Source organism: Melitaea cinxia, chromosome 18, assembly GCF_905220565.1.
Source record: "Melitaea cinxia chromosome 18, ilMelCinx1.1, whole genome shotgun sequence".
NCBI lineage: Eukaryota > Metazoa > Arthropoda > Insecta > Lepidoptera > Nymphalidae > Melitaea > Melitaea cinxia.
In genome coordinates this window covers 5,083,316-5,209,611 of record NC_059411.1, presented here as the reverse complement: position 1 = coordinate 5,209,611, position 126,296 = coordinate 5,083,316, and the positions used below count along the sequence as shown (strand labels likewise).

The 126,296-nt window shown below is 33.9% G+C and overlaps 10 protein-coding genes across 10 annotated transcripts; 4 read left to right on the top strand and 6 right to left on the bottom strand.

Moving 5' to 3' along the window:
* The first annotated feature begins 4,652 nt into the window (after window positions 1-4,652).
* On the top strand, window positions 4,653-7,040 carry LOC123662553 (RAB6A-GEF complex partner protein 2). Its single transcript, XM_045597395.1, has 6 exons — window positions 4,653-5,007; window positions 5,175-5,380; window positions 5,460-5,740; window positions 6,012-6,164; window positions 6,364-6,550; window positions 6,784-7,040. Exons 1-6 carry the CDS (start codon window positions 4,886-4,888, stop codon window positions 6,990-6,992), a joined length of 1,158 nt encoding a protein of 385 aa, XP_045453351.1. The 5' UTR covers window positions 4,653-4,885; the 3' UTR covers window positions 6,993-7,040.
* On the bottom strand, window positions 7,029-8,868 carry LOC123662552 (RRP15-like protein). Its single transcript, XM_045597394.1, has 4 exons — window positions 8,640-8,868; window positions 8,216-8,562; window positions 7,818-8,131; window positions 7,029-7,103 (listed from the first exon to the last, which is right to left on the bottom strand). Exons 1-4 carry the CDS (start codon window positions 8,683-8,685, stop codon window positions 7,046-7,048), a joined length of 765 nt encoding a protein of 254 aa, XP_045453350.1. The 5' UTR covers window positions 8,686-8,868; the 3' UTR covers window positions 7,029-7,045.
* Window positions 8,869-11,697: 2,829 nt separating this feature from the next.
* Window positions 11,698-24,743, top strand: LOC123662080 (DDB1- and CUL4-associated factor 5). Its single transcript, XM_045596970.1, has 13 exons — window positions 11,698-11,913; window positions 14,720-14,877; window positions 15,762-15,921; window positions 16,867-16,996; window positions 17,517-17,803; window positions 18,154-18,272; window positions 19,020-19,145; window positions 19,492-19,705; window positions 20,716-20,821; window positions 22,288-22,456; window positions 23,559-23,658; window positions 23,738-23,830; window positions 24,020-24,743. The coding sequence occupies exons 1-13, from the start codon at window positions 11,724-11,726 to the stop codon at window positions 24,661-24,663; spliced, it is 2,496 nt and encodes an 831-aa protein (XP_045452926.1). The 5' UTR covers window positions 11,698-11,723; the 3' UTR covers window positions 24,664-24,743.
* Window positions 24,744-33,032: 8,289 nt separating this feature from the next.
* On the top strand, window positions 33,033-35,075 carry LOC123662044 (tubulin--tyrosine ligase-like protein 12). Its single transcript, XM_045596932.1, has one exon. It carries the CDS (start codon window positions 33,157-33,159, stop codon window positions 35,002-35,004), a length of 1,848 nt encoding a protein of 615 aa, XP_045452888.1. The 5' UTR covers window positions 33,033-33,156; the 3' UTR covers window positions 35,005-35,075.
* Window positions 35,076-35,145: 70 nt separating this feature from the next.
* LOC123662045 (zinc finger protein-like 1 homolog) lies at window positions 35,146-36,982 on the bottom strand. The gene is made up of 6 exons (XM_045596933.1): window positions 36,720-36,982; window positions 36,540-36,651; window positions 36,266-36,459; window positions 35,759-35,993; window positions 35,489-35,609; window positions 35,146-35,380 (listed from the first exon to the last, which is right to left on the bottom strand). The coding sequence occupies exons 1-6, from the start codon at window positions 36,819-36,821 to the stop codon at window positions 35,197-35,199; spliced, it is 948 nt and encodes a 315-aa protein (XP_045452889.1). The 5' UTR covers window positions 36,822-36,982; the 3' UTR covers window positions 35,146-35,196.
* Window positions 36,983-38,003: 1,021 nt separating this feature from the next.
* Window positions 38,004-40,365, top strand: LOC123661995 (28S ribosomal protein S5, mitochondrial). The gene is made up of 7 exons (XM_045596894.1): window positions 38,004-38,241; window positions 38,315-38,534; window positions 38,854-38,987; window positions 39,074-39,168; window positions 39,268-39,403; window positions 39,632-39,831; window positions 39,933-40,365. Exons 1-7 carry the CDS (start codon window positions 38,094-38,096, stop codon window positions 40,287-40,289), a joined length of 1,290 nt encoding a protein of 429 aa, XP_045452850.1. The 5' UTR covers window positions 38,004-38,093; the 3' UTR covers window positions 40,290-40,365.
* Window positions 40,366-44,719: 4,354 nt separating this feature from the next.
* LOC123662015 (autophagy-related protein 2 homolog A) lies at window positions 44,720-93,099 on the bottom strand. The gene is made up of 38 exons (XM_045596910.1): window positions 92,808-93,099; window positions 92,048-92,216; window positions 88,413-88,553; window positions 88,053-88,155; window positions 87,450-87,968; window positions 87,013-87,158; window positions 86,013-86,168; window positions 84,438-84,523; window positions 84,073-84,254; window positions 81,162-81,340; window positions 80,087-80,204; window positions 79,614-79,775; window positions 77,365-77,539; window positions 75,390-75,502; window positions 74,675-74,880; window positions 74,062-74,179; window positions 73,439-73,581; window positions 72,288-72,460; window positions 71,438-71,588; window positions 70,972-71,156; window positions 69,810-69,994; window positions 68,703-68,967; window positions 66,095-66,284; window positions 64,352-64,459; window positions 63,186-63,433; window positions 62,397-62,599; window positions 54,781-54,918; window positions 54,206-54,389; window positions 53,202-53,369; window positions 52,441-52,600; window positions 50,502-50,669; window positions 48,804-48,972; window positions 48,204-48,350; window positions 47,933-48,060; window positions 47,520-47,674; window positions 46,855-47,001; window positions 45,456-45,660; window positions 44,720-44,817 (listed from the first exon to the last, which is right to left on the bottom strand). The coding sequence occupies exons 1-38, from the start codon at window positions 92,973-92,975 to the stop codon at window positions 44,804-44,806; spliced, it is 6,375 nt and encodes a 2,124-aa protein (XP_045452866.1). The 5' UTR covers window positions 92,976-93,099; the 3' UTR covers window positions 44,720-44,803.
* Window positions 93,100-93,770: 671 nt separating this feature from the next.
* Window positions 93,771-95,094, bottom strand: LOC123662462. Its single transcript, XM_045597303.1, has 3 exons — window positions 94,950-95,094; window positions 94,335-94,418; window positions 93,771-94,129 (listed from the first exon to the last, which is right to left on the bottom strand). The coding sequence occupies exons 1-3, from the start codon at window positions 95,092-95,094 to the stop codon at window positions 93,879-93,881; spliced, it is 480 nt and encodes a 159-aa protein (XP_045453259.1). The 3' UTR covers window positions 93,771-93,878.
* Window positions 95,095-97,142: 2,048 nt separating this feature from the next.
* Window positions 97,143-99,200, bottom strand: LOC123662373 (carboxypeptidase B-like). Its single transcript, XM_045597219.1, has 6 exons — window positions 99,133-99,200; window positions 98,824-99,033; window positions 98,646-98,742; window positions 98,226-98,534; window positions 97,741-98,011; window positions 97,143-97,510 (listed from the first exon to the last, which is right to left on the bottom strand). The coding sequence occupies exons 1-6, from the start codon at window positions 99,198-99,200 to the stop codon at window positions 97,200-97,202; spliced, it is 1,266 nt and encodes a 421-aa protein (XP_045453175.1). The 3' UTR covers window positions 97,143-97,199.
* Window positions 99,201-104,536: 5,336 nt separating this feature from the next.
* On the bottom strand, window positions 104,537-109,890 carry LOC123662460 (5-hydroxytryptamine receptor 1A-alpha-like). Its single transcript, XM_045597302.1, has 4 exons — window positions 109,743-109,890; window positions 106,158-106,292; window positions 105,750-105,899; window positions 104,537-105,565 (listed from the first exon to the last, which is right to left on the bottom strand). Exons 1-4 carry the CDS (start codon window positions 109,888-109,890, stop codon window positions 104,634-104,636), a joined length of 1,365 nt encoding a protein of 454 aa, XP_045453258.1. The 3' UTR covers window positions 104,537-104,633.
* Window positions 109,891-126,296: the final 16,406 nt, after the last annotated feature.

The window sequence follows — 126,296 nt, the reverse complement described above, 5'->3', positions numbered from 1 at the left end:
TACCGCGACAAAAAATGAAGCAACTAATGGATGCGTTCTGAAAATCGACATCTTTTCGTTTTGAATGTGTTGAAGTTTTAATGATTACTTTGAATTTGTATATGGTCTTTAGTTGTGCCCACTTTGATTGATTTTAAGTACATAAAAAAATTATAATTTTTTAGTACTTAAATACAAAATTTTGTTAAAAATGTTAGGTTATTTCTGAGTTCGTGGCCTATTGGGCCGGGGCCCTCTTGGGTCGGGGGCCCGTGGCTTTTCGCCACCCCTGCCACCCTATAGTTACGCCACTGACTATAATATCGTTTTTTATATGATTGGTTGTAAACAGATGAATTGAACAATTGAAAAATAAATTCTATAGAATAAAATATTGCAATTAATTGGTTTTAGAATCAGGTTTTTGTAAAACGAAAAAGCATTACGTTTTGAAGTTGTCACTTTGATGTTGATTAGACACTTTAGACAGTTCCAATTCCAAAGGACAGCTCATTATAATTATATGTGCAAAGTTTTTATAAGTATTACCGAAGAATATAGTACTCTCTACCGAGTGCACGACTATACTCTGTGGTGCAAAGCTACACTCTGTGGTGCAAAGAGTTTAACCATGGAGCATAGAGAAGATGCTCCATGGAGTTTAACATTGTATAACAATAGAAGTGGTTGCTTATGTACCTACCCCACCCCAGCCTGCAAAATAATGATATTTGTAATAAAAAAAATACTAATTGATAGATTTTGAATTGCTCAATTCAACTACGTTGTCCTTTTAAATTGCTCACCTCAAATTATATAATTAAAAATCAAAATTTAAAAAAAAATTCAAATATTTTCAAACTCCTATATCTTTTGATGTATACAATATTTTAAATTGCTCAAAGTGTTAAAAAACTGCTCAAGTTGCATTTATAATTGCTCAAGTATAGTTTAGAACAGATCCACTTCCCTAAATTTTTAAATAAATATAAATAGTTTGAACAAATAAAATATTGATACTTGTAAAAAAAAAAAAATACTAATCGATACATTTTCAATAGCTCAATTCGACTACGTTGTCCTTTTAAATCGCTCACCTCAAATTATTTAATTATAAATTAAAAAAGGCGTTGAAAAATATTCTTTTATCAATATTTTCAAACTCCTATATCTTTTGATGTATACAATATTTTAAATTGCTCAACGTGTTAAAACCCTGCTCAAGTTGCATTTATAATTGCTCAAGTACAGATTTGAACAGCTCCACTTTCCTTAATTTTTAAATAAATATATAAAGTTGGAACAAATTTAACGTTTATATCGATAAAGTGAGCGCTGCAGATGCGCATAGACAATGATGCGAAGCCAAAAAAATTGCGGATATTCGTAATAAAAAGATGCTAATCGTTCGATTTTCAATAGCTCAATTCAACTACGTTGTCCTTTTAAATTGCTCACTTCAAATTATTTAATAAAAATCAAAAAAGTCGTTGAAAAATATTCTTTTATCAATATTTTCAAACTCCTATATCTTTTGATGTATACAATATTTTAAATTGCTCAATGTGTTAAAGAACTGCTCAAGTTGCATTTATAATTGCTCAAGTACCGTTTGGAACAGCTCCACTTTCCTTAATTTTTAAATATATATAAATTGTTTGAACAAATAAAATAATGATATTTGTAAAAAAAAAAAAATACTAATCGATACATTTTCAATAGCTCAATTCAACTACGTTATCCTTTTAAATTGCTCACCTCAAATTATTTAATTATAAATCAAAAAAGTCGTTGAAAAATATTCTTTTATCAATATTTTCAAACTCCTATATCTTTTGATGTATACAATATTTTAAATTGCTCAATGTGTTAAAGAACTGCTCAAGTTGCATTTATAATTGCTCAAGTACCGTTTGGAACAGCTCCACTTTCCTTAATTTTTAAATATATATAAATTGTTTGAACAAATAAAATAATGATATTTGTAAAAAAAAAAATACTAATCGATACATTTTCAATAGCTCAATTCAACTACGTTATCCTTTTAAATTGCTCACCTCAAATTATTTAATTATAAATCAAAAAAGTCGTTGAAAAATATTCTTTTATCAATATTTTCACACTCCTATATCTTTTGATGTATACAATATTTTAAATTGCTCAAAGTGTTAAAGAACTGCTCAAATTGCATTTATAATTGCTCAAGTACAGTTTTGAACAGCTCCACTTTCCTTAATTTTTAAATAAATATAAATAGTTTGAACAAATTTAACGTTTATATCATAAAGCAGGTGTACGCTGCGCGTGCGCATAGACAATGATGCGAAGCCAAAAAATTGCGGATATTCGTAATAAAAAAGATACTAATCGATAGATTTTCAATAGCTCAATTCAACTACGTTGTCCTTTTAAATTGCTCACCTCAAATTATTTAATTAAAAATCAAAAAAGTCGTTGAAAAATATTCTTTTATCAATATTTTCAAACTCCTATATCTTTTGATGTATACAATACTTTAAATTGCTCAACGTGTTAAAGAACTGCTCAAGTTGCATTTATAATTGCTCATGTACAGTTTTGAACGGCTCCACTTTCCTTAATCTTATTATATATATATATATATATATATATATATATATATATATAAATCAATTGCTGTTCTTTAGTCTCGCTAAAACTCGAGAACGGCTGAACGGATTTATCTTATCTTGGTCTTGAAATGTTCGTGGAGGTCTAGGGAAGGTTTAAAAGGTGAGAAAAATTCGAATAATTTCCGGGAATACCCTAAAAACAGCCCTTTTCTTTTTCCCATACAAACGTTTTCTAAGTAAAATGTAGAGTCAATTTGAACTTTATTGCTAGTCAATAAAGTTCATGTTAAATAATATATTAGGGCGCATTTTACGTAAGTTATTAATGATTAAATTGATCTTAATCGTAGACCGCATTTTACATACTGTAAAAATTGTATTAACTAGCTATTTCACATTACTAATTATATTCTTGCGGGGGCGTTAACAATGGAAAATTCCCATTTTTAAATTATATCTCCTATCGACTCCAAATTTGGTATGAATCTCCTATATATGTGATCATAGAAATGATCAATGAGCGGATTTTAGGATAACTCATCCCCAATAAGGATTTCAGTGGTGGTCGTTAACTAAACGTACGTAACTCCGAAACCACTGAACCAATTTTTATCATATTTTTGCACGCATCTATAATTTGGTCCAAGTTGGGAGATCGGGTTATTTTTTATCTCAGTCGGACCCGGTAGGTGGCGCTACTATCGGTAAATAAGCTATCAAATTTGGTAGCTGTTTTCCGGGCAGGATTATATTTATTTAAAAATTAAGGGAAGTGGATCTGTTCCAAACTATACTTGAGCAATTATAAATGCAACGCGAACAGTTTTTTTACACTTTGAGCAATTTAAAATATTGTATACATCAAAAGATATAGGAGTTTGAAAATATTGATAAAAGAATATTTTTCAACGACTTTTTTGATTTGTAATCAAATAATTTGAGGTGAGCAATTTAAAAGGATAACGATATAACGAGGTTGAATTGAGCTATTGAAAATCTATCGATTAGTATCTTTTTTATTACAGATATCCGCAATTTTTTGGCTTCGCATCATTGTCTATGCGCACGCACAGCGTACACATGTCTTATGATATAAACATTAAATTTGTTCAAACTATTTATATTTATTTAAAAATTAAGGAAAGTGGAGCTGTTCCAAACGGTACTTGAGCAATTATAAATGCAACTTGAGCAGTTCTTTAACACATTGAGCAATTTAAAATATTGTATACATCAAAAGATATAGGAGTTTGAAAATATTGATAAAAGAATATTTTTCAACGACTTTTTTGATTTTTAATTAAATAATTTGAAGTGAGCAATTTAAAAGGACAACGTAGTTGAATTGAGCTATTGAAAATCGAACGATTAGCATCTTTTTATTACGAATATCCGCAATTTTTTTGGCTTCGCATCATTGTCTATGCGCATCTGCAGCGCTCACTTTATCGATATAAACGTTAAATTTGTTCCAACTTTATATATTTATTTAAAAATTAAGGAAAGTGGAGCTGTTCAAATCTGTACTTGAGCAATTATAAATGCAACTTGAGCAGGGTTTTAACACGTTGAGCAATTTAAAATATTGTATACATCAAAAGATATAGGAGTTTGAAAATATTGATAAAAGAATATTTTTCAACGACTTTTTTAATTTATAATTAAATAATTTGAGGTGAGCGATTTAAAAGGACAACGTAGTCGAATTGAGCTATTGAAAATGTATCGATTAGTATTTTCTTTTTTTTACAAGTATCAATATTTTATTTGTTCAAACTATTTATATTTATTTAAAAATTTAGGGAAGTGGATCTGTTCTAAACTATACTTGAGCAATTATAAATGCAACTTGAGCAGTTTTTTAACACTTTGAGCAATTTAAAATATTGTATACATCAAAAGATATAGGAGTTTGAAAATATTTGAATTTTTTTTTTAAATTTTGATTTTTAATTATATAATTTGAGGTGAGCAATTTAAAAGGACAACGTAGTTGAATTGAGCAATTCAAAATCTATCAATTAGTTTTTTTTTCATTACAAATATCATTATTTTGCAGGCTGGGGTTGGGTAGGTTGCTTATGTGGTTGGGTAAATAAGTATTACTATACTCTGTGAAATATGCTTAGTTTTGACCGTTTACCTACTCCTTGGTTTTGACTAAAACAAAGTGTTGGGTTAGTGTTGAGCATAATTTATTTTATTATATACCTAGCATGATTGACGACTTCTAAAATTAATATTTTTACCTACCAATGTTCAATTATCACAAGTTTAATATTAGTGGTTCACAATAAATTTTCTATACAAACAAAATGATAGAACTATCTGCAAAACTTACAACTGGCACAGTTTATTTAGCTGGCGAAGCTTTAGAATGTGCTATAACGTTTTCCCACTCAGCTCAGCCTGAGCATAGGAATTCACAATGTCACAGGTAAAATTAAGTCTTTTATTTTATTTTATTTGGATAGCTTACAGCTTATTATAACTATAAATAATACAGAATATGAATAAAAAAAAGCTAATAACAAACTACCACCACCTGGCTCTAAAACTACTCCAAATCCAAGAAAAAAGTTACTTATTGACTTATTCTTTTAGTGACATCTTAGAAAATCTAGCATGGGCTTCGGCACAGATACACTGTTTTTTTTCAACATCAAAAAACTCAGGAGATAAAACCCCTATAATTGGAAAGACCACTGCTTTGGAAGTTACTTCTAGTGACATTGGTGATGTTATCTTTCATACAAAACCAAAGATCTTATTCTGTGATTTGACAATACCTTTGGGTGAAACTAAAACATGTAAGTCAGATTACCAAACACAATTGTGTAATAATTGTAAATTTTGGAATGTAAAATTAAAATATTTTTATAATTTTAGTTTGGTATAGGGAATCCTTACCGATAGAAGCTCCCCCTTCATACAGAGGGACGGCTGTAAAATATTCTTATAAGATAACAATAGCAACACAAAAAGTTGGTTCTCACATAAAAATGGTTAGAATTCCATTCAGAGTATTACCCATTAGCCCTATAATGAACATGCAGGATTTAGCAGCTCTATGTGGCAATGAGACAACAGAGGAACTACAACCAACTAATCCATTTTCAGAGGAGACAAAAGTAGAAACTCCTCTTACAATGGCTCTACAAGTTTTGCAGGTATATTAACTTACTGTTAGACTAACTGCTCCTCACGGTTTTACCCGCTTAATTTACAATCCTGTGAGAATGAGATAAAAAGTCACCTATGTGTTATTCTGGCTCTCCAGTTATCAATGTTACATACATCCATTAAGTAATTTTTTGCATGAAAGTAACAAAAATACATTCATATATCCTCACAAATTTTCACATTTATAATATTAGTAGGATATAATTAATATAAATTTATGTAGTATACATAAAAAAATTGTATTTTTACAATTTTTAGAATCTCACAGCTAGAAGAAGTCCCAATTCATATATGATTACAAATGCAAGAGGCAAAGTTGGAAGATTCTGCTTGTTTAAGTCAGCCTATAAATTAGGAGAAGACATAATTGGTACTTTTGACTTTTCAGTTGGTACCGTCACTTGTATGCAGGTAGAACGATTAACTTTATTAATATCAACATGGTAACATAATACCAACATGTAACACACATACTTAAAATATGTAACTGCCTTATTTAGAGACAAAAATATTTTAATTTGACAACTGTATAAAAATAATAAAGCCTTAAATATCCAAATGTATATATGTAAGTCAGTTAATATTTTACTAAAAATATTTTTAACCTTAGGTGTCAGTGTCCTTGCAACCGGAAGAAGTTATAAAGAATAAAACTCCAACAAAAAATGTCAATAAAGAAAATTCTAGCAGGTCAATGACTGTAGCCAGATGTCACGAAGTCACAGTTGGTCTTACACATTCCCAGCTTATATTACCAATACCTTTGCATATTACACCTGCTTTCGAAGGAAATGAAGGTAATGTAAAAGGTTTTAATAATAAATTTAAAATTTAATTTTGCGGGCAACTTAATGTCCATGTTTTAGATATATAATATAGTAAGAGTATGTATACACTCAGACTGAGTGTGGGAATCAAATACACAACCTAAATGCAGAGCGCACTTAGCTAAACTGTAACAACGGGCGAATCTATTTAAATGTAACTAACGCCTAATAAATTGCAATATCTGAAAATATATAACTTTCAGTGTCATTAAGTTGGCGCCTTCACTTTGAATTTGTAACAAGTAATGAAAAGTTATTCCCGAGTTCTGAAGACAGAGATTGGACTGCACCTCTCAATGTTCCAATAGAAACAATGGTTTGGAACCTACCTGTTAAGATTTACTCTACACTTCCTAAGCAGATATCTCAGCAGGCTGCAGGAAGTGATGCTTATACATTGTACATAAAATAAATATATTAAGAGTATTATTTAAATAAAAATCATAGGTTATTAATTAAATTTGTTTATTCTTCTACTTCTTTATCCCAATCTTTCATTTTTGCGCCCATCATGAAGTCATCCCTGTAAAATAACAATAAAATAATGTTTAGTAATAATAGCCATTTGATCAAAAGCAAACTTGTTTTATTTAATCATGAACATACAGTAAATTTTAGAAATTACAAATTAATTTGCTTATTATGTATGAAAACAATTTTAGAAAATAAAACAAAAATCTAGGCCAGGAAGGATCCAGGAAGGTTTCACAGGACTAATATTTATAAAAATCTACTTGTAAGTTACTACTTGCAAGTTTAATTCTGAAAAGGGGATCTTGTACAAATTTGACTAGCCCGTTGGCGCAGTTTGTAGTGACCCTGCTTTCTGCTCCGAGGGTTGTGGGTTCGATTCCCACCCCGAGTCTGGGTGTAATATAAATATTTATTTATATATTTATATATGTATTATTTATAAGTATGTTTATCGAAAAAAAAATATATGTAGCTATATACCAGTCCAGGCTGTTACCTATAACACAAGCATTAAGTTGCTTACTTTAGGAACAGACGACCGTGTGTGTATTGTATAGATATTTATTTATTTATTTATTTATTTAAAAAAAAAAAAAAAAAAAAAAAAAAAAAAAAAAAAAAAAAAAAATTTCTACTACTTTTTTTTTAAATAAATTTTATTTGTGTGACGAGATTGGAGTCATGGTAACAGGAGTATTGGTGTTCTTTGAGTATGAAAATAATATAGAAAAAAAAAAGAAATTAAATAAATACAAATAGTAACCTTAATGCATTCCACCTTGGTTTTTCTTCACCTTTTACTTCATCTTTCATATTTTTTGTTTGCTCATCCACAATTATAGATTTTGTTTGACCCATAAGTGTGTCTAAAAAGGCTCTTTTATCAAACTTCTTTAAAATCTTTTCTTTCTTTCTTTCTGGTAAATCCTTACTTAATTCAGTTTCAAATGTTTTCTGTTGATTTCTAACCGCATTGAATAATTGGACTACACCTTTGGTTGCTATTTTTGTTAATAACCTCTCTCTATCCTTTTCTAGTATGTTTGGTTTTAGCCTTGCAGTTGATTTTTCAGTTTTCTGTAATTACATTATTTTTAAGAATTGTACATAATATAATATACTTAAACTAAAATATACAATAAAAATATTTATATTTATTACCTTTTTCTTTACAAGAGGCTCGTCACTGTCTTTGACTTTTTCTTCTACTTTAGGTTTTTTCTCATCAGGTTCCTCTCCAACTATTTCAAAGGCAGGCTTTTCTTCTTTTTCTTTTTTGACCACATCTGCGAGTTTCTTTGCTCTTGACAAAACTAGCGTCTTTTTATTTTTTGGCTTATGCGTTCCTAGGATCTTTGTGATGGAATCCGCCCAACCCTCGTTCTTTAGTATGAGGTCGTCGTCACTTTCATTGTCCCTATCTGGGTTTCCTTCATTTTCAGCATCTGAAACTTCCGCTTCATATTCGGAATCTTCAGCGTCATCACTAGATGATTCGGAATTGGACACTAGAATTGAATTAATATATTATTAAAGAATGTTTATTTGATAAATAAACAAAAATGTAAGCAAAGTGTTAATTTACATGACACTTTAAGTTTTGCTTTACTCATTTCTTCTGCTACTACCATTACTTTATATGTAACCAAAACGTCGTAGTAAAGTTATAACTTGTACAATTATTAATGTTGTTTGAAAAGTATTCAAATTTTGCACGTGTTTATAATTCCCTAGATCTTCATTCACATTTCTCTATTCCTCACGACTTTGACATACTTCAAACTTCGGCACAGATTACTCTAACAAAAACATGTTATAGGGTATGTTCTGATGTGCACTGCGAGTACTGCACAGTGCTATCACTGTAGAAACATTCGTTCCGTTATGGACTGCCAGTATATTGTCGCAGTACCCTAGGGAAATATAGACGTCATAAATCGCCACCATATTTTACTGAGAGCACTGGCGTTTTCGAGGTAAGGTACTCGCAGTACTTTGATCACTTGGTCAATCAAAACCACTCGAGTGCCAACTACCAACCATCTTTTAAACAATACCTCCAGTTTAATCACAAAAATATAAAATTCTTTAATTAGTTTAGATTGATAAAACATTGGAAGAATTGCAAAAATTAACTAAATTAGACTGTGTTAAAAATGTTCAATACGAGCTGAAAGTTACGCAGGAAATTTTTGATCGTGCAAAAAACACGTAAATTTGCCATTGTATATATGCCATATTGCCATCTGTACATTAAATTATATATAAAGTTATTATATGTTGAGCAATAAAAAACATATTTTTTAAAGAAAAACTACTTAATTTTATTATATTAAAAATTTAATTTACAATTACTATTAATTAAAATATTTTATATTTGATAGCACTAAAACAACATTTTTCTTTTTAATGAACTATAAAACTTTTTAATACACTCATTTTAAATTTGAATGCTGCGTCAAAAAATGCGGCTGACAGTCATCTATGCTGACAGTATACGGGATTGCGTTCCGTTTTAAATAGTAACCAGTATAGCACCTACCCCACCCCAGCCTGCAAAATAATGATATTTGTAATAAAAAAAATACTAATTGATAGATTTTGAATTGCTCAATTCAACTACGTTGTCCTTTTAAATTGCTCACCTCAAATTATATAATTAAAAATCAAAATTAAAAAAAAAAAAACAAATATTTTCAAACTCCTATATCTTTCGATGTATACAATATTTTAAATTGCTCAAAGTGTTGAAAAACTGCTCAAGTTGCATTTATAATTGCTCAAGTATAGTTTGGAACAGATCCACTTCCCTTAATTTTTAAATAAATATAAATAGTTTGAACAAATAAAATATTGATATTTGTAAAAAAAAAAAAATACTAATCGATACATTTTCAATAGCTCAATTCGACTACGTTGTCCTTTTAAATTGCTCACCTCAAATTATTTAATTACAAATCAAAAAAGTCGTTGAAAAATATTCTTTTATCAATATTTTCAAACTCCTGTATCTTTTGATGTATACAATATTTTAAATTGCTCAACGTATTAAAACCCTGCTGAAGTTGCATTTATAATTGCTCAAGTACAGATTTGAACAGCTCCACTTTCCTTAATTTTTAAATAAATATATAAAGTTAGAACAAATTTAACGTTTATATCGACAAAGTGAGCGCTGCAGATGCGCATAGACAATGATGGGAAGCCAAAAAAATTGCGGATATTGGTAATAAAAAGATCATTATTTTATTTGTTCAAACAATTTATATATATTTAAAAATTAAGGAAAGTGGAGCTGTTCAAATCTGTACTTGAGCAATTATAAATGCAACTTGAGCAGTTCTTTAACACGTTGAGCAATTTAAAATATTGTATACATCAAAAGATATAGGAGTTTGAAAATATTGATAAATGAATTTTTTCAACGACTTTTTTGATTTTTAATGAAATAATTTGAGTTGAGCAATTTAAAAGGCCAACGTAGTTGAATTGAGCTATTGAAAATCGAACGATTAGCATCTTTTTATTACGAATATCCGCAATTTTTTTGGCTTCCCATCATTGTCTATGCGCATCTGCAGCGCTCACTTTATCGATATAAACGTTAAATTTGTTCCAACTTTATATATTTATTTAAAAATTAAGGAAAGCGGAGCTGTTCAAAACTGCATTTGAGCAATTATAAATGCAACTTCAGCAGGGTTTTAACACGTTGAGCAATTTAAAATATTGTATACATCAAAAGATATAGGAGTTTGAAAATATTGATAAAAGAATATTTTTCAACGACTTTTTTGATTTGTAATTAAATAATTTGAGGTGAGCAATTTAAAAGGACAACGTAGTCGAATTGAGCTATTGAAAATGTATCGATTAGTATCTTTTTTATTATGAATATCCGCAATTTTTTGGCTTATTAGTATTTTTTTTTTTTTACAAATATCATTATTTTATTTGTTCAAACAATTTATATATATTTAAAAATTAAGGAAAGTGGAGCTGTTCAAATCTGTATTTGAGCAATTATAAATGCAATTTCAGCAGGGTTTTAACACGTTGAGCAATTTAAAATATTGTATACATCAAAAGATATAGGAGTTTGAAAATATTGATAAATGAATTTTTTTCAACGACTTTTTTGATTTTTAATTAAATAATTTGAAGTGAGCAATTTAAAAGGACAACGTAGTTGAATTGAGCAATTCAAAATCTATCAATTAGTATTTTTTTTATTACAAATATCATTATTTTGCAGGCTGGGGTGGGGTAGGTCAGTATAGCTGGCTATATAGGAACGGCTTTACAGTAAATTAAATTGACGTCACACTGTAAAGTGGTCGCAGTCTCGCAGTGCAACACAGACATAAAATAACATGTCAAAATTCAGTAATTGCACAAAACTCAAAAAATTTCTATGGGTATTTTTATCATACAATATAATTTTTAAAACTTAAGTGACTAATACTAAACAATATTTTGTCCTTTATACGGAGAAACTTGTGACGGCTTGAAACTTGCTTATAAAAGTGTAAAAACTGATATGATTTGTTTTTACCTTGAAATGGAGCGTAAGATTGTTTTTAAAAATAAAATACAGCTGATTGTGTGAAGTAAGAGTGAAGTTTGAAGTTTGTTGCATTCTTTGGGAAATGGTGGTTTTGCTCTAAACATGGCGAATATATCAAATCCTTTACCTTATATTACTAAAAGAGAATATGGACTTTTACATAATCTTAAATCGCAGTTATTTAATAAACGGCTTAATGCAGCCAAAAACTTATATCGCCGGGATTTAGTTTGCCATTATGGATGTGTCAATGCCATTGAATTTTCGAGCAATGGCGAATTATTCGTATCAGGTAATATAAACTATATATTTGCAAGCTTGAATACGTAAACTTTGTCTGTAATATTGAGATTGTGTTTCCGGCAATGTTTTGTGTAATAGTGTCTAATAAATATTATTATTTTTCTTATCATTGCTGATAACACCTAGTGGGTGTGTGAGCATAACAGTTGACAATGTTTGAATTTGAATGTTTATTTCAATACACATAATATTTATGACATTTCAGTAGGTACTGTCGTATAATATTAGTAATATTTTTAAAATTCAATATCTTTAATGCACTGAAAAATGCATGACATCTTATTATTTAAAATTAGTGTGATATTTTTTTTTGCAATGCATATATAATTATTGAGTAAGAAAGATCATGAGATAAGTGAAATATGAAATGAAGCAAAGATTCCTTTGATTTTTATGAATAAATTCTGTAACTACAAAACAAATTTTATTACAACTTAGTAGAATTTTATTACAACTTATTCTAGCAGCACAATAGCTATTACTAATACATTAAAAGAACTGGTGCTTGTTATGTGGTCTTATTTAAATTTGAACAAAATCTGAAAAGTAATTTTCAAGCTATCTCTGATACCGAATATTTACTTGACTATTATTTGGTTACCTGCGTTGTATACTGGTTGATGTATTTAAGTCAGTTTTTTTTTTGTTTCTGAACAAATAACTATTTTCTACACAAAACTTTTAAAAATTTGTTACAAATTAAAAAATCCTTAAAAGCTGCAAGTGAAATAACAGACTATATAATAAATTGATAATTTTTCATTATTCATCGTTGTGTCCATTTATTATAAATATTCTTGACGATTAGCAGGAAAGTGGACATAGGGTGCCAATCAAACCACCAATTGCAAATTCATGCGACGTTTCGATCCTTTATTGGACCATCATCAGGCATCTATAAAATATAAAATCATTGAAGAAAGCTGTATACATAAACCAATCCACAACAACAACCAAACAAAAAGAAACCAAATCCTCAGTACCTTTACATACGGTAGTCAAAAGACATCTCCCCGTCAAAGTTCTTTAAGTAAGATTCTAAATTCCAATACATTATATATTATTTTTTTATATTTAAGTTATATTCGAAACTGTAATCTCTAAATTTTGAAAATTTAAACTACAACATTTGAATTTAATAGGTAACAATATGCACACTTTTAAGTTATTAAGTTTTTGATTTTACAATTTCAAGGCATCAAATTCTCCGAACTTGACTATTGAACTGCATCTAAAACACCAATCATATATGTACACACAAAACCATCAAAGACTGACAATATCTGCACAACGATCAACAACCAACATTTTATATTACCTTTACATATGTTAATTAACTTTATAATTTTTTTCCTCCTATTTTGGTTCCTTTAATTTATATTATTTCTACTCACATGTATTTTTCTTCAATTTTATATATTAATTTTTATTATTCATTATTTAAATTGTTAAGATTTAAAAAATATTAGTCATTTCTTATCAAATTGTCATTAAAATTATGTCATTTAAACGTTTTGTTTATATGTTTTTTGTAACTAGCCAATTTTAAATGACATAATTTTAATGACAATTTGATAAGAAATGACTAATATTTTTTAAATCTTAACAATTTAAATAATGAATAATAAAAATTAATATATAAAATTGAAGAAAAATACATGTGAGTAGAAATAATATAAATTAAAGGAACCAAAATAGGAGGAAAAAAATTATAAAGTTAATTAACATATGTAAAGGTAATATAAAATGTTGGTTGTTGATCGTTGTGCAGATATTGTCAGTCTTTGATGGTTTTGTGTGTACATATATGATTGGTGTTTTAGATGCAGTTCAATAGTCAAGTTCGGAGAATTTGATGCCTTGAAATTGTAAAATCAAAAACTTAATAACTTAAAAGTGTGCATATTGTTACCTATTAAATTCAAATGTTGTAGTTTAAATTTTCAAAATTTAGAGATTACAGTTTCGAATATAACTTAAATATAAAAAAATAATATATAATGTATTGGAATTTAGAATCTTACTTAAAGAACTTTGACGGGGAGATGTCTTTTGACTACCGTATGTAAAGGTACTGAGGATTTGGTTTCTTTTTATTTGGTTGTTGTTGTGGATTGGTTTATGTATACAGCTTTCTTCAATGATTTTATATTTTATAGATGCCTGATGATGGTCCAATAAAGGATCGAAACGTCGCATGAATTTGCAATTGGTGGTTTGATTGGCACCCTATGTCCACTTTCCTGCTAATCGTCAAGAATAAATTGATAATATTTTAAGGACTGTTTTTAAAAACATCAACATTTAATACATATAATTACAACTAAATAAACACTGTTGTTAGTACATGCTACAAAATATATAAAGATGAGAATTATTAAAAAATAATATGAACAAGTGTTCATATTATTTTTTCCATTAATATTTTGCATTGAATATCATTTGTCTTAATATAAATAATCGAAACAAAAATTGGTAAATATAATCATCACTATCACTACATAGTATAAAACAAAATTGCTTCCCGCTGTTTGTATGCTTAGACCTTTAAAACTACGCAACGGATTTTGATGCGGTTTTCTTTAGTAAATAGAGTGATTCCAAAGGAAGTTTTATATATAAAATACATGCATAATATAGTAGAGGAACACTGATAGTTTTTAATGTGATGTCATAAATTAACACATTTTTTTGTGCATATATTTATTTTATATCTTATATTTAGTATCAACATTGCACCTGTGCAAAGCCGGGGCGGGTCGCTAGTTAACACTAATTAACTTATGTGTACTTAGGTGGAGATGACAGGAGGGTGATGTTGTGGCAGTTTGGTCAGGCTATATTAGGATATGGAAAACCTGAACCCATGAAAGCTTTACATCAATCGAACATATTCTGCTTGGGTATCACTTCAGACAATCAGAAAATATATTCAGGAGGAAATGATGATGTTGTAAGTTATATTTATGTGTACTGTTTCTGTACAACAGTATGATAACAGTACAATACAATATACTTTATTATACAACCAAAAAGTCATATAACATAGCCATAATTATGTGAAGAAGGCAATATAATCTAATATGTAAAATTCTTGTGTCGCGGTGTTTGTAGTTAAACTCCTCCGAAACAGCTTTAATGATTCTCATGAAATTTTGTGTGCTTGGGTAGGTTTGAGAATCGAAGAACATCTATTTTTCATCCCCCTAAGTTACAAGGGGGAGATTAAGGGGGTTAATAATATATGCCAAAAAACGTTTGCTGGGTCAGCTAGTATAATTATAATATTCAATAAGTAACAAAAACAACATCCGGCCAAGTGCTAGTAAGACTCGCGCACTAAGGGTTCCGTGCAATTGACTATTTTACGCAAAAATTTTTGTCTAATTGTTTTTTTTTTATTTTTATTTTATTATTTATTATTAAAGTAAATATACAATTAAGTATTTTGTGAATGTTTTAAGTGCCTACCTGTTAAAATTTATTAATATTGAGCAAAAATAGGCAAAAAATGATGGTTTTTGTATGGAAGCCCTCCTTAAACATTTATTTTATTTTGTTTTTAGTATTTGTTGTTATGGCGGCAACAGGAATACATAATTTGTAAAAATTTCAACTGTCTAGCTATCACAGTTCTTGAGGTACAGCCTGGTGACAGACAGACAGGACGGGGAAGTCTCAGTAATAGGGTCCCGTTTTTACTCTTTGGGTACAGAACCTTAAAAACTACCAATTAAAATTCCCACAAATACATACATACATACACAATTTAAATAAACAGATTTACAGTCTTTTTTTGTAGCTTTCAATTATGAAATCGATAATATTGTTTCACAGGCTATAGTGCATGATTTAGAGAGTAAACGTCCACTAGAAGTTCTACAGCATCAAAGGGCAGTTTGTAGTCTTAGCATAGACCCATTTAATGAGCGTGTTGTGACTACCGCTGGCAATGATGGAAGATTACTACTGTTTGATACTAGGCAATCTGTACATGGTAAATTTCTAATCTATGTATTTGTAATCTGTGAATTTTATTTGCTGTTGATTTTAAGTTGTCTTAAAAGAGAAACTATATAATTATTTAACAAAGCGCTGTTAAGTTAAACTAAATATATTTATGGCTTACATTATTTTTATAATGTATGTAACTTATAAAGTATGAAGTATTGTTAGTACCTTCTTATTAATTTTTTAATTCATATAATATTTATTTAGATTCCTATAACTTTAAAACAATTTTCGGTGAATACCATATATAGTTCGCGTCATGTAAAAAGAACGCTGGCCTTGAAGCTGCGCAGAAGCGATTTATCGGTCTATTTGGTGGTACGGGTAGGGGGACGGGAGTGTTTATCACTGTCGCATGCTTGCCGGTGTGCTATTGGTTGACAGCGGTTGACAGTTCGACGTCGACTCAAATTATTATCGCGCACAAAAGTTTTAAATTACAAAATTCTCCATTTACTATTTATTTCACTAAAAAACAATTATCAATTTATCATTTTAAACACATAAAAACTATTAAGATACGAATATCGAGAGTACAGATAATAATTATTTTTGAATACGACATTTCAATAACTAAAAAAATTTGTTATTGCTTTTGTTTAAAAAAAAATTGTGATTTTGTAAAGTGATAATTATTATACTTATTTGGTCCGAATAATTCGCACTGGTATTTCTAGTATTTTTTAATGTACCTACCAATAACCATTATACGAAGCCGCGAGTGGAAGCCTAATTAAAAAATAAAACAGTAGTACTTGTGCGCGAGTATACCCATGCGCAAACGCACCCCCTCCAGTTTCTTTCAGCGTTCTTTTTACATGACGCGAACTATACCTTATATTAGTAAATGTAAATGTGTAAATAATTATTATTAAGTATCAAAAGCAAAAAAAATTGTAACAATAACAATTCATCAAATTTATATTTTCAGAGTCATTAGTTATAGCAAGAAGTCGGAAAGTATTTCATGGAGTAATGTTCCACCCACAGCAAGTTGGTATGCTAGTCTCTGCTAATGCGAGAGATGGTGTCGCTCTGTGGGACTTAAGGTCACCTAAACAGTAAGTATTATATTTATTTTGTTGAGGTAATACTAGATTTCTATCTTTCTTTGTGCTCTTTATTGTATATGTATTAGTGCGTACTATATTAGAGCAACATTATAAATAAATAAATTGAATGTAAAGAAAATACATAAGTACCTATACAATAAGCAGTGCAACAAATAATTTAGACATCCTTGCCGTTTTCGGTTACTGTGACTTCTGCTTCTAGTCGATGAGTAGAGTTCCGTGCTTGGCTTTTATGTCACTTACGTAGCCAATTTTAATTTTGAAAATAGCCATTTCAAGAATAATAATAATAATAATTTTGAAAATTCGCCATTCAAACATTAAAAATTGACTCCATTAAAAAACTGACTTAAAGAAAAATATTTTTTTAGTATAAAGTGTACATGGGTGTAATAAATATAAAATAGTTTTATAAGTTGCTAGGAGTTAATATTATAATATATAATGAATAATTATATTTCAATAACAAAAAAATTATTTTAAAAAATCGTTCTATTATTCTATTTAGTCCAGTAATCCGCTATGTGGGCAACAATGGCTCCTGTCAGAACAGTATGAGCGTTAGTTTCAATCAAACTGGAACGCACATCCTTGCCCTGCGGCGCCGCCTAGCACCTGTGTTATACGCAGTACAGTCCCCGGAGCCCGTCGCAGAGTTTCACCACCAGGACTATTACAATTCGTGCACTATGAAGAGCTGTTGCTTTGCTGGCAAGAGTGACCAATTTGTGCTGTCAGGATCGGATGACTTTAATCTCTATATGTGGAAAGTACCAGATACGGGAGGTGGTTATGGTTAGTTTTTATGTCATATGATAGTAATATAATAATTTATTATATTTTTAAGTTACTGCATATAATATGTTGTATCTTTAATTGTACAATTTTTACTCCATTTTTATAATAAAAATGAGTGGGAAACTTTTGATATTTCTACTGTATACAAACACCATTTTAATAAAAACCCATATTTAATCATAATTTAATATGGTAGGTATTTTTCTGAAATACTGGGTTTTCTATATTAAAGATATAATGCTTACAATACTAATAGAATTAATATGATGACTGTTTATACTAATTTTTTATATAACATACTAAATTAATAGTAAAGTAATTAAATAATGAATGATGATGTTTTTCAGATATGGCGATAGAGTCGCCGCATATAGTTCTGTACGGTCATCGATCAATTGTGAATCAAGTGCGTTACAACCCTCATTATTGTCTCATCGCATCATCGGGTGTGGAAAAAATTATAAAGGTACATTAACAAAATAGTTAACATAATGTTTATATCATATATTTTTATTGCATGTATTGTTTAACATAATAACTACGAAACTAGATATATAAAAACTTTGTTAGTATGTACTTTAATATTATATCTTTTCAAGCTTATGAGTTCCTCTTAAAAACAGGTTTTAAAATTTAAACTTGGTGTATGTGTATAAATTATAAAGGCCAAAGTTTGTATTTATGGATGTTTGTTCCTCTTCACGCAAAAACTACCAAATGGATTTTAATGAAAGTTTACAATAATATAACTTATACATTAGAATAACACATAGGCTATAATTTTTAAAGATGGTGTGTGATTTGTCCAAAACATATCAATAATTGTCAAGTATGTTGGAATAAAATCTGCCATCTGCGAGCTATTCTGGCGTACGCTGCAAAAACTGTAGAGTTTACACGTATATAATGTAAAAGAGAAATGTTTATCTTAATTAGTCCTACAAAAAAGTCAGCGACAGCATATATCTATCTTTTATGAGTAAGCCATTATCGCAAAAACAGTGAACCATAAATACAATAAAAATTGATAATATATTTCTAATGTACATTTGGTAGTAACAAATGGATTTTTATGTCGCAGAACCAATTTTGATGAATTTTGGTATAAAGATAGATATTGTGAAGCTAATAAGCTACTCGAAGTACTTACTTAAGCCTACGCAGACAAAGTCATGTAAGTATGATATGTTGACCGTGGTTAAACCCGTTCCAGATCTGGTCGGGGCTGGAGTACCCGGGCATGCGCGGGGCGCTGCTGGAGGAGGCGCAGGGCTCCGACAACCCGCGCGAGATGTACAGCCACGAGGACTACGTGTCCCTCGTTCACCACAGCGGGCAGGTCGGACGATGTTTTTAGACATGATGCCGAATTGGCTTTTATTCATTCTTTGACGCTGGGAAATGATAGATGCATATGCAAGAAAAACTTATTAAAATTAATGTTTTTTAAAATAAGGACAAAGTCAAAATTATTTGTACATTATATTGGACTTACTTCGAAAGGAATTAAACCGGTTTTATTCTTGAATAGTAGAAACTTCTGGTAAAATTCGTTCGAAAAGTTTAAATTTGGAGATGACAACTTTAAAAAATACCCTCTAATATAGATTGCATTATGGCCTATGTATGACTCCTAGTATGTCTGTTGATATATGTCTTTTTAATTAATTTTTTTCTTACAATAGTATCTGTCACATAACTACGCTGAACAATCAACGAGTGAAGATCCACGCATGATGGCGTTTTTCGATTCGTTGGTTCAACGTGAGCTCGAGTGTCTCGCTGAAGAAACGGACTCATTGGACGGGTCCAGCTCGGGCTCGGTACACGGAAATGTTTCTGACTCCAGTGACAGCGATCACATTGTTGTTGATTTCCTACCATTACCACCCAAGAGAGGTAAATTAGGAAACTAAAATAAGCTATATGAATATAAGAAGCGTCTGGTAGTGAGTGACCTATGACGTAATAGTGCTAGTAAAAGGGAGGAGCGAGTCGTGTAAAAATTGAAATATTTTTGTCACACTCACACGCACTAGCGTAATTTGTAAATATTTAATAATAAACTTAGATGAGATGGCGTGTGGTGGTGATTGATGTGGTGTTAATGCTAGTAGAAAGAAAGGCTTCAATTAACTAGAAAGTTCAAAGTATTGCATACAAAACTAAGCATTACTTCTGTGCCTCCTGTGATTAGTGATACAAAAAATTATCACTTTGCAGATTTCAAAATATTCTTATTCGTGAACTGAGTCGGCTAGTTTCAACTGGAATATCTTTTGTTGACTAAAACATTCTCTTTCAAGATGTGTTTTAGTTATTTATAGCAAATATTTCTTTTAAATATAGTTTAAAAAATACTTGATTTGTGCCCTTTTTTCACAATTATTAAATGTTTAAATTATATGATAAAAGACACCCATTGTCACTCACTCGTCTTTTCACATAATTTACCTGAATTAAACTAGTACAGTTTACGACAGTTGAAATTTGAAAAATTGAATTATATATACGAAAAATGTACATTAAATTAAATGTGAAATTCAATACAATTGCATTTAAGTCACAATACACAAAAATATTGATGAATATTTAGAGTTATTGAGTGATTGACTATAAACAAAGGGACACACAAGGTTGACAAACAGGGTTTGACAAACAGGACACAGGGTTGACAAATATCGATAATCACGAATTTTTTAAGAGTTATATCACTTTAAAAAAAATACATAACTATAACTCGAACTTATCACTTTTCACAGGAGGCACAAATTTCTAGTTATTGAAAATTGTAAATCATAACATTTGTTTTAGTAATAATATGATTTTTTTTGTTAATGTGAATTATGCTGTAAACATAGCTTGTAGTAGTTTTTTTTTTAATTTTTTTAAGTAACAACATTTTTCAGTAACTCCAAACGGAAGTCGAAGTCAGCGGTGTCAAAATCGATTGGCGCGTCTTGTCGCATCTAGGTATCCAAAGAGCGTCCGGTCTCAGAAACATGGTCCTCTTAGGTGATTTAAACTTTATTTATACATTTTTTTATAATAGTTTTACTAACTGTGCCCTGCGGTTTCACTCGTCGGCATTAATCAAAACTGGAGAAAGCTACATATCTGTGCAAAATTTTGTTAAAATAAGTCCAGTAGTTTCCATATAGAGTATCATAGAGGAGAACCTTAGCAGAAATTGTACGTGAACAAAATTAAGCACTAGTTAGTACAGCTCATTACTATGTAACTATAAAAAAGACAAAGAAAGAGAAAAAAGAAGAAAGAAGGTAAAAAAGGTAAAGGTCATTGACACGACACTAACCTACACAAGACGGTAATTTTTTAAATAATAACTAGCTGTGCCTGCGACTTCATCCGCGTGGAATTTAACAAAAAGTTTATTTATTTTTTAATTTTTATGCAGTGTTATAAAATAAATAAATTTCTAAAATAAAAGTAGCCTAAGTTACTCCTTATTACATCAGATATCTGCCAGTGTAAGTCCCGTCAAAATCGGTCCATCCGTTTCAGAGATTAGCCGGAACAATCAGATAGACAGTCAGACAGACAAAAATTGTAAAAAATGTAATTTTGGTATAAAGCTGAGAGCATTTAGTGAAAAGCTGTTATTTTAATATTACAAACAGGCACTCCCAATTTTATTTATTTGTATAGATTATCAACTATTTAATTTTATTAAAGCTTTAGGGTATAGGTATAGGGGTAGGGATTAGATTGCATATTTAGGTTATAATATCGATTCTGTATCGCAATTAAATGGAATAACGTTGTAAACAGATAACAATAAAATTTCAAAGTATCTTCAGATGCAAGGCATCGCTCTAATTAAGATAAATATTTAATGGAATAACGCCATGGGCGTTAAAGGGTGGAAAAAGCTTGGTTAAAGATGGTCGACATTACAGAAACAGAATTAAAGACGTAAATTTACTAGCCGACGGTATCGTACCTATATATTAATATCTGGAACAGCCCGACTTGTTAAGCAACACAACCTTACAAGTTATCACACCTATGTAATACTCTATCTCTACTAATATATAGTTCTCAAGTGGTTTTGTGTTAAAAAAAGGGAACTAACAAACACCTCACAACCTTAATGTTTGTCATAAACTCGTTCATATTTAATTTTCCAAAATTTAATCAGATTATATCTGTTTTCGAACATAATTTACTGAAAATTTCAATATACATTTTACAAAAAAAAAAAAAAATAGACGTTATTTTTGTGTTAAGATGTGGTATAAAATCTCACCACATATCAGTGAGGTAGGGGTTTAGTAACGCCTACCTTGAAATAGAAAAAAAAAATAAAAAATAAAAATTGCATGTATTTAGAATAAAAAAGGACATGGGTTTATAAGCCCGTGGATGTATATGACTTGTAAAAAAAAAAAAAAGTGAGGTAGGGGTTAAGGTTTCAAAAGACATCGCGTGATCGCTGGACGAGCCCCGTGGCCCTGCAGGAGGAGCAAGCAGCCGCGCGCGTGCGTGCGCCGGGCGAGCGCGAAGGGCTCGCGCGCGCGCGGCCCGCGCCGCCCCGCGCCCCGCCGCGCGCCGCGCCGCGCACCGCCCTCCAGCGGGCACACCGACTCCGACGAGCCGGCGCGGTGTGGCCACAGGCGCTCCGGCAGGGTGAGTGGCCTCTACTTACCCCTTCTTGTTATTCATTTCTTCTATATTATGTCTGTGTTGTGTTACTGCGTGGCTACGGTACTAAAGAATATAGCACCCCCTCTCTTCCCGTGGGTGTCGTAAGTGGCGATTAAGGGATAACACAGTTCCGCTACCGCCTTGGAATTTAAAAAGCCGACCGGTGGCGGGATAACCATCTAACTGCTGGCTTTGAAATACACATGCCGAAGACGGGCAGCAGCGTCTTCGGTGCGACAAAGCCAATACTGCGGTCACCAACGCGCCTGCCCAGCGTGGTGACTATGGGCAAAACACATGAGTTCAGGTTATTTTTGGCGTAAACTTGTGAAGGCCTATGTCCAGCAATAGACTGCATAGGCTGTAATGATGAATGATGTTGTGTCTAAACGTGTCGAAATGACGTTCAATAATAGAGAGGTAGTTTCTACTTTCATTCGTGAGCCTTTAATAGTACACTGCTGAGCGATGATCTCCCTTTATGTTCGCCACTTCTTAACCCTGCCTCTTCTTAATCCAGCAGCTTCCCGCTGTCTTCTTTAAGTCGGCAGTCCCCCCGATTGGAAGGCGGCCTGTTCTCTTTTTGCCGAAACGTGGTCGCCATTCGAGAACCTTCCCCATCGGTTATCGGTTCTCCTTGCAATATGGCCTGTCCCGTTGCCACTTTAACTGGCAAATTTTGAGAGCTATAGCGGTGACTTTCCTTCGTTTACGAATTTCATCTTCCCGGATTCTGTTACGCAAAAAATACCAAGCATAGCTCTCTCCATCGGTCGCTGAGTGACCTTAAGCCTATGGAAAAAGATAATGGTAAAAGACAACTCTCAGCGCCGTAGATCATCACTGACAACACACTGTGCTTGACACCTTTGACGAGAAGATACTTTGTTATTTCCCCGAACGTTCCCGGAACGAATTTATCGATTCGTCCGTAGTTTCACTTTTATACATTCTATCAGTATCTTTTTTTTATTGTTCTTTGTTTCTTCTGTCTTTTCTAGGAATACATGAATTTATCATTTCATTTATCTAATTGCAAAATTAAAAAAAAATGACATAATAAGAGAATAAATTAAAATTTTAGATCATCCGGCCAGTTAGGAGAAGAATGAACATCACGAGAAGTACGAAAAGGAAAAACAAAGTCACTAGTTATAGGAAAGTTATGAATTTAAGAAGTAACGGTAAGAATATAAATGTTTTAAAATTAGATTAAATACTATATATAATACAAAATTTAAACTGTTATAACCATTTTTCTAGGTAATGTAATGGCTCAAGACAGTAGTGATAACAATAATTTTTCAAATTTCGACAATTACGAAGATAATTTAGCTTTACCTAGCACAAGTACAGGTACGATTACTTATTTTAGTATTGCGAAATATTTATGATTTATATTATAAACCAAAAAATAAAAAAATAAAAATTAACTCGTAACGACTTAAAATTGAACATATTCTAATGTTACTATTGTGCAAGAACTTTTATTTGTAGTTTTATATGACTTAATATCTTTATTACGAAAATATTTTGAATTTTTAGGATATAGGGGCCAAAACAATTCAGCGCTTTTTCGAATAGCCGAGGTGGATTCTGATGACGATCAGTCAGTGAGCAGTCGACCAATTTCGCCCAGGAACCAAAACGGTAACCAGGGCATTCCTACTAATCTAGTTAGCATCGTACCAACCCCTATAAACGGTTCGCGAGATTCTCTAAGCGATTCATTAAGAGTGGAACCACCAGGATCCGAGAGCAATAATTCGTCTCCACCCCCCGAAAGTCGGCTGAGAATTAATTTAAGGCGCGTCAGAAGAAATGGACGACTCAACCTCCATTCCGACTCGAGTGAGTCACCGCCACCCAAAGAATCCACTGAAGCGACATCATCAGTAACAACAAGGCTATCACCAAAGGTTGGCTACAACTGGACGGTAGCGAGGCTCATGAATGAGACCAATGAAAGTGAATTGGAAAGCAGTTGTAGCACGGAAAGTAGTTTATGGCTCGCCCCAAATACTCGGACTCCAGATAGTGGAGTTGGTACTGTGGCTGGTAGTAGTTCAAGGTATCAGCAACCTGATGATGTGTCAGACGATCCTGAGTATCAAGCACATAAGTTCAGGCAGCGAGTGAAAAAAGCTCGCCGTAATTACAGGACTCATATGGATTCTGATTCCAACTGAAGGAAAATATATTAAACTCCATTTCCTTACAGTTTGAACAAAATATAAACATTTAAAAGCTTGAAGTATGAAACAGAAATTTTAGATCAAATTTCGTTATTTGACTTTAAAAAAAATGCGTAGTTGATTTTTATTTGTTTACATTTTGTGCAACTTAAATAAATGGGTCATAGATTTTTATTAAATTGTGTTCCGTGATATTTTAGTTTATATACTTTAAAGTTTATGTTATTTTATCGTTAGTTATCTACTTCAAAGTCAAGTTGAAGTTCTTCTTTAAGTGGTAAGTACCAACGACTGTAAGCTTAAATGTTGTGATTATTAAGGGAATCTAACTTTCAAGGTTTTTTTTAATAAACTTATGTACATATTGAAACCTATTTACCTATGTGTAAGGCCTTCACAATTAGAAACAATATGTCCTGTTCTAAAATCCCTATTTTTAATCTTAGCTAAATGCTTTTTAAAATTTGCTTTGTAATCAACAATTCCTAAATTTATAAAAAATGTATGAATACATTCAATACGCATATTTTGTTACTTACATTTGCGTTAATTAATAATAGCTTGTTTCGCTGGTTTCTAATAATGCTATCTGAAGTTTGACAGTATCCAATAAAAATTTATGACATATTCTTCTTTTTCAACATCAACCCTAACTTTATCTGTTAGATAATTATAGGGAGTCTTCCATTAATCATATGAGGCTCTAAAGAGGGGGAACTTTAGTAGTTTTTCTTTTAAACAAGTATTAAAAATAATTTGTGCGCGACATTTTGTGGTAAAAATAGAACAGTACAGTGTATCTTTTATAAAAAAATGTGAAAAGACTCAAAATGTGCCTCGAACTGAAACTGTATTAACTACTGACTCAAAGATGTAGTACGAAAACTAAATCTTTTACGCATGTTTTTAAACAGCCATGAATTGTGCTGGTTGCGCTGGCGGTTGTGGGTTCGATCTTCGCACATGACATACATTTGTATTGGCCATACAGGTGTTTGCCGTGGTCTAGATGTTTGAGCAGTCCTTGTGGGTCATCCCACCGTGCCTCGGAGAGCACGTTAAGCCGTCGGTTCCGGTTGTTATCATGTACACCTAATAGCGATCGTTACTCGTAGTAGGGAATATATCCGCCAAGTCGCGACAGACCAGCTATATATAGCTATGGTATACGAGGTCTGTTCAAAAAGTATCGCGAATTTTGTATTTTTTCAAAAAGTATTTATTTATTCATGAATATATATTTTGTCTCCTTCAAAGTAATCCCCCTTGGATATAATGCAATTGTGCCAACGCTTTTTTCCGATCCTCGAAGCACTTAAAAAAATCATTTTTCGTGATCTTGTTCAGCTCCTCCTTCGATGCCGTCTTTTTCTCCTCACGTGCCGTAGCGTCATCCTTTCGTGGGAGTTTCAGTTTCAGGAACAGGAAAAAGTTATATGGAGCCAGGACTGGAGAATACGGTGGCTGTGGGACCATTACTGTTTTGTACAAATATTCGTGTACAAGCAACGATGTTACGCAGGGGCGTTATCACGGTGCGAAAGCCAGTTTTTGTTCTTTCACAAATCGGGTGTTTCTGGCGGATCGCTTCGCGCATATTGCGCATAATTTGCAGGTAATGTTCCTTATTGACCGTACTACCCTGTAGCAAGAACTTATGATGCACCACGCCTCTGCAGTCGAAGAAAACGGTGAGCAAAACCTTCACGTTCGACCGAACTTGGCGCGCTTTTTTCAGTCTTGGCTCATGCGGCAGTTTCCATTGGGATGATTGAACTTTGGTTTCCACGTCATAATCATAAACCCATGATTCGTTACCAGTCAACCTTTGGAGCACATTTGAGTCGTCACGGACAGAGTCCAACATCTCCTGAGCAATGTTAACGCGATGCTGTTTTTGGACGAAATTGAGCAATTTTGCACGAATTTCGCGGCGACCTGACTCATGCATCATTAGTTACAATCGAATGACTCGTGCCAATAGGTCTTCACCACTCCTCTAACGGTGATTCAACGATTGGGCAATAATATTTTCTTCACTTTATCAATGGTTTCGTCTGTTGTTGACATGCTCGGGCGTCCTCACGATGTTCGTCGTTCACATCTTCTCGACCCTCTGAGAACATTTTGTATCACCGATAAACGTTGCTTTGGTCCAAGGTAGCTTCACCATATGCCACAGTCAGTATTCGGAATGCGTCCGCTCACTTTATTTTGTTTTTCACACAATATTTAATACAGATTCTTTTATCTATTTTTGGGAATAGGCAAAAGTCGAAGACGAGCCAAAACACACCCAAGCAAAACAGCTGTCAAAATTTAACTTAACATTCAAAATGGCCGACCTTGTTAGCATAAGTATGGGACTTGAGTACCAACGTAACGCTACAAAAAAAATCAAAAATCAAATATACGTAGCCCGTAGAAAATCGATATTCGCGATTCTTTTTGAACAGACTATGTATATCCACCAACCCGCATTGGAGCAGCGTGGTGGATTAAGCTCTGATCCTTCTCCTACACGGGGAAATAGGCCTATGCAAAGTAGTGGGATATTATAGGCTGAAGCGTGTTTTTAAATTTGAACAATATTTCAAAACCCTTTGGTTGTGTGGGTGTGAAGAAAGCAATAAATGATTTGTTTGCCGTGTCTGGTGTTTGGAGCTGGCGCCTGCAGTAGTAGTGAATCTGCATGGATGGAATAGATTTTCTATACAAGTAAATCAATGGTAAGGTCTAGTTTTTCGTATATTTTTTGTGAACCCTCCATCAGAAAATGATATGAGCCGTCTCTGTATAAAACCAAAGGGGGGGGGGGGTGATAAGGGGGTTAAAGTTTTGGTAAAAAATCTGAGTAAAACCTGAGAATCAAAAGTTTGTAGTAAATTACTTGAAGTGTCCTTATAAATATTTATTATGCCCTGTTGATAAAGCCTATTCTGGACTTACGTGTGAGATAAACTTAACCTTGACACAGACTTTCAAGGAACTTATCTCCGGTCACTCAAATAACAGATAGACTTTAACCCCGCAGGTGGCAAAATAGGCAATTAATCAAAATAGCGAATAAAATAAATAGCGGAATTTAAGCGGATTGTAAGAAAATTCTTTCATAATATAATCATAAATCGAATAGTGTTAATTGTAACCAGCGAAACAAGACCTAAGACTCATTAATTTTAAAAACGCCCACGAGCTTAGTGTGTAAGTGTTAACTGATTATGTAATGATGTTATTAAAACCTATATGTTTTGAGTACCGTAGGAGGCCTTTGTTTACTTTATTTATATCAAAAATATATGTGATCTATTATTTAATTAAATGATAATTAGAATTAAGATATATTAATGTTTCCTTATATGGTTGGCATGTATCTGTGCTAATAAAATATATTCACATCAATTTTCAGTTTGTTGTTTGTTTCATACTATGTAGTATTTATTCACTCACATCTCTTAGTTTTATGTGATAAAAAAAAAAAACACTTAAAGACTTATAATAAAACAAAACCCAGACTTCAATTGATACCGAGTATTAATATAACGTAGATAGTCGAAAAAATAATCAATGAAATACGCATTATTAATAAGAATAAAACAACAACAACAAGAAAAAACACTCCTTTTTTAAGTTGGTTAAAAACAAAATCCTGTATGGTACCCCAATGGGAAAAACATAATGGGTTTATATAGTTTTTGTTTACATAATATTTCCTTTAATTAATTTTATTAGTTGAAAATTTGTATTTTTTTAATACAAACTAAAACCCGGTAATGTCGATTTGCCTCATACACATTGCAATCCACTCATTTAGGGCCTGTTTTACCAGTTCTGGATAAAGTTATTTAACGGATGACAGTAACCGACGTAAAAAGTTTTTTCATTATTCTTTTTACCATCGAATTCTATTATATTTATGACTATGAGAACTTCTATTCGCATACATATTACATAATCTTTAAGTTGCAGTTTATTATTTGAGTAGAAACAGGTCCTACTGGTAGTACTGGTAGTCTACCTCTTGCTGCTGACAGCGAGAGGTAGACTACCAGTTCTTTGTAACGTCATCAAATAGCGTTATCCATAACTGGTTAAAGGCAAAGGTGGAAAAAACGTATTAATATTTGTCTGTTCAATAAATAGTGAACGAGAATTCGTATAAAGCACAAATAGAACAGTTTGCAAATATATGTACAATAAACACTATGTCACATAACACAACACTGAAACCAAACGAAAATTGAGTTGGCAGTATATTCAAAAATTTTACATTTAAATAGGGTTGTACAAAAGTAATTATATTTGCTCGCAAACGATAAAAAAACTGACTTCGAGTACATGGACATTCAACGAAACAATGGTCAAGTAAATGAGCATTGTTAGAAATAGCTCGTAAAAAATACATCAAATCTCAATAAAATTTAAACGGGACTATATGACAAGTACCAGCTTTCGATTAAAAAAAGAATCAACAAAATCGGTTCACCCAGTATGAAAATGATGTGATCGTTTTTAAAGAGACATGGCTTAACAGCAGCGTATTTGATAATGAGTTGTTCGACGACCGGTACAGTATCTACAGGCAGGATCGGGAAAGTAGCGGGTTCCACAACAAAAAAAAAAAAAAAAAAATGGGTGGTGGTGTTCTATTCGATGTGGCCAAGCGATTCAAATCCTATTGCTTATATGAGAGTAAGTCCGATTGTGTCCGATGGGATCGCTGGGTTAGGGTGGAACTCAGGACTAGTAATGATTTATATCCCACCTCCCGTTAAAAACATAATTGGAACATTTTATAGCGAACTGTTATAACCCTGATCAGTTAATTTTATTCCCTATTCAGCCTATTCTACCTATTTAGTACTTTTATCCTTTAGCAGGTGTTGTTACTTATCCGCCACAGTTAGTCTCATTCTCATCTTCCATCCGCGCTAGACGTGTTCTTTAAAATAAAATCTTGTTTCCTTTTTTTAAGAGACTCGCCTTGAGGCTTCTAATATTGGTGGCAGCCGAAAAAGGATCTGACAGGTCCCAGGAAAAACGTCTCTCCATTTTAAAGTTTAAATAAAATTCAATATTGAATTCATATCTTAAAAGTGCGCGAGTTGAACGAGTTCCAAGGACGCTAAAATTGTGTGACAACCCTGATTTTATGAAGTTTAACCCCTATTATAAATATAAATCATCAGTGTACACCTTATGCAACAATCGAACCTGTGGCCTATCGACGCAATAACCGATAACCGGTCGACGCAACGCTCGAAGGAAACACGATACGCAAGACGACGTGTGGGACGAACGGAAATGAATCGCATCGCTATCGCTCTAGCTGCATTACTGTAAGTCGAATTCATTTTTGTAATTTGGTCATTGCGAATCATTTTATTATCAACTGCTTATAATAATTATTGTTAATTATAATATAAGGACACTTCTGTACATATTATATAAATAAAAATGGCAACCAGCAGAGCTCCGAGTCCAAAATTAGAAAACTCAGATATATATTTAACAACTGAACAGGAAGGTGCTACTTGTACTCCTCTTATAGAATCACTTCCATCTGGACCTGTTACTAGGTCCAAGAAAAAAATTGGTACCAGCGCATCAACTAAGATAGAATTAGATCTTTCAACTTTATTAAAATTCCGCCTTTATTAAAAGTCCGCCTTTTGCGCAACGTGTTATCTTGATGTGTTGTTTTGTTGTTTTTTTTTTTTGGAGTTGTGTAATAAAGTTTAAATAAATAAATAAATAAAATTCATAAAACCATACGATGGTTCCAGAAAAACCCTAAACTCGTTTCTGGTAAACTGTAGTAACGCCTATGACCTAGCCACAGAACCCAAAAAGATATATTATTTAAATATATACTTTGCCGATTACAAGGTAAAAGCCCAAGTAGCTTGTTCAATTTAAGAATTTTTAAATTGGCCATAACTCAAAGAATTTTTGAAAACACAATTCAGCGAGCGGAAGCATTACGCTCATCTATTGACAGACCTTCTATATAAGAGTACAAACAGCACTCAAATGAACCTGTTAGTCAATATGCGTTAAGGGTCGAAATCTGTTTATCGCAACTCCTCACCGAAATATCGATTAGTCACGGTCACAAGAGTAGAGAAATGATAGGGAGAACAGAACGCAAATAACAACTTAGAAAATTTCACCGGAGAAACTCTCATACTAGGTGATTTCAATCTGAGTAGTTTAAATTGGATTAAGTCCAATAGTCTCACAATTAAACCTGAAACTTCAATCTGCCAGCTCAATAGCTCGCTTGTAGATTTTATGGCACTCAATAATCTGAACCAATACAATCCATGCTTTATCAATAAATACAGGCTACTAGATGTTATAATGAGTTCCTTGAATGTCTCCAGTATTAACGTTTGTGCCGACCCATTATCAGCAATTGACCCTCTGCATCCTCCTATTGAATTTTGCATCACACTTGATCGACATTCAAATCTCCAATCCAACGGAGAGCCTAAATTTTTCACATGGCTGATTACACAAAAATAGTTGCAGATCTTGGCAACATATCGTGGGAAGACGAATTTTCGCGAAGTGGAAGCGTAGACGAGATGGTGGTGGTGGATGGTGGCTAAGGTCTGTAATCATAAAACATGTACCTAAGTCTAATCCCTGCAATAGAAAAAAATATTATGTCTGGTTTTCAACTGCATTAATTAAGACGACCAAAGAAAGTTTAAGTATAGAACTAAACACCGCAAATATTGCAACTCCCGCGATTTGTTATGCTTTGAGTTACTTCGGAACAGATGTGCAGAATTACACAACCTAAATTATAAAACTTATCTGAGGCGGTTGGAATCTTCTCTAATATCGAATACCACATTGATTTGGAGTTTTGTAAAGCATAAACGAGGCGGCAGTAGTGCCTGTGCCGCGAGAGTGCCTTCTGATACTGAATTAGCCAATATCGGTTCTGACATCTGCGATCTTTTTGCTTCCCAATTCTCCTCGATTTACAACACTGAAAAAATATCTATCCCTGATGAGATATTTGTTCCCCCCGTCTACAGCTATATATTAAGCATCTCAGTCACTAAAGATCATCGATATTTAGGGTTTTAAAAAGACTCAACCCGACAAAGGGCGCTGGCTTGGATGGAATACCATCCGTATTCGCAACTAGACTTGCTCGAGTACTGGCATTAGTTTTAAGCCTTATAATAATAAGTCCCTTTGTTCTAGAGTATTTCCAACGGCTCAGAAGGAAGCTTTGATTATACCTCTGTACAAAACCGGCGATAAACGTTCTGTAAAAAACTATAGACCAGCATCAATTATTTCGGTATTTGCCAAAGTTTTTGAGAAACTATTGTGTCCTTTATTATCTTGGCACCTAAACCAAATTATTGTACCGGAACAGCATGGTTTCATTGAGGCTCGTTCCACCGCGACTAATCTGGTGTCCTGTCGTCGGAGACCTTGCTGAGGGAGGCGATCATGGGCAGTCTTTCGGTGTGATATACACTGAATTCAGCAAGGCCTTCGACAGGGTCAATCACGAACGGCTGTTGCACAAACTAGCATCTTTGGGAATAGCCGGCATCTTCTTAAATTGGTGCAGGTCACCTTACGAGTCGACAAATTATGGTTGTGGCTGGTGGTTACAGATCAAAGCCCTTTACTGCATTTTCTGGGTACCTTGCTTTTCATATTGTCAATGATATTGGCAAGTGTTTTGCAAACTCAAAATTCTACATGTACGCTGATGATTTAAAATAATTTAGGAAGGTTGATTCGGTTGAGGAGGCGCTTTTGTTGCATAGGGATCTGGATAGGCTCGTTTCATGGTGCAGGTTGAATGGTATCAGCTTAAACTCTGATAAATGCCATGTAATACGATTTATCAGAAAAATGAACACACTTACGAGATCGTACTGCATTTATAATGAACCGCTTAAGGAGGTTGATCACATAAGAGACTTGGGTGTCGCTCAAGTGCGTGCAGTTTGCGGCTGTAATTGAGGATACACTTGGCCAAATAACCGAGCTTGCCTCTTAACATTGTATTAGTGTATTTCTTGTTGGCGCAACAAATAAATAAATAAAAAAATAAAAATTTGTCACATGCACGTTACTAATTTTAACTCAAAAAGTTTGTTAGAATGTCAAATCCATACTTATATACTCTGGTCAAATCTCAATTAAAATTAAATTTAAATGGCACCACATGATATGTCGATACCACCTTCCGGTTAAAAATAAATAATCGAAATCCGTCTATGTAAAAGATTGTGAAATACTTAACTAGTAAAATTGTCTATTTGTAAATTTATTAAAGACAAAAGTTATTATTATATTTTTTAATACAATTTATTATAGATATGTATATTTTCTTCCAAACGTCAGCTTTTCCTTTAGCTTAGCAGCCCTGCTTTGACATTTTATAAATATTCTCGTGCTGAACTTTAAAATTGTAAAGTTATTTTTTCTTTTACATTCAGTAAAATGGATGGAATATCTAGTTACAGTGCATTTTTAGCAGCTCATAAGCCGCAACTTGTATTATCCGGAGTTCCAGAACACTTTTGGGGGATTTTGTGTAAGAAAATAAAAGATCAAATATTCGATTCCGGTTCAGCTTTTCAGTTGGTAAAAATTGATTATGATGAAGAAGAAAGAGCCCCGTATGATCCTTTATGGAGTGTCATGGCTATCCGGGATATAGATCGAATGAATTCTAGTCATATTTACCTTATCGACCATGCTTGGACATTTAAGGCAAATAGTATTAAAAATAACCTAAGAAATGTGCCGGTCCTTTTAGAAAGAATGTGCAATCTTATTCAGGCTACATCTGAAACAACGGAAGAAAAAATTGAAGAAGTTTGTCAGCGCATATGGAAATATGCAAATACCTATTCTGTTGAAAGTGAAGATCTTTCAGTTGAAGATAGAGTGCCTGTATGGTATGTGATGGATGAATTGGGTTCCGGAATCACTCACTCAGATAATCCAAATTTTCGTATTGTTCCATTCATGTACATACCAGAACAATTAACATACACATTACTGTTTCCTATTGAAAATGTTGAAGAAGGTGATATCATAACGAGGAACTTTGTTGAAGGACATTACTCTGATGCGCGTCAAAGAGAAGCTATGCTTATTCCTTGGAGTTACTATGAACATTTTGATAGTGATTTCAGTCAGGAAGAACCAGATGCAAATTATTTTTTGGAAGGTCATATTGTTGAATCGCTTCCAGATTTAGAAATATTACGTGTAAGAGAAATTACCCCTACTAAATTAAAAGTATTTTCTGAATATGTATTCATTAACCAATATTTGACTGCAACTGAATTTGAAATAGTTGATAATGAGAGTGCTGCTGATATTTTGTGGTACACTAGCCACTTTAAAACTTTTAGAGAATTAAGTGTGGGTTCACCGCATAAATTTGTAAACCAATTTCCTTTTGAATATGTGATAACGATTAAAGATCTTTTAGCTATAATTGCACGAAGAGGTCAGAAACAAAGTAGTGATGAAGATAAACTGGAAACATTGCCCGCGTGGCTTCCAACAACTTTTAATATGAAAACAGAATTACCTAAATTGGTATCATATTACATGCAGAGGAAAAAGCAGGGTTTAGATAATCACTGGATATGTAAACCATATAACCTTGCTAGAGGTTTGGATACTTATATTACCAACAATTTGGACTTTCTGTGCCGCCTTCCATTGTCTGGTCCTAAAGTAGCTCAGAAATACATTGAAAACCCTGTGTTGTTTGATAGACTAGATGTAGGGCTAGTTAAGTTTGATGTGCGCTATGTGGTTTTATTAAAGTCAGTTAATCCTAATGAAGCTTATGTATATAATAACTTCTTCCTTAGACTTTCAAATAAAGCATTTACACTTGATAACTTTGATGATTATGAAAAACATTTTACTGTTATGAATTACAGCCAACAGCAAGGTGTCTCACTATTTAAATTATTGTGTAATGATTTTAAAGAAGCTTGGTCAAAACAATATCCTGATTACAGCTGGAATGAAGTAGAGAAGTCAATTTTTCAGATGTTTGCTGATTTATTTAAGTCGGCAACAGCAAAAGATGCCCCATGTGGTATAGCAAAAAGCCCACAATCTAGAGCATTGTACGCAGCAGATATTATGCTTTCTTGGGATGAAAAGAATGGGGAAAAATTGATACAGCCCAAATTATTAGAAGTTAACTGGATGCCAGACTGTCGTAGAGCTTGTGAATATTATCCAGATTTTTACAATGATATCTTTTCTGTTATGTTTTTGGACAAAGAAGTAAATACCTGCACTAGGGTTTTGTAAACTTGAGAAGAGAATGTTGTTACAAATATTTTCTACCTAAATTATTTACCCATTAAATGGTAAAAGACACATGTTGATGTTTGAAATTTTATTAGTTATTTTACAGAACAACAATTATTTAATTATAATAAAATCACTAAATATTGCTTGATTTCATAAATATTATAAGTGTTAATTAAATAAATACAATGATTAATTTTTCTGTAATATCCTTCTGTCATCATCTTGAATGGAACCAAAAGGACTGTCAACGTCAACGTCTCTATGGCTCAGAAGCAGCAAAATTATAACTAATGCTATTATTGCAAATAACATAATCCAGTATCTTTTATAAATGCCTCCAGCTCTCCTTACACGAGATGATGGTAGAGAATTTCTGAAATACAAGCAAATGAAATATAATAATATAATATATTAGCTTTTTATATTATTATACTATCAGATAAATACATGTAAAATATATACAAAAAATTGTTTCACTTACTTCCACCATCTGCTGATCCATGCAAAAGTAGATTTTTGTTTATATTTATTTTCATCATGATCAAAATTAAGCAATGGTTTTGATTGATCTAACGACTTAAAACCTTTCCTTGATGCTTGACCTGCAAAAAAATTTGTACTATTTTACAGATTTTTGTTTCATTTAACTGCCTTAGCATAATATGGTTAAAACTTAGTAGTATCAATTATAATTTCTATTTAATCAAGATTATTTTGTAAATATTAAAAGCTTACAGGTGTTAATGCATACCTTGTAAGGCATCATTTCTTTTAACCGAAGTATTATCATACATGTTAACTGGTTCATCGGGCATTTGAACAATGGAATGTGGTGTGCTGGCAGCTGATCTATTTGTTGACTCATCATCACTGGCTCCAACTGGCGATGCTCTTTGGATATCGAGTGTATTTTGGAAAAATTGATTTTGATTAGGAGATTGGCTGCGTCTACCTGCTGCACCTCTTAAATCTTGGTCTTCTGAAAGCTGATGATGGAAATAATTTCAAGAATAAATTTAGGATGTTATAAAATACAAATTAAGGTATGTATTACTTTATGACAAACTTACACCACAAACTTTAAGAATTAAGACCAAACCATAAAAAGTCCAATAACAAGTTTTTTTTTCTTATTTACAGAAGATAGAGATAAGTGAGAATTATTAATCAAGAAAAATTAAAGTTAAAAAAAAAACAAGGTTTATTGGTAAATCTCCTAGTTATATATTCATATAGTTTTAAAATGAAAATAACTCACTAGAGGTAATCCCAGACCAGCCCTAGCCCAGTTTACACCAGCCAACTTTTCTCTAAGCACATCCGCTACTGGAGATACTAGGTTTGGAGGCGGAAATACAGGTGTTGCACAGGAAGGACACTGATACCCAGCCGGCGCTGTGGTATGCGGCAATGCTCGGTATCGAGACTCCGCACATTCCCAATGAAACACGTCTAAAGAAAGTATAGAATTTTCGTAATGTAAATAGTTATGTCATATAGAAAATATAAATTAGCAATGATTAGGAACTTACGATAACAAGTAAGTCGTATACATTCTCCTTCAGCTAAACTTTTTGTGCAAATTTCACAAATCGGATTATAATCACTATCTTGAAGCCATTGTAGATACGATTGTATAATGCACTGAAAGAATTCGGATTTTCAATACATAATTTTAAGTTATACTGATTTTTCTAGGAGTTAATTAGTACCTTAGGGTGGTTCGTCACCATACAATATTCACAAACATTTACTCGATGTTCGAAGCAAAACTGATTTGTAACTCTTCTTTTTGGACATTTACAAAGACCCATTTTGACTCTTCTTTTAAATATGACATAAAGTAAAACAAATATTGGGTTTATTTACATAGATTTCACACACAAAAAGACTTATTGATAAATTGAAATGATGTATTTTACAATCCGACATCCGTCAACTTGTCAGCCACGTAAATGAAATGTCAATAGTCAAAGTGCAAAAGTGCAAACTTCTGAAGTTCTGATAATAAATCCGTATTATTATTTAGAAACGACCTAAATTATCTTAGATTTAAAAATCTACATACTTGTATAATATTGATTTTATAACTCCTTACTGTAGTAAGATATTTATCACGAATGAGTTAAGTTTTTTTTTTTAAATTTTTATGAAAAATTGACTTTTATTGCTATTTTAGGAGACATATTTAATACAGTTAATAAAATTTATTAGTTTTTAAAATTACAGTTTTTCATAATAACACTGACCCATTGGTGGATTTATAATATTTTTCATTTCCCAGTTTAGGCTACCTTAAATTTTAAGCATATGTTTTGTTTGTGCCTCAATCAATCATGATATCTATTATAGTACGGACGCGGAGCACGAAGAATTTCGTACATTGACCTTTTTGCTTACTGCCAGTGGTTCTCAAAGTTTTTATATAAAGTACGAAGCTTTAAAAAATCGGTAGAGTTTAGAATTTGGGATGTCTTAGAACTCGTTTTTTGCACACTACACTAATACTATATATATATACATACATATATATATATATATATATTTATTTAATATACAATTGAAATAAATACAATTTGGTGGCTATACTTTGTATATGCAAAAAAAATCTTACATCTGTTGCTGTGTGAAAAAAGACAGAGTTGGCTTTTATCAAAACGTGGCAGAAATTTAAAAAAAACAACTGTCAATGTCAAATTGTGAATGTTATCTCTCATACAATTAGACAAAAACACAATGATGAATTCCTGGGAATCCATTTTGAATTCAGTTTCACTTCAATCCATGTGAAATATATACTCACTACCCCTACAGCTGCATGTTTTCACCATTCCGCCATATTGCGGGCACACAGTTGGCGCCTGACAGCACTCAAATACGCGCTCCACTTATAAAATTCGCCTACAACGCCTGCGGCGCGTTGTGGTTGACATCGTTGCGGGCATTTAGTGGAGCGTTCTCAGTTTAACCACTGTCATCTGTCAATTAAATGCAATCAACATTGATGGAGTGTGTGTTTTGAACCTTTATTAGTTATTACTAACATCTACAATAGCAGAGAACAAGTCTCTGCTTTACGTTTAAAAATGGCTACAAAATTATTAGCAATTAGAAATGTTGTTCATAAGCCACTAAATTTTCTTATAAGCAAAATACCACAATATCAAACTACTGGATATAACCTTAAAAACATTAGTACTACTTCGATAGCTTGTTTAAATTTTTTTAATAAATGTATGTTTGTTTAAAGTTCTTACTTTAGCTAACATTTAATACTTTTCTTTTATTTATTAATATGCTATTACAGTACCAGCCGAGAAACTATGGAAGTCTGTAACATCAGTAAGTAATGCTGGTGCTAAAAAAGGTCGTGGCAAAGGTACAGGTCGAATTCGAATTCGAGATTTGAATCGTGGTCAGGTTATTGGTATTGGAAAAGTTAACATGCTTTGGCCAGGTTTGTCAGCGCCAGTAATACGAGGAAGAGAACTGCTTAAACAACAACGCTTACCAGATGATCCAGAAAGGTAAATGAGTGATAAACATCTGTATAGCATATATAGGTATCGGCATGGATATTGAGCTCTTGATGAAAGAGTGGGGATCAGTGCAGGGCTTGCAAAAAGAATATAGTTTTTTTTTAAGTCAAAAATAAATCAATTGTAAAAGTGCTTCGTACTCATTAAATATCTACTTACATCTAGAAGTTATTGTAATGAAGTTAAAGGTCAACACTTTGTACTATATAAACGTTTATAATGAGGAATCAAAAATAGATAGTTGCTAAATTACCAAGAGGGTTTTACTGTGGTTTTGTAATTTTTTTTAATATTGAATTTTTTTAAGAATGGATAAGCTGATTAAGTTAAGAGACTCCATGACCAAGTTCCGACGTCTAAGATTGAGTCCAATTGAGAGAGGATGGTCTGGTTCACGAATGCCAGGTAGAAGCATTGGACCTCCAGATCCAGTTGGAGATGGTATATTTATTAAATTTATTGTGTTAACCATATTATGAATATTCATTTATATTAGAAATTGTTAATATAAAATTTTTCTTCTTTAGAGGAATTTACTGGATTTGATACAAAAGTCCTGCAACTAAGGTCTCTTCTGATTATGAAAGGAAACCTGGGTCGTACAAGAAACTACCAAGCTATGGTATGATAGCAATATATAAATCACTATGTGGTCATATTATTTGTTAAATTTTAGAGCCACCTAAATATACATTTTTATGACTATATATTAATATAATAGGTTGTAACTGGCAATGGAAAAGGTCTGGCTGGATTTGGTATAGGAAAGGCAAAAGAAGCACCAGCAGCTCTCAGGAAAGCCAAAAACAGAGCTGGCCATAAACTAATGAACTTTGAGATATATAATGGACATACAGGTACTTTTTATTTAAAAAGATTTTCCAATCCTTGTCATAATTATTAATAATTGTCCACTTACATTTTAATTTTTTTTATTTACATTTTTTGAAAGAATATATTGTTTAGAATTATATTATTATATAGAATATTGTTATAGTTAGATAGAAACTTTCTACTTTTAGTTGGACTATAAATTTGTCGACTATTTCAAATGGAAGTCATTGCAGATACTTTTTTATTTGCAGTTTTCCATGACTTCTTCACAGCATTTGGTAAAACTAAAATATATGTTCAAAAAAAGAATGAGGGATATGGCTTGAAGTGTCATAGAGCTATTAAAGAAATATGTCAAGCCGTTGGTATTAAGGACCTCAGAGCTAAGTTAGAAGGCTCTAATAATTTACAACACATTGTTAAGGCATTTTTTATTGGTCTCTTGCAACAGGTAAATAATACTCACAATTTTTTTGAGATATAAAATATTTGGAAAATTATCTTTTTTCCTTTCGTATATCGTTTATTTCATTGTTTCTTATGTATTTTTAGAGAACTCATCAGCAATTGGCAGAAGAGAAGAAACTTCATTTAGTTGAATTCAGAGCTGAGAATGAAAACTATCCTGTTGTTGTGGCTAGCCCATCACAAGTTAGGACTAAGGAAGAAATACCTAAAGATGAGACACTGGATTTCACTCAATATGTCATGAATGACAAAGTTATCTACAGGAGAAAAAAGTTTCCACGTTTCTATGAAACCATACCTAATTACGAGATATATCTTAAAAAATATGAAAAGTTTAGAAATCACGAAAAAATTCGACTAAATCTTAAAGTCGAATATGGCGAAGTAAAAAGCTTTCTCACCGATAAGTACCCAGAAGAAAATGAAGTCAAAGAGACATAAATTAAATCAAAATTTTAGTCTAGAATGTATGTAGAATAATCAATGTAAGATATTTAAATAAACTTATAAAACAAAATTGTGTTGTTCTATTTAAAGTTCTATAGAAAGTTATTCAAAAATAACAACATAATAAATTAGAGAATAAATCTTGTGAATGACAAGTTATATAAATGGGCTAAAACATATTACTTTTACTATCAATATAAATAACGTCATTACACAATTTAAATGATAAAAAACTTGGAAAATTATTTTAAAAAAACAATAGCTGAAGTTATTTACTTAGTTTACTTGTCTACCTATGTAAATCTCGCGAGAAGCTTTTATATATCTTCACCACTTCAGCCTGTAATAATAGGCCTCTTTCCCCATGTAGAAGAAGGATCAGAACTTAATCCACCTCACTGCCCCAATTCGGGTTGGCGGATATATTCCCTACTATGAGTTGAGTAACGATCGCTATCAGGTGTACATGATAACAACCAGGACCGAAGGCTTAACGTGCTCTCCGAGGCACGGTGGGATGGCTGGACACTGGAACACACATACCACGGCAAACATCTGTATGGCCAATACCCGCCAAAAGCCACAAACCAGTGCTGTGACCGTTGCGACAAAAGGTCGTTTTGTATAAAAAATTCCTAAATTGTGTAATGATGTTGATGTTGATAGTAAGACTTAAATTCTTTTTAGGGCATTGAAAATAAAAGCTTGTTTTTAAAAAGTTTTTTCTCTAATTATTTATTTTTTACTTTTAGCTCAATTGGTTAAAATATGTGTTCCAAACAGTGGCGTAGCGTAGTGGCAGGGGCGTCCCGCCCCGGGATGCAGTTTTTAGGGGGCGGCAAAATTTAACAATACTTAAATAATAAAAATATTTTGTAAATATTCAAAACATGTTTTGTTGCATTATTTTTATCGCAACTACAAATTCGAACCGATTGAAAGGAGCACGGAATTTTTAAGTACTTATTTTTGGCGAAGTCGGGGAATTCCTGTTTGAATTATATTATGTAGCGACTGGCAATGTCTTTACTTGTGAAAATTACACGTTTATGACTAATAATAATCATTGAGAATGACTTCTATTACATACAAGATGTAAGGGACAGCTATCCTTTAATTGAAACCATTAATTCGGACGATTATTCTGAGTATCAGACAAAAAGAATTTTCTGTCGCAAAACTATAGAGAAAGACATCTGGAGGTTTTTTATACCTCTCCAGTGAGTGAAAAATCACTCTCATTCATTTAGAATCATATTCTGTGGTTAATAACTATTTCTATTGCACTTATTCTAGCCACACAATCGTTGTTGACTTTGGAACCACGTAAAAAAGTGACATGCCAAAAATAAACAAACCAAAAAAAAAAAAAATTCGAATTTTTCTGACAAGAAATTCCACTAGTTCTAAACTCAGAATAGTAGTTATGAGTATACTGGCGAATTTAAAAGATAGCTGTCCCTTGCATCTTGTATACATATTATGTTGAATAATGTATCTAATGTATAGTATACATAGGGTTGCCAACCATACTTTATAATAAAGTATTTTACTTTATTTTTGGTAAATATACTTTATACTTTTGCATACAAATAAAGTATATGAAAATACTTTATTTTCAATCTTTACTGTGATGCGTGAAACAAGATACTCATTATGGGTACTTAACTATTTAACGGTACACATAAGGTAAAACGGATGATGGAAAGGATTTAAAATTACTGAACGAAATGTTAGATGACAGATGTGGTGTTTTGAATGTGACAGGACAGGTGACAATCTGACATTTGTCACAGATGTCACTACTCACTATCAACGATATTGTAGAAAAATTGACCGTTGGCTTTGTTTATATGCAGTTAAGGAATCAATGGTTGGAAAAATTGTTTGACCTTAGCGAAGATAACTGGCTTTCAATACTCCCTAACGTGTCCTTAAAAAATGCGGTTAAATTTGAAAATTTTGAAATGATAATTATAAAAACTAAATTACAAGACGGATTAAATGTTAAGATGCAGGATATATATTCCGAATGTATAAGACAAAAAAAAATCACTAATGATGATAAAAAAATTTCAGTGAAAAGTACAGTTGAAAAATGGCAATATATACTTAAAAATGCACCTGATAGCTTACCAAATATAAAAAAAAATTCTTACTTACTTTCTGTTCCCACTACTTAAGCTTTTACTGAAAGGGTTTTTTTAGTAATGAATCTAAAGTAGCGAGAAGAGAGAAATATAGCGTCAATAAATTTAATTAGAAACGAATTTTTATTTATATAAATTTAAATAATGATTTTTAAACAAGTTTGAAACATTTAAATATAACAAAAAATTGTTAGCATGTGCTAAAGGCACACAAAAATACGTTTTTAAAGCAATAAAAACATAAAATTTGAAAAATACTTTTTTTTTCTTCCAAATACTTTATTTTTTCCTATCCAAACCATTTTATACGTTTTTTTTTGTCAAAAAAAGTTGGCAACCCTAAGTATACATTAAATTGAAATATCTATCTGACTTATAGATTGTACTACACACAAATATTTTAAATATATTTCTTTTCTTATTGTGAGTCAAAGCCAATAAGGGTTTAATGGCATTGTTACTGTTGAAATAAAAATGTATATAAAATCCATTACAAAAAAAAAAAAATACTAAATAAGAGGGCGGCAAAATTTTCTTCCGCCCCGGGCGGTCGACAACCACGCTACGCCACTGGTTCCAAAATTGAGTTCTAAGATTCCACTCTAACAAACATAGATTGCAAGTTAAATAAAAACTTTTAAAAATGGACATGAACAGTCAATGACACACGTAAAATAAAAGAGGTTAATGATTTATTGTTTATATATTATTCATAAAAGGAATACAATTTTTATAATATTTACAATTTTTAAGATATATTTATTTCACTAGCCTAGAAATATCACTTGCAAAAGTACTTTTATAGTTTGTTATAAATAAAAAATAATAATATCATTTAAATTCAAACAGCTGGCAATACTTCTCACATTTGCTTACATTAGAGGGTTGCTCGACACGCACTAACGTTAGGGAATCGTCAATTAAGAACCTATAAAAATATTTTGTAAAGTAATCACACCAGAAGTGGTTCTATGCTAACTAAATAGGTATTAGGAATATGACATTAGAATGTTGTTTTTTACATAGATTTTTTCGAGGCCTGTTTTACATATAGTTTTTTTTTGTATTTGCAAGAACACTTCAGTGGCTGTTATTAAATCAAAAGTAGGATATGATTGCTGTTAGTAGTTATATATTATTAAAAATAATTACTTTTTTATTTTTAAAAAACTGACAACGACACAGTACCTACAGAATTTTATTTTTGTTCCTACAGGTGTACTTACTATATATATATGTGTGTGTGTGTGTATAAATGGTTATACACGTAGTTTCATGATGGAAAATTCATTTTGTGGTGAGATTCCATACACATGGTGATAACGAAGGAATTTCCTAATAATAACTAATCAACTTAACCAACTTACATTTTAAATTTTTTATTTATCTATGTGTATATGTGAATGTATGTAAGTGTGTATGCATATGTATGTATGTATAATTTTATATTCTATTGTAATGTATTCTAATTTCTATAACAATTATTTGTACACTTCCTAACCGCTTTTCTATGCGCTGTCCTATACCCAAAGGTTGTCTTGAAGAAATTGCTCTTTTAGCAATAAGACCGCCTTTGTACATCTTCCTCTAATTATACTACTTTTGTTTGTATCTTTTAATGGTGTGCAATAAAGAATGTTATTATTTTAAACTCATTATGTACTAACATCTAGATGGAGTTAGTCCCAAAATGAATTACTCAAGTCAAAAGATACAAACCAGGAAGGGTAGGTGGTACCTTTACTACCTTTATAGTAGTAGGCTTGTTAACCGTTGTTATTTTTGATGATTGCTAAGCCTGCTTGTGCAACGCTTTACTTTATTTACGAAAATATTCACAATGGTTATATTTAGGTTACAAAAATTGACGTCCATAACAAGTTTAAGTGTCGTGTACGAGCAACCGGCACTATCAATAAGTGTAATGGAAAATTATTTGGAACATTACTTTTACTTTTTGTCATGGCACCCTATCAATCATACCAATTTTAATTAAAATTATTAATATTTACAATTATTTATAACTTAGGACACATTAGCAACTAAATGCTTCAAAATGCTAGTCCAATCTATATAATTAAGCACCATTTTTGTGTACATCGAAACAGTACACAACAGCCTTGTATAAAGCAAAATGAAGCAAATTGCTTAATCAACAATGATATGATTTAAATTTTCTTCATAGATTGTTGAAAGGTCTCAACAATAGAGAATACAAAACATTTTATTGTTTTTTTTTTTAATTTTCTTTTTAAAATACAATATTTTCAGTCATTTTTTTTAAAGAAAATTGAGTCTTTTATTTATTCTAAAAATATATCTATTTTGTAACTGGAATTGCTAATATTACACCATATCTTAATCAACAGCATCTGAAAAAAGAATGCCTTTAAATATTAATTTAACAAACATTTAAAACTAGAGTTGTTTGAGATCTTAAATTACTAAAATTCTGGTTATGTAATAAGTTTAAAGATCTTTATTTTCTCATTTGAAATCATAGTCATTTGCATGAGAAATAACAACATTTACATGACAGATTTAGTTACAGCCCAGTTTGTAGGGGGGCAGACCTGGTCAGTGAGTTTGTAGGGGGGCAGACCTGGTCAGTGAGTTTGTGAATCATGTAACCAATGCGTGAGAGAAGTTAAAAGGAGAAATAATACTTGAATGATCCCTAAATATTATTAAATCCTAAGCAAATAAACAAATTATTGGTTTCATAAGAGTTGTACACACTGTAGTTTTAAGACATGTGTCTCTGTTGGTATCTTTATTTCAGTAAATTATACGCTTCAGCCTGAAATATCCCACTACTGGGCATAGGCCTCTTTCCCCATGTAGGAGAAGAATTAAAGCTTAATCTACCGCACTGCTCCGATGCGGGTCGGCAGCTACAGAATATTACAGCTAAATAATAAAGTAGTCGCAGACGTCTATAAGCTACGGTAATCGGTCACCATCTGGTAGCCGTACTCGTCTGTCGATTAGTAGTGGTTAGAGCGCGTACCGGGCGGCGGCGCGCGCCACTTGTCGGCGTGGTCGCGCGCGGCGTGCGGCGCCAGGTGCGCGCGCACGCCGCCCAGCAGGTCGGCGGCGCCGGCGGCGGCCAGCGCCAGCGGCGCCACGGCCGCGCCCGGCAGGTGCCGCAGCACGCCCGCGCCGCTGCCGTCGCGCGCCGCCGCCGCCATCGTCGCCGCCGCCTCCGCTATCCCCTGCGACAACCACGACCGGTAGGTATCTTATTATTATAATAATATAAAAAACTAGTAACATTAACAATAATCAGTAGACATATGTACAAAAGGCGGCCAACAAACTTTAGGGCAAAGGGGATGATATATTGATGGAGTAGTTTAGATTACATCTTACAAAACAGTTTCATCTTTTACACAAAAACACCAAATATTTGTAGCTATTAACGTTGAACGATAAAGAGTATATAAGGTATTGAACTATTGACGTTGTCGTATTCAGCGAGTTCGGACTTACATACGTCATACACGACTTTTGTCACCAAAATAGTTGATAGCGTTTTCGCGGAAAAAAAAGGTTTAAAATGTAATTTAATTTTATGGCATGAAAGCGTGTTTATTTTGCCGAAATATTTTTTTTTGTGGCTTTTCGTTGGAAAATCAACAATTTGAAGTACTTTTTCAAAGATGAAAAGAGTGAAATACCCTATTAAAATACTAGAAATATTTTTTTAATAATTTTATTTAATATTTCTGTGGTCCGGGTTTTTGTCGCCTATAGACGTCGTTAGCGCACAGGGCTCGCAAGCCCCAAGTATAGGTAGGTGACTTTGGCGTTCAAAAGGTTAAATGAATAAATAAATTTGCATGACAATAGTAGTGCTTACTTTGGGGGCATCTATTAATTACGTGAGCTATTTTTCGATTACCCCCTTAGGTGAGATTTGCCTGGACCTCCTTTTACGTAAGAGAAACGTCAGCTTAAAATATTTTAAACAAAATTTATTTTTATTATTCGGGAAAATAATAAACCGTTCAGGTATACTATAGTTAATTTATTTAAATTAAATAAAATTAAAAATAAATATTTTTTTTAATTCTTTTGAACGAGTATTTTAATAGCCATAAGATTTATTTTAGCGGGCAAAATAAACACTCAAAATATATATTTTTTAAATATATTATGTAATATTTTATATTTTTTTGAAATTGAGGTGAGATTTTCGATTATCCTCCCCTCGGATTTTGATGAGATTTGGGGATATTTCATTGGACCCCTCCCCCCATTTTGAGCTCACGAAATTAATTTTTCGACGATACGATGACGTATGCCCACTTTTTATGTTTAGAATTTTGTTTACGAGCCGTTCAATGTAGAACTTATCTCGTTCGAATATGAAACAACTTTCAAAATATATGTTTATTCAAAAGTACCTCTCTGACAGTGTTGTAAGCACTATTGACCCCTTCTCGGATGTCGGCGGGCGGGCGTGAGTCTCGTCGTCGTCGCGGGTTCCGCTCTCGTAATGCCAGTAGCGTCGGGCTCGGGGTCAACATGTCGCATGCCGTTTCAGCGGTAGCCTGTATGTAAAAATTATAAGAAAATGATAAAATTATAATTGTAGAATGATGTGTAATAAATAATCGGTCGCAAGGTTTACTAAAAATTATAGTGAAAACGATCCCGGTACGCTTGCTCGCCGCCAGTTGCACGATGTATCACCAACGCCGCCACTGCACACGTCACACACCTGTATGAGGTGCAGCAGGCGCGCCGTGATGTCGAGCGCGGCGACGGCGGTGCGCGCGGTGAAGGAGGCGGCGCCGCGCCGCAGGCCGTGCACCAGCCGCCCGTCGCGCCGCCACTGCTCCACCGGCAGCCACAGCAGGTCACAGATGTCACACACGTCACACACGTCACACACCTGTATGAGGTGCAGCAGGCGCGCCGTGATGTCGAGCGCGGCGACGGCGGTGCGCGCGGTGAAGGAGGCGGCGCCGCGCCGCAGGCCGTGCACCAGCCGCCCGTCGCGCCGCCACTGCTCCACCGGCAGCCACAGCAGGTCACAGATGTCACACACGTCACACACGTCACACACCTGTATGAGGTGCAGCAGGCGCGCCGTGATGTCGAGCGCGGCGACGGCGGTGCGCGCGGTGAAGGAGGCGGCGCCGCGCCGCAGGCCGTGCACCAGCCGCCCGTCGCGCCGCCACTGCTCCACCGGCAGCCACAGCAGGTCGCAGATGCCCGTTACTGCGTCACAGATACACATATATTTGTCGCTGAACCTCGAACAAGTGGCTAGCCGTCGAAGAGGAGAAATTGAAATTATAAAGGTATTTTTATGAGCATTGAGAGCGCAGTTATCGCAGTATGTGCAGCATGTCGTTGTAGAGTCCTGCAACTAGCGCAAGAGCCGTAAACATTAAATGCTCTGTCTACAGATAACCTCATTTTGAACACCTAAATTTGTTGTGAAGAGCAATAACAAAAACCAGCGAAACGACTTACTGATCTGTAAAACTGCATGCATCGGACCCAAGCCACTCAGTAGACCGGGCAGCTGATTGCGTTTGATATCCGACAGCCACTCAGATACGCAATATTGAATCAATTTTTCATAGCCGAGGAGACCATATCTGTAAAAACAATTTTTATAAATTTTACAATAAGCACAAATAAAGTAATAACAATAAAGAAGACATTCTTTTGAACTCTCAAATTTTCATACTTTCTTCTTATCTAAAAAAATGTTAAAATAATAAACATTTATAAAACTGACCTATAATCAATTCTTTTCAGAGTCATTTCTGAATATTGGAGAGTTCCGAGACCCATGATCAGACTAGTCACTGTTCCTTTTGTAACGTCAATACGTTTTCCAACGTAGTCCAACCGGATTGGTACTTCAGGAGAGAACACTATTCGCCTGTAGAAGGGAAATGTTACAGTTTATTAAGAAAATATCACGCGATACCATGGTCAGCTGTAAATACATTCTACATTTGGTTTTTTAATAATAATAATAATAATATTCTTTATTGTACACCAAAATACAAACCAACAGAGTAGTAATTATAAACAGATGTACAAATGCGATTTTATCGCTGAAGAGCGATTTCTTGCAGATAACCTTTGGGACAGGACACGATACAGTAGTGACAGATAGGAAGTGTTACAATATGAAGATTCTAAGGATTAATGATAATAGTGTTTAATAGATTCCATAATACATACGCGTACACATAAATACATTCAAATATCCATACATAAATAGACACAAAAGTACGTATATTAATACGTGTATAAATGATGAATTTAGTTTAAACTAAAATCTGTCATATTCTAAGCCTCAGAATCTTCTGCTAATAAAGGTATTTACCGGAAGTATATTGGCGAGTTATCTGTTGGCTCCGAATCAGGTACTTTAGTTGGGGGTTTTTCTTGATCAATGCCCAAGCGCTGGAAGTCTTCCTCTAGTTGTATCAGGTTGTTAGATACTAGACGTTCTGCTTCATAATTTTCCATTATCGGTTCATTATCAGGCATCACTAGAACATAATATATTTTAAAATAGGTTTTTTATTACAAAAAAATTTTTTGCAAGCAAAGATGATATGTAGAGATAGATAATAGAGTGAAAGCATTTAGAAATAATAGAATAATATAAGTTATGTTATATATAGGTTGTTCAACTCCTAACTGCATTCCTTTAAATGGTTCTGTAGGTGTTATAGATCACGTTCCAGATGCAAAAATTCCTAGACCTTTTTTAAATTTTACTTTGTCTTATTATACAAACTTCTCTGGCAATGTTCTTCTGCATAACCGTCCAATACTATTTTTCTTAGTCTTATGCTGCACACAACTAGAGAACCATTTTTATTTTACTGACGAATTCAGCTAAAAATTGCTTATTGGAAAGAATTATTTTCCTTGTAGAATGTTATTTATTGTAAATTATTGCCGTGGTTATGCACGCATTGGATGGTTATGCAGAATTAATCTACCATAGTAGCTTGTATATTAGCTTAAAAATTAAAAAAAGGTTTTGAAATTTTTTTCACACCAAATGTGATCTTTTAGACCTACAGAACCCCCCATTTGAGAGAATGTTGTTATAAGTCAAACACTCTATATATATCTATACATATATCGGAGAGCAAAATATGCTAAGTGAAGCAGATTGAAGAAATAGTTAGGTCATGTTATAATAGCAACAATTACTCTTTAGCTGGGTAAAGCAGTTTAAACTTGGGTGTATGTAGTTGATACAGAGCTGGCAAGCGGTGACCTCATTTTAAAAAATAAACATATTGCGTTATACAGGGCTCACGCTTATTTTTAACGCTATAGAATTGCTATTATGGCAGGTTGCTTTGGAGACGGAAAAGCAGTTTTCATTAAATTATCTAAGATGATATTTTGAAGACGATTAGAGAACCTAAGCATGATTTCAGACCCGACTTGAATTCACTAAGTTATCAATATTAATCCATTGCATCGTAAGTACATATTGTAAGAGACTAAATGAAATATTGTAGTGAGATAGGAGAAGTACACTCCTGTAAAATGTAATCGACGTTTTATTTCAGTCACCAGCCTCATATAAAGTTCACTTTTAGAAGCTCGGTTATAAGAGTCGATTGATTTGATTGAATCTCCGCTTGATACCTAAATAGTACTACATCTACACGAAATCTTTATATTTACCATATTCAAATGTAGAAATTTGTAACCATGCACTAGAACATAAACATTTAGCATATTTATTATTGATGCAGGTTTAACACCCAAGATGTACTTCATCTACAAGAAGTTTCTTTCTAAAGTCAGTTTCCCACCTCATGCTTTCTCATCTTCTTGTAAAATAGGTATTTTGTCTACTACGTCCCTAATGTCAATCATCAGGTGTATTAATATGTACTATATTTGAATAGCGACATATGTGACCATGCACTATAACATATACATATAGTATATTTAATATAGATGCAGTTTTTTTTTTTTAAATAAAATAATATTAAAAGACCTTCAGAAGTTCTGAGTCGTGAACCCTGGACAATACGACGATTGTTACCAGATTCGTTGAGCGAGAGGCAGTCCGCGTCACCGATTGAGGTGGGCGTGGGCGGCGGGTCGCGGAGTCCACTGCCCAGGCTCATGACGGGCGGCCGGTGTGTAGGCGTCGTCTGCCGGGATCCGGTAGTTTCCGTCGACAAACCGCCCAAGCTTTTTGTGTCGTCGTCTGTTTCAATAAATGGAATTTATTTTTCAAAAAATCATCAGGTGAGATCACAGTAAAGTGTGTCTATATATTTAAAAAAATGTTTCATGGTTAGAATTAATTTATTATAATTAAAAAAAATATATAATGACAAAATTTTCTTATTATAATAGAGGGTAAATTACAAGCAAGATTTAATCCTTTAAGTGAGTGTGGAGACAGATTTTATTACATAGAAGTTTATTATTAAATTTGATAAAAAAAATGTGATAAGGTATACACTCAGCTGAAGTAGTCTGACGTCGTAAATAATTTTTATTTTGTATTTTTTTCCTACATAAAATATTCTCAAAAAGTGAAAAGGACTAACTATAATTTAATATTTACATTAAAAACAATTAAAAAAAAAAAAAAAACTATTTTAACCCAAAAATTCTTAATTTCTTTTGAAACAAAAAATATTTATACAAAAAACATTATCCCTGTTTATTAATCAAACTTCACTTTATATATTAGATATTTCTATTCGCAACAGCTGGTGAAATAAAAACTTGTAGTTTATAAGTTGATAGAGTACATTATGTGCGAGATAAACTTTACGAGCCATTTCACAATTATTCGCTCTGCAAGTTTAGGTAAATTTGGTCACATCGCGCGAGTCGTACGAGCCTCGCGATCTTTGTTCTACTTAGTATAGTGTTACAATCAAAAATACACCTTGAGCTTTATTAATAACTATGTTATAAAATATTTCTTACATAATAAATTTTTTAAAAATTTCAAGTATACAACAGTCAATAAATTTAAAATAAAAATAAAAAATAAATTGTATGAAACATTTTTTAAACTGATTTAGTTTTTTAAGTTTACGAATGAATCGAATATTTGCGATATAAGTAAAATAGTATTTTATTATTCTCCAGAAAACCTGGAGCAATCAAACATATTTATTAACAAATAACATAATTAAATGCCTGTTTGTATTTATAATGTGAGAAAAAAAAATTAAATTATAGAGTTGTTTACAGAAATTATCATTATGCAATTTTACAGTAATTTTCGCATATTTTTTTATTTTTATGAAAATATCAAATGCGGTTTATCACTCTATAACAATAGTCGCTTGGCGCGTGTGACCGAAAGAGAAGGCTGCGCAGAATTTGGCGTAGATCTTACCTCTAAGAGCGCTGGCGCTCGACTGATTTACTGGGTTTGATACGTGGTAGTATCTTTTTATTATTTAATACAAAAGGTATTAAATTTAATTGAATATTTTAATTATTTTTTTTATGTTCCTAAATGATGTAAGTTTACTTTGGCAGAGATAGTTCCTTAACATTTCTTTGTTTTCGAAGAATAATATCGCTTTTAAAATTGTACTTATTTGGAAAATATTTGCAACTTTAAAATTTTATTACAGATTAACTGAGATATAAATGGAAAAAAAAAACCTGCATTATGTATCAACAAAAACATATTCCGCATATCACCATATTTTTTATATAGTTTTAAGGTAAAGGTTATTAAAAAATAGGACTTTAAAGTACACATTTCGACCGTTTATCCAGGGAGACGGCTGATGAAAAGGTTAACAGTTTTATACATACAATATAAATCAAAATTCTGATTCATTACCACAACAAAGGTTCCTCTATTATATTTCAAAAATATAAATTACATTATTGCATCCAATACTGAGTTTAACGACGTCAAAATATTACAATTTCGCGGATTGTTACCGATTTTTGTGAATTGGCTTTTAATAATTTGTGGGCCATAAAAGGGAACTTACCATTCACGTCATCTGATCCAAGTTTATTGAAAAAGTTAACAATGAATGACATTGTATCTTGATCCAGGTTTATCCATAGCGGCAAGAGAGAAATCTTGAGGCAACACTCTTGAGTCGGCACTGCGGAGTTGACTCGGAGGTGGACAGCTTTTATTACCAGCTAAAAAAATGAGACAACAATTTAATAATTGATTCATACTAGATTGCGTAGGGCATAGTAAGAAATATCTCGCTAAAAATAGTAAAGTCTGACTGGGGAAGTACGTCAATCTTACAAAAGTTCGTAGTCAAATAATGCAGCTTTTAAATAGTATTGTGTTCCTTTGAAAAGTAAGGTTTCCAGAGCTTCGGGGAAGATTTGGGGGTAAGGTGCAAAGGGCTTGTGATGCTTCTTTTCCTGTACAGATGCTCGGTGGTAAACGTGGTGGTAAGCCTTTGATACAAGTTAAAATAATAAAAGTTTGAGATGCTTAAAACACATTTAAGTAAAGCATCTGTTGTATTAATTACACTTCACAGCCAAAGCGTCGTCAATATTGATATATGTCAACCATTCAAATGAAAACTTCTATTGATATATTTTTCCTACTTTCAATTATCTTATTTAATTGCTTGTTAAGTTATATCGCAACTATTTGTAAATTTTAGTTGTTAAGTTGTGAATTGTAATATTTATATTGTAAAATATTTGTCACGCTTTTATAGTTAAATTTAAATTAACCGCTCGTACAAGTATGTAGAATGTTACGTTATTGTCTTACCATGTGGGCATTTATCCTTTCAGGCTCGTCTTTGCGTGTGTGATGGCTCAGTAGCTTATTTATATCACTACACAATATTCTGTCTAGAACTTCGACCTTAGCGATAGCTAATGTCTGTCTAGAAGCATACGTTCCCCCTTGTGGATAAACCTCATGCTGGAATTTAACCTGTGGATAAAATCAGAATGATAGTATTGTTATTTTTTTCTGGCCAAACAGATTTTTTAGGATTTTTACATATTCGATCAATTTGATACGGTATTGTTTTTAATATAGGATATTAATAGTTAAATCACTTAGGTGCATTTGAGGAATACTTGATATTTAACACGATGCTCTTGAACGCTGACAACTATTGAGTAATGTGTATTTATTTTTATTGTTTAGAAAAATGTCAGTCTTATTAATCAACTCCAGCTTAACCCAGTCAGAGCCTCGGGTAAGACATATGCATGACATAATTTCGGTCTTACATCATTAACATTTAACATTACGTTGAAAATTACGTTGTCATCTTCAGTGCAATATTACATTCATGATGTGATGACCTTACCCTTATGGAATTTAGAGCTGGCAGTATAATAACTTGATTTATTTTTATTTTTACATAACCATAGCTAGAGAATAGACTGCGGTGGTACTAATGTTAAGTGATCATTGCAACTTGGAACAACGGTAAATCCATTATTGGTGCCGTTACTCACTTGGCCACAACTACTCAGTATCCAGGCGTAAACAGGTAATACATATTTGTATTTATATGTTCTTGACGTATATTCTTTTTCTATATTAAATAAAAGTTCATTGAAAAAATGGCCGTAAATGAAGGTCTCTATGTTGGGTCCGATCAGAGGTGAAGATAACTCACAAGATGGAGAGGCATAGCTTGCTCGAATATTTTTTGGTGGTCCCAGAGCGACCGTCTGCGAGCGCATACACTTAGCTTATATCGTATTACCCCCCCCCCCCCCTCGGAATATTTCGTGGTGTTGCCCGACCCTAACCTTCCCGAGGCAGAGGCGCACGTAGTTGCGGTGGTCGCGGCGCGGCCCGCCGCGCGTGCGCAGGTCGCGGCGCGCGGCGGGCGGCGGCCGCACGCGCTCGGCGCCCGCCGCGTAGCGCACGCCGCCCGCGCGGTACGCGGCCGTGACGGCGCGGCCCGCCTCGTACTCCTGCTCCGGGCCGCGTCTGACGGTCGGTACGCTTTCGATGTATATTATGTCAAATAATAAATACATTTTACATTATTTCACTACTTTTAAGGTAGATTTTATCGGTGTACATTTTATCTCTATGCTGATTTTATGACACACTATAAAGTGTAAATTAAAAATATTTAAAATTTTTTTTTTAATATCATATCAAAAATTGACCGCTCCAGCGGGGTTCGAACCCGCGTCTCCGACTGACCGTGTTTAGAATTCCTAATGTGTGGGTAACACAAAAATAAAATCGTACATATTAAAAATATTTAGTTTTACAGATCCGACCCCAAGCGATCATTGTAATGACTCTTGTTGTCTCGTATACAAACATGAAATAGCACGATAAAACTACTCATAAAAGTTTCGAAACTCACTTTGGGACCGTCGGAGAACCGTGTCTTCGCGTGTCGTCGATGCTGACTGTTTTCTTCGTGGAAGTTGTGTCACTCGTCTGATGAAAATCGTTTCCAGCGAACAAATTCCATGTAACGCTTAGTTCACACAGCGTATACCTAATATTTTTTTTTAAGTATTTAATTATTTAAATTTTAACAAAAAAATATAAATCCTACACGTATTATTATAAAACGATGTTTTTGTCGTAGTTTGTGTGAGTCTGACACCAATGACGGGACTTGATGATGCACTATCGTTAATATCATCATTATATACAAATCGTGCAAAGCCGAAGCAGGTCGTTAGTTTAAAACAGGCTGATATGTTCCCGACTCCAAGCTCTTATTGTATACATCTTGATTTTTTTGTTTAGAACTCATTCTAATATTAAATAACTACACTATACTGGATCATATTTTATAAAAATAATTGTTTTTACTCACAAACAAGCCAAGTAATACAGAGGTAAATGAAAAAATAGTCAAGTAAATATGCATTATTAGCGATAATTCAAAAAGTACTAGTCATATCTCAATTAAATTTAAATGGACCAAATGACACGCACCACCTTTCAATCAAAAAAAAAAAAAAAAAAAATAATAATAATAATCGAAACCAGTCTGTTTAGAACGTTTACCAATTTTGTGTATAGTTAAATATCGTTGTATGTTAAATTAGTCAAGCGCTCGACAGATGGCGTGCGGATCAAAATAGATCGCGCTAAAACTTTATTTACGTGGTATAGTATGTAAGATTAGTAATTTAAATAAAATAACGATCGAGCTATCGGAAGTCGGTGCCGGTGGTCGATACGTAGATCAGAATACTGTCGTGGTTTTATTTATTCAACCCTTCAAGTAGTTCACAACTAGTCCAAAGTCGACCCCCAGCCGCCGTAGCACGCCAAGTGTTATACATTTGGTTCATCGAGCCGGACGGATCTGTTCCTGGATTTTTGATTAGTAACCCGTCGTTGGTTACACCCCCGCGTACTCGCAGTGGATCGCTGCACGAAGAGTACGTGCAAAATCCAGTTTCCAGGAGAAGACAGTACAACCGACGCGCCATCTTCCGGAGGATAGAAACATCCAGTCCAAGCTTTCAACGAGCCTCAATAGAGGGCACCACCAGTCATTTGTATAGTGACAGATCAACCAACATAGCAGTGAGTCAGTGAAGTGCAATTGTAAGTACATTTAATATTCCTAATCAAATAGTGCAGTGTATTAAAATCAAGTAATTTTGAACTTTAAATACATCAAGATTTTAACTTAGAAAATATTTAAAGAAATTTGGACTTAGTAAATTTTATAAACTTTTATGAAGAGATCAAGGACTTAGTAGTTTAAAGTTAGTTATTAATTTAGTTGTAAGATTGTTTGCATGTTAGACTTAGAATTATTTTAGAAAAAACGAGGGAACGGGGAACCTATGCCCGATTTTTTGCCGAGTAACTTTATTATTTAAACACTTGTAAAATTTTCGGTAATTTTTAGACATGTATTTCTACCCTCATTATTTTAGTTTTATTTTGTTGTTGTGATTTTAAGTTTATTTTGTTTGTTATTTTTACTACTTCATTTCATCAAGTTTGCATTTATTTTAAACGTTTATAGGAAATATTTATAATTGTTTTAGTAAATTAAATATATAATAAATATCGTAACAATGGAGGGATTAGTCAATGTTTTGAAAGACATCCAAAATGTTATCCAAAAAGGTTTAATTAACTTTAAAAAGAGTCCTAAGGATAGGCTAACTGTAGAGTATATGGAAACTAGACTTGAGTTATTAGAAAATGATTGGGCTTTGTTTAAAGAAAATAATACAAAACTTCACGAAAATTACAAGGCTCAAGAGGTTAAACCATTCGTTGATATTTATGATAGTGCTGAGGACACATATATTACTTATAAATGTTTAATAAAATCATTGTTAAATAAATGTAAATCAACAAATGAGCATAAAACTAATGAAAAATCTAATTTAAAATCAAGTTCAGTTAAGTTACCTAGAATAGCCATTCCTACTTTTAGTGGTAAATACAGTGAATGGACGACATTTCGTGATTTATTTGTGTCGCTAATAGATAAAAATGAATATTTAGACAATGTTGAAAAGATGCATTATTTAAAATTACACTTAACGGGTGAAGCTGAACAATTTGTAAGGCATAAAGAAATTTCTGATTTAAACTACTCTCAATGTTGGTCGCAGTTAGAAAAACGATACAGTAATAAAAAATATCTTTCAAGTTGTATATTAAAAAGATTGTTTGGTCAGAAACGTATTTCAGTCGAGTCAGCTACGGGTATAAAGGAGTTGCTCGACACAACTAATGATTGTTTAAATGCGCTCACAAATTTAAAGTTTGATGTATCTACATGGGACATTATCATCATCCACATAATCGCTTTTAAACTCGATCCTGAAACACGTAAACAATGGGAATTAAGTACAAATAATTACGACTCTAATGAATTGCCTACTTATGAGCAGTTTGCCAACTTTTTAGAGAATCGTTTTCGCGCTCTTGAATGTATAGAACCAAAAAAAGTTCATCATGCCGCCGGTCCACATTCGTCTAAAGCAATGGTAGCGGTTAGTTCCGGAGGGATACGTTGCGAATATTGCACCGAGTCACACAAACTTTGTTTCTGCAAGAAATTTGCGAAACAAACAGTTGAATTTAGACGTGATTTCGTTGTAAAAAATAATATGTGTTTTAACTGTCTAGGTAGTAACCATAATGTGTACAACTGCCGAAAACAGACAAAATGTAAAGTTTGTCAAAAACGTCACCATTCGTTACTGCATCCAAGCGGTGACACTGTTATTCAAAATCAAGATACTAAAGCAAATTTGACTACTGTTAATGCTAGCTCATCAACTAGTACTAATCATGTAGTTTCGTGCTTATCTACAGATAAAGTACTCACGCCTCGACAGGTTTTATTAGCCACAGCGCTTGTAAAAGCCGAGTCCAAGGGGGGTGATTACAAACTAGTTAGAGCCTTGCTCGATCAAGGTTCTCAAGCGTGTTTGATAACAGAGTCCACAGTACAATACCTAAGACTTACTAAAATTCCTGTTAAAGGAATAGTATCAGGATTAGGTAATAGGTCAACCATTTCTAAGTATATGGTACATTTAAACATTCAGTCGCGTGTAGATCCAGAGTTCAAATTAAAAGTAACAGCTTATGTGCTTAGTAAAATTACATCATACTTACCTGAACAGAGCATAAATAATAATGTTTTTGAGTGGATCGACATGAATAATTACGATTTAGCCGATCCTCAGTTCAACCAATGTAATAAAATTGACATTTTATTAGGTGCAGATGCCTACAGTTGCATATTAAAAGAAGGCATAATGAGAAGTCCAGATAATGGTGTAATTGCGCAAAACACCAGCATAGGATGGATATTATCAGGTGCTGTAAACAGATCAAACGATAGTTCATATAGGACCCATTCTAATATAACAGTAATGCATATCCAAATGAAAGAAGATGAGATTCTTAAGCGATTTTGGGAAATCGAAGAAAAAATCAATAATAAAAAGATGCTTACTCCAGATGAACAAAAATGTGAAGAATTCTATAAAACTACTACCTCGAGGCAAGAAGATGGAAGGTACGTAGTAAGATTGCCGTTCCGTATCGAAGATCCTCAATTCGAAAATACACGTGCTATAGCTGAAATGAAATTTAAGTCATTAGAAAAAAGATTACAAAAGAACAAAAAATTAAAACAACAATATACAGATGTAATAAATGAATACTTACAGTTAGATCATATGAGACTTGTAAAAGAGGGTGACAACAAAAAGAAAGTGGCGGTTTACTTACCTCATCACGCTGTTATTCGAAACGACAAAACCACAACCAAAGTTCGAGTAGTATTTAATGCCTCTGAAAAATACGGTAAAGGTGTTTCGTTAAATGATACCTTGATAGCTGGTCCAACGTTGCAGGCTGATTTGAGATACACAGTGATGAAATGGAGAGTTTATCCTATTGGTCTCGTGGCTGATATTGTTAAAATGTATCGCCAGATAAGGATAGCTGAAAAAGACACTATGTACCAAAGAATACTATGGCGAAACGACCCTAAAGAAGAAATTAAGGATTACGAGTTGCTAACGGTCACATTTGGTACGGCTTCAGCACCATACCAGGCAGTTAGAACTCTGCACCAGATCGTGTATGATGAAGGTGAAAAATACTCAAACGCTGCTGATAGGGTTTTAAATAGTTTCTATATGGATGATTTGATGACAGGATGCTATAGTATTGAGGAGGGTTTAGAAATATATAAAGAAATGACAGAATTATTAGGAAAAGGTGGAATGTTATTACAAAAGTGGAATAGTAATGATCAGGAGCTATTAAAAAGGATAAGTTCAGTACGAATTGAAAAAGGTCTAAGGAAAGCGGAAACAGCAAATAAAATAGAAACTAAAGCAAAACCAGGACAATTAGGCAATGACAAGGAAAGGGTTATAGAAGATAAGGATGTAGATATAAAAATAGATAACATTATTAAGATTTTAGGACTTACTTGGAACCGTAGTAAAGACACATTCCAGTACACGGTGAATCTCCCGCAGCTAACAAATACACCTGTAACAAAAAGAGCTGTAATTTCAGACATAGCAAGATTATTTGATCCTCTGGGATGGTTGGCTCAAAGCATCGTGTTAGCAAAAATATTTATTCAAAAATTATGGCTTGCAGGAATCGGTTGGGATGAACAATTAAGCACGGATCTGGTACAAGAATGGCATACTTACCGTCAGGAACTATCTCTTCTTACCAAGGTTATGCTACCACGATGGCTTGGCACTAGCCCAAACGATGATCTTGAGCTTCACGGGTTTTGTGACGCTTCCAAGGCTGCCTATTCAGCGGTAGTATACTTGCGAATGATTGATGTCACAGGTAAGATCAAAGTTGCTTTGTTGGTGGCGAAAACTAGAGTTGCTCCTATCAAGCAGATCAGTATTCCTCGCTTAGAATTGTGTGGGGCAGTTCTTCTTTCAAAGTTGTTGATAGAAACCGCAGAAGTATTGAAGGTCTCATCCAATAATATTTACGCTTGGACGGATTCCACTATTGTTTTGGCTTGGCTTAACAGTCACCCAAGCAGATGGAAGACATTCGTGGCAAATCGCACGTCAGAAATATTGTCATCCATGCAACCAACTCAGTGGTTTCATGTGTCAACCACAGAAAACCCAGCAGACGGTGCTTCACGAGGAGTTTTACCCAGCTTACTTCTTGGGGATACACTTTGGTTTTCTGGACCGACATTTCTAAGGGCAAAATTAAATATAAAAAGTAAAGGATCAGAAGAATTTAAAACAGAATTAGAACAAACAGTTAAAGTTCACGTTGCAGTAACATCAACTAACGATTGTGACATATTTACAAGATTTTCATCTTTATCTAAACTTCTTAGAGTAATAGCATATTGTCGTCGTTTCTTGAATAAACGATCTATTAAAACAGAGTATTTACAGAAAAAGGAAATAGACCAGGCATTAGAATGCTGTATTAGAAAAACTCAAGAAAGTATATTTACAGAAGAATACACGCAATTACAGGAAAAAGGATTTTTACAACTAAAATCAAGTAAATTAAAGTCGCTCTGCCCTTATTTGGATGATAAAGGTTTGATTAGGATTCAAGGGAGGTTAGAAAAGTCTTCTTTAAATGAGGAAATGAAGCACCCAATAGTGTTACCAAACAATGCTCATTTTACTCACCTTATAATAGCGGACGCACATACTAAAACCCTTCATGGAGGTCCTCAGCTGATGCTGAACTATTTAAGAACAGCCTATTGGATCCTTGGAGTTAGGAATTCAGTGAAGCAACACGTTCGAAAATGTGTAACATGTGCCAAACAAAGAGCCAGTACCAAGGCTCAATTGATGGGCGACCTACCGTCTGTCAGATGCACACCTGCGAGGCCATTCTTGCATAGTGGGGTTGATTATGCGGGCCCTATAAATGTTAGGATGACGAAAGGGCGTGGTCACCATTCGTATAAGGGCTATATATGTTTGTTTGTTTGTATGTCTACTCGCGCTTTGCATCTCGAAGTAGTTAGCGATATGAGCACACAAGCATTTCTAGCAGCATTTAGACGATTTGTGGCTAGACGGGGTCATTGTGCTAAATTATATAGCGATAACGGCACCAATTTTGTAGGTGCTGCTAGAGAATTGCAACAATTAACTCATTGCCAGGCTTCTATAGCAAAACATTTAGAGGCTAATAATACAGAATGGCATTTCATTCCTTCTCATGCACCTAATTTTGGGGGTCTGTGGGAGGCAGGGGTGAAATCTACCAAATTTCACCTAAAAAGGGTCATCGGTGATGCAACACTCACCTATGAGGAGCTAACAACTTTTCTTAACCAAGTTGAAGCGTGTCTAAATTCGCGACCGATTAGTGTGATTAACCTGAATGATCCTGACGAACCGATACCATTGACACCGGGACATTTTTTAATAGGAGAACCATTAATATCAATTCCAGAATATAAGGATTATGAAAGTTCAAATGTATATTCTCTAACACGTTGGCAATTTGTTCAACGGATGCTGCAATCATTTTGGAGACGCTGGTCCCAAGAATATTTAAGCAACTTGATGCATCGATACAAATGGTCTTCTAAAACTCAAGGACCGAAGGTTGGAGACATAGTTCTCATAAAGGAAGACAATTTGCCCCCTAGTCGTTGGTTAATGGGTCGTATTTTGGAAAAGCATCCCGGTGATGATAAAGTCACGCGTGTAGTTACATTACGTACCAAATCCTCAGTTATTAAAAGGCCAACCAATAAATTATGTATTTTACCAATCGCAGATCAATGGAATGTTATGTATATTTTAAGTATTTTTTATTGTGTTAAACTTAAAAAAAAAAAAACAATCATGTATTTATAATTTTTATAATTGTTAACTTTATATCTTAATTTTATATAAATGAACTTTATAATGTGTTAAAATTAAAAGGTTAAATTCATTTATAGTTTATGTAGCAAGTATTAAAAAAAAAAAATGTACATCATCTAGTCTAATTCATAGTTGTCATAAATCATGGTTTTACAGTAACTTAAGAAGGACATTCTGTCACTAAATGTCCTTGGTGGGCGCTATGTTTAGAACGTTTACCAATTTTGTGTATAGTTAAATATCGTTGTATGTTAAATTAGTCAAGCGCTCGACAGATGGCGTGCGGATCAAAATAGATCGCGCTAAAACTTTATTTACGTGGTATAGTATGTAAGATTAGTAATTTAAATAAAATAACGATCGAGCTATCGGAAGTCGGTGCCGGTGGTCGATACGTAGATCAGAATACTGTCGTGGTTTTATTTATTCAACCCTTCAAGTAGTTCACAACTAGTCCAAAGTCGACCCCCAGCCGCCGTAGCACGCCAAGTGTTATACACAGTCCAAAGTTTTAAGGTAACATACAAAAGAACAATACAGTCGAATTGAGAACCTCCTCCTTGTTTTAAAGTCGGTTGAAAAGTGTGTAAGCTTTTATTTATAAATTAAAGTGGAGACTCACCTAGTGGTCGGTAGGGGAAAACTTTTGGGTGCTTGTAGAACATCTGCCTTCATTTCCTTTGCAGCGAAATAGCCATCTACCATATAAGATTCCTTGATCCACTTCACTACTGGTTCAGCCATTTCGTCGTCTTCAGAGTAGAAGTTTTCTTCTACTATACAGTACTCATCGTCAGTGTTTTTGTCTTCTCCAGTTGATTTCTTCTAAGATATTGTCATGATTTAAAAACATATTTTTTAACAGGCAGTAAAGGACAACGCAGGTCATTTGATGTGAAGTAAATGATCAGAAACGCTTTAAAATATGAGCAAGTTTACGTAAAATGTAGTTTATTAGCTACAACCCGTTAATTTTATGTGAGTATGATAATGCGCTGATTGAACCGGACATTCATTTTAACAACTACAAGACAGCAAAAGTATTAAATATAATTTGATATAATAAAGATTGGTTTTTTTAAGTCAGGAGTTTGCAAGCACCCACGACAACATTTGGAACAAGACTCGTTTGTCAACAAATATTTAAAAACAGAGACAAATTAAAGGAATGCGGAAATTACAATACCTATATTTTGAAATAAATCAAATTGGTTCCAATACCAATATAAGTTTTTGAAAAGTTTGTTCATTAATTGACACTTTAAGATCACTTTTGAGGGTAAACTAGTGAATTTTGGTCATACTTTTCTTTTAAAATTTAACATAGTTACATAATTTTTATATCCTAGTTATACATTTAAAACTTTGGGAGTAATATCTACAAGTTAGAATATTAATTTTAATGAGATACCTTTTTAGATCGTTTCGATTTGCGTGGTGTTGATTTTGGAGTTAAGGTTGAGTTTCCCAAATCCCTTGATATATTTGAATTGTCCGGATTATTTACCGGAGGACATTCGTCATATTCAGCGGACTGTAATCCAGGTTCAACGCTCAAACTACTACTTCTTTTCTTTTGTTTTACATTTTCCTCGTCGGGGAAAAAGAAAACTTCAACACCCTCTTTTTCCGTCGAACTGTTGAAATCATCTTCGTCCACTGAAATGTGATATTTTCTCAAATTATCAACTTTAGAATATGTTATTATAATTAGTACATTAGTTAAATTACTTTCTTAGTTTATTATAAAGACTTTATAACAAAAAAAAAAAATCACCAAAAAAAAACGAAAAGCAAAAAATAATAAACCTTTTTTATGTAACTTTAATAATTAAGTTCTTAAACTTAGTATACTTAAGTAATTTTGAGTCAAGTTAAAAAGTTTCTATTTTATAATTTTTGGTGGCTATGATCTACTAATTAATTACTACATGCTTAATTTCTGATTACTTTAAAAATAGGTATATTTTACCTTACCTTACGTTTAGCTATGATCTGTTATATAATGTTATACATTGTCGTTTAATATAAATACTTAAAAAACAGGTTTTATTAACTAACATGGGTAGGCTTACAAAAATGCTGCTCGAATGAGAAAAATATATTTAGAGTAATCTAATAATGAGTAAAAAATGCTCAACCCAGCATTAAAATATGTGAGTGACCAATAAATCATTCCTACTTTTCTATCCCTAGGGTAGGATTCCTTTTTCAAATTTATATGGGACCATCTTTCAGGTACACCTTATCCAATGAAAAACAATTTTATCAAAATATGGTTATACATAAAAAAAATATATACGCGTCGACTTTAGAACCTTTTCTGTGTTTACGTCGGTTAAATATAGAGGTTACATTTTATGAGGATTTTTTATATAACAAATATTAACATTTATAGAGCATTCATCGATAACAATGGAAACAAATTTATTCCCTTTATGATATTGGCATAATATACGAAAATGTTACACAAACAGCAAATTAAATTATTTCTTTTTAGCATTAAAGAATAACAAAATTAAAATTTCTATGTCAGTTAATTTGCGTTTAAAAGTTATTTAATATCTTTTTACTTACAAGTGCTGTTTGGGCTCTCTTTCATCGCTTCTTCCATTAAATTATTCACTTGTTGCATCTCGCTAGGGGATAATTCTAGTATTTCTTCAACAGGTCGATCGTCCAAACCTGGTAGATATATTTAAATAATCAATTTTACAATTACATTTTTTTATTTAACCGTTAAATTTATTCCTAATCACAAAATTTTAGGAAGGCTGGATCAATTCAGTTATTATTCGTTAAATTTTCGGGTACCTTATGCAAGATTCTTATGTAATAAGAGAGAAAAAAATAGCGTAGAAAATTGAAAGGTTTCAGAAAACGTAACGATTTAACGTAAACGTAACGTCTTCAAGTATTTGTCAGTTTAGCATAGTTTGTAGTACACGCAAATTGGATTGCTAATAGTTGTAGTTATAGCAGTGTGACATAAGAAATAGTGCCCAAAAATAAATGCAAAATAGACTGAACATAATTGCGTTTGCACGAATGCGAACAAAAAAAAAAAAAAAACAGCTGACTTCAATTACATCGACAATACAGACGTATTGTCGATGTAATTGTAGTCAGCTAAGTAGGCACTAAAACAGTCAATGAAATAGGCATTTTATTAGAGATAGCTTTTTTTTTTTTTTTTTAATATATATATATATACATCCACGGGCTTATGAACCCATGTCCTTTTTTATCCTAAAAACATGCAATTTTTATTTTTATTTTTTTCTATTTCAAGGCAGGCGTTACATTAGATTATATTAGAGATAGCTTAAAAGCTCGTCAGATCTCAGTAAAAGTTAAATTCACACGACTAGCATAGCTTTCGATTAAAAAATGAATCATTAAAAGCGGCATACCCAGTAAAACGTTATGAGGTAGCACAAATAAAAAAAATAAAAAAAAAATACAGTCGAACTTCCATCTTTTTAAGCTTAATTACTCATACTAGTGGTCGCCTTGTGGTCGAAATTTGACCATAAATAACGAATAACATATATTTAAATTGTAATAAATGAATTTATCATGGTTATGTTAGACATTCAGTAAAGACAAACAATATTAATTATATTCTTTATTGCACTAAGTAAATTTTACAATAGTCATTATAATATAGGAAGTTGCCAAGGGCGAACTTATCTCTACAAGAGATCTCTTCCAGTCAACCCATGGCAGTGAGAGATATTGTGAATGCGTGAATTAATCTATAATCTATTCTCAATTTGACCATAGACTTTAACAATAAACAAAAGAGAATATATATGTGTCATTATCATTATCATCACTTCAGCTTATCGCAGTCCACTGCTGGACATAGGCCTCCAAAAGTTCGCGCCAAAAATGGCGTGAAATCATGTGTATTGCCCATAGTCACCACGCTGGGCAGGCGGGTTGGTGACCGCAGGGCTGGCTTTGTCGCACCGAAGACGCCGCTGCCCGTCTTCGGCCTGTGTATTTCAAAGCCAGCAGTTGGGGGGTTATCACACCATCGGTCGGTTTTTTAAGTTCTAAGGTGGCAGTGGAGGTGTGTTATCCCTTAGTCGATTCTTACGACACCCACGGTAAGAGAGTGGGGCGTCTGTGTGTGTGTCAAATACTGGTAGTGTTAATGTATTTTTTATGCATAATTTAAAGAAAAATTAGCCTTCTGCATTCCTTCTCTATATAAACTATAAGTGTGCGAAATTTTACACTCCTCCCTTCGCACACTTTTCGTGAAAAGGGGTACAAAGTTTTTGCTTCACATATTAATATATAGATACTGACCCACTAAAGTTTCTACCCCGTGATCGGAGCATATGCTGGTTTGCCGCGACCTCTCCAAGGGCGGCTGCGAGTCCCCATCGGTGGCGATGTACGTGACCAGCCGGCACAGCGCTGAAGCGGAGTCCCAACAGGTATATATGTTGACCATGTTGTTGGACGCCGTGAGTTCCACTTGCGGTTGTTGTCTCGACTGAGGATCAATAATCACTATGATTTATTGCTACACTAGCTGTGTTCCGCTTTTTGATTCGCATAAATTTGAAGACAAGCTTAAATTAAAAATACTATAGCCTTACTCGGTAAATATATACTAATACTAGCTGTGCCCTCGGCTTCGCCCGCGTAGAAATCAGTGTGTCACAAAGTTTTCCCGGCAAACTTCCAGTGAAACTATTATCGAAATCGGCTTAGCCGTTCCGTAAACCTTTTTCTCCAAGCCCTCTCTCCATTGGTGAAATCGCATGAAAATCCGTTCAGTAGATTTTGAAGGAATCTTTCACATATACTTTTGGGGACTTTATTTTATAATACACTAACTGTCGCCTGCGACTACGTCCGCGTGGTTATGAAGATATGCATTACTATTAAGATGTTTAACGCAAATTATTTTTTTATTTCAGTCACTTGAAATGCTTAATAAACTGAGTAACTTTTTAAAAGGCACAATTTAGTATAATTTAATAGTTATTTTTATAAAACCTCTATACACCACATTTTTAGTTTTATTTTCAGGCTGTATATGTTTCATACAAACTATCAACCCTAATTAAACCCTCTTAGCGGTGGAATATCGCAAAATCCGTTCTTAGCGGACGTCAACTAACTATAATCTACCTTCCTGCCTCATCTTTGTCCATCCTGGATGGATGGACCATCCAGCGGTTATTAAGTTCTCGTGATGAGTGAGTCAGTGACCTTTCTCTTTTATATATATAGATTACGATGCATTATTTGGACACCTTCTCGCTATCTATAGAGCATACATTTTAAATTTCTTTTACTCCTAAAACATAGGACTTTCATACAAACTTCCGACCTCCCGTTTTACCCCCTTAGGGGTCGAGTTTCGTAAAATCCGTTCTTATCGGATCTCTACGCCCTATAAGGAGCCTACCTGCCAAATTTCAAGTTTATAGGTGTTATAGTTTCGGAGATTTCGTGATCAGTGAGTCAACCTACCATCCCCGTTTTAACCCCAAAAAGGGGTTGATTTCTAAAGATACATTTTTTGGACACTTTCTCACCATGTACAGAGCATACATTTTAAATTTCAAATCTCTTATTTCAAAAACATAGGACTTTCATACAAACTTCCAACCCCCGTTTTACCCCCTTAGGGGTCGGTTTTCGTAAAATTTGTTCTTAGCGGATGTTTACGTCCTATAAGGAGCTTTCCTGCCAAATTTCAAGTTTGTAGGTGTTATAGTTTCGGAGATTTCGTGATCAGTGAATCAACGTACCATCCCCCGTTTTAACCCCAAAAAGGAGTTGATTTCTAAAGATACATTATTTGGACACTTTCTCACCATCTAAAGAGCATACATTTTAAATTTCAGGTCTCTTACTTCAAAAACATAGGACTTTCATACAAACTTCCAACCCCCGTTTTACCCCCTTAGAGGTCGAGTTTCGTAAAATCCGTTCTTAGCGGATGTCTACGTCCTATAAGGAGCCTACCTGCCAAATTTCAAGTTTGTAGGTGTTATAGTTTCGGAGATTTTGTGATGAGTGAGTGACCTTTCGCTTTTATATATATTATTATTATAGATTATAGATAGATATAATAAAGTTGATGTTTGTTTGTTTGTTTGGTTACACGCTAATTTTAGGAAATACTGGTCCGATTTGAAAAATTCTTTCAGTGTTAGATAGCCCATCTATCGAGGAAGGCTATAGTTTATATAACATCACGCTAAGACCAATAGGAGCAGAGCACTAATGAAGAATGTTTAAAAATCGGGGATGTTTTTCCTTTTGAGAGCTTCCCCAGTTAGCCCAAAGAAATTATTCCACGCTGACGAGGTTGCGGGCAGAAGGAGAGCTAGTAGATTATACAACATAAATATTTTTTCAAATTCAAACAAGTAGTTCCTGAGATTAGCGAGTTTGAAAAAAAAAATAAACAAAATCTTCAGCAATATAATATTAGTGCAGATTACTTTATTTAAAGCCTATAATACAGAAGTAAGGAGAAGTTTTCAAGCTCTTAAGGTCAATATTAATACTTTTACTTACACGGAACATACAGCGGCAGTCGTCGCCGCCGAAATATCAGGAATATCAATATGACAATCACGGAAAGTTTCGTGTAAGTGAAAGATCAGAAATATGCGGTTAAATAATATTTTATATATAAATACATATTTGTTTCAAAGTTTCGAAGATTGTTAAGATTAATAAAGTCAGATGGTATTTATTTAATATAACTGTGATAAGTTACATTATAAATTGAACGTTTGATATTTGGTAGTTCTTTGAAAAATAATGCTTATTAGTATAATTTGAAGATACAATTTAGAACGATTTGCTCTAAGAATTTTAAGCCAAATAAGTTAAAATTGTTAAAATGTTAGTATATTATATAAGTTTATTAATTTCGAGTACTTACATGACTATTCTTATCCTCCGTCCGTATCGCAAGTTCAAACAAACCAACGTCAACAACACAAACATAATCTTTGTGAATATTAGGCGGCTTCTTATCTTCTTGTAGTGCACGAGTGTTACATTTCATCTCTGTTTGGTGTGAGAGGAACAGTGTACACTCCTGCGCCAAGAACCGAAGTATAGACGCATTCGTTTCTGGGATTATGTTACTAGAGTAACTAAAGTTACCCAGGGTCAATATAGTTCTTATTGGCAGGTACAGTGGCCTGGTGAGAGAGAAGTTAAATAAGTTAACATTAGGAAAAATGTACAAACTTAAAATGCACAATAGCATGGAGAAGAAGAAAAGCAGTTTGAGGTTTCTGTATAATATTCTGTAGAATATCGGGATCTTGCTAAATTTACTTGAATGGAAAAAATATAATGACAACTATTCGTCTTAACACTTCCATTTTCTAATATAATATAATAAGAGCTCTATGATTTCTACAACTTCAAAAATAATTGTATGTAGTCGGTTTCAATATAAACATCTACAATAATTGGAGAATCAAATGAAGCGGGTACGGAAATGAGGGGACTTGATTGTCTCTATTAAGTTAAAAAAAAAATATAGTAACTAGCTGACCCCGCAAACGTTTCTTTGCCATATATGTTATTAACCCGCTTAATCCCACCCCCCCCCTATAACTTAGGGGTATGAAAAATAGATGTTGGCCGATTCTCAGACCTACCCGATATGCCCACAAAATTTTATTAAAATCGGTCGAGCCGTTTCGGAGGAGTTCAATGTTTAACACCGTGACACGAGAATTTTATATATTAGACTAGCTGACCCGGCGAACTTCGTATCGCCTAACAGTCGATTCTTTAATTTTATTAATTTTTTTTTTAGAATTTTTCTCTCCGTAAGAACCATCCTCGTACTTCAAGGAATATTTAAAAAAAAAGAATTAGCGAAATCGGTCCAACCGTTCTCGAGTTTTGCGCTTAGCAACACATTCAGCGACTCATTTTTATATTATAGATGTTATTCTCGAACGTCATCTTTAGGGTCATCATCAGTGGATAAGATCTGAAGTATGAGTGTGTGTGCGGGCGGCAGTACCGGTAGTCCACGGCGCAGTCGGCCACGTGCGCGTGCAGCTCGGAGAAGACGGCGCCGGGCGCGTAGCCGGGCACGGGGTAGTCCAGCACGTCCAGCACGTCCAGCAGCTGCGCCAGCCACGCCGCGCCCGCGGCGCCGCGGTGCCGCAGCGTCGCCTGCTCCACGCTCAGCGCTATGCACAGCGACTGCGCACCGAGCGACTCGTGTTACGTATGATTCGTAATGGGTATATACGATTTTAAATTAACATGGTTTCATTACTAAAGTTATTTCAAACGGAATTTTACTATGTTTCGAAGCTCGTGAACTAGACATTTGTAGATAATGTCAAAATATCGAGCTCAGTCATCATCATCATTAAAGCCTATACAGTCCACTGCTGGACATAGGCCTCCACAAGTTAACGCCAAAAATAACGTGAACTCATGTGTTTTGCCCATAGTCACCACGCTGGGCAGGCGGGTTGGTGACCGCAGGGCTAGCTTTGTCGCACCGAAGACGCTGCTGCCCGTCTTCGGCCTGTGTATTTCAAAGCCAGCAGTTGGATGGTTATCCCGCCATCGGTCGGCTTCTTAAGTTCCAAGGTGGTTGTGGAACCTTGTTATCCCTTAGTCGCCTCTTACGACAACCACGGGAAGAGAGGGGGTGGCTAAATTCTTTAGTGCCGTAGCCACACAGTATAATAAAAATAAAAAATAAAGTAAATATCCCGTTTTAAATTATTTTTGTAATGGGTATTTTGACTGGTATAGCTTATTTGGCTTGCATTACTTTTTTTTACTTAATAACGTAACGTCACGTTTAAATTGATCAGGCGAAGAAAGCCAGACATCTCCAAGTCTCCAACGATGAGAGCGTTGACACACAATCTTCTAGACTATAGTATAGTGTATAGCTGAAAGTGAACGGTTGGTGCTATCTATCTGATGTTAAGAGATCACCATTACTCATAAAAAAATTATAGACGTAAAGACGAAGTAAAGGATACAGTAGATAGTTAAAGAACTGCAAACTGTTTTTGAATAGAAAAACACAATTGGCCATATAATGTTTGCATTTTATTAGCAATATAGTGAAGACTATTACAGATTATAAAAAATGAAAATTAAGGGTTTGTAACTAAAGTTGCAAGTTTAGATAACCCAGAAAAAAATCCACCTACCTTCGCATTTGGTGTGTCGATTTTAGGGTCAATCCGAAGAGCCATGGTGAACATGTCTTTCTCCATCAAATTATCTTTTATGATTACCCCTTTGCCAGAGGGGTAGATGGTAGTTTTTAAGTATGATGGCAGAGTTGTGCCATATAGCCGGAGTTTAGGTTTTTCTGACGGTATTGTGAGGATAGCTGAAGACAAGAAATTATGACGTTTCAACATATTATGTAGATCTCATTACATACTCAAAATCAAAAATAACTTTATTCAAATAGACTCAAAAAGCACTTTTAAATCGTCATTTTAAAAGTTAAAATTTTAATTATCGTTAAAAGTGAAACTACCACCGATTCGGAATGTAGATTCTGAAGAGAAGAATCGGCAAGAATCTCCGCAGTTACTCTTTATTTCTAAAAAACAAAATGAAAATACTCATTAGTTAGCACAAGTATATATATACCATCACACTTACGTTCATGGTAAAGTACAGTTTTCCCAGCTCGCAGAGATAGCCTTGCTGTTTTGGACCGTCCGTTGAGTCCGCTCACGTGACATAGCGATAGTTTGTCTGCGTTCAGGACTAGTTCACCCATCTGACCCGGTACAACTCGCTTGTTTGAATCCTGAATATCAAATTAAAATTGGTAAATTATTAGAGAACTTTTTCAGAACTATATTTAGATATAAAGACTATAAAATGAAACTAAATCGTCATTTTATTTTGATTTTACGTCCCGTAGAATTCGAGTATTCATAGTGACCGCGTAAGTTTAAGAAATTCAGAAGAAAGTCAGATTTGTAGTTTATCACTGAAACTGGCTGGTGTGATAGAACGTGAATGAATTATAAAATAAGTATACATTTCTTCTCCCAAGGATCCGTGTCGATTTTCGGGATAAATAGTTGCGTATTCTAGTTCGTTGTGTGAGCTTAAATCGTGTCTACTTTCGTGAATAATGTATAGATACTGATTATATTGAGATAGAGAGAAAAAAAAAAACACATCGTGTTGATTGCAGTCTTACCAAATATTTTTTTGAAGTATTTTCAAAATACCGAATCGGGACTGGTAGTTTTATTTTAAGTTTGCTCGTAACGTCACTCTTGTGATAAGTAGCAAAAACACTTCTCATTAAGAAATATTAAAAATGACCAGTTAAAGGAAGCCCTTGAGATGCTATGATTAAATCGGCCAAGGGGCGTGTCTAAGTGAAAGCAATGAGTAATTTTTCTCTTAACACGAATAGACTATATGAATAAATGTAAAGTAGAACTTTCTTCACCAAAAAAATTGAAGAGTTATAACATATAGATAGACTTACCCTAACCGGAGCGAAAATTGTCATCAACCCTTTACCAACTTTGAGGGTGAGACAGAAGTTATGTGTGTCTGTTTCTTTTTCGGAAAGCTTCCTGTGAATTCTTCTTAGTTTGTCATCATGCGTCGAGATGAATAACTTGTCGTCATCGGATGCTGTACTTTCTGTGTCGGAATCTATATAACAATGAATTTTGGTTAAAAAAAAATATTTTACACGTTTTATACATATTTAATATTCTATTATATTTATCGTTAATATCCTTTAATTCTACGGGACCCGTTTATACAATTCAGTCGGCAATCAAACGTTATACGATCACCGTAGCCTATAGACGTCTGCAACACCAGAAGAAACACAAGCGCGTTGCCGAACCTACCCCCACTCAGGAGCTCTGGTCACCTTACTCACCGCAGGAACACAAGACAGGCTAAAAGCTTTATTATTTAGCTGAGATGTTCTAGTAAGGTCGAGGTACATCCCCAGTCAGGCTGCTCCAGATTTTGATACAATATTTCCTGCTATACCCTACCTCAGTTAACTGGCCACTTTTGTCATTTTAAAAATCTCAATCTCAATCAAAATTTCAGGACGGCTGACATCTGTGATCACGGCGTTTGAAACGTCAGTTTTCAATGTATCGAGTTTCAATGTGACAATCGCTATCCAAGTCGCGTAGAATCAAGTGTTTATACTTTCGCGGTCAAAGTTTAAAAACTTTATTAATTTTCTTGTTAAGGCGTCAGATTATATTCGACAATAAACGACGCTTTTCAAATGTAACTATTTATGTTCTGTATCGCACTGGCTGCATAATAATCGATATATTACAAACATTTTGTAGGTTTAGCAGAATTAAATAACTAGAAAAAAAAAAGAAGTAAGTAGAAGTGGATTCATTCAAGTTATTTTATCCCCGATAAAGCACTGTATTACGTAATGTAATACTGATATTGTATTCTAATGTTTACGCGAATTTCACTCATTATTATGAAACAACTTTTTTGTATGTTATCGCGATTTATTGGATTTATTAGTTGTTCGATGTTTCGATCACTTTACAGCAATTATGGACATTTCTCCCGTGACCATGGTTGCTGTAAAGTTTGCGAAACGTCGGGTAGCTAAAAAACTTAATAAAGTACAATACTAACCATAACCCATTCCCTTGCACGCTCCAAAGGTAGGATGTATAGGTAAGTGCGGGCTGATGTCGAATTCGTCCACTAGATGGGGCTCCCACAGCAGCAGGTCGGAGTTGATGCGGTTGTAGATTATCTCGTAGAGATGTTTCGATCTATGAAGGCAAACCTTGTTATACTACTGTTTTATATAATTTTAGAAACTGATTTACTAATCCAATTAAAAAAATAATTTTAGAAACTGATTTACTAATCCAATTAAAAAAAAAATAAACTAAAGAATCTATACAAATGAAAATGAATCAAAATGTATGTAATTTGATAATTGTTTTTGTTTATTATTGTCAGGATAAAATTTACAAAACAAATTGGCAGTACCAATTTCGCTGGGTCAGCTAGTAATTTAGAACGATTACGCCCATTATCATCTTTTTGATATCAGGTTTTAGAAAAATTTGAGTTAAAAAATACTTTCCGCACACAAGTTTTTGTAAAAACATATGGCGACTTATTAAATCATTAATATGACGTCCCTTAGAACAAATAAATATGAGCTTTTTTTCATATATTTACAAGAAATTAAGTTGACATAAATATTTTTCTAGTTATACTAAAGTGTAATAATTGAAACTCACTCTATCTGTAGACTGAGGATTGGCAAATTGAAATCAAGATGTACAGCGGAATGTTCCACAGAATCATTGGTGAACTCTGTCATTTCTTCTTCAGTACCGGGCACTATAATTTCTTCTTCTATATAAAAAGTAATTAAGTTACACTGTATTAAATGTTTAAATACACAATTTAAAAGCCTGGGCTTTGGTTTATATAAATAAAAAAGGCTATAAAACATTCACTTATTAGTATGCATTAATGGATTACAATAGTGTCAAAGTAGCACAGATGATTAAAAGTTAGCTCGTAAATCGGTTATAAAAAATATATTACTCATTGAAGAGTAAACACAGTAGAATTCATTTAAAGTGTCAACCATTTTACCAAGTTTGAAGTATTACCACAGGTGAAAGGGGATTTTAGGAGTAAAGTTTGATGCTGATTTAAATAGCTTATGTATTCATAATAACATCCATTAAAATCTTATTAATTTTCATTACTTGTAATTGACTGATGCTAGTTTGAAATTCGAAATAATTATTTTTTTCAAGATTCTATGTTAGTGTGTGGAATGCCACCACATTATCCTATCCTGTAATTATTAGTAGTTAAAAGTTCTGAAATAATTCATACCCTTCTTGTCATTTTCATCTTTTGTTAGGCTTTGATGCACCATCTTCTTCCCACTAAATGGACTAGGTCGTGAGCTTCGTAAATTGTCCATCATATAGACGGATGTCGTCATTGGGTTACTTGCAGTTGGTTCAAAGTGAGTCTCCTCTTGTAAAGATTCAAAGAAATTGTTACTGGGCTCACGGGGCTTCATTGTTAATGATATCCTGCAAAGAATGAATTTATATTTTATTGGGAGTAATTAGGTGATGAATAAATAATAATCAGATAAAAAATTTGTGTCGAACAAACGCATTAATATTTCTGGACTACCATACAATATTTGTAATTTTTTTTTACCAAAGTAAAAACCGTCAGTTTCGTCATAGTTATAGTTTCTTTTCTTTTCGTGGTTATTTTAATTCGTAGTTTTTTTTGTCATTTAAAAATTATTGAAAGATAAAATAGTAAAATCGCTAGCGTTACAAAAAATAACCCCCAGAAACAGATGAATATTGGTTTATTAGTTATTTATAAGTTTTCGTTATTTTAATTTTAGTTCTTTCAGATACAACCAATTTAATTGAAATCTTTTTTTAGTGCTCAATTTTGAAAGTGGTTTAAGTCTGGACTTTTATTACTTGATTTGAACTTTAATGTTAAGGTAAACAGATATATAACGCTTTATAAATTTTATCTAATATACATATTTTATGTGTGAATATGTAATACTTACATTGGCAAGGCTTGTGTCGTGTTCGTGGTGTTGCTACTAAGAATGTTATCTTCCAATGAAGCGACGTCCATACAGGATTGTGCTATGTGTGTCGGTGGTAGATTTTCATTTTCCTTGATAAAAAAAAAAAAAAAATTAAGAATTTACAAAAAGTCTTGAGCTATGGTTTGACGATTAGTTGACCTTTGTGTATTTTTAAGAAAAGCTATACTTAATCATAACTTCGGAGCTAGCTTTTAATCAACAAGTTCAAATAAAAATAATATAATTGTGTTTGCTCGCAAACGAAAAAAAAACCGACTTCAATTACATCGAAGAGTAATACAACGTAGATCGACGAAAAAATAGTCAAGAAACTACGCGTTATCAAAGATTACTCAAAAAGTAGTTATCAGATCTCGATAAAATTTATATGTAACCACATGATAAACATCAGCTTTTGATTAAATTAAAAATTATCAAAATCGGTACACTCAGTAAAAAGTTATTGCGGATTTTTGAGAGTTTCCCTCGATTTCTCTGGGATCCCATCATTAGATCCTGGTTTCCTTATCATGGTACTAAGCTAGGGATATCCCCTTTCCAACAAAAAAAGAATTATCAAAATCGGTACATCCAGTAAAAAGTTATGCGGTATAATACAACGTAGGTCGACGAAAAAAGCGTCAAGTAAAAGCGCATTATTAGATATAACTCGAAAAGTAGTTGTTAGATCTCAAATAAATTAAAATGGGACCAATTGGCACACACCACCTTTCGATTAAAACAAAATTTGTCGAAATCGGTCTACCCGATCAAAAGTTCTGATGTAACATACATAAAAAAAAAAAAAAAAAAAATACGATCGAATTGAGAACCTCCTCCTTTTTTGGAAGTCGGTTAAAAAAACAGATGCTTCTACTAAATATTAAATCCAATTTAATTATATTGAAACCAAGTCTAACATAATGAAAATTCCTTGTGTATAATTTGACATCGGTTTCTTCTCTAAATATAACCTATTATAAAAGAATTTTCTTTCATATGTCATCCCAAGTTGAAATGTGGGAAGAAAATGACTGAAGTATATTCAGTCACTGCTTAGGTAAAAGACAGTCCAATATCTGCGACAATTGAGTTCAAAATTTTTAAGTTGTTTTGACTAAATAAATTGTATTATAATAATAATGCGGGTTTCGGAGCTAGACTGGTCTACATCTGGGATTATAGCTTTAATGTTATATTTGACAACTTTAGTTATAAAACATGTTTAAAGCCGTCAAAGTTTTAAAAAACAGGAGATTAAATTTACTGTCTTTTACCTAAGCACGCATTTAGGTTTTAATTTTTTAGAAGCGCTTTACACTCAACTCGCCCTCACTACAATTTTCTCCTGTGTCCCAGACTACGAAGAACACCTATTTGTCACGTGTGGGGATCGAGCTAACAATTGCAAGCACAACAAACAGTGCTATTAACTGCTGAGCCAACGCGTCTTCACTAAATTGTAGTCATAAAAGAAATGTAATGGTGTCAAATTTAAGTTTAGGGGTCATCCATTAAACTCTTGGTGATTTGTGGTAAGGTTCAACACCCTTCTTCCTCTGTGCTACTCAAAACTTTAAAGATTAATAAATAACTCGTTAACTAAGCAATATACTATAACAATATTACACATATTAATTAGGGCATAATTATAACATATCTGTGTATATATGCTGTGTGGTTACGGTATCAAAGAATATAGCCACTTCTTCATTTTCGGTGCGACAAAGCCAGCCCTGCGGTCACCAGCCCGTCTGTCAAGCGTGGTGACTATGGGCAAAACACATGATTTCACGCCATTTTTGGCGTGAACTTGTGGAGGCCTACGTCCAGTAGTGGACTGCGAAAGGCTGCTGTGTGTATAACATATTCGAAAATAACTAAAATTCAGATCAACATTTTTTAGTAGTCTGCCTCGCGTGGAATGGCCTCCTGGTAGTGTCCTACTCACGTGGTAGTAGAGGTCGAGGTTGGTGGCCTTGAGGGTGTAGGCGGCGGGCGCGGCGGCGCGGCGCTGCGTGTCCAGCGCGGCGTTGTCGAAGCGCGCCCGCAGCCAGTCGCGCCGCACGCGCCGCGCGCCGCCCGCCGCGCCCGCCGCGCCCGGCCGCACGTCCGCCACGGGGAACCTGCGGATTTAGTATTCTTTTTAGTAATTTATTGCGCTCGTTTCATAATAGTAACGAGTGTTTTAATACCCGTGTTATATGCAGTTGCATACACTACTTTATCTTCACTAATGCAATTAATCAAACAACAAGAGTAAAAGCTGACAATAGTTTATTTATAATAATTGTTCAAATTTTGGATGGTACAATTTTGAAAGTTAATGTTAATTATTGATCCAGCAGCTGTAGCGGTCGCGGGGCAAGCAGTAGAGCTCGTAGACGGAGTCGGAATAAGTTATTATATTCTTTTTCATATAATTTTCTAGATTTTTCTGGCAAAAGATTGTGAGTTAATTTTGTTGCCAATTCTAGAATATCCGGAGGCGTGCAAATATCATCGTCGCTATCCATTTTTAACTTTTAATTTATTAAATTAAATTCACGCGTACGTGTATTGTCAGAGTGATTTTGCCGCCATTAAAATCTAACCAATGAGAGCGCAGCTGCGCGCATGCGCGCGTTGTTATAATGAGATTTTACGATATCGATGTGGATATTATACCATCATGTGAAATTGCTTAAATTGAGAGTTTTGTTGTCTGCGCTATAACAGTAGTAATTATAAGTCAAGTATTGGAAACATAAGTAGAATGTTACAACATTAGTGTAGATAAAATTTATTTATTTTACCCAGCAATTATTTATTCAGCCTGAACCTCACTGCTGTGCATAGGCTTTCTTTTAATAATAATAATATTCTTTATTGCACAACATTAAAAGATACAAACAAAAGTAGTATAATTAGAGGAAGATGTACAAAGGCGGTCTTATCGCTAAAAGAGCGATTTCTTCCAGACAACCTTTGGGTATAGGACAGCGCATAGAAAAGCAGTTAGGAAGTGTACAAATAATTATTATTTCAAATTAGAGTACATCACAATAGATTATAAAATTATACATACATATATACATACATATGCTTACACACTTACATTCACATATACACATACCATGTAGGAGAAGGATCGGAGCTCTCCACTGGCGGTTGGCGGATATATTTTCTACTATAAGTAACGATCGCTATCAGTTGTATATGATAACAACTGGAACCGACAGCTAACGTGCTCTCCGAGGCACGCCAAAGATATTTATACAAATTTGTATTTGTAATTCCGTCGCTAAGGGGAATCGAACCCGTAAACCGGCAGTGTATAGAAGCCGACACGGCACACGCACCACTACACCCAGAGCGATTGTTATTTATTTTATTTAAAGAAGTTATATTATTTTTAGATACATAGTTGTATTTATTTATTTTACAATACGGTTTGGTTGTCATTCATGTGAGTAGTCATAGGAACTCGTTTAGGGAATCTATCTTTGATAAGCCTGTTGCCATTTTTTGTAATGACCCTGCTATCTACTCGAATGGTGTATATGTGTGAGGATATGTAATATGTATAGTTATAAAAAAAAATACGAACTATATTAATCAGAGGTTGCCTGTATAATACAACGTGACGATAAGCGATTACCGTACTTGAGAGCTAGCTGCTTGAGTAATTTGCTTGTCTAAAGAACAGACGACGGTGTACTTATGTTAAAGATTTTATTTCTAAAGAATTTTTTAATATCATATCAAAAATCGACCATTCCAGCGGGGATCGACTCCAATCTCCGACTTACCGTGTCAGTGCTTTAGCCAATTAAGCTATGGAACGATGTACTCGCTAGATCGAAATTTTTGATATGAAATAAATAAGTAAATATTCGGTCTAAACGACCGTGGCGCCGTCTATAGTGAGTCCTTTACAGCACTCGTAACTATTTAAAATTTCACATTACAATGAATTTTTTGACAGGAGACGACACCATGCTATTTTATAATTCGTACGATTTAATGATGAATAATAATACGATGATGAATAATAATAGTGTTTGATAGATTCAATAACACATACGCTTACACATAAAAAAATATCCGTACATAAATAATCATAAATACATACAAATATCCATAAATAATCAAATTTGAAATCTAACAAAACTTAAATATTAAATAAATAAATTTATATATATATAATCCATTACTAACCTCAGTATCACGTTAAGTTTAGGACTCTGAATTGAAATGTTCGTCTGGTTCTTTGTTTGCGGAGTAGTAGAGGTAGCAGCCGTAGAAGGACCGAAGAAAGTAGCAGACATACGCTCTACTAATGTCAGATCCACATCTACGTAAAACGGTGAGCATTTTACCCTGACAAGAAATAAATGAATATATAAAGAAACGCCACAAATTCACGCCACGGGTTTATTCCTGTATCGGAGCCGAAAGCGCACAATACACGAGCACAAACGCCCAGACCACAGAACTTAATTTCGAGCCGTCTTAGAAGACCACAACTTTTTTCTATAACTATTTTCATAACTTCCTCCTTTTATTACAGAAAAAAAAATACGCAAAACTTTTATTTACCTTCGTTTTATTACAAAGAAAGAGTAACCAGAATTTTTAGTATAAGAGACTATTAGAATCAATGAGTAAGTTGGACAGACAAGTATACTTACAGAACATCAGTAGTGGGATTAGCTGGTTGCTTCTCACCAGATATCCGCATATATTTTGAAGTATGTTTAAAAATTAATGTTACATCTGGTTTTACTGCCGCTGCATCACTCTCATCGTCTAAAAGATAAATTAAAAAATATGACTTAGTTAAATTAATCTCTACTATTTTATTCGAAAGTAACTTTGTCTGTCTGTTATGCTTGCACGCCTAAACCACTTGACTAATTATGATGAAATTTGATACGAAGACAGACTAAACTTTGAGAAAGGACTTAGACTATTTTTTATGAAAATTAACTATCTGTATGACTTATTAATCAGTCAATTGTAATGTGTGAGGTTAATTATGCTGCAGTGTATATACAGTATAGGGCCACCTTGTACAATTTTTCAATATATTTTACTGTTCCACTCATTCTTTGTTTGCTAGTAGAGACGACCGAAACATAGATAATAGCATCGTATAATATCTATTATACTTTAATAGTTATATCATTTATATTAATACGCTAAGGTTAAGATGTTTGCCTCCCTTTTTAGAAAAAACCTCACAATTACTCTAAATAAATTATACATCCTATTATAGATAATTGTTTACTCTACCGGCATCCACAACTAAAAAATTTATTATTGCTTTTGTTTTCGTAAATTAATGAATTATTAAAATTATACATATGACGGCTTTAATTTTGAAACAACGTTAACATGATTGCCGGTTTTTACTTATTTAGTGCGAATTATTCGCTCGGGTATTGCTAGTTTTTGTCATACTACGGGAAAAACTGTATTAGTATAAGCAGGCAGGGGTTTTGGTCGGTAGTGCACCCCCAAGTGCTGAAGCCGACATACGGTCTAGGACTGCCTACCCGGGCATCTTGGATATAACCAGTAAATGGGTTCCCCTGCGATACCAAAAAAAAAGCAGGCGTGATTTTTAATACTATAATAAATTTAAATTAATTAATTTAATAATAAATTTTTTTAATACTATAATAATTTAATAATATAATAATAGTTTGTAATTAATTACATTATTTGATAAATATATAGTTAAAAAAAGTTAAGTTCATATACCTGGATGCTCGAACCATATGAGATCAAAATGCTGTGGTGTCGTGTCCTCGGGGTCTTCTCGTTGGTAGTAGAGGCACTCTCTTACTAGCATTCTCTTTACATCTGCCTCGAACATGGTCTTAATTCCGCGGGACGTTATCCTCTCACTTCCATCTAGATTCACTTCTGTTAGAAGTATTCTGTAAAAAAAATAATGATTAAAGACTAGATGCTATTAGCGAACTTTTGAAGTAACACTTCTTTTTTTTTATGTCCCTAGGTTGGCAAACAAGCGTACGGCTCACCTGATGGTAAGCGATTACCGTAGCTTATAGACACCTGCAACACCAGAAGCATCGCAAGCGAGTTGCCGACCCAATCCCCAATCCCCCCCACGAGTTCTGGTCACCTTACTCACCAACAGGAACACAATACTGCTTGAAAACAGTATTATTTTGCTGTGATCTTCCGTAAGGTCGAGGTACTACCCCAGTCGGGTTGCTTCATATTTTGAGCAGGAAATTCCTGCTTTTCCCCTACCTCGGTTAAAGTTCTTTACGCACGCTTGCCTTGGGGAGTGAGTTGGTGAGCATGACGAGAGGCGAATGGAAGTTGAGAGGGAGATATAAGTCAGACGGAGCTAAGTTTTACTTCAGTCGTGTGGCTTAAAGTACACTCGTTTTTTTCTTATAAAATATTTTTTTTTGTTGTGATAAAAGCAATTTTAGTTCCACCGCACTAGAAATTTTTGGAAATTAATAATGTTAATTTTTCCTATCTGTTTAGACAGGAAAACTTACCACAAATTAGTTGTTAGTTATGCTGTGTAAAAATGAAATTATAATCCGTTATTAGCAAATAAATGTTGTTTTAACATAACAAATATGTATTAAAATTTTATTCCAAGTACAATAACTTATTTAACACAACTTTTATTTTATTTTTTATTTTTAATTTGTGATATATTTGCGAATTTTCCTACAAACGTACGCTTTATCTGTAAACATTAAATTCCGGATTATAAACAGATTGAATGATTTCAAGTATTTTTTTTTATTCAAGTAGCGTATTCAAATTTTTTAAATAAATTAATTAATTCGTACTATTTATTTTTGCGTTATCCATACATTAGGGAATTCTAAACAATTTTTAATATCATATCAAAAATCGATCATACACATAGCGGGGATCGAATCTGTATCTCCGACTGAACGTGTCGGTGCCTTAGCCAATTGCATATTGTCATTGTCAATTAGCTTAATTGCTTACTGTCAATCTGTCAATCGCAGTTCCGTCTCTATCACAAGGGCATCACAGCCGAATATCGAGATAAACCGTTTTTTACCCTTAAACTCCCTACTCTCTTTCTTTTACAATGGGTTTCATCCTACTATAATTTTTTCACTTTTTACCATTTTCAAAGGTTTAAAAGCACTAATCTATAAGATAGCAGTATTTTTGCAGAATTGAAATTCTGTTTTTCCTGAACATACGATGTATATAATTATCAGAATGCAAGGGAATCATACATACATATAGGTACATACGTCAGAATTTAATTTAAAAAGATTTGAAACAAAGGCCCAACTGTTATCGTAAATTATAACATTTTGTAAATAATTAAACAACAGCGTCTAATTAGTGAGCTCTGGCTCACATCGTTAATCAATCGCAATAACCGCTCACATTCATGTTATAAATTCCGTTTGTTTGAGGGATCTTCGATTGGTTTGAGGTAGTTTGAATGTAATTTTTCTGAATAAATCTTATGAGATTTGTGAAAGTTAAATTACGTAGTTAGTTATAATTTACTATTATATAATTTCAATTTTGGAAAAAAGAAAACATTATATTTTGTAATGATACAAAACTAATTGCAATTATTTATAGAAAGCTGTTGTTATTTCTTCATTTCATCAATATGCAATTATAGTATCAATGCAGCTTGCGATGTTACAAAAAACAATATTATTAAACTTGAAGGAAATCTTTTATTGCCCCCGGAGAAACTTCCGTGGTTTTCGAGAAACTATCAGTAAGTAAATCCACATGTTATGATTATTTTCTTAATCTTCCAAACATAACATATGACCTAACATATTATTACTCACAGTAAAGCGAATGAAAGAAACTGCGTTGGATATTGATTAGATTATGAATTATATTTGTACGCAACTTTCTCTGTATTTTACCAAGTTCTGCTTATTATTCTAATTTAAATAATTTTCAATTTTATAACGAATATTTAATTACCATCAGCACTCCATAGCCCTATAGGGCAAGCTAATTTGCCAACTAAATTTATACTAATATAAAAATAATAGAAAATTGTGCTTAAGCATCTTACTCTTATGAAGTACAGAGATATAATTTATATATATATATTTTATACTCTATTTGTTAATCAGTTTATAGGCTATATAATTGTGTTTGCTCGCAAACGAAAAAAAACCGACTTCAATTACATCGACGAGTAATACAACGTAGATCGACGAATAAATAGTCAAGTAACTACGCGTTATCAAAGATTAATAAAAAGTAGTTATCAGATCTCGATAAAATTTATATGTGACCACATGATAAACATCAGCTTTCGATTAAAATAAAAATTATCAAAATCGGTACACCAGGTAAAAAGTTATTACGGATTTTCGAGAGTTTCCCTCGATTTCTCTAGGATCCCATCATCAGATCCTGGTTTCCTTATCATGGTACCAAACTAGGAATATAGGGAATATTCCAACAAAAAAATTATTATTAAAATCGCTCCACCCAGTCAAAAGTTCTGAAGTAACATACATAAAAAAAAGTACAGTCGAATTGAGAACCTTTTTTGGAAGTCGGTTAAAAACATCATCTTTTAGGCTTACAGTTCTGCAACATTTCAATCTAACAAATTAACGAGAGTGAATAGCCCCTAGCCAAGTATTACCTCAAGTGATCTCTCTCAGTCCCTTTGTCCAATGCTTCATTTATTGTTGTTATATCATTGCTTTCATCGATTTTACCTAACGTTTCAATGCGATTGAAAAACTCCGTTGAAATCTCTTGAAGTTTTAAAGCAGATGCTGTAGAAATATAAGGGGTTCCTATTGGCATTGGAACAACGATATTCTGGAAAAGAAACCCTTTTTTATTGATGTACATCGTAATTACAAATCATTTATAAAAAAAAAAAAATGCAGTCTTTTCATTACATTAATTGGGAAAAAATAGTATCTAGTACTATTAATTAAAATTGGAAAATCTTATCTACTAATAGATATTTTATGAAAAGCTTTTAAACTTTGTGTTTACCTTGTGAAGAAGAACGCAAGAAACCGATGCAATTTTGACGTTTATATGAGAAACTTCAGCTGTAGGATCGTCGTCTATGTTCGGCACTAAAGGATAGACGTAATATATGAATTAATTGATTGATTCCATATTATCTTAGATATAGACCAGTCTAACTATAACCTATTTTATTATTATAATGATTTGATTCAGTTTGTAGCATCCCCACTGCTGGGTATAGGCCTCTTTCTCCATGCAGAAGGGTCAGAACTTAATTCACCACGCTTCTATGAATGACGATCGCTATCAGGTGTAAATGATAACAATCAGGACCGACAGCTTATCGTGCTCTACGAGGCACGGTGGGGCGACCCACAAGGGCAGACATTTAAACCGGAAACAAATATTTCTACAAATATCCATCCCATGCGGTTTTTGACGCCTTCACGTTACACGCACAACTACAAAAGAGCGGTGTCACATATACATGAATTAATATAATTATCGGTTCAATCGTCGTTAATAATTTCTGAATATTTTTCGAAATTGTCAGAAACGCCGCTAGAAATGCACCAGTAGTAATATACACAATAAATTAAACAATAATGTGTAACTGTATGAATGAAAACGCTTCAGCCTTAATATCCCACTCCTGGGCATAGGCTTCGTTCTCCATGTAGAAGGATCAGAGCTTAATCCACCACGCTGCTCCAATGCGGGTTGGCGGATATATTTCCTACTATGAGTAAAGACCGCTATCAGGTGTACATGATAACAACCGGGACCGAAAGTTTAACGTGCACTCCGAGGCACGGTGGGGAGACCCACAAGGACTGCACAAACATCCAGACCACAGCAAACACCTGTGCTGGGACCGTTGCGCCAACGCGGCGTCGGTATGAATGAAACTTAATGAATATTCCTTGTTTTATCAAAATGTGAAAAGTAAATGCCACATTGCCCACTAATATTATAAATGCAAGTTTGTAATGATAGATGGATAGTTCTTTCAGGCAAAAATTATTGAACCGATTGTAATGAAACTTAGTACGTGAATAGGTAAAGATCTATTAGTAATTAATAACAGATAGCCTACTTTTTATTCCAACTTTCTTATAGGATTGGAAATTACGCTGGTGTAACCGTGAGGCACTGTGACACTGAGGAGGTGTACTGTGTGGGTACGGTACTAAAGAATATAGCCACCCCCTCTCTTCCCGTGGTTGTCGTAAGAGGCGACTAAGGGATAACACAGTTCCGCTACCACCTTGGAACTTAAAAAGCCGATCGGTGGCGGGATAACCAACCATCCAACTGCTAGTTTTAAAATACACAGGCCGAAGACGGGCAGCAGCGTCTTCCGTGCGACAAAGCCAGTCCTGCGGTCACCAACCCGCCTGCCCAGCGTGGTGACTATGTTATGGGCAAAACACATGAGTTCACGTTATTTTTGGCGTAAACTTGTGGAGGCCTATGTCCAGCAGTGGACTGTATAGGCTGTAATGATGATGAACCGTGAGGCACAGATATTATACTAAATAAATGTATATGAATTTTTTGAAATATAAATACTTAAATAACTTATACAATAACAACCTTTTTTGTTTTTTGTAACCTTCGGCTGATAAGATGGTATGTTGACACTGGATGTCACGCTTGTACTCATTGAGCTGACCGATGAGGTTAAACTTTTAGGCATATCGTCTTGTGACGTCATTGGGTGAAACTTATCCCCTTCATCGTCATTGTCCTCTGATAACCAACGAAATCAATTATGATTTTAGTACAATTTGAGGACAACAGAGCTTTAGTAAAAATAACGTTACTTTTAAAGAATTTGTTTTTAATGAAGACGTATGTAGACGCAATAATGTCGAATAAAAACAATAGTATTGAGATACAGCATAGCAAAATATATCCGACACAAAGTTCGGAGTAGCCCGCCTGGGGAAGTACCGAAACTTTACAGAAAATCACCGCTAAATAACACTGTTCTCAAGAAGTGTTGTGTTCCCGTGGTAAGGTAGCCAGAGCTCCCTGGGAGGGTCGACAGTAGGGTTGGTACCCGCTTACTATCATGTGGGCTATACGCTCGTTTTCCGATCTAGTTGTACTAACCAAAAAAAAGCAATGACAAAATATAATTTGTATCAAAATCTAACTCACACTCAAAGACACTTGACTTACCGGACATATCTAATAAATTCGAATTTAGTTATAAAACCTACGAAAAAGTGATTATAATGTAATGTGTCTGTTACTGTCTGTTTATTATGGAAAAAAAAATACGAAACCTAAACTAAAATACTGCTTATTTTATAAGGATATAATATAATAAAAAAGTCTATAATTTATTTTCAAACTTTTACAGTCACTATTATCATTTTTACGTCTTTAGACTTCCAGCGATTGTCATACTGACACCAAGAAACACTGACTATGGCGTCTACAACGTCATCGAAATATCGACATATATTTAGAAATGACAATAGCGATCCAGTCCCGTATAAATTAAAAATTATGATAATGTATTTTACTTGCAAGTTATACATAATATAAAATTTAAAACAAATAAAAACTCTAATTAACAACATACCGAAACTCGGTCCAGACCAGCCGAACGGACCTGGAGGTGCTGAGTGTTGTTTGTTGAAGTTGCTCAGTAGTTGGGCTTCGATAAAGTGAAAGTCTTTAGACTTCATTTGTTTACATTGCGTGTTAGAATATCGTATTGGTAAATTGCTGTAACAAAAAAAAAAAAACGCCTTACACTTAATGTCGGGGGCCGGTAACATAGATAATAGACACAAACGCCCAGACTACGGCATCATGTCCAAGATAAATGTTTGCCATTCGGATTGAACCCGAGACCATTAGCGCAACAGTCAGTGCTATAACCGTTGTACCAACGCATCGTTCATTAATATTACTCAATAAATTACAGATAAAATTAGTGTAATTTTACTTGAAACGATTATTTTTGAATGGTAGGAAATTCACTGTTACATCAGAATAAGTTTACTTCAATTTTACCTTGTATCCTCCGAATTTGGTTGACTTAAAATATCAAAAAGTTCTAATAATGAATTCAATTGATCAGGTGTAATAAGTAAGATCAGCGATGCCAGAGAGATCTTAATGTTTATCTTCGCCCCTTCAACTTCCTCTAGATGTTTTATGCTTATATATATTTCTTGCTCACCCAAAATTTTCGCCAAGACTATTGGGTCAGTTTGGGCCACTTTCTCATCGGGTGTGGATGCTCTAGGAGCATCGCTTAGTTTTTCACCACTACTTGCTTCATAGAAAATATCAGAAATTGTACTTTGATAATTCTGGGAGGATACTGACTTGTCCATTTTATAACAAGGAGCATTACGTAATTTTGTTAAAAACTCGTGAATGTAGAATGTGACACCTTTTACTCGGAGTTTTTTTTTTAAGTAAGTTACATTTGTATAGGTCTTCGTTGATTCGTTTGTCGCTTCGGGAGTTTTTTCACTAGCAGAACTGTTTTCATTAATGACTTCAGTCTCGTCGTAATAATCAATGCTGCAATAGGTGATATTTAGATGATTAGATTTCAGAACATTGTGAATATGCCGAAACTAAATGAAATCACACGAATATACTTACTTCTTTAGTAGTATTTCTAGTGCGATTCCCCTTTCACTAGTTTTTGAAACATGCTCCAATCTCACCTTCGTGTTAGTGAATTTAATTTTAATTCGGCTTAAAACTGTAATTATTACACATACACTATTATTGTTACTTATTTACACAAAAAAAAACTACAATTTTTTTAAAAATGTTTTGAATCCAGTTTGGATATCCAGTTTTGCACAACAATATTAAAATGAAATTTGAAAGGTGGAAACTTATCTGTATTTAAAAATTACTTATACTTATTAGATTGGTTTAATTTATTTTTAGACAACGTATTTTTTTTACAATCTTTACTTCGTTTCTTTCTTGTTTTCTTGTTTCTTTACTTACTTGAATCTATGGCATGCGCGAACATTTCAATGCCTTCTAAGGGATTAGCATTTTGGGGGCTCGTCTCTTCTTGTAAACATTCAGCTGCTAACTGCATAGACGACGACATCGAAGACCACATCGAGTCCAGCATAGATGCCACTACAGTAACATATTATATTGTTTTACATTTTGGTAGCTATTTCTATACAAATAAATAAAATTGGAGTTTCTGTTTGTAATATTAAAATATTAACCGCTTTTTACTAAATGCATATGGATGTATACACGGTACATATACCAAAAACACATTTTTTTACAATTTTTGTCTGTCTGTCTGTTTGTTCCGGCTAATCTCTGAAACAGACCGATTATGACGGGACTTTCAGATAGCTGGTGTGATAAGGAGTAACTTAGGCTACTTTTATTTTAGAAATTTATTTATTTTAAGCTTTGCGAACTGAAAAATAACTTTTTGTCGCGGAAGAAGTTGCGGGCACAGCTAGTTATTCATTAAATACCTGCACTTCGGTAGCCCTTTAATAAGTGATAGTGTATTTGGAATAATGTTATATATAAAAATAAGCTATAATTTTTGAAAGAATTATTAAATTCGATTTTATGTACTTTTTTATTCAATTGTATAATAAATAAAAATATAAGTTAGCAAGCTCTTTGTTTCACTACACTATCCACCACAGCACTCCAATGCTTATCATTTATAAATAAAACCATATTTTGAAGTGCAAAATATGGAACAAAAATAGACCACATGTTGATGACATGATGCATGACATTTAAAAAAATCCAACAGATTTCTTCAAAGAGATTCTTTGATATCTTTGAAAATCTGAACATTTTTTGTTTTTTCTAATATGTAGTTAGTACAACATATCTAATATAATAATGTATAAGGTTTTTATTTCAAGGTAGGAGCGAGAACTTTTTTGAATGGGTTTTGAATAATTTACATACCTATACGTATATGTTGACGGTCTTAGACACTTAAAAGTTTTGTCACATAATAGAAAAGATTATACTCCGGAATGAGTTTCAAATGGAAGTATTGCGTGAGTGCAGAATGTAAAAACCTCGGTTCATAAAAGTAACATACGTAAGAGATAGCAGAGCAAATCTTGTCTGATCGTAAGAGTAAGCCGGGTATTGGCCGGGTAGGGCTACTACAGTTGACGCTATTATAATAATGAATTAGAAAAAAAAAATGAGCTTAGAATAATATCGCGTATTTTGTTGAGGTAGGACAAAGCAGGAAATGTTTGGTTCACAATCTGGACCCGCTCGAATGGGAAAGTATCGCAACCTTACAGGAGACCACCGCCAAATAATACTGCTCTCACGCAGTGTTGTGTTTCTGTGGTGAATAAAGTAGCCGAAGCTTCTGGACAGGGTCAGGGGTAGCGTCTGCAATGCGTATGCGATGCTTCTGGCGTTGGAGGCGTAGATGTTATGGTAACCACTTACCACCTGGTGGGCTGTACGCTTATTTACCGCTCTAGTAGGATAAAAATATATTTTGAAGACTTTGAAAAAGTGTTTGACCAATCACCAAGAATGACAATGTGACTATTCAATTCATCTCTGATTCTGGTATTTTGGTTCACCTGCTATAAGCGAACATCGGTTTAACCGCGTCAGCCCCACAATACTACGCGCGATCACGTGCGGAGTGTAGAGCAGCCCTCCACGACGACTACCCTACTATGTAGAAACGGACTCCCCTGGAGTTCTATGTAAGTGTATGTAACTGTTTTATGTAATTTGTATACCTCATACGAATATAACAATAAGCATGATGGCTAGATTGCAACACGACAACGCTGTAACGGATTAAATTGGAGTAACCTCTAGAGTGAAACAAAACTGTGTGAATATACAAAGCCTCTTCATTATCTATTTAGCTGCAGTAAAGTTTTTTTTTTATTCAAGTAGGCTTCAAAAGCCCTCTTAAACATGAGTATTAAGAGACTCCTTTGTTGGCTCCAACGGTTAAATTTCTCTAAATGCGAAAAAAGAACGTGTTTAATTTATAACGGCTTATAGGTAAAGTGATCGAAATACCAATCTTGGACGTAAATTGTTGGTGATGTGCCTTTGTTGGCCTTTGATACTCGCAATTTTTTTTTAAATTTACCTGCATCAATCTTACATCGCTGCAGATCGGCACACTACAAAGATGTGGGTAGTGTCGTTCTAAAGGAAGTACTTTATTTATACATTCGTGTTGATAACCATATGAATTTGAAATCTCAAACAAATTAAAACTGTACAGTAAGATCCTTTAGTATCTAGTCATATTTTTCTCGTTCTCCTTTAAACCATTGATACGCGTCACAAACTCGGAGATATGAAAGCCTACTACGAGACGAGCACAGAGTGCAGGCTTGGACGGTGGGGACACTTTGTACGTATGGATGACATCCAGATGCTTAAATATATTTTCTATGAATAATTAAAGAAGGGAAAGCTCGGGGTGAAAAAATCTGCCACACAGGGCTGTGATATGCAACATTGCCATTGAAATTTGAGAGTGTAGACTCAGCAAAAACTTAAATAACGTAGCACAATAAGTAAGGCATTTATTATGTTTAAGGTCGGTAGCTTTCGGGTTGCCAATCGTGTAATAGAACTTTCAAATTAAAATCTGGTTTTAAGAATCATCTACGCTCATATTGCGGAAGATTAGCTTCACGGGTTTGCCATTGACGAATACGTTACGGAGGACATTAATATTGAAATTTCATATTTAAATTTTTTAGTCAATAACAAATTAGAGTTCATATAAATCGAGGTTCTTAAACTATTCAATGAACAATGGATATACACGAAAATCAAAGTAAGTGAGACTTGGGACCATTTTTGACCCCTTCTCGGGATTTCTTTTTAAATCACGTATTATACATAGTTATTTTATCATAACATGTATTATTTATCCAGATCGACATAATAATAAAAAATAATTAAGCGTTAAATTTTGAACCGATTTCGACGATACGAAAATGGGCACGTGATCGACGGCATGTGGCGACGAGGGTCCCTTAGTGTAATTTTTTTTTTCACATTTCCTACGTATTGCAAACGAAAGTAGCCCTTGTGCTAGTTCACATTGGTGATAGAGAAGCTACATTTTTGTTTATTCATTTAAAAAAAAATTGCAAACGAAAAATGGTCTTTGTGTTAATTCACACTGACTACAGAGAAGCTACACTACTCCTTTGTCCTGTCAGCTATTGGAACCATTTAATATATTTCATAACACTTATTGGGAATTTACTTAGAACATATGTTTTATTTTTTGTATCATTAATAAAGGACAGAATATCTTTTTTATGTAAATTTCAAACAAAAATCTTATGGTAAGCACTGTTTGTAGCATTTACTGTATCTAAATCACCTAATTTTCAAAAGACATTTGTAATTAGTTAACTCATTAAATAATATAAATAATAATAATAATAGTATTGCTTTAAAGTACAATTGTTTTTATATTTAGAAATATTAATATCAACATGGTGGGTTCGAGACTCAAACAATTGAGCATTTACTCTTATTTATAGTACAAAAAATGTGGCTATAATGTCCTCATAGTAATAAACTTATAGTCAAATTCTCTAATAAATGAATAAATAATAAATTACCTGGTTCAGCTCGTACTTTCGGCTGCACTGATAGTGTGAGGCCATTGATTTCCACGACAGAGTCATCTTTAAATATCGTCGACCAGGGGATGGTCACAGTTATTTCTTTTACATGCCCATCTATTATCTCAAATGGCCAATTCATCGAATCTCCGAGCTCATTGAGAGCCTAAAAATATAGATAACCAAGTTTAGAAACATTATTCTAAATTTAGAATAACTGTTGTAAGTTTGCCCGTGATTATTTGTTGGAGATGGTTGATAGTCATATAAATACGATAACAAACATTTAAATTACTTCATAATTAAGATAAACTAATTAATGATTATTATCACTAATGATTTAGAAATGAAACAAATATGAATGATAGCTTATAATATACACATCATTATTTTTAACAAAAACATATAAAGACGAACTCGATACATTTGTATTAAAAAATAAATTATTTATAAGTGTGGATCGTTTACTCAATTAATAGATTATTAATGAGGTAGTTGTAAATTTTCCTATTATGAATTTCAAAGGTAGAAACAATCGAAGGTAAACAATCAAATATATTCGGTGAGACACATAGAAAAACAAAACACTAAGGCTCCTTTGTTTGATTCGTAGGATAGCACGTGCTACTCTGTATAAAATTTAAACGCACTACTTATTGGCAAGGACGAATACGATTCAAAACGCAAAAACAATAATCAGCAATATCGTTTAAAACGAAGTTTTTTACTTTAATTTATTAAATATTAAAATTAATACCTCACAATCAAGGCTAACATCCAAAACGGTACCAGTTCCATTGTACAAATCGACGTTCAGCTGTTCTAATGTAAGTTTTTCTTCCAGAAAATTGCCAAGGTAACGCTGTAATAAATATCTACAGGCTCTTTTTTTAATGCCCTCAGACCAAGGTGTATACCAAGACATTTGTTAAAACTTTTATTTGTTGATTACACTACGAATTTTTAGTGACTAGTGCGATTTGCGTCTGATTAGTTATAGCACGTAGACGTAAATAAACACAACGTTCCGTTTCACTCTGGCGTCCTTTCAAAACAAAAGAACTATGTTGCCAGCAGTTTAATTGGCTCCCCATCAGATTCAACTTTAAAGTCTTTAAAAGCACCAGAAAACTACAAAAAAAGCGGTCACCCATCCAAGTACTGACCACGCTCAACCTTGCTTAACTTCGGTGATCGGATGAGAACCGGTGTATTTAAGGCGCTATGGACGCTTAAAATTCGTGACGCGACGACGCGTTTTGATCGGTAAAAATTTTACTCCTCATGCACCTAAAGAAGTTTCAGTTTAATACCTAAAAGACAAAGAAATTCTACGGGGAGTCAAAACCACCTGTTTTAGTAGAAATTTTTTAAACCTGGCAGCACTGAAACATAGATTAGTGATACAGAGTATACAAATATACCTCCCTACACCTGGCGGCTGAAATTTATTTTTACTATTTCGTTATAAACAAATCGTTTGTCCGTTGTATGTTTTTATCTGTTTGTTTGTTGAAATTTTTTGTTCGATTGATGTTTAATTTAAAAAAAAAAAAAATTAATTTAGTTTTATAAGTTTGCGCAACTCCGCAGGGATTTTGTTCGGTATTGCACCCCCAAATGCTGAAGCCGACATACGGTTTAGGACTGCCTACCCGGGCATCCAGGATATCATCAGTAAATGGGTTCCACTGCGATACCAAAAAAAAAATAATTTTTAACAACACTAATGTTTATTTACTTCATATATTATTTTATACACCTAGATATATAATAAAAATGCATTGTAAGATATACAATGCGGAATGCATGCAAGTTTTGTATCTCTTTAAGAATTTGATTTCATCCTCTTACTATAAAAAGGTAACTTAGCAACAAATTGGTCCCCATTAGAAATAACTTTGCTCATTATTTGATTGCATGTATATATTGTCAAACTATAAAATGCGAGACCCATGTTATTTGCTAAAAATATTGTGCCTGTAAACTCTGGAAACCCAACTCCTGAGTCAGAAAATCCTGAACAATCTGTGTCATTAATAATTAATTTCACTTCCACGCTTGACACAGTGTATTCACCTGGAAAATAATAAACTTTTAAAATAGTGTCCAAAAATAGGAATATTGTAAACATATAGGTAGGTAACTTTATTTATTCTGGGAAACACTAAAAATATCGTATGAGGCTTTAACTTATTTATTAATTTAATAGGTACATTGAACATTTTATTATAAATGTTAAAATATATTTATTTAATATTATACAAAACGAATGTTTACTTACGTATTTCACTTTTATAATATATGTCCATGATTCTATTCATACGGGCGATTGGCCACACCTTATTTTCGAAAAACAAGATATTTTCTGAAATTAAAAAAAAAACTCATGTCAAATGTGTACTGTAATAAAATTACTTACCAAGTAAACAACCATTACTGAACTAAACAATTCAATATAATAATATTTCTATTGAAAAATAAATTGAAAAATAATGTTGTGTGGTTATGGCAGTAAAGAATATAGCCACCCCCTCTCTTGCCGTGGGTGTCGTAATAGGCGACTAAGGGATAACCCAGTTCCACTAAGACCTTGGATCTGTTAAAGTTGACCGATGGCTTGATAACCATCCAACTTTCGGTTTTGAATTACACAGGTCGAAGACGGGCAGCAGCGTCTTCGGTGCGATAAAGCCAGCCTTGCGGTGACCAAACCGCATACCCAGCGTGGTCACTATGGGCAAAACACATGATTTCACATTGTTTTTGGCGCGAACTTGGGGATGCCTATGTCCAGCAAAGGTCTGCGATAGGCCGTTGTGAAGTGATTGAAAAACAAAAAGTTGATAAGTTAACAAACAACAATAAACGCGAGTACGTATTTATTATGATCAACTACCTTGACAAGTTCCTAGTTTTAAAGATATTTTATAATAAGGTAATCCAATCGCTTCAATGGTTCGAATAAATTTTACTTGTAATGAATATTTAAATAGAGATGTGCAAATTATGAAAGAAATAGTTACTGTACGCAAAGTTAACATGGTCAAATAATTACAATGATGAATTGAATGGACGTAGAGGCTGAACTAAGTATGTAGGTACTTGTTTTTATTGAACCATTGTTTTGGAAAGTTCATTGTGTCGATAATTTCCTATTGTCTGTCTAATATTTCTAAAATCAATATAAATATTAGTATAGAACGATAGATCAATTTCACAAAACAAATCATATTTCATGTATTGTCATCTTTTACACGTTGTATTGCCATAGAATAACAGTAACTATATATTATATATTATAGTTAACATAGCTATAATAGTGACGTATAATGTACCTAGGTCAGTAATACGCTTTCTAGTCAAAATTAAAACCGTAAATCTTTTTATTCAAATAGGCTTTAAGGCCATTTTCGATTCGTCATTACATAATTTTAAAATGGTACAGGCCCTCGTTTCCCCATGTAGGATGATGTAGGATCATATTAATGTTTAAAAAAGTTACTAAGGCTGAAAAAACTTATCACTGATTCGGAATGTTAATACTATAGAGAAATACAGGCAAGAGACTCTGCAGTTGCTCCAAAAATGTGTTTTAGTTTTTATTATAAAAGTAATAGTAGGGAAGTTATTTTTGTAAGTATACGCTTCAGTCTGTAATACTGGATCTACTGGATCCACCACGCTGCTCAAATGCGGGTTGGCGGATATATTCCCTACTATGAGTAATGATTGCTATCAGGTGTAAATGATAACAACCGGACCGACGGCTTTACGTGCTCTTCGAGGCACGGTGGGGAGACCCACAAGGTCAGACATCCATAACCGGATAGAAATATTTGTTTAAACAAATACAAATATCCATCTCGAGCGAGATTCGAACCCGTAAACGTCGGTGTTTTAGGCGACTACTTGCCACTACACTACAGCGGTTGTTATAGCAAAAGAAACCAATCACTAAAATTATGAAAATATTTTTAATAATTAAACGTATACACGAAGTTTTGAAATAATGTTACAATATACCATAAATAGCTAATAAAAAGATATAAACGGAGAAAAAATACTTATTTTTGCGAAGAAATAATATCAACATGTGCAAACTTGAGAGTCCAAAAATCAAACAATCAAGTTTCTACATCACACGGCCGAACGGATGCGACTGGCGTCTCACACAGGTTTTTATATGTTTCTAGATGGACCCCTTACAAGAATGCCCATTTTACACACCTATGTCGTTTTGTACGCCTTTATTCTACATACAAAAAAAAATTAGTAAATAATTATTCTAGGCGTAACAAACAATTAGGTACATGCAGATACATAATGGTTAACAGGAATAAAATAAGCTTCTAAGCTGATATGTACTTACGGCAGTGAAGAATATAGTCACCCCCTCTCGTCGCGTGGGTTCGTAAGAGGCGACTAAGGGATAACGCAGTTCCACTACCACCTTAGAACTTAAAAAGCCGACAGATGACAGGATAACCATCCAACTGCTGGTTTTGAAATACACAGGCCGTAGACGGGCAGCAGCGTCTTCAGAGCGATAAAGCCAGCCCTGCGGTCACCAACCCGCCTGCCCAGCGTGGTGACTACGGGCAACACACATGAGTTCACGCCATTTTTGACGCGGGCTTGTGGAGGCCTATGTCCAGTAGTGGACTACGATAGGCTGATGTGAAGACTTCTAAGCGCTAGGCTAAGGACGAAATACAAAGAAATCTGAAGAAGTTTACGGGAATTATGATCTTGCTGTTTAAATCTTCCTTTTAGATATTTAATATCTATCTATCTATCTTGTTTTCTACAAAATTGCATTCCAATGTATTTATAACAATATTATGTATAGGCATCCAGAGAAATATCAATTACTTTGACGAAAACTAAAACAAACACAAGACTGAATGATAAATCTATGGGGTGGAGGGGTATTCAAAATATATGTCGGTATAATAAAATCGAAGTGATTGTAATATGCATGTCATAATAACTGGCTAATAAATATGAAAAAAGTACCTATCTAGTTTTTACTATCCGCTTAATAAGTTCTTATACGAAAAAAATAAATAAATAAAATAAAACATTAATATTAACTTTATGGAAATTCTTTATTTTTATTTATACATAGATGATATAAAATAGCTTATTAATAGTGGTAATTACTCTTAACGTATCGAGCGCCTTCTGCAAGACCCGCCCATGATTCGGTGATAATCTGCTTGATGTAAGTTGGTGGCACAAGAAAACCATAACTGTAACCAGGCAGCTCCATTGTGTAGGTAAGAGGAATTCCGACGCTGCGAGTCCAGTCGCGAGAAGTACCAGAACTGAAGTATAATATTTGTGCGGCGTTGCCTACTGTATATGGTGTATCTTCTTCTAACTTGAGTCGGTCAATAACTGTTGCCATTCTGACACCGACGAGGTGAAGGGCTAAACCGTTTGCCGGAAGAGTAGCTGTTAAATAAATTAAAAATAAATTGTATATCTATCTCTATAGAAACAAGAAGAGAGAGAGAACAAAGAACATCTCTATGTTCTTTACTTTAAAAAAAATACTTAACCGATAATGGAATTTGAAGCTACAATAACTAGTTGAATAAATAAATGGTAAATATTTTAACTATATACAACTGTATCAAAATATTTCAATAGAAATGTTCGAAATTATAGATTTAAATACACACCGTTGTTTCCCCATGCATATAAGAACATATTTCCAAAACTATGAAGAGAAATGTAGAGAGCTGTGCGTTGCAAGTTTTCTAAAACAGCGTCTCTTATTACACGGATTTCCGGTTCGGAGAAAGCTGAGGATCCTTCATAGATAATAGAGCAAGGATTAGCAGCGTCAGGCCTGCTACCCCAAGCAAAGTCGAAATTACGGTTGCCATCTACTCCAGGACATTCGTCGGCACCCACATGAGACTTTGATCGAGTTTTACGCCAAAGACGGTCCTACGGTAAAAACTCTTCATTATTATGAAATGATAACAATAACCTTAAGAATTTTATAATAATTGTACATATAGTATGTACAATTATTATAAAATTCTTCCACATTACTGTTCTTTATAACATACGTATTTCATTATTAAGTTATAACAGGATAATGAATCACGTACGTAATAAGCAATTCTGACAATCTTTAAAGGCTATCAGCTATCTTTACCTCATTAATGGAATATTCGTAACCATCAGGGTTGGCCATAGGAATAATGACCCAGTCAATTTCATCTAGAAGTTCCTTATCGGCGCCAGTAACTAGTTGTTCTATTAGGTACAGGGCCACTGGTGATGTAACCCATTCCCGGGCATGCACTGCAGCGTCGATTACTATGACGGGTTTGCGCAAATTTTCAAAGTTGCTTGTGGAGATCTTTACATATTTGATTTGACGACCTTCGTAACTGAGACCAGCATTGATAACTGTAACTATATGGGGATATTTTTCGCCGATTTCGTCAATGTATTTAAATATCTAAAATTAACATTGAAATGATAAATATTTACATAATTATATTTTAATGTATACTAATATTTATATATTAGTAATTGTAATATATGTTAAATATTAAACGTAGCATCATACCCTTTCGGAGTTGTAATATGCATCCCAAGTGATTGTACTGTTACTATCAGCTTCTTCGCTTGCTTGGACCAATTGTGATTCTTCAGCACGAAGAATACTTAAAGGAATTATAAAATTAAAATTTGTATAATAGGTATTTGTAATAATTTTATACGACTCTATTTACGTTAATACTTACTTTGCCAGATTATCAGAGACCAACTTGTATTCTAAGCCGTTGTTTAAGAAATATGGCAGCCATTGTGCTTTTTCTGCTGGAGATAGCCTAATCAATACTTCCAGTTGCTTTGTAGATGATATAGCAGCAGGAGTTGCCGACAAAAAGTCCAACTTATCTTGTAGGTAACCAATTATGGGCGTAGCCCCCCATACTCGATATAGGTGGTGGCTTTAAAGAATTATTTAAATTAGTTATGTTACGGAAAATAATTTTTCCTTACTTTTGACATGTTAATAACAAATAAGAAATTACAATACTGATATTTACCCTTCATATTGTTCATGGCGGGCGTGAACTACGCCGAGCAGAAGTAGACATGCGAGCAAGCGAGCCATTTTCCAAACTAAGCTGTTATTTCATGACACGGGTTTTTAGCTTCTGCTATAGTTAATCCAGTTTCGAATTATCGAACCATATCGTAATCTTAATAATTCTAAGATTAGCCGAACGATATAATTTATGATATGAAGAATTTAAAATTATTATTGGAATAGTGACATTTCAGTTAAATAATATTTATTGTTAAGATGATTAGATACATATTTTAATATTTGACTCATACATACATGTATGTAGGTATATATGTGTTTGTATCGTGTAGTATTACATTTTTAATCGATTTCCTAATAAGGAGGCGGTTTTGAATTCGATTGCATTTTTTATGTATGTTACCTCAGAAGTTTTGACTGGATGAACTGATTTTGATGGTTTTTTTAAATCCAAAAATGGTACGTGTCATGTGGTCCCATTACAATTTTATTGAGATCTAACCAGAACTTTTCGAGTTATATCTAATAATTTGTACCTATTTAGGTACTTGACTATTTTTTCGTCGACCTACGTTTTATTATACCGCATAACTTTTTACTGGGTATACCGATTTTGATGATTCCATGTTAGTGTCATTCAAATTAATTGATTGAGATCTGATGACTACTTTTTGAGTAACCTTTGATTAAGCGTATTTACTTGACTACGAGGTACTTAATCGCAAGCTAAGTAACGGGTAGGTATATCTGTAACTTCGTTCGCTTCGGGCAATGGAGAGACCCACACTGAGAGACTCCTGGATCGGAAACAAAGGTACACACTAGTAACCTAATCATTGATATAATCAAGCCCGAACGGGAATCGCCGACCGCCGGTGTTTAGTTTCTTACACTTTAATCATTTGCTGTCATCATCATCATCAGGTTTAATAATTTTTATCATTGCTTATTTTTTTTTAATTTTTTTTTTAGTAGTTTGGATCGAGAACTTGTTGTTTCAACACAGATTTGGTACGGTACAGTGGAGCGTGTGCTTTGGACTTTATTTATTTATTGATCCACAAACGTTTGTTTATTTATGTATGTATGTATGTATGTATGTATATGTTTAATTATTTGAATATTATTTATTATAAATTTGTTGTAACTTGTACACCTATGCTGACGCTAGACCGTTTCCTTTGCCCTAAGGTTGCCTGGAAGAGATCGCTTTTTAGCGATAAGGCCGCCCTTTGTAACCTAATTAATACATTGTTAATATTTTTTTTTCTTTGCTATGTATTATTTCTGTTTTTCGTGTCTCTCTGTTATTATTATTATTATTATTACATACTAAACAGAACTTAATGGCAATGGCATGTAATAAAAACTTACAGACAGATACATCATGCTTAAAAGGGATATAATAAAACTTCTAAGCACGAGCCGAAGCAAAAACAAAAAAAAAAAAAAAATTGGATAAAATTTTAAAAACATAAATACCTACTTTTTTAAGATAATCGGAGTTTGGTAACAGTAATCGAATCTTGTTGTAATTTGGCACCATCCCGCCTGCCCAGCGCGGTGACTATGTACAATACACGTGAGTTCACGCCATTTTTGGCGCGAACTTGTGGAAGTCTATGTCTAGCAGTGAACTGCGATAAGCTGAAGTGATGATGATGATGAATCTTGTTGGTAGCGATCGTAGGTATAAGTACTCCGCTTCAGTCTGTAATATCCCACTGCTGGGCCTCTTTCCACATGTCGGAGAAGGATCAGAGCTTAATCCACTCTGCTCCTATGCGGGTTGGCGGATCTTTTTGGTAGAATCTGCATTTATATCAAGTAGGTCAGTTTGATCCAAACACTGTTTTCAGGGGTGGTGGATAGAAGAGAGTTATATATTAGGACTAGACCTCATTGGGGTACGTATATTAAATTTATTTAATAGCTGAGGGTAATTAGTTTAACTGGTGTAATTTTAGAAACAAAAAATAGGTCTAAGAGTTTTCTACGTTCGTCTAAGGAAATATTTCAGAAGTGTACTAATTGTTTACTATATTCTTTTTTTAAATCACGTTTAAAAATAATAGATACCGTGAGATTTTTTTTCATTCGTTATAAATGTTGAGAATGAATCGCATAGTCGCCTCCATACCGCTGAACAATATTCTAAGACGCTCTGCACAAGGGAGTTTAACAACAGCATCTAAATCATGTTATCATGGAACCCAAAGAGTATAATAATAAAATACGGAGATGGAACCCTTTAATATTTCTTAATACAAAGCCTAGCACATTTGAAGCACGATTATTTGGACATTAGATTTTCAATTATGTATACATATATATATATAGCGCTGTGAGCTACAGCACTAAAGAATTTAGCCACCCCATCTCTTCCCGTGGGTGTCGTAAGAGGTGACTAAGGGATAACAAGGTTCCACAACCACCTTGGAACTTAAGAAGCCGACCGATGGCGAGATAACCATCCAACTGTTGGCTTTGAAATACACAGGCCGAAGACGGGCAGCAGCGTCTTCGGTGCGACAAAGCCAGTACTGCGGTCACCAACCCGCCTGCCCAGCGTGGTGACTATGGGCAAAACACATGAGTTCACGTTATTTTTGGCGTAAACTTGTGGAGGCCTATGTCCAGCAGTGGACTGTATAGGCTGTAATGATGAATGATGATATATATATATATATATATATATATATATATATATATATATATATATATATATATATAACATAGTAATTATTTACGCATATGGTGTTTCTTAACTTTCTGTAAGTCCGTTTGCCAATTGACAAAGGCTTCCTTCAACCTATTCCATTCTAATTTCTCTCTGGCCACCCTACTCCATGTTATGCCTGCAACCTATCTGATCTATCATCGTCCCACCTTTTTTGTTGTCTACCTCTTTTTCTTTTACCTTTACTTGGGTACTATTGTGTAACTATTTTGCTCTACTTGTCCTTCCTCTAATCATGTGTGCACCTAATTATTTTATATAAATAGGTGTATATACTAATCTATAATATCTATATCTATAATCTATAATAATATATATAAAAGCGAAAGGTCACTCACTCATCACGAAATCTCCGAAACTATAACACCTACAAGCTTGAAATTTGGCAAGTAGGCTCCTTATAGGACGTAGACATCCGCTAAGAACGGATTTTACGAAACTCGACCCCTAAGGGGGTAAAACGGGGGTTGGAAGTTTGTATGAAAGTTCTATGTTTTTGAAGTAAGAGACTTGAAATTTAAAATGTATGCTCTATAAATGGTGAAAAGGTGTCCAAATAGTGTATCTTTAGAAATCAACTCCTTTTTGGGGTTAAAACGGGGGATCATAGGTTGACTCACTGATCACGAAATCTCCGAAACTATAACACCTACAAACTTGAATTTTGGCAGGTAAGCTCCTTATAGGACGTAGACATCCGCTAAGAACATATTTTAAGAAATTCGACCCCTAAGAGGGTAAAACGGGGGTTGGAAGTTTGTATGAAAGTCCTATTTTTTTTAAGTAAGAGACTTGAAATTTAAAATATATGCTCTATAGATGATGAGAAGGTATCCAAATAACGTATCTTTAGAAATCAACTTCCTTTTGGGGTTAAAACGGGGTATGTTAGGTTGACTTACTCATCACAAAATCTCCGAAACTATAACATCTACAAACTTGAAATTTGGCACGTAGACTTTTTATAGGACGTAGACATCCCCTTTAGAATGAATTTTACGAAACTCGACCCCTAAGGGGGTAAAACGGGGGTTGGAAGTTTGTATGAAAGTCCCATGTTTTTGAAGTAAGAGACTTGAAATTTAAAATGTATGCTCTATAGGTGATGAAAAGGTACCCAAATAATGTTTCTTAGAAATCAACTCCCTTTTGGGGTTAAAACGGGGGATGTTACGTTGACCCACTCATCACGAAATCTCCGAAACTATAACAGCTACAAATTTGACATTTGGCAGGTAGGTTCCATATAAAGCGTAGTCATATGCTAAGAACTGATTTAACGTAACTCGACCCTTAAAGGGGTAAAACGGGGGTTGGAACTTTGTATGAAAGTCCTATGTTTTTGAAGTAAGAGATTTGAAATTTAAAATGTATGTATAGATAGTAAAAAGGTATCCAAATAATGTATCTTTAGAAATCAACTCCTTTTTGGGGTTAAAACGGGGGATGGTAGGTTGACTCACTCATCACGAAATCTCCGAAACTATAACAGTTATAAACTAAAAATTTGTCAGGTAGGTTTCTTATAAGGCGTAGACATCTGCTAAGAACTAATTTTACGAAACTCGACCCTTAAAAGGGTAAAACGGGGCTTGGGAGTTTATATAAAAGTCGTATGTTTTTGAAGTAAGAGACTTGAAATTTAAAATGTATGCTCTATACATGGTGAGAAGGTGTTCAAATAATGCATTGTAATCTATATATATAAAAGAGAAAGATCACTGACTCACTCATCACGAGAACTCAAAAACTGCTGGATGGTCCATTCATCCAGGATGGACAAAGATGAAATTTGGCAGGGAGGTAGATTATAATTAATAGACGTCCGCTAAGAACGGATTTTGCGATATTCCACCGCTAAGGGGGTTTAATTGGGGTTGATAGTTTGTATGAAACTTATACAGCAGGGTCGGTTTAAAGCAAAATAACCGCGTGGCAACCCTATGTGTTCAAGAAACATTTATATTGATCACTTATAAGTAGTGCAAAAAAATATATTTTTTACAATATCCAACCTTTACGTGTCGCAAACTAGCGTATGTTTCTCGGTATGGTAAGCGGATACATACAAGGGACATTACAAGCGCTTTATGTACTGACAATACCCCCGTACCTTTCCAGGAGCTCTACTTACTCAACACAGGAACATTACTCAACTTGAAAGCAATATTAGTTAGTTGTGCTCATGAGTTTTTGCATGATAATTCTCCTTGTGCTCTACGTAAATAAATACATTTTTTTAACTAAGTTTAACTTTTACTTCTTTTAGCTTACTTTAAATATTATTAGTTATTGAAAGTGCATTTACTACACGTATAATAAAATATTATTCGATTATAAAAAGAATATACTGAAAATTGCATGCAGTTGCATTATGTAAAATTTTATCGTATACATTATTATAATTTTACAGGTATAAAATAGTGCGGCGTTTGTAGATATATCTTAGGGATTTCATTGATAGGAGTTATTATTATGACTACAGCAGTACAAAATATTTTGAGCAATAAATTATGTTTTACAAATATAAAAATAAAAGCTATAAAATTTTCAAGTAGTGAGGTTTTTCTTTTACATTTTCTCATTAAATCGAAATTTTAATAATTTTAGCCGAAAATAAATGAAACATTACGTTTTGTTATTGGATAAATGAAACAACGGATAAAATCAAAAGTTGCAATATATTAACAATTATTACATTGATACAATTTTTTTTTATTACACAGAGAGCAAATTTACTGAAACCTTGATTAGACAGGCTATTTTAATATATCTTTTCGAAAAAATATTTGTAGATTTTTGCGAAAGTACGTTCTGATTGATCTTTGGAACCCCTTATGCCACCAAGCGTAAATCAAAGGATTTAGGATACTATTAAGAAATGCCAAGGTGGCTATCGGTCCGCTAAGCATCATTCTTAGATGCATACATTTCGGATTTGTGAGTTTCTCCTGACAGAAAACAAAAAATATTGCAGTAATAAAGAAAGGCATCCAAGTGAATATAAAACTGCCAGATGTTAACATCACAATAATTATAGCGCGCCACTTATTGGGTTCTTTCACTCTTGATTTATTTCTATACTTTTTATTTTCCAGGTTTCGTGTAGTGTATCTTTTAGGGGAATTTATATTCGACGTGGAAATACTTTGATCTGTTTGAAATGAATTTATGGATTGAATACTGAAATTAGATTCATAATCTTGTGGACTATCATTGTTTTTTAAAAACGTTAGAACATTATTGTGCGCTAACTTGTTTATATCGAGGCCATCAATACTTTTGGATTTATAGCCTAGTTTACTAAATTGTTTTGAATTATTTAAATTACTACTTAAACTGCCGTTGAATGATACGCTTCTTCTAAGTTTGATGGTTTTAACTGTACAAGGCATCTTTACTGATTGAGCAGACTTTTTTAAATTGACATTTCCTCTGTTGATTCTCATTTCTGACAATTTGTTATTCTTTGAGTCGACTATTTTAATAGTGTCCTTTATTTTTTTGACATTTTTTAAAGCTTTTACCAAAATGATTGAGTACAGGACGCCGACTAGAATAATGGGGATTATACTTAGCAGAGAGTTGACAAGTATTAGTCCCCCAGGGAATAAAACGATGTAGAAACAGCGAGAATGTCTGAGTTCAGTGTTCACCCACCCGGTAATTGGTAAAAATCCTAGCGTGATACCTGGAAAAATACAATAAATTAGATATCCTGTTTTGAATTTGTAAAATAATACGATACAAAAGTACAATGAATCATTCGAAATAAAACAAAAAAAAATACAATAAAAAAACTTTAGAAATTACAAATATATAAAAATTGATACCGAGTTTCGATAACGGGGAGTGGTATAAAATTTTCTACTTACCAATGACCCAAATACAAAGGATTCCAATTCTAACTTTTGTGGTGTTAAACCACCGTTGGTAATATAGTCCGTGTAGGATGTAGATATACCGGTCGACAGCTATGAGTCCGACGCTGAATATCGAAACCATTGCTGGACACACGATCATACCTTAAACATAACATTCATATTAATGTTATATAATATTTAAAATTCTAGAGACGTCGTTGTTTTTATTATTTTTAGGATTTTCAAGTTGTTGATGTGGCAAAATTAATTTTTTATTTTAATAATAAGTATAAAAGACTAATCGTTAAATTACTTTAAAATGATAAGGGCCGGCTTACTGTACGCCACTAAGTAGGTATTAGTGAGATTGTGTGTTTATAAAGATTGTAAATAATAATTATAGTTAAAAATAATATTTACCAATTTGAAATATACACAATGGATCGGAAGTCATCAGTGGGTCTAGGCTCACTCCGCACATCATCGATAAGCCGACAATTGTGTCTGCTAGGGATACGTTGCCAAGCAATAAGTAGGTGCTCTTTGGTTGTTGTCCTGTAAAAAAGATTCTTCCAAAATAAAAATCGCTAAATGGCGACGTGTTTTGCCCAATGGGAGATTCTGTATACATTTTCCGTTAGATTTAAATCATATATCTCCAGAGTCATAATTACAACACAGATTTTTAAGTAATGAAGTCAAGAAAATATGCATCATTATCATTATCATTACAGCCTATACAGTCTACTGCTGGGCATAGGCCTCCACAAGTTCGCGCCAAAAATGCGTGAACTCATGTGTGTTGCCCATAGTCACCACGCTGGGCGGGTTGGTGACCACAGGGCTGGCTTTGTCGCACCGAAGACGCTGCTGCCCGTCTACGGCCTGTGTATTTCAAAGCCTGCAGTTGGATGGTTATCTCGCCACCGGTTGGCTATTTAAGTTCCAAGGTGGTAGCGGAACCGTGTTATCCCTCAGTCGCCTCTTACGACACCCACGGGAAGAGAGGGGGTGGCCATATTCTTTAGTACCGTAGCCACACAGTACAAGAAAATATTAACGAGAATGATTTTTGTTTTTGAGAAAAATTTATATGTGTGAGTTGGGACCTAAATAATATATTTTTTATTTATTTATTTTTAATATGTATTACTAGCGACCCGCTCCGGCTTCGCACGGGTATCAAATATAATTATAGCTTATGTCATTCACTGAAAAAATGATTAAAGTCGATCCAGTAGTTTTGATTTATTCATTACTGCCCGTGGCCAGCACGCGTTAACTTTAGAGTAAAAGCCGGCCGCAACCGCCTTAAACGCTACGTACCACAATTTTTAAATCTGTAATATCTTCGAAAATATTCATTTAAATCATAAGCTGTAAATGGCCATATAGATGTGTATTAAATCAAAAATGTATTTAAGGTATTTAATTAGATATGGATTAATGCTGTATTGGTTAAAATCGCTTTGAAAATTAGCCATTATTTGTCGTAAAAAGTAAATGACAAAAAAATGTTATTGTGGGATATCCATAAGAGATAGACATATACCATAGCGGAGTTTTCTGTAGACCTTTTCAATGTGTACAATACTTAGTACATTATTTTGATAAATCTCGTAGGGTTCAGGCTGCGTTTGCAATGTAAGCGGAAAAAATGCAATTATTTACGACTTCACATTAGAAACCTCAAAAATAACAGTATTTCTTCAGTATTTAATGGATGTTATTATACATATAAACCTTTCTGTTTAATCACTCTATCAATTAAAAAAAACCGCATCAAAATCCGTTGGGTAGTTTTAAAGATTTAAGCATACATAGGGAAATAGGGACAGAGAAAGCGACTTTGTTTTATACTATGTAGTGATAGTGAAGAAAAGCATGCATGCACATTACGTTTATATTTTTTTCTATTTTTCTCTCAAATATCTATTTGTGCGTTTACCGTAATAGTTACGAACTTTAGGTGTAGCGAGTTTATTTTGTGCAATTGTTCTTGTCGTGATTTTATGGTTAATTTTAATTTGTAATTCCTTTTTGTGAAATTGTTCCATTAATAAAATAGCATCTGATTGCGATGATTGATCTGATTGCGATGATTGATGTTGCGAGCTCTATCGTTTATGTAAAACATTTTTTATTATTATTTCTGCTACGTGTTATTCTTTTGATGTGATAATTTTTGCCACTTTAGTGTTATAAAAAATTCAGCTAAAGAATAAAAACCATAGCAATACAATCAGAAAAATGTGAATTTCCTTTATTAGTAAAACAAACAAAGCCTTACATAAATATACGAGTATATAGTCATGCAAAGTAGGCATAATGTGTTTGGGGAAGCAATTATTTGAGTATATTATTAGCATGCGTGGTATGTGCTGTTGTACGATAAATGTTCTTCTCTCATTAGTGTTGTTTGTATATCTTTGTGAAATAAAATGCTAAAATTATTCTTAGAAACTTAGTAATAAAAGTAAAATACCATTATAAATGTAATTAATATACATATATACTGTTTCAATGGTTGCGGCTAATGTTTATCCAGCACATAAGTTAGTACTAGATTTTAACAGCAGGATGGCCTATTTTATCCATTATTTGGACTGTTTCACCTGATGTAATAAGTTATAATTTGTAGATTCACAGTTAGTCATTAGAAATATGCCATCAGCTGATAATATCCAGCTGGATACCGTCAAATCCCAGACAGTTTTAACACCACCCGGTGGAACTATTCTCATAAATAATTGTGTTTGCTTGCAAACGAAAAAAAAACCGACTTCAATTACATCGACGAGTAATACAACGTAGATCGACGAAAAAATAGTCAAGTAACTACGCGTTATCAAAGATTACTCAAAAAGTAGTGATCAGATCTCAATAAAATTTATATGTGACCACATGACAAACACCAGCTTTTGATTAAATTAAAAATTATCAAAATCGGTACACCCAGTAAAAAGTTATTGCGGATTTTCAAGAGTTTCCTTCGATTTCTCTGGGATCCCATCATCAGATAATAGTTCTCTTATCATGGTACTAAACTAGGGATATCTTCTTTCCAAAAAACAAAGAATTATCAAAATCGGTACACCAAGTAAAAAGTTATTGCGGATTTTCAAGAGTTTCCCTTGATTTCTCTAGGATCCCATCATCAGATCCTGGTTTTCTTATCATGATACTAAACTAGGGATATCTCCTTTCCAACAAAAAAAGAATTATCAAAATCGGTACATCCAGTAGAAAGTTATGCGGTATAATACAACGTAGGTCGACGAAAAAAGCGTCAAGTAAAAACGCATTATTAGATATAACTCGAAAAGTAGTTGTTAGATCTCAAATAAATTTAAATGGGACCAATTGGCACACACCACCTTTCGATTAAAAAAACATTTGTCGAAATCAGTCCACACGGTCAAAAGTTCTGATGTAACATACATAAAAAAAATACAGTCGAATTGAGAACCTCCTCCTTTTTTGGAAGTCGGTTAAAAACTCTCATAGATCTCTATCCATAGATCTAAATTCTCATAGATCTCATAGTCTCTCATAGCTCCGTATGACAATTTGGTCTGCATTTGTGCATGTTTTTGAGATTTATTATGTTTTTTTCATGGGGAAGCTAATTCCCCATGAAATTTATTCGTAATTTAATATATTCACAATATAGTTCATGTAAATTTTATTTTTGTACACGATTTAGAAAATGAAAATGAGAGCTCTGAATAAAAAAAAAATATATATTATTGTATGTTTTACATATTATGCTCTAGTATTAATAACCTATACCTGTTACTCTATGTTAGGTATTCATTTTTGACACATTCATTAACTCAGTTTACCCCTATCACTGTTCGACCGATATCGATATCGTGTCCTAAGTCCAAAGATTGTCTTATAGTAGTTCCTCTGTTTAAACACCTTACAAATATTTTACTTATTAAATTTTTATTTGTCTAATTTATAGATTAAATTAAATACACATTATTTTAGTTTACTAACCTTTCTTTAAAATGAGACCACTTGATATAACAACAGTCACATTACTTAGAAAAATAATTATTCCAAATATATATGCAACAATTCTATAATTGTCAAATTGTTCCATTTCTTTTTCCCTATATAGTTCATATAAATCAACAATATCCATTGATTCGCCACTTCGATTATATATATTTGCGGCACTTAAGTTTACATCAGAATTTAGCCACGCCATGTTTATTTAATAAATACACTCTGACACTGTTTTTTGACCAATTTGAAGTGAATATTTTCCGATGTTTGGTAATAACGAAATCTTTCTGCTGGCACATTGCAACGACTACGTTTCTCGGTAAAGAATGCCATGAAGACAAATATTACACACATCATGAGGATAAGGTCAACTGGTTATGTTTATTATAATGAGAGTATTTTTATTTTGTAGATCCTCTGATGCGGTTACAGAAGCCTTTTATGATTAATTTCATATTTTGTCCTAGAAACAATTCTATAAAATGTTTTTTTTTTTAATTGATTTTGTAGATTTTGAGTTTTGAGATTTTTGAATTTGATATATTATTTCTTTTGAGGCGTTAGGGAAAAAATTATGAGAGTAAATTTTTACGATCACGTCATATCACGAAAAAAACCGACACCCTGAAGTTGAGTAGTCAACGAAGAAGTTAGCAACGTGAAGTTAGCTAGCCAATGAAGTATAACTTCTCCCGTGCGTACATAAGTACACACACTTTTTTTTTGTAGATTTTGAGTTAAACGTTCAGTCGAATTGATCCTTTATAGCAATTAATAACAGTATTACAAATAATTTTTGAATATCATATCAAAAATTGACCGCTCCAGCGGGATTCGAACCCGCGTCTTCGACATACCGTGTCGACGCTCTAGCCAATTAAGCTATGGAACGATATACCCGCTAGAGCGAAACTTTTGATATGATGATTTTTACTTTCGGTTTAAGCGAACCGTGGCGCCGTCTATAGTGAGTTCTTTACAGAGACTCGTAACTATTCAAAGTTTCATATTACAATGAAAATCTTTGACAGGAGACGACACCATGCTATTTTTAATATGTACGATTTTTATTTTTGTGTTACCCACAATTAGGAATTCTAAACATTTTTGAATATCATATCAAAAATTGACCGCTCCAGCGGGATTCGAACCCGCGTCTTCGACATACCGTGTCGACGCTCTAGCCAATTAAGCTATGGAACGATATACCCGCTAGAGCGAAACTTTTGATATGATGATTTTTACTTTCGGTTTAAGCGAACCGTGGCGCCGTCTATAGTGAGTTCTTTACAGAGACTCGTAACTATTCAAAGTTTCATATTACAATGAAAATCTTTGACAGGAGACGACACCATGCTATTTTTAATATGTACGATTTTTATTTTTGTGTTACCCACAATTAGGAATTCTAAACATTTTTGAATATCATATCAAAAATTGACCGCTCCAGCGGGATTCGAACCCGCGTCTTCGACATACCGTGTCGACGCTCTAGCCAATTAAGCTATGGAACGATATACCCGCTAGAGCGAAACTTTTGATATGATGATTTTTACTTTCGGTTTAAGCGAACCGTGGCGCCGTCTATAGTGAGTTCTTTACAGAGACTCGTAACTATTCAAAGTTTCATATTACAATGAAAATCTTTGACAGGAGACGACACCATGCTATTTTTAATATGTACGATTTTTATTTTTGTGTTACCCACAATTAGGAATTCTAAACATTTTTGAATATCATATCAAAAATTGACCGCTCCAGCGGGATTCGAACCCGCGTCTTCGACATACCGTGTCGACGCTCTAGCCAATTAAGCTATGGAACGATATACCCGCTAGAGCGAAACTTTTGATATGATGATTTTTACTTTCGGTTTAAGCGAACCGTGGCGCCGTCTATAGTGAGTTCTTTACAGAGACTCGTAACTATTCAAAGTTTCATATTACAATGAAAATCTTTGACAGGAGACGACACCATGCTATTTTTAATATGTACGATTTTTATTTTTGTGTTACCCACAATTAGGAATTCTAAACATTTTTGAATATCATATCAAAAATTGACCGCTCCAGCGGGATTCGAACCCGCGTCTTCGACATACCGTGTCGACGCTCTAGCCAATTAAGCTATGGAACGATATACCCGCTAGAGCGAAACTTTTGATATGATGATTTTTACTTTCGGTTTAAGCGAACCGTGGCGCCGTCTATAGTGAGTTCTTTACAGAGACTCGTAACTATTCAAAGTTTCATATTACAATGAAAATCTTTGACAGGAGACGACACCATGCTATTTTTAATATGTACGATTTTTATTTTTGTGTTACCCACAATTAGGAATTCTAAACATTTTTGAATATCATATCAAAAATTGACCGCTCCAGCGGGATTCGAACCCGCGTCTTCGACATACCGTGTCGACGCTCTAGCCAATTAAGCTATGGAACGATATACCCGCTAGAGCGAAACTTTTGATATGATGATTTTTACTTTCGGTTTAAGCGAACCGTGGCGCCGTCTATAGTGAGTTCTTTACAGAGACTCGTAACTATTCAAAGTTTCATATTACAATGAAAATCTTTGACAGGAGACGACACCATGCTATTTTTAATATGTACGATTTTTATTTTTGTGTTACCCACAATTAGGAATTCTAAACATTTTTGAATATCATATCAAAAATTGACCGCTCCAGCGGGATTCGAACCCGCGTCTTCGACATACCGTGTCGACGCTCTAGCCAATTAAGCTATGGAACGATATACCCGCTAGAGCGAAACTTTTGATATGATGATTTTTACTTTCGGTTTAAGCGAACCGTGGCGCCGTCTATAGTGAGTTCTTTACAGAGACTCGTAACTATTCAAAGTTTCATATTACAATGAAAATCTTTGACAGGAGACGACACCATGCTATTTTTAATATGTACGATTTTTATTTTTGTGTTACCCACAATTAGGAATTCTAAACATTTTTGAATATCATATCAAAAATTGACCGCTCCAGCGGGATTCGAACCCGCGTCTTCGACATACCGTGTCGACGCTCTAGCCAATTAAGCTATGGAACGATATACCCGCTAGAGCGAAACTTTTGATATGATGATTTTTACTTTCGGTTTAAGCGAACCGTGGCGCCGTCTATAGTGAGTTCTTTACAGAGACTCGTAACTATTCAAAGTTTCATATTACAATGAAAATCTTTGACAGGAGACGACACCATGCTATTTTTAATATGTACGATTTTTATTTTTGTGTTACCCACAATTAGGAATTCTAAACATTTTTGAATATCATATCAAAAATTGACCGCTCCAGCGGGATTCGAACCCGCGTCTTCGACATACCGTGTCGACGCTCTAGCCAATTAAGCTATGGAACGATATACCCGCTAGAGCGAAACTTTTGATATGATGATTTTTACTTTCGGTTTAAGCGAACCGTGGCGCCGTCTATAGTGAGTTCTTTACAGAGACTCGTAACTATTCAAAGTTTCATATTACAATGAAAATCTTTGACAGGAGACGACACCATGCTATTTTTAATATGTACGATTTTTATTTTTGTGTTACCCACAATTAGGAATTCTAAACATTTTTGAATATCATATCAAAAATGGCGCCACGGTTCGCTTAAACCGAAAGTAAAAATCATCATATCAAAAGTTTCGCTCTAGCGGGTATATCGTTCCATAGCTTAATTGGCTAGAGCGTCGACACGGTATGTCGAAGACGCGGGTTCGAATCCCGCTGGAGCGGTCAATTTTTGATATGATATTCAAAAATGTTTAGAATTCCTAATTGTGGGTAACACAAAAATAAAAATCGTACATATTAAAAATAGCATGGTGTCGTCTCCTGTCAAAGATTTTCATTGTAATATGAAACTTTGAATAGTTACGAGTCTCTGTAAAGAACTCACTATAGACGGCGCCACGGTTCGCTTAAACCGAAAGTAAAAATCATCATATCAAAAGTTTCGCTCTAGCGGGTATATCGTTCCATAGCTTAATTGGCTAGAGCGTCGACACGGTATGTCGAAGACGCGGGTTCGAATCCCGCTGGAGCGGTCAATTTTTGATATGATATTCAAAAATGTTTAGAATTCCTAATTGTGGGTAACACAAAAATAAAAATCGTACATATTAAAAATAGCATGGTGTCGTCTCCTGTCAAAGATTTTCATTGTAATATGAAACTTTGAATAGTTACGAGTCTCTGTAAAGAACTCACTATAGACGGCGCCACGGTTCGCTTAAACCGAAAGTAAAAATCATCATATCAAAAGTTTCGCTCTAGCGGTTATATCGTTCCATAGCTTAATTGGCTAGAGCGTCGACACGGTATGTCGAAGACGCGGGTTCGAATCCCGCTGGAGCGGTCAATTTTTGATATGATATTCAAAAATGTTTAGAATTCCTAATTGTGGGTAACACAAAAATAAAAATCGTACATATTAAAAATAGCATGGTGTCGTCTCCTGTCAAAGATTTTCATTGTAATATGAAACTTTGAATAGTTACGAGTCTCTGTAAAGAACTCACTATAGACGGCGCCACGGTTCGCTTAAACCGAAAGTAAAAATCATCATATCAAAAGTTTCGCTCTAGCGGGTATATCGTTCCATAGCTTAATTGGCTAGAGCGTCGACACGGTATGTCGAAGACGCGGGTTCGAATCCCGCTGGAGCGGTCAATTTTTGATATGATATTCAAAAATGTTTAGAATTCCTAATTGTGGGTAACACAAAAATAAAAATCGTACATATTAAAAATAGCATGGTGTCGTCTCCTGTCAAAGATTTTCATTGTAATATGAAACTTTGAATAGTTACGAGTCTCTGTAAAGAACTCACTATAGACGGCGCCACGGTTCGCTTAAACCGAAAGTAAAAATCATCATATCAAAAGTTTCGCTCTAGCGGGTATATCGTTCCATAGCTTAATTGGCTAGAGCGTCGACACGGTATGTCGAAGACGCGGGTTCGAATCCCGCTGGAGCGGTCAATTTTTGATATGATATTCAAAAATGTTTAGAATTCCTAATTGTGGGTAACACAAAAATAAAAATCGTACATATTAAAAATAGCATGGTGTCGTCTCCTGTCAAAGATTTTCATTGTAATATGAAACTTTGAATAGTTACGAGTCTCTGTAAAGAACTCACTATAGACGGCGCCACGGTTCGCTTAAACCGAAAGTAAAAATCATCATATCAAAAGTTTCGCTCTAGCGGGTATATCGTTCCATAGCTTAATTGGCTAGAGCGTCGACACGGTATGTCGAAGACGCGGGTTCGAATCCCGCTGGAGCGGTCAATTTTTGATATGATATTCAAAAATGTTTAGAATTCCTAATTGTGGGTAACACAAAAATAAAAATCGTACATATTAAAAATAGCATGGTGTCGTCTCCTGTCAAAGATTTTCATTGTAATATGAAACTTTGAATAGTTACGAGTCTCTGTAAAGAACTCACTATAGACGGCGCCACGGTTCGCTTAAACCGAAAGTAAAAATCATCATATCAAAAGTTTCGCTCTAGCGGGTATATCGTTCCATAGCTTAATTGGCTAGAGCGTCGACACGGTATGTCGAAGACGCGGGTTCGAATCCCGCTGGAGCGGTCAATTTTTGATATGATATTCAAAAATGTTTAGAATTCCTAATTGTGGGTAACACAAAAATAAAAATCGTACATAGTATTACAAATAAGATTATAATGGTAAAATATTTTATTATACTTGAATGTATAAAATTACTAGCTGTGCCCGCGGCTTCGCCCGCGTTGAAATCAGTTTGTCACAAAGTTTTCCCAGCAAACTTCCAGTGAAACTCTCAGCAAAATCGGCTTTGCCGTTCCGTAAACCTTCCCCTTGAAGCCCTCTCTCCATTTGTGAAACCGCATGAAAATCCGTTAAGTAGATTTTGAGGGAATCGGTCACATACGCTTTTGGGAACTTTGTTTTATAATACACTAACTGTTGTCCGCGACTACGTCCGCGTGGTTACGAAGATATGCATTACTATTAAGATGCTTAACGCAAATTATTTTTTTATTTCAGTCACTTGAAATGCTTATCACTCTGAGTAACTTTTTCAAAGGCACAATTTAGTATAATTTAATAGTTATTTTTATAAAACCTCTCTATACACCACATTTTTAGTTTTATTTTGAGGCTGCAGTATGAATAACCTATCAGGCGAACTTGTTGCTACTGTATATGTTTCATACAAACTATCAACCCCAACTAAACCCCCTTAGCGATGGAATATCGCAAAATCCGTTCTTAGCGGACGTCTACTAACTATAATCTACCTCCCTGCCAAATTTCATCTTTGTCCATCTTGGATGGATGGACCATCCAGCGGTTTTTGAGTTCTCGTGATGTCAATCAGTGACCTTTCTCTTTTATATATATAGATTACGATGTATTATTTGGACACTTCCTCGCCATCTATAGAGCATACATTTTAAATTTCAAGTCTCTTACCTTAATAACATATGACTTTCAAATAAACTTCCAACCCCCGTTTTATCCCCTTATGGATCGAGTTTCGTAAAATCCGTTTTCAGTGGATGTTTACGCCCTATAAGGAACCTATCTGCAAAATTTCAAGTTTGTAGCTGTTATAGTTTCAGAGATTTCGTGATGAGTGAGTCAACCTACCATACTCCATTTTAACCCCAAAAGGGAGTTGATTTCTAAAGATACATTATTTTGAACACCTTCTCAACATCTATAGAGCATACATTTTAAATTTCAAGTCTCTTACTTCAAAAACATAGGACTTTCATACAAACTTCCAACCCCCGTTTTATCACCATAGGGGTCGAGTTTCATAAAATTCGTTCTTAGCAAATGTATATGTCCTATAAGGAACCTACTTGCCAATTTTCAAATTTGTAGCTGTTATAGTTTCGGAGATTTCGTGATGAGTAAGTCAACCTACCATCCCCCGTTTTATCCCCAAAAGGGAGTTGATTTCTAAAGATACATTATTTGAACACCTTCTCAACATCTATAGAGCATACATTTTAAATTTCAAGTCTCTTACTTCAAAAACATAGGACTTTCATACAAACTTCCAACCCCCGTTTTACCCCCTTAGGGGTCGAGTTTTGTAAAACCCGTTCTTAGCGAATGTCTACGCCCTATAAGAAGCCTATCTGCCAAATTTCAAGTTTGCAGGTGTTATAGTTTCGGAGATTTCGTGGTGAGTGAGTAAACCTACCATCCCCCGTTTTAACGCCAAAAGGGAGTTGATTTCTAAAGATTCATTATTTGAACACCTTCTTATCATCTATAAGGTATACATTTTAAATTTCAAGTCTCTTACTTCAAAAACATGGGACTTTCATACAAACTTCCAACCCCCTTTTTACCCCCTTAAGGGTCGAATTTTGTAAAATTCGTTCTTAGCGGATGTCTACGCCCTATAAGGAGCCTTTCTGCCAAATTTCAAGTTTGTAACTGTTATAGTTTCGGAGATTTCGTGATCAGTGAGCCGACCTACCGTCCCCCGTTTTAACCCAAAAAGGGGTTGATTTCTAAAGATACATTATTTGGACACCTTTTCACCATCTATCTATAGAGCTTACATTTTAAATTTCAAGTCTCTTACGTCAAAAACATGGGACTCTCATACAAACTTCCAACCCCCATTTTACCCCCTTAGGGGTTGAATTTCGTAAAATCCGTTCTTAGCGGATGTCTACGTCCTATAAGGAGCCTCCCTGCCAAATTTCAAGTTTGTAGGTGTTATAGTTTCGGAGATTTCGTGATGAATGACCTTTCGCGTTTATATATATTATAGACTAGCTGTGCCCGCGGCTTCGCCCGCGTAGAAATCAGTGTGTCACAAAGTTTTCCCGGCAAACTTCCAGTGAAACTATCATCAAAATCGGCTTAGCCGTTCCGTAAACCTTCCTCTTGAAGCCCTCTCTCCATTGGTGAAACCGCATGAAAATCCGTTCGGTAGATTTTGAAGGAATCGATCACATATTCTTTTGGGGACTTTGTTTTATAATACACTAACTGTCGCCCGCGACTACGTTAGCGTGGTTATGAAGATATTATGCATTACTATTAAGATGTTTAACGCAAATTATTTTTTTTTTATTTCAGTCATTTGAAGTGCTTATCACACTGAGTAACTTTTTAAAAGGTATCCCCTTAAGGATCGAGTTTCGTAAAATCTGTTCTTAGCGGATGCCTACGTCTTATAAGGAACCTACCTGCCAAATTTCAAGTTTGTAGGTATTATAGTTTTGGAGATTTCGTGATCAGTGAGTCAACCTACGATCCCCCGTTTTAACCCCAAAAAGGAGTTGATTTCTAAAGATACATTATTTGGACACCTTTCCACCATCTATAGAGCTTACATTTTAAATTTCAAGTCTCTTACTCCAAAAACATAGGACTTTCATACAAACTTCCAACCCCCGTTTTACCCCCTTAGGGGTCGAGTTTCGTAAAATCCATTCTTAGCAATAGTTTTCGCCCTATAAAGAGCCTATCTGCTAAATTTCAAGTTTGTAGGTGTTATAGTGTCGGAGATTTCGTGATTAGTGAGTCAAACTACGATCCCCCGTTTTAACCCCAAAAAGGAGTTGATTTCTAAAGATACATTATTTGGACACCTTTCCACCATCTATAGAGCTTACATTTTAAATTTCAAGTCTCTTACTTCAAAAACATAGGACTTTCATACAAACTTCCAACTCCCGTTTTACCCCCTTAGGGGTCGAGTTTCGTAAAATCTGTTCTTAGCGGATGCCTACGTCTTATAAGGAACCTACCTGCCAAATTTCAAGTTTGTAGGTATTATAGTTTTGGAGATTTCGTGATCAGTGAGTCAACCTACGATCCCCCGTTTTAACCCCAAAAAGGAATTGATTTCTAAAGATACATTATTTGGACACCTTTTCACCATCTATAGAGCTTACATTTTAAATTTCAAGTCTCTTACTTCAAAAACATAGGACTTTCATACAAACTTCCAACCCCCGTTTTACCCCCTTAGGGGTCGAGTTTCGCAAAATCCGTTCTTAGCGGATGCCTACGTCTTATAAGGAACCTACCTGCCAAATTTCAAGTTTGTAGGTGTTATAGTTTCGGAGATTTCGTGATGAGTGAGTGACCTTTCGCTTTTATATATATTATATTAATATTATTATAGATTATAGATTATAGATTATAGATTATAGATTATAGATTAAGTATGTAGGTATTTCAAAAAGGTAGGTGTATAATGAAGAATATATTTATTAACACTGTACTTAATGGATTTTATAATAAAGTTGGAAAACGTATTTTCTATATTCTTGAAATCACTATAATCTTAGCAAAAGTACTACTAACAATACTTGATCTAAGTTTCATAATTTGGAATAGCGGCACTGGTTTGGTTGTCTATCATTTTCTACAGCGTGGGCGCGATTTGAATTTTTTTTTTGTCAATCGAAAAAAACGTGGTGATTTTGACTTTTTCATGTGCCGCCCGCGGGACCATGGTCCCACCGGGTCCCCCTATCTACGCTACTGGTAGGACCAATTCTTCTGGATTTCTACGCTAACCGTAGATGAGATAACGAAAATTTATTGACTATAAAATATCTTTTTACGATTCAAAGAAGCTACGAGTATAGTAGTAACTTTCGACTTCAACCAAGCTCTTAAGTATAATACTTACTTATCCACAAGAAGTCAAGGACTTTTTATTACCAACTAATTAGTATTCTTCCATATGTGTGTGTGTGTGTTGTTCCTTATTTGACCTTTACACAACCTATATATTATTTCGTTCCGCACATGACGAATATTTTTATAGACTATATAGATGTTTGTCTTTTTTGTGCTTGTGTGTTGTGTGTATTGACGAACCTCTGAACTACAGTTCACGTTCTAAAAGGGCCGTGCTGGGCATTTAAGTATACATAAATTTAAATGGGACCAAATGACACACACCACCTTTCGATTAAAAAATTTTTTGTCGAAATCGGTCCACCCAGTCAAAAGTTCTGAAGTAACATACATAAAAAAATACAGTCGAATTGAGAACCTCCTCCTTTTTTGAAGTCGGTTAACAAAACTAACATGAAACCTACGAAAACTAATTGAACTAACTCTTATCTTGTTTGTTGTCAAATAACCAAACATAATAAATAGCTTGATTGTATAGTAACAGCAGCGGTCTGATGTGAATACAGATGCGATTTTCCGTCATAAATTAGTCAGGATAAAATACGAGTAACGGTAAATATTTTAATCTACGATCACTATGGTTATTATTGTGTATCTAAATTTATGTCAAGTACTATGACGTAATATGGACTTCCTCTATGTAATTTAATTTAGGCATTGTTGACTTATGCCTGGCAAAACGATATTAATCTATAAGTATATATATATATATATATATATATATATATATATATATATACTACTATATATATATATATAAAACTATTTGTAGACGGAATCTAAACCACTTATGACAAACATTTAAAATTTTGAGCGGAAATTGATTTTATGTAAGTGTAATTTAAAAGTGTGAAATAGGGTTGGAAGTTTTTTAGGAAATCCATTATTTTTCATGTCAGAAACATAATAAAACTTTATTTATATGCTACTGATTAGAGATGATCAAAAACATGTTTTAGCCTTTGCGGAAATTCTACTCTTAAATAGGTGTCGAAAGTTTGTACAAAGGTCCGTCATTTATTAAGATTTTCGAGACATGAAACTTTTTTTAGGTATACTATGAAAAATAAGTAGTGATTTTTTTGGTGTTTGCGGAAATTCTTCCTTAAAAGAACTGAAATATGAGTACGAAGTTTATATGGAAAGTTCGCGACTATTGAAAAATATAAAAACTTAATTTTTGAGCTACCGATAAAAATGAGTAGGTAAATGATTAATTAGGTAAGTACTACTCGTATATGCATGAGTTTCTTTGTAAATATAATCAATTTTGCGAGACAAGTCACAGGAAACTGCTTGTAATTATATATTTTTTTAAATTTTGCGGTGTACCGATATATCATTATTTGCTAAAAACTCAATATAAATTTTTACGAATTTATATTGTAAATTTCCAATACTTCATTTTTAAATGAGACCATCAATTGATTGTTATCATGTAAGCTTACTGTCTCCAGTACTTTTGATAGTATCATTAAAATGGCCTTAAAATGTTACGGCATCTTAGTTTCACCAAATAGTGCGGTGGGCTAGTAATATTGATTTTTTTATCAGTCTCGAAGGTCTCGAGATTACCGCCTGTGAAGTACAAAGAAATACACGATACTTCCGGTTTCCAATTAAAGGCGTAGCTATACTATTAATGTACCCGTTTGTTGTTTTGTCTTTTTTCTGTCCTATTTATTTCAAATTATAAATAAGTTATTTTTAATTACTTTCGTATACAATTAAGCATATGCGTTGGTGAGACGGGTGGTTTGTGAGCAGCAGGACTCGACTATAAAACTCTACCTCTGTGATTGTTAAACTGCGCTCAGTAACAGTACTGGCCAGGGTTAAGCAGTGAAGGTACCATCGTAATATTTAGAAATTGCAATTTATTCTTTTACTTATTATTTTTTTGATGTAAAATTTTAGCAAATTCATCAGAAATTTGCATTTATTTCGTTGCACAAGATGAATCACATTTTTTATAGTTCCTATCTATATAAATATTGATTATCCATTCGCTTCGCTCGCAAGAAATTAGCGAGTTGTCAGTGCAACTGACTACTAAAGGTGTGAGTGATTAATACCCATTTGAATATACATTTGAACAATATCAAATTCAAATTATTTCTATTGCAAACGCAGTGTGGGACGTCCTCTGGCCTGCTGGATCGACGATCTGCGTAAGATTGCTGGTGTAAGCTATAAATAAATAAATAAATAAGCTGGATGAAGATTGCGAAATACCGGGATGTCTATCGCGAACTTGGGAAGGCTTATGGTCAGCAGTGGACTGCGACAGGCTGCAGTAAGGAATTATGGGTAACTAACTAAAGATTTAATTTCTAAGATTTTATTTTTGTGTTATCCACATTAGGAATTCTAAACATTTTGAATATCATATCAAAAATTGACCGCTCCAGCGGGGTTCGAACCCGCGTCTCCGACGTACCGTGTCGGCGCTCTAGCCAATTAAGCTATGGAACGATGCACCCGCTCGAGCGAAATTTTCGATATGATAATTTTTTCTGTAAAGAGCTCACTATAGACGGCGCCACGGTTCGCTTAAAACCGAAATTAAAAATTATCATATCGAAAATTTCGCTCGAGCGGGTGCATCGTTCCATAGCTTAATTGGCTAGAGCACCGACACGGTACGTCGGAGACGCGGGTTCGAACCCCGCTGGAGCGGTCAATTTTTGATATGATATTCAAAATGTTTAGAATTCCTAATGTGGGTAACACAAAAATAAAATCTTAGATATTAAAAATAGCACGGTGTCGTCTCCTGTCAAAGATTTTCATTGTAATATGAAACTTTGAATAGTTACGGGTTTCTGTAAAGAGCTCACTATAGACGGCGCCACGGTTCGCTTAAAACCGAAATTAAAAATTATCATATCGAAAATTTCGCTCGAGCGGGTGCATCGTTCCATAGCTTAATTGGCTAGAGCGCCGACACGGTACGTCGGAGACGCGGGTTCGAACCCCGCTGGAGCGGTCAATTTTTGATATGATATTCAAAATGTTTAGAATTCCTAATGTGGGTAACACAAAAATAAAATCTTAGATATTAAAAATAGCACGGTGTCGTCTCCTGTCAAAGATTTTCATTGTAATATGAAACTTTGAATAGTTACGGGTTTCTGTAAAGAGCTCACTATAGACGGCGCCACGGTTCGCTTAAAACCGAAATTAAAAATTATCATATCGAAAATTTCGCTCGAGCGGGTGCATCGTTCCATAGCTTAATTGGCTAGAGCGCCGACACGGTACGTCGGAGACGCGGGTTCGAACCCCGCTGGAGCGGTCAATTTTTGATATGATATTCAAAATGTTTAGAATTCCTAATGTGGGTAACACAAAAATAAAATCTTAGATATTAAAAATAGCACGGTGTCGTCTCCTGTCAAAGATTTTCATTGTAATATGAAACTTTGAATAGTTACGGGTTTCTGTAAAGAGCTCACTATAGACGGCACCACGGTTCGCTTAAAACCGAAATTAAAAATTATCATATCGAAAATTTCGCTCGAGCGGGTGCATCGTTCCATAGCTTAATTGGCTAGAGCGCCGACACGGTACGTCGGAGACGCGGGTTCGAACCCCGCTGGAGCGGTCAATTTTTGATATGATATTCAAAATGTAAAGATTTAATTGCCGTATGTAATATTGCCTTCCCTATAATAAGGTGTTTACTTTGAAATATAGGTACTTTCTAATTCTTAAGAGATTCGTGTGTCGGGATTTAGCTGGTAAACTGAGATAATATAATAATTTGCTTTTGTTGTGATTACAAGAAAGGTGGAGGCTATATATTCATCTGTACGTATTTTTCTTTAACTTCTACAGATTTTTATTTTCTTAGATTCAAACCATTTAAATAGAAAAAAAATCAGGTACTTCACTGTTTATAGGCTTTAAAATGTAACACTAATATTTATACATTTATATAAATATACATATATAACTACGTATCTGACTGTCAAAAACCAACTCAAAAACCGCTAAGAAAACCCTTAAAAAGATGGATGGAATAAGAGACGAGATTAATTAAACAATCGAAAACGGTACACTAACTGGACACCGATACATAACGAAAGTTCTAATTCCTTATGAATAACCCGCTTTAACCGCTCTTGGCGAAAACTCAATTTTTATGGACGACAACGCTCGCGCCCACCGGTCGTATAAGCTAGAAGTCGGAATTCGTCGTTTGGACTGGCCAGCTAGAAGTCGGAATTCGTCGTTTGGACTGGCCAGCTAGAAGTCCGGACCTCAATTCCATAGAGCATGTCTGGGACGTTCTGAAGCGACTAGTGAGATCAGTGCAGCCGGCTCCGCAGACCATCAGAGAGCTAAAGAATGTGATTACCGCAGAGTGGGAACGTATTCTCTAAAAAAAACATCTCGCTAGCATGCCCAGACGAATGCAAGCTGTGATTTCAGCAAGAGGGGGGTCACACTCAATACCAAACTTTTATCTGCTTTTATAGTCTGGCCGCTCAAAGAATGCGTTTCTGACAGATCGTGTTCGATTGACGATATAACTTTGAACTGGTATTACTACAATTTACGGCAAAATTTTAATGATTTTATATTTACCTTAATAACGAGTGATAACATTAAAATTCGAATAATTATGCCAACTTACAATAAATGTATTAATTTTGGGCTAAAATTATTACAATTACTTAATTAACAAATATAATAAACAATAGCTTTTAAAAGTCAAACCACGTAAAATGACGCTGTTCCAAGATTATGTCAACTGTTTGTTTTTGTGCGACAGTGATGTGACAAAATAACGAGGCAATTTTAATCGAATATTTTTGTAATCTTAATATAATATGGCGGTATAATATTAAATAAAACATTATAATTTTATAATATATAATGTACTTAGTATTTAATAAAAGTATTAATACAATAAAGGTACGCCCAAAAAAATTTAAGAAAATTAGTGTCATAATATCAGTCAGATGAATTTAAAAAAGCGTTGAAATTAAAATTACTTACTACTTTGATTTTGAAAAAGATGAAGATTCTTTTAAAGTCACGAAAAAGTCACAAGAGATGACTGAATGAAGGTGGTTGAAAAAACTAAAAAGATTATATTTGATGACTTTGACTGTGATATCAGTATAGATACTATGATTGACAATAATTTTATTATACACGTTAGTGAAGATGACAACGTCTCCTAAAGCGAATTGGAAGTTTAAAAATTGTTTGACATAGTTTTCATTGTTTAAGGTTTAAAACTATGTATTTCATAATATACATTTTCCAATAAACAAAGCATTTTTATTTATTTTTTTCCTTCGTTACATTCAGAAATTACGATTTAATTCAATTAATTGATCTATTAAAAGTTAATTTACATTGTAAATATTCATTGAATATATTATTGAAATATAATTCCCATAAAAAATAACAACAAATAAATTAAATTAAATAAATATGCATAATGAATACAATAAATAACATTACTAAATATTATTAATGTTATTTATTGTACATCACTAGTCATGACGAATTGACAGGTGTCAGGAATGCATTCTCTGAGCGGCTGGAATATAATGTTTTCAAGAAAAACAAAGAAATTAACGCGTTTCATTTTTATTTAGCGAGCAGGTACAATAATAGTGTTTTGAGCTTAAACATTATTTCTAAATAATTTAATCAAAATGTTATGATAAAACTGATGAAAACTATTCCTTTCCAATTAATTTATAAAATTCTGAGGATAACAATACCTAAAATTGTCAAACAAACTATTAGTAACTATAAAATAGTTCTTTGCTTAAGTGTCCGTTTTTTTTTGCAAAAGAGTTTATAATATGCCAATCAAATGTCAATGGAAACACTGTGACCAGATATCATTTAACGAATCTACTGCTTATGGAGGTAAAAAACTACTAAATTCTACCAAAAGAGCACGAGATAATACTAAAAATCTATTAATTTTTTTCGCTTTTTATCATAGAGCAACACGGAGGGGAGTAGCCATGCACAGGCATTCCCCTCTGTCAAGGTATAAGTCCAAACGGTCCTACGCGTACAATAAAACTACGTAGTTGCAGCCGCACTGATCACTAGACTAAATCTAGTTGCGCAATTGAATTAACGTCCTACAAAAACTTCCGAATTGTTATATTTTTTGATGCAAAAAGAGATCTGCCACGTCAAATTTACTATAAGATGGCGTTACCTTTCATATGTATTTTTTTATCACATTGTTACTGTATACTTCTTTTAAACCTTTTTTAAACTTAAAAATTACAAATATTGTCGGTCGTGTTGTTTCGGATTTGTTTACCAACACAGGCCGCTCGCCCTCATACAATATGCGGATCGGTCGAGCAACTGATCGGAGTCTATTTCCAAGAAGTCACTGTCGCCGAGCGATAGTATTGTTACCGGTTTGTTTGTAGATAGTTATCGATAAAAACGGCAAAGGCAAATGAGTATTGCGAGTTTAATATTAATATGCAATGTTTTATAATATAATAGTATTAAATTAAATATAACACAATAATTACGAGTTTTAACACATTTTACTAGAATTACTTAGTGTGAACTTCCACTATAATGTTTTTTATTAATTTTTGCAGGTTTCCTAAAGATCCAAATTTGAGGCATACATGGGATTTTTTTTTGTAATAACAGGCTAACCTGGACGCCCACAAGATTTAGTGTCATTTACTCAAATCATTTCAATACCTCTGACTTTCAGGTGTCGGAACTGGCAAAATTAATAATGGAAAAATATACCGGTACAAACATGTCTTTTCAAAAATGTATTTGTCATGTTCATAGAAAACGAATCAATTTTAAAAACTAGGAATA

Excerpts from the sequence above, each read along its gene's own strand:
- LOC123662553 (XM_045597395.1), top strand. The coding sequence starts at position 4,886 with ATGATAGAACTATCTGCAAAACTTACAACTGGCACAGTTTATTTAGCT. Across the intron at positions 6,165-6,363 it reads GTACCGTCACTTGTATGCAG|GTGTCAGTGTCCTTGCAACC; the intron begins GTAGAACGATTA and ends TTTTAACCTTAG. Across the intron at positions 6,551-6,783 it reads TGCTTTCGAAGGAAATGAAG|TGTCATTAAGTTGGCGCCTT; the intron begins GTAATGTAAAAG and ends TATAACTTTCAG.
- LOC123662552 (XM_045597394.1), bottom strand. The coding sequence starts at position 8,685 with ATGGTAGTAGCAGAAGAAATGAGTAAAGCAAAACTTAAAGTGTCAT. Across the intron at positions 8,563-8,639 it reads AGCAAAACTTAAAGTGTCAT|TGTCCAATTCCGAATCATCT; the intron begins GTAAATTAACAC and ends ATTCAATTCTAG. Across the intron at positions 7,104-7,817 it reads CCAAGGTGGAATGCATTAAG|GGATGACTTCATGATGGGCG; the intron begins GTTACTATTTGT and ends GTTATTTTACAG.
- LOC123662080 (XM_045596970.1), top strand. The coding sequence starts at position 11,724 with ATGGCGAATATATCAAATCCTTTACCTTATATTACTAAAAGAGAATAT. Across the intron at positions 14,878-15,761 it reads CAGGAGGAAATGATGATGTT|GCTATAGTGCATGATTTAGA; the intron begins GTAAGTTATATT and ends ATTGTTTCACAG. Across the intron at positions 18,273-19,019 it reads GTGTGGAAAAAATTATAAAG|ATCTGGTCGGGGCTGGAGTA; the intron begins GTACATTAACAA and ends AACCCGTTCCAG.
- LOC123662044 (XM_045596932.1), top strand. The coding sequence starts at position 33,157 with ATGGATGGAATATCTAGTTACAGTGCATTTTTAGCAGCTCATAAGCCG.
- LOC123662045 (XM_045596933.1), bottom strand. The coding sequence starts at position 36,821 with ATGGGTCTTTGTAAATGTCCAAAAAGAAGAGTTACAAATCAGTTTTGC. Across the intron at positions 35,994-36,265 it reads CTGGTCTGGGATTACCTCTA|CTTTCAGAAGACCAAGATTT; the intron begins GTGAGTTATTTT and ends TTCCATCATCAG. Across the intron at positions 35,381-35,488 it reads TGGATCAGCAGATGGTGGAA|AAATTCTCTACCATCATCTC; the intron begins GTAAGTGAAACA and ends CTTGTATTTCAG.
- LOC123661995 (XM_045596894.1), top strand. The coding sequence starts at position 38,094 with ATGGCTACAAAATTATTAGCAATTAGAAATGTTGTTCATAAGCCACTA. Across the intron at positions 39,404-39,631 it reads GATATATAATGGACATACAG|TTTTCCATGACTTCTTCACA; the intron begins GTACTTTTTATT and ends TTTTATTTGCAG. Across the intron at positions 39,832-39,932 it reads TTATTGGTCTCTTGCAACAG|AGAACTCATCAGCAATTGGC; the intron begins GTAAATAATACT and ends ATGTATTTTTAG.
- LOC123662015 (XM_045596910.1), bottom strand. The coding sequence starts at position 92,975 with ATGTCTTGGTATACACCTTGGTCTGAGGGCATTAAAAAAAGAGCCTGT. Across the intron at positions 87,969-88,052 it reads CTAGAAATACTACTAAAGAA|CATTGATTATTACGACGAGA; the intron begins GTAAGTATATTC and ends CACCTATTGCAG. Across the intron at positions 64,460-66,094 it reads CGGGGTAGAAACTTTAGTGG|GTTTGGACGATCGACCTGTT; the intron begins GTCAGTATCTAT and ends TATATCTACCAG.
- LOC123662462 (XM_045597303.1), bottom strand. The coding sequence starts at position 95,094 with ATGTTAACTTTGCGTACAGTAACTATTTCTTTCATAATTTGCACATCT. Across the intron at positions 94,419-94,949 it reads AAAACTAGGAACTTGTCAAG|AAAATATCTTGTTTTTCGAA; the intron begins GTAGTTGATCAT and ends TTTTAATTTCAG. Across the intron at positions 94,130-94,334 it reads ATATTATAAAAGTGAAATAC|GTGAATACACTGTGTCAAGC; the intron begins GTAAGTAAACAT and ends ATTATTTTCCAG.
- LOC123662373 (XM_045597219.1), bottom strand. The coding sequence starts at position 99,200 with ATGGCTCGCTTGCTCGCATGTCTACTTCTGCTCGGCGTAGTTCACGCC. Across the intron at positions 98,743-98,823 it reads GTCTCTGATAATCTGGCAAA|TATTCTTCGTGCTGAAGAAT; the intron begins GTAAGTATTAAC and ends AATTCCTTTAAG. Across the intron at positions 98,535-98,645 it reads CATATTACAACTCCGAAAGG|ATATTTAAATACATTGACGA; the intron begins GTATGATGCTAC and ends TGTTAATTTTAG.
- LOC123662460 (XM_045597302.1), bottom strand. The coding sequence starts at position 109,890 with ATGGATATTGTTGATTTATATGAACTATATAGGGAAAAAGAAATGGAA. Across the intron at positions 106,293-109,742 it reads TGGTCTCATTTTAAAGAAAG|GACAACAACCAAAGAGCACC; the intron begins GTTAGTAAACTA and ends TCTTTTTTACAG. Across the intron at positions 105,900-106,157 it reads ATTGTGTATATTTCAAATTG|GTATGATCGTGTGTCCAGCA; the intron begins GTAAATATTATT and ends GTTATGTTTAAG.